The 144,179-nt window shown below is 36.1% G+C and overlaps 3 protein-coding genes and 1 long non-coding RNA gene across 7 annotated transcripts; 3 read left to right on the top strand and 1 right to left on the bottom strand.

Moving 5' to 3' along the window:
- The first annotated feature begins 82,884 nt into the window (after window positions 1-82,884).
- Window positions 82,885-86,308, top strand: LOC127856280 (uncharacterized). Of its 2 annotated transcripts, none has more exons than XM_052392383.1 (3): window positions 82,885-83,345; window positions 84,416-84,754; window positions 85,286-86,308. In XM_052392383.1, the coding sequence occupies exons 1-3, from the start codon at window positions 83,297-83,299 to the stop codon at window positions 85,645-85,647; spliced, it is 750 nt and encodes a 249-aa protein (XP_052248343.1). In that variant the 5' UTR covers window positions 82,885-83,296; the 3' UTR covers window positions 85,648-86,308. The 2 variants fall into 2 exon arrangements, with proteins under 2 accessions (XP_052248343.1, XP_052248342.1); XM_052392382.1 differs by having other exon boundaries at window positions 83,736-84,754.
- A 4,598-nt stretch (window positions 86,309-90,906) lies between these two features.
- LOC127854735 (52 kDa repressor of the inhibitor of the protein kinase-like) lies at window positions 90,907-94,617 on the top strand. Its single transcript, XM_052389793.1, has 4 exons — window positions 90,907-91,239; window positions 91,424-92,027; window positions 92,341-92,498; window positions 92,850-94,617. The coding sequence occupies exons 1-4, from the start codon at window positions 90,907-90,909 to the stop codon at window positions 93,933-93,935; spliced, it is 2,181 nt and encodes a 726-aa protein (XP_052245753.1). The 3' UTR covers window positions 93,936-94,617.
- A 16,953-nt stretch (window positions 94,618-111,570) lies between these two features.
- LOC127855304 (2-hydroxyacyl-CoA lyase 1-like) lies at window positions 111,571-132,535 on the top strand. Of its 3 annotated transcripts, none has more exons than XR_008037471.1 (16): window positions 111,571-111,734; window positions 113,012-113,116; window positions 113,936-113,976; window positions 114,224-114,304; window positions 114,698-114,848; window positions 116,999-117,206; window positions 119,007-119,142; window positions 125,141-125,246; window positions 125,602-125,685; window positions 125,886-126,047; window positions 126,856-126,956; window positions 127,568-127,726; window positions 128,243-128,347; window positions 128,990-129,176; window positions 130,405-131,022; window positions 131,327-132,535. XR_008037471.1 is itself a non-coding variant. In XM_052390764.1 (15 exons), exons 1-15 carry the CDS (start codon window positions 111,678-111,680, stop codon window positions 130,444-130,446), a joined length of 1,725 nt encoding a protein of 574 aa, XP_052246724.1. In that variant the 5' UTR covers window positions 111,571-111,677; the 3' UTR covers window positions 130,447-132,535. The 3 variants fall into 3 exon arrangements, 1 of the variants encoding a protein (XP_052246724.1); XR_008037470.1 differs by having other exon boundaries at window positions 130,405-131,174; XM_052390764.1 differs by having other exon boundaries at window positions 130,405-132,535.
- LOC127855306 (uncharacterized) lies at window positions 131,587-137,142 on the bottom strand. Its single transcript, XR_008037472.1, has 3 exons — window positions 137,088-137,142; window positions 134,933-135,197; window positions 131,587-134,792 (listed from the first exon to the last, which is right to left on the bottom strand). It is a non-coding gene; the product is annotated as an uncharacterized LOC127855306 (long non-coding RNA).
- Between the last annotated feature and the right edge of the window lie 7,037 nt (window positions 137,143-144,179).

Below are 144,179 nucleotides of genomic sequence, written 5' to 3'. Positions count from 1 at the left end.
AAACAAGGCTCTCAGGGGGGTGGTAGTTTTTTTGTTTGTCTACAGTTGTTTATAGTGAAACATTGTGAATACTTTTCGTCAGATTTTTAGTTCAATCTGAATGACACTTGCTGAGTACAAAAGTTGCTATCATATTTTGATTTAGTTTACTCAATTAGTTTTAATAATATCATCTTCAAACATGGTGGCAATCTTTATGAGCATAATATTTTTGCTCATGGTGAATTTTTGTGATCACCTTTTGTCAATGGTCTGTTTCCCGTTGTGCGTCATGAACATGGCCGCCAGGGGGCCATTTGTTGTTCATTCTTCTTGAAACTTGGTTAGAACATTTGTTCAGTTGATATATTAGGTTGCAAAGAACATGTCATTTCTTTTTATCTCAGGTGAGCGACTTTGGACTTTTCAGGCACTCTTGTTATAAAATAGAGTTAACTGATCTGACTCGTCTGCGCATGTGCAACCGGAAGGCAACATTGCAAAGTTAATACCGTAATCTCGCGTTTTTTATGTATGCTTAGTCGACATCACTAAAATGTTTCACTTTCCCGCATCATACCCTCGTCATTTTGCATCCTTATTCAATGACGTCGCATCGTTAATATCGTGCATTCGCATTGTTGTTTCATGTTCTCGCGTTTGTAAGTGAAAGTGCAAAATCGCGATTCGAGGTAGCGAGATTACAATCTGAAGTTGGGCAAATACGATGCGAAAATACAAACTAGATACAAAGACAAGACATTACGATGCGCGATCGAAATATAACTTCCGTTTGAGCCTGAATTTAAGCGATAAAAATAAGTTAGTAAAATAAAATTAGCAAGTCTGTGAATAATTAAACCATCTAAAGAGAAACTCACCAAAAAAAATCATAAATGTATTTCGAATGCCCTTTAAATTGTGGATATCAAAAAGTATTATAAATTTCTAAAAGAATAAGAAACTAATTTTGGATGGATATTTTTAAAAGCTTTACTTATTTTTACAGTTAATTTTGGTTAAATGCTGTTGAGTTTTTAAAGTATGTGAGTTAAGATCTAGTGGCATCCATACCAATTTTTAAAAACAATTCTGGGAGAAATAGCCTTTTGAAAATTAAAATTACCCAAGAACCATGTTGTACTTTTTGCACATAAAAAAAGGAAACTTTAAAATAAACATTTTTATGGATGTTATATTCTAAGGAAATAATTTTAAATAAGAAAATATTAATACACGGATATTAATATATGTGTTCTATAAAATCAAGGAGTGATACAGAGTCATTTTATTTACAAAGATGTACAGTTACAAAATCAAAATGAACAACAGTGACCCAAAAATAAATTGTCCTTTTGAATACATTAGATAAGAAAATGATTACTTTAAAAGAACACTTTTTTACCTTATAGTTCAGAATCATGGATAAAGAATGTTGAGCTTCAATTTCAATGTAACCAAAAACTGTAACAACACAATTTAACATTTTTAGAGAGAATACGCCTTTTGCAACTTATGTGCCAATGTTTGGTGATGCCAATGAATACATTTAGCTGGTAAAACCTTATATTGAAGTGTATTGGCTGTATTGAAGTTCGATTTGATATATTGACAACGATAAGAAATCACAGATATTGGGCGAAGTTCTGTCAATTTTGAGGTAAAGCAACATCATCCATCAATAAGTTTGTGCAATGTGTTATTTTTTTTATAATTTCTATTTGATATTTTCTTGTAACATGTAAAGATACAATCCAATGAATTGGTTTTGATACATTCAATGGCACTTCAGAATTTTCAGACTTTAAATGTAAACGTTGTTCCCTTCTAACTAAGTATTTTTTGTATAAACCGCTATTCTATCTAGAGTTGTTAATTAAGTATCAATATAGGTTAGGATATTACAAATGCAGTTTGGTCTAGGTCACATTTACTCCATCACATAATGATAAATGACACGATTGAACTTACGATGATCAAACAAAGCACTCTTTAAGTTTGAATCTGGCGTAGAAGCTCTATTGTATTTGAAGTAGCTCTTTCAGAATAAATAGATTGTTTTAAAAACGATGTTATACAACAATACACATACAGTAAAACTTAAGCTGGAACAGCAGGAGAGAATCCTTATTATATAATGCGGGACTTTTACTTATGGGAAGGAAACAATCGCCAATTATTGGGCGACAGTATAAATACACAGCAAGACCCAGACAAACATGACATACTCATATAAGTAATTTTACAAAAGCGCATGAAGCAATTTTATTTGTGGTATGTTAAAACATATCCCTTTGTTTACATGCCTTTTTTAATTGCTACGTTTAAGTCTGTAATTTATAAAAAACAATCGGACGGCTATATTTATCTCATCGACTGTTTTGTGAGACAAGCATACTAGCTTTATGGCTCGAGTTTTATAAAGAATGAGAAGAAAATTCAAACACGGCATACACTAGTGCTTGATTTTCAAATAGGAAGAAAAGCTAATTAAAAAAGGTCGACACATTTAAGGTTACAACGGACCTATTTACAGTCGCATATCTCCTTTCAGTTTCGTTTTATCTCCAAGGAACTGCATGTCGCTGACGTTTGCGCAAAGCAATTACTTCAGTTGGCAAATTTCGAATGAAAATCACATTATCGTTATGTCCAAGCAAATAATGTACATGAAACCGTTATTTTCTAATGCGGTTAAAAATAACGTTACGATACCTGACGACATGTACAGGTTTTTGGACATTCCTACCGGATTACAATATTGAATTGAAGCGCGTTATTTATTAAGGATTATGATTTTTTTTCTGAATGCTTTCCATGTTATTTTTTTTTATAAATTTGCTCAAATAAAACAGCCATTTTACGTAAGTATTCGTACATATTGTCGCCAAGCGAACGAACGACATCACGCGAGAAATCGATCGTGTGCCAAATACTCGTAGGTGGTACAAAATGAAGTATTTCATGAATATGAAAACAGTTTTTGGTTTATATTGTTTTTACAAAGTTTACTGAAACATTAATATGCGTGTTGCTAAAATTACTGGCGAACACATTATATCATCGATTTATTGTATTATATGTGCACAATTTTTTGTATAATTATGAATATATATACAATATATAAAATACACTTTCTCAAATAAGTAACAGTACTACTGGAATTATGATTGAGTACGTACTTCATATTGAGGGCAGTCTGTAAAATGTGTAAATTCTATAATGATTATTAATAAAGTCGCAAAACAAATAAACACAAGGATAAGTTATTTGCATTCTAACATATATAATTATATTTAAAATAATCATGCTTTCCACTTGTCTCTTTCATTACTCTAGTATTTTCGGATGTGTATCAAATTTAAAATAATAAACTGGCTACTATATTGGCAATTCACGAAGAAAAACGTGCATACGTCGATCTGTAAAACACTAAACATAGTAAGGTCGTAAACCTTTCACTTGGTTTAAACAATATTGATCTAGTTATTCGTAAAGCAATGCAAGCAATAAGATACAAACATAAATTAATCTTCGATTTAAAACAGGTAGAAATTGCTATATTTGTTAACATTATGAATGCTTAGTACAATTTGGCAGAATTCAGATAAATGCTTGAAGCCTATGCATATGCCATGCCTCTCTTCTGTCTGTTGGAAGTGCTGCTGATGTGACGTACACTATTTTTGTTTTATTTCAGTCTCATCCATTTACATTTACAACCTAGTATATACACGATATAAAAACACATATATAACACCATCTGTAAATGGCCATTCAAATTTGAATTATAAGAGACTATAAAAATCCAATATAATACAATGAGCACATTTATGGTAAAACATGGTACATGTATTCAGTAATTGAATGAGTGCGATTGTGTAAATGAGAGTTGTATGAGTGGGGCTTAGGTAGGAGATATGAATACGAGTGAGGGAGTGAGAGAGTGAGTGAGTGTAAGTAGATGTGTGCTTGTTGAGTATAAGTAAGTAATTACAATAGAGGGTTTATTGCGCTATAACGAATTAAACTCTTTTAATCAGTGACAAGGCCAGTGGTTGACCACGTAAGTTGAGAATGAGTATGTGTTGATTCAATTGTCTTGTTGGTAACCTAGTGTATTTGTAGATCAACTACCATTTAACCTATGTATGTAATATAAATGTTTTCATCTTGATATATGTAGATGTATCTGGCATTTAAACAACCTGATTACTGGATTACTGAAGAGAGTATATACATATTGCTCTACAAAATGCAACAACGGTACAGTTAACTAAAAGCCATATCAGTAGCGCTAATCTTACCTTTAATTTATAAGGTTAAAACTGCCTTTAATTTTTTTTTAAGTTACTGAATTGAAATATTGTGACTATTGCCAAAATTGTAAAATGTAGCAAAAACACATATCACCTCAGGCCAGGCCGGAAATGAGCTGATTAGCACCACTGATATGCACTATATCATATTCTTAGGAAATTATAATGTTTCATTGTACACTATGTAAAACAGTAGTACAAGTAAGACTAAAAGAAAGAATAATCTAAATATCTGATAGTATAATCAAGAAATAAAGGCATAATCCATGGCATGTACACTGGTGGTCATCACATGGGTTGCAACACAGACCAATTGACCAAGACAACGAAACTACCAGTGTTCATACAACAGACCACCTTAACTGCCCAATTACACTATCTATACAAATAGTTATTTCTAGACTGAAGTATTTTGTAACAGGTTTTGGCAGTCTCATACATAACACTTTCATTTGAAAAAAGAAATATAAGTTTATCCTGGTCTTACATATTGCCTTACGTAATAATATCGTCAACACACGCATAACATTTAAGTATAACACAAGATAAGTATTGATGCAAAGCATCAAAGGGCGTCGGGAATTTCAGTGTAAAAGGCACTCAATGAAGTTAATTGAACGATTTTTTTTTCTACTGTAAATATTAATATATTGGCCGATTATTTTAAACAAAACGGAAAAAGATACTGGTATAACCATTATCTATGATTGTGTGTTATTACCCACAAATAACCATTATTTATGATGTTGTGTTATATCCCCCAAATAACCATTATCTATGATTTTGTGTTGTAACCCCCAAAAATTTCATAGTTCATTTTTATTTACATTGGTTTCCTTTTTTTCTGGCATCCGTGTGTAGTTTTCATTAATGGAACAGAACTGTGTAGGTTTTAAACAATCTGCTTCATCTTGTAAGCGTAATTTAGTATTTTTCTCAACTTCAAGGGGGTATGATTCTGAACTTATTCTTACGTTGCTCATTTACGATAGGGGTTGAGTAATCATTGATATGAAAACACTGTAAAAGTTTGAAAAAAAAAATGAATGAAAAGTGTAAATTGCATAAAGAAGCTGTATTTCACAATACTTTGAAATTCAGTAAAAGATCAAAATAGATTTATTGCTCCGATATTCATCATTTTCAATAGGGTTCGAGTAATACTGATATAAAAACACTTAACAAGTTTGGAAAGATTCAGACGAAAGTTGTGAAATCTTTTAAACAATTGGAAATTGTTTATTTTGTCAAATTTAATAGAAAAAAAATCTGGACTTATTGTCCCGATGTTTCTCCTTTAAAATGAGGTAAAAATGCTCATTGATATGAAGACACTGTAAGTTTGGAAAGAATCTGATTAAATTTTTTGACATAATCACCTAACCAAGCAGTTTTTCACTTTTATTTTTAAATTCAAAGAGACATAATTCTGGACTTATGGTCCGATATTGCTCATATAGAGTTTGGGTTGAGTCCTCATTTAAAAAAAAAAAAATCTGTGCAAGTTTGGGAACAATCGGATGAAAATTTTGTACTTCGAACAAGGATTTCAAAATTTCTCAAATTCTAAGGAAGATAACTATGGACGTAATGGTCGGATAATGCTAAAGGGCCCATACCACCTGGATAGTAATACGTGTCGCGCTTCGCGCTCTATATGTGGTTCTTAAAAAAAACTCCAAGGAGTGCTTGACTCTAGGGAAACGGGTTACTGGGACACAGCTCCTCCTTGATATGCGGCTGCTTCCTTTATCGCAACTCATTGTTACAATCAATAATACGTGTCGCGCTTCGCGCTGTATATGTGGTAGGTATAGTACTTAGGGCCTATGATAGACAACCATAAAAATACATGGATAATTGTATGTTGTTTGCATTTATTTGTTAATATAAAAAACACGTGTATTTTTTAAAAGATATTTAAGTGATGTAAGAAATTTTAATTAACGTGGTCACCACGTTGCATCCATTAATTTTAATAAAAATGTCCAATTGTAGTAAAATGGATTTTAAAATGTCTACATAAAATAAAGCTTAATTATATTTATTGACCTGACTGAAAGAAATGTCAGCCGCCGAACTGTTCCGTTCGTTCTGGAACCCGGGTTTGAACCGGGGGCCTTTAGATGGCTGTTGCGTAAACAACTTCAGTCTAACGCTCTCCCAACTGAGCTATTGCGGCTGACATTCACTTATGTACTGCTAATTGGTGAAGTTGTGTATAGCGATCGTTATAATATGTATATTAATAAACTAATACATTGTACGTTTTCGTACCACTACGCCTTCAAATAAACTTGCTTGCGCGATAGGTCGTCAAATATCGTACTACATTGATTCTCCACTAAATAAGCAAATTAGAAAAAACACAAAATAAATATATTTTTATTATGTTTTGTTTTTATACAAAATATCATTTGTTTTTATACAAAACCAGAAAGTTTCGCGTATTTGCCCAGTCCCTGTGATCTTTCTCTGTGATCAGTTGTGGATCAGTTATTAATTAAAACAATTAGCTAAGCATTATTGGCAATAAATGTTGTAATAAATGTAATAGGCACAAATGTAGTACTTATTTACACTAATTTACACAAAAAAGCACCACTATGCAAGATATTCTTTAAACAAAAATATATACATTGATCCGTAAAATAACTTCTCCTCCCATAAGCGAAAAACAATGCATTACATACTAGTCGCCGCACTTCAGTGCGACACCAATGAAACACATTTTCGATTGATAAATTGCAAATTGGACATAAACGTTAATTTTCAGGCAAAGTCTTCTATCTCCCTGATTCTAGTCTAATAGGTGCCACCCCGCACCGGAATTTAGCAAAAGCTGATCTAAATTTTATGGGCATTTTAGATTTCACATAATTTTCTGTATTAAAATCATGCTTAAAATATTAAACTTGTCAATACAATGCATTGAAATGAAATTTCAAACCAGAAAGAGTACATAATAATAATATATAAGCGTATAAGCGTATAAACTGTATAAGCGTGTGTAAATGACAAAAGTTATAAAACATATATTTAAAAAAAATGTAGATACCTAAAAAAAGGCATTAAATATTCATTAGCACTAATTTATTATATTACTGTTTTTAGAGTTAAACAAAAATAAAATAAAAATGTATACATATATAAAGTAGTTTTTGCAGAAATATTATAATCTAATAATAAATTAACTTTACATATATTAAAACAAAACTTGTTTTATTTAACATGTTTACAGTGTATCTATATTTGCAACCGTTAGCGTATAACGTTGTAACCAATACAATCAAGTCATAACTTTAATTGCGATGGAAGACAAACAATTCAATTTGAATCCCATTTATATATTATAAAAGTAGTGGCAGAGCAAAACCGTCCCATGTTTAAACTTTATGTTTATGCAACATTAATACAAGCATAATTATAATAAAATAGCTACAACAAATTCTTTAAGACAGTATTACACATAATGTCAATTTGTTTTTAATTTAAAGCTATACATATAGCTATACATACTTCTATGAGTATAACGTTGGCGATTCGTGGTATCCTCTTACAGTTATTGCCCAAATTGCAAATTTCACTAACATTTTATGCAATTCATAGCTTAACGAGTTGGAACGTGCTAGTTCTGATTCTATATAAAGCGTAATTGTGTGTAAATTGCTGCTGTTCTGGAAGCAAACCAGACTGAAATAAATAAGGAAATAAATAAAAAGATGACTAGAATTTTTTTTGAAAATGACTAATGTGTACACAGCGCAATAACACAGACACAATCGGTTTAAAAAATACATGCTGGTGTTTCGGTTTTTATTGATGGTGAACAAAATGTGGAAGGTAGTGAAACCAGTGATGAAAATGTGGAACATCGTGTTGATGAAGGTGATTTCCTATTGTCCATGGTGAAATTGGCTAGGGAACTGTTCGATTGTGATGTAGGTGAGTTAGTAAACATTGACTCACAGTTTTCAACCTGCGACTCTGACATGACTAAATGGGATAAGCCGGCAACTGAACTTTTAAATCAGGGTAGTGACCACAGTGAGGACGAAGAAGAGAAGTGTGTCAGTGTGAGTAGACCAGTGTCTCTGGATGATGCTTGTGTGTCCATTCACAAACTGAAGGAGGTTGCGTTGCAAAATGGAAGTAAGGGAATGCTCAAGATTTCTATGGATTATGAAGAGTTTTTAATTGACATGCGTGTTACAAAAACAACCAAACAAACGTCTTTTAAATATTTCTTTGTGAAGGTAATGTTCTGAAAAAAAGAAGATGTTAGCAACTTGGACAGAGAAGAAAAGCTTGTCATAAAAACTTTTAAATATCAATGTATCCCTTTTTTAACCCTAAATATAACTTTTTGTTTAAGTTCATATGTGCATATGTGAAAAGCTTTTTATAAAAACTTTTAAAAATCAATTATTCCTTTTTTAACCCTAAATATAACTTTTTTGTTTAAGTTTATATGTGCAGTATATACATTTGTCATAAATGTGCTATACATTAAATGTTCTTCTTTATATTGTAATTCAAAGAATAAAACAGGACTGGATACCTTTTAATTTTGCTCAGCTGACCCTCAACTTCCTAAAATTGTCCTAAGCAGCCAACCTGTCGTATGCAGCCAGTTTGGGTATGTCCCCTCACTGGCTGCTTACCACAGGTTCGACTGTATCTGTCAAATAAGAAAGTCGTGGGGATGCCAGATTTGAACTTTCAATTTAATCGATTAAGAAGTGTATATAACGCTTTCTTAAAATAATGTATGCTACTGACAAAAGACTGAATAAGTCCAAGCGCACATCAAGGGATTATTGACGCTTCATGTTAGTTACATTTTAAGGTGTCGTCAATCCGCTTTGGAAATGGATTGAATTTCAGGCTAATGACATATTTTAAGTTTTTATTTAAACGTTTGAGAAATGTGAACATACCCCCCAACTCATTTTGGAAACTAACGAGACACCAGGATCATACTCTATATATAGCAAAGCTCGAGCAATACATTTGACTACATTGTGTAATAAAAAATTGTTATATATACTTGTTTCTTTGATTGAAAAAACTTTTGCTAGAGAGAAGTGTTTGTATCTAGCTTTAAACACTAAAACAGCTTTTTTTACTAATCAGATATTAGATAATTACATCATTTGGACTGGTCTTGACTTTTGTGCAGCACTTACTTTTCTTTTGGATAACTTGTTTGTTGAATTTAATGGTAAAATATTTAAACAAATTATTGGCGTTCCTATGGGTACTAATTGTGCGCCACTTATTGCTGACCTTTTTTTATATTGTTATGAAAGCGAATTTATGTTAGAATTATCTAAAACTAAGCAAGTAGATTTGATTAATTGTTTTAACCTTACTACTAGGTTCATTGATGACATACTTAATTTAGATAATCCATTATTTGAACAATATATTCACAAAATCTACCCAAAAGAACTAGTCTTAAATAAATCGTGTATATCCAATACAGACGCTGCGTATTTAGACTTACATTTAACTATTAATAATAATTTGATCAAAACTAGTTTATACGACAAACGGGACGATTTTAACTTTGAAATTGTGAATTTTGCGTTTCTAGATGGCAACATCCCTAAAGGACCTTCCTATGGTACTTACATTTCGCAGTTGGTACGTTATGCCAGAGCATGTTCGTGTATTAAAGATTTTAATGATCGTAATCTAATATTAACTTAAAAATTGCTAAAACAAGGCTTTTTGTATCATAACCTAAGAAATAAATTTGCTAGATTTTACTCTAAGTATGGTGATTTAATTTCAGAATATAATGTTTCTTCAAAATGGCATTTAAATAATGAAATCTCCCATCCATCATTTTACGGAGATGTTTTGAAGCGTGTCCGCAAATTAAAATATGTTAAACCAAATGTTCATATTAAACTTTTCAATTTAATTAACTTGTTTTTATCAAAATGATACGATGCTTATGTACTTAAAAACACGTGTTTGATGGTTTTCGATTCACTATATCTTTCTTCCCTTAAAATTTGGAATCATTAGTGATATTATGGGCATTTTTCACTGTTGAATAAAATTGTGTCATTGCGTCGTATGAACAATTCTGCATGAAAACTACATTATAGGCATTTTTCACTGTTGAATAAAATTGTGTCATTGTGTCGTATGAACAAATCTGCACGAAAACTACATTTGGACTCAAATCGTACATCAAATCATTTCTGTCTTCAGTTGTCAAAACACCTATATACTGTTTGATTCCAATAATGTCGCTTTAATGGAATTACCATTTTTATTCATTTGCTTCTTAATATTAAATCACCTAAACTTGTTTTATTAGTAGCACAGCCCCATTAATATTTTTTATTTAGTACTGCCCCTGGAATTTGTTCACGTCATTATGTCATTATGGATTTTTGTGACGTCATACGACCGACTTTCCCAGTTGTAATCTACATGCATAGGTCATTGGGTTTATAACGTTCCATTTTATTTATATTTTCTCTCTGATAGGCGTTTTTTGTTTGATTTAATTATTTATATTTTTTTAGCAGTCACATAAACAACCAAGCTATGTAATATGGAATTTTTACACCCATTATTGCTGCTTCTTCCTGTATTTGCGCGATGATTATCTGAGATATTAACTCTATGACGCTATATTCTCAAATCGTTTTCTATAAAGAAGGAATGTAGTTGACAATTGTTAATAGTTTTATTTGATCGTTCGTCAAAAAGTTGTAACTATGTTACTCTTGTATCTTCAATGCAATTGAGTAATTAAATAGTAATTAAATTGAATGCGTTTTAATTCCCTTTTATTATTGTTTAATTTGAGTTACAATGCTATGACGTTAAATTTTATTTACACTTAAATGTATTATGAATATTGCTGGGCCAAGTGTGAGGTTGAGCGCTCTATAACCAGGTTTAAACCCCCAATGCTTTGCATTGACCGTTCCAAGCCGGTGACCCCAGCTTAATTCATATTTTGTGTTTATGATGGTTTGTATTGTGCTGTATTGTGCTGTTTTTTACTGTTTGGGCAATCGGTCACTTGCCTTAAATAAAGGACCAACTAATTGTTTTTAATGAAAATTCAATACTGCTCCAGCAGCTGGAGTTTCACCTCTTTATATTACATGTATATGCTTTAAAACGATGGCAGTACCTTATTATGATATCCATTATTGCATAAGATGCTAAACATTTTTTTCTGTATATGTTCTTACTTGAAACAATACGTATTATAATGTTGTTTTTATAACAGAAACATAATTTTACGTTTCATTCTCCAGCAGAGAATGCAGATAATAATAATCAGGGCGGCAGCACTTGATACAAGTAATACAAGTGTCAAAGGCATCGAATGCATGTTTGTCTTAACTGTATCCGAAAAGCCATCTAAAATATATAATTTGCATGCATGCAACCGTTATAAGATAAACAATAAGATACAACGAGATCACACATAAACGATGAAATATTGTTTTAGTGATTTGAATTTAGATATTTAAACATATTTGGTTTGGTAACCACGATTTGTACATGGCGTATATTATAGTTGTAATTTGACATGAATAGTTTGTTTTCCACATCTCACATATTAAGCGTCTCAAATGTGTTTCAACATGGCAAAAATGTCATTATTAACCCCTTAAACTTCCAAAATAATAGGGTATGTAGGTCTGTTTAATTTGTTTATGTTCGTTAACTTTTCGGTCTTTAAGTTCCATGCGGTAGCCATTTTTTTTCCTGAAAAGTTAATATAGCAAATATGTCCGAATGTAGAAAATAAGAATGGAAACTTAATAATTATTATAGCGAATAAAGGCGTAACGAGAAAACCTGATAGAAAATTAGAACTGAAATACCAAATAAAATGTTAGAATTGACAAAAAATGAGATTCGGTCGGGTAAGTATAAACAAACTTCTTTTCATGCCAGATAAACAGCACAACTATGAGCAACAAATACGAATAGCATGAGAAGTATTTACCTGTTCGATTCATATCCACCACTTTAACGATAGATTCATCGGTCACGTTATGCGTAATTATGTCAATACTGAAAAAGTTGCTGGGGAGGAATGTTTCGAAACATATATATGTTCCAATTGTTTCTTCGTCAAGACTGTTTATAAGCAAAACGCCTTCTTTTCCAGTGAATGACAGATTGTATTTGTTACGTAACTGTGGTTTCAGTATGTAGCATTATTTCATCAAAAAGTGACATTCTGCAATCGTTGCCGATGTGTTTGATTGAAATTCATGAATTTGAATGTGATATCGATATTTGAAGAACATTCTATGGACGACGCGTCCTTTAATGTCCCCAACACGATATGCCCATATACATCCGTTTGACTGGGTACTGAAATTTCACGTAAAAGCTAATCAGTTAATGAATGGCATAAAAGGTATGGCATAAATGCTATTACAAGTATAAGACACACACAGTTCACCGTTCAATACTACTTTTCTTTTATAACAAAGGTGGAAATAAAATTGTTTGATTCGATTTGTTCAGAGGTATATTCTTCCTTTGAGGTTTTATATGGAGATAGTGTTATGTTCGTGCTGACAAAATTCTTGGGATTGTATGTTTCATAACATTGATAAGTTCCAATGGTTTCTTCATCTATGTGTTTTATTATCAGAATACCACCACGTCCTGTGAACATAATGCCGTAGTTGTCGTCGTGAATCGTTGTCAACAGATGGCATAATTTTAGGTTTAAATCACATTCTGCAATCGTTGGAGACTTGTTTGAAATGTTGCTGTAAAATTTGAATGTTAAGTCGTTTTTTTGATGCACATTCAATTGACGTTTGATTCCCTGTAACCGTCTGGATTTTTACTGGAACTGTAGGACATGATAAAGTAATAAAACATAAATGAGTATTTTTGTGCACACATAAAGTTTGCAGTACTCCAGGTATTGTGTGAGTGTTGTCCAACTTTAAAATAAGTTCGTATTTGGTTGTTAACTGAATATTTAAAACAAATCAGTAACATTTATAAATGCATACACATGTCAAACCATTAAAAGTGTACAGTAAATTAACAAACTCACTGATTATACATTTTTAGAGCATTCAGTTTGTTACCAATGTGGTTTACCTGATAAAAGGGCAATCACGATTCTGAATACGGGAGTCATACTCTGAAAATGTACGAAACATAATATTTTTTTTCAAATTGTTTTTGTTTTCAAATACACGTTAAACTGAATAATCTTAATTTAGGATTCTGTCATAAAGTTCATGATTGTTTAACATTACATAAATCGTAGTCATATTTACTGTTATTTGTGTGTGAGAGTGGAATCTAATCAATAACATGTCAATAAAAGCGTACATCGTCATGTAGCAGTTTCTTCTAAAACATTAATTTGATTATATGCTATTCCAGCATTAAAGTGTTGATGACATCTGGCAGTTCAGCTTAGGTTGGGCAACATGCTCAGCCCCTGATTGACCTATGGATTGCGTCTGAGCCCTGATATTTGTGAATGTGCAAAACGATTAATTCGGTTTCGAATCCCAAAGAAATGGGATCTCATCTATAAATTAAATAATACAAATTTTTTACCCATTGATCTAAAAGTAATTGTGGTAAGTGAAGTGCATGTACATTGAACCTCTAGAAAAATTCTGAAATAACAGACATTATCAGGACAGAAATTATCGTTAAACTCCTTTTTAGGCAGGTGAACTAAGTGAATAAGCTGGGTGTATCTCCTTTAAACGGTAAAGCGAAAGCATTGGAATCTTTAACCAGTGTAAATTAATGGAAATTGTAGGCAAATTAATGTATACGACTTTGACTAAATCCATAAACCATGATGGCAATCGTAAGCAATTTGTTTAATATTTGTCAATTAGGTGTGTTCATAAGAGTTGTCAGCATACGGATGACATTTTATGCCACGAAGAGAAGTCCGTCCGTTCTTCAGTAAATCCGCACATTTTCGTTTCTTCTCTTTCAGGCAACACGTTTCTATCTGATCGCTACTAAACTTAATATAGCGATTATAAACCGAAGCCAATTCCAATAACTAGCCAAAGATCACCAGTCAGTTATGAATTATGACCCTTGAATTACCCAAAATGGCAATTTGATGACGTCACTACTTCAACATGATTTCATCGCATTGACACTTCTTCATAAAACAGCTTGAACATTAAAGCTTCAGCTATAACTCTGTCATATCGTGATATAATTGAATAACCTTGCACTTTCAAATCATTACGCTTAGAGAAAAGGCGTCAGATATCTCGCTAGAAAAGAGCCTCACCGGACTGTAACTATGCTATTCATATATATCTTACCGCTAATGACCGCTAACGATCGACTTTAGGGAACGATGTGTCATGTGAAAAATGTGTTTTAACTTCCTCTAATTTCAATGTCACACTGAAAAGAAAAAGATTCAATATAAAACAGCTCGTCCGTATTTTATCTATGCAAATCATCATGCAGTTTAAAAAACAACACTTTTTAATTCCTAAGGCAAACATTTTTTAGTAAATTGATTTACGGATTTTTTTTTAGAAAAATAGAGTCGGGGGTCGAAATAAAAATAAAAATAAAAGAACACAAATCACAGAGTCGACAAAAAAAAAGTTTAAACTTGTCGATTTTTCTTATTGTTATGAACCAACTTTTACATTACTTTTGTACTATATATCTTATTTATGAAAACAGTTAGTCAATAGAAGGAATAGAAATTGTGTTATTTATGCATTTTCAAGAACATTTCTTTTTAATCTTAATTCTTGTGGAATGTCTTCATTGTCTGCTATTGAATAAAAAAGTGTACATTCAAACATTATTAAAAGAAATCACTCAGTGTTTATTTTTTATCAAATAAAGTTTAATCTAGCACTGTTTTGTTTTATTGTTTAATGTCCTGCTTCAAAAACTTTTTTGAGTAGTAATCTATGTTGAATACTAGTAATATTCATGAAAAAATAGTCTAACACAAGATAACTTTAAACTGTCAAATTGAAAAGAACCTAAAATGTCATTTACATAAACGAAACAGTAGAACTCCATAATTATGTATGTTTTTGACTAGACTGTTATATTCCGGAGGTAAGCTCAACAGTATAACACCATATTAGTGTTTTTCCCAGGAGGGCAAAGGGGCATGGCGCATTACTTTCAAAAAGGGCATTTTAATGCGCTGTTTATGCAAAAAAGGGCAAAACCGTTCTGTGGACACCTGGTTTTGAGAGAAACATTAAATCGCATTAGAGGCAGTTGTGGGAAAAACATAAAAATATAAACAAACACATTTAATGGTAATTGATGTATTTAACTAACTGTATTTAATATTAATATATATATATATATTTATCTTGCTATGTCTTCCATTAAAGTTCCATGCTGTTTCAGTAAACTGTAGAGCATGACAAACATAATAAAGCAATATATGTATATGAATCTGATAATAAACATATCCACTATTATATAAATGAAACCATGTTTGTCTTATCCCATTTTCTAACGATAATCTTGTCAGATGTTTTAACTTTGCGAGTAAACTGAATGCAAACACTCGTTTCAGTTACATATATCCACTTAGTAGATTACTAATAAATATGCTGTTGGTATCTCAAACGGTTTATGCATCGTTCGTTATCACATGCATTAATTTGCATTTCAGTAATCCCTTCTAAATGTATGATCTCCCACGTTTATTTGATCGCTATTTGTCATTTTTGCCGAGAGTCACAATTTATTTTCTGTACTGTGCGCCATCTTGTTAAAATGATGTAATCGGCAGGTGCGCATCTCTACGTAAAATTGTATAATATGTCCATCTAATACGCGATTCGCATTTACTTCAATATTCTTAATGTTTGACTTGACCTTGTCATTTTCGACAATTTCTTTTAAATAATGTCGTAGACGCTGTTTATTATTAGTGTCGTCAACTTTCTTGCACGCCATTTTGCATGTGCAAACGAAGCTTTTACTTAAACACGAATACGATTGGTTTATTCTATTTTAAACAGAATTATACATTTTGATTGTTGCCGTCGACAGTTTTGTTTTTTCACGCGGAACTTGAACACTGTCGGCGGAATTTATGAAAATAAAATTGCAGATAGATACATTTATATTTTATTTCATTTTGACATAAAATACGGTCGGCGGTCCCGTAAATCAATTTATTAAAAAATGTTGGCCTAAATAATAATATTAAAGAACACAATTAAAAACACTACAATTGTAGCAAGAAAGTGTGATTTGGCTTGAGATTAAGCACATTGTCAGAATATAAAATATATAATTATTATGTAATTTTGTCTGAAATCAGACTGCTTACTATAGGTGGTTTAAATGTGTGAACAATCGACAAAAATACTTAATATGGTATATGCAATATCACAACCAGTGTCATTCTAAATGACTTTTTACGCCATAAAATGATGCATGACAACTTAAAATACGGAAGATTACTCTTGAGAAAATGCTATTGATAAACCTAGTGAGAAAGCAAACATTCAGGAGTAGCATTTTGAAGTGTTGTTGCGTTTGTGATGTGGGTGTGTACTTAATTTTATGGGAAACACACGGAATTTAATAGCATAAAAGGTCGCATTGAAACACAGAATAATTGCAGTGTGTAGCAATATCAAAATAGTTCAGTGGAATAACATGTTTACAAGCTATGACGTCAATATATTGCGAATTAGTCCGAACATTAATGGCGGCAAGCAAACTCGTAAACAAAATTGTGTAATAAAATAATGAGTTACTCTCTTGAACACATCGAAAATACCTGCTTTAAAAGGATTGCCAATTTAACTATCACAGAAGATTATTGTTAACTGTGGATTGGTAGGTAAGACTTATAAATAGTACTTTTAAACAAGCAAGACTTATAAATCGTTCAGTTAAAATTTCAAAGAAGCATGCTTATCGCAAAATTGGGTGGGTCTAATATTGTGTTTTAGGACAATTACCTGATATAAATGGGCTGAGTTAATTAGTGTTATTGGTCAGTGGTATACTAACACCAACCATATTGAGTCATCATCACACTTCTAGCATAATAAAATGTAACAACAGATTATTATTTCGCCTGCTGTCAATCAGCTGCTAAAACCATGATGTTAAACAAAATTTAAACCGGCGACCGGATGCTTATGTGCGCACACTCAATGTTTTGCTACCATATTTATACGATAAAATGCAAGTATAAAACATGTTGTTATTTACATTTAAAGCCCTCGTCCAAAATTAGTAAGTCATGTAAACAATACTTAACTGAAATATTCTCTCTGCCCGTATATAGGGAGTATACATATGCGCTAATATGCCCAACTTTGAATTGTTGACTTTAGGGATGGAAAAGTGTGCGGTGTCGTTCGCATGTTCTATTAAATGGTCTTATTGATAATGATTTTAGTGTAAACACGAAATGATGGATGGACGATACCGGTTACAAACATGTTTACATAATATTCGTCTTCCTGACAATTGTACAATAGTTTCGTTTTTCATATTAATGTATCTACTAAGCAAAAGAGGACTTCGTTTTTATTTGTGAGCGTTAGCTCACAAATAATGCAGACGAATTTTTGCAAATTAGTATGGGCTTAGCTTTGCTAGGAACCGTAACCCGTGACTGCCTGTGTGGATAACGGCAGTAAAATTAAGCAGACGACGAATGCTAAAAGCGTCTGCTCTAACCACCGCATCTGCCTGTTCTCACTGGTACAGTACATACAGTGTGTATTTAACAGCTTGTAACACAACGTTGGCCAGTCTAGTGTTTATCATTGAAATGTGTATATATTGGCTGCTTTCAGGGAAAAACGGGGTTAATGCATGTCAAATAAAATTAGCCTGTGCACACTGATTAGCTGTATCAATGATTTGAAAAAAAAACCAACAACACATCTCGACCTGAGTTTTAAGACACACTCTTTATAAATTTGAATGGGTTGTGGTCATTTCAAACTTGCGATATAAAAAGCTATATTATAATTTTGAGAACTGGGTTGCATCTAAGATTATACAACAGCGAACAAATTCAGTGCCTTCAGCTCTTTGATTAATTACGGTGTCAACGATCCACTTTCATAAACAGCCGTGCTAATTTTGTCTCTTTGTTCTAATATCTGTGCGTACTATACCAAAAATATAAAGGTTAACGTAACTTGTAATGATAGCATAATTGAAAAGTTTTTCGATATAAAATTTTGTCGTATTGTAGATCAACAACAAGTGTTTCTAGGGGTTTGTCGGAATAATATTCTTCAGCTGAACGACGATGGTGACAAGTGCGTTACTTCTCCACATATACCATTTATACATCATAACCAGCCCAACGCTATAGAGCCTTTAACATTACCTTATTATAATTGTATTTTACGTACATTTATAAAAGTACATTTTTATGCAAGTCATGAAAGTAGGAGATTGTTCCCGATATTACTATATTATGTTCTAGAAACTAATTATCAGTGGAAAGATGCATACTTTTTTGCAGCTTGTTAAATCACAGGGATCGAGCCTCTATTCCTTTCATAAATCGAGAAAACACATATCGAATAACATGCTGCAAAATAATTAGAATTGCTTATTTAATATAGCAAACAATGAAATAACACAAACTCTTTAAGGAGAAAAATAAGTGTTTTTAGCGAGCTCATAATAGCCATTTAAAGCCCAGCCAGTCCCAAAACCGTATTTTTACGTGCCTTACTTCTGCAAGAGGAGACAATGGGGATCAACGGATTTATTTTTTTGAAGAAAGTGTAATGCCCATTTTAAATGTTATCCAACAACAGCAAATTGTGTGATACTGATCGGTTAAAAATATTACACTAGTAGATGCCATTATTAACATTTCTTTATTAACTATATTTTCAATATAAATAAATACTACTCTAATCAGAAATTCATTTTGATTTATAAACCAAAAATAATGTTAAGAATGCTTGCAAACTATTTACTTTATTTAGGAATTTCTCCATGGCAAATTCGCCTTCGTGGTTACTAAAGGGCGGTATATTCTGTAAGTAATATAATAGACTTTACAACATGGACATTTCTCATTTTCGATGTAAATGTTTGCTGTAATTTACAATAAATTTTAAAGTGATATTATGGGCATTTTAACTGTTGAATTGAGCTGAAAAGAATTAACAGGTCAAAAGAGTTAGTTAAAATGTGGTAACTGACCAATTATCTGCAACTCATCTTGCTACTAGTTGTTTATTAAAACTGTATATTATTTTCGATATTTTACATGACTCATCCAGTCCTCTTAGCCGAAATGATGTGTAAAACAAAAGTGTGTCTTTGCGTCGTATGAACGAATCTGCATGAAAACAACATTAAGACTCACATCGTACATCGAATCGTTTCTGTCGTCAGTTGTCAAAATGAAAGTACGGTTGATATTCAAATGGATTTTTTTTTTCTTTCCGGGATATTGTTTTAGTATGTTGATGCTGCATTAACAAATATAAGTGTATATAAAGTGAAAACAACCAAGATTAAACAACGGTTGCGATAGACACCTATATACTGTTAGATGCCCATAAATTCACTTTAACGAAGCAACTATCATTTTTATATGAGAAAGTATACATTGAATAACTTTTGGGCATTGCAAAACAATGATTAAGAGGGAACATTACAACATGCACATAATTAGGTGAAGTATGAGCCTATTAACACATATCACCGAAAGAAAACAACCGTCTTCCCGCCCGGATTACAATCATAACAATATATTGTCTTCTTCATGAAGTGACACTATGTACAAGAAAACACCAAGGACAATAACTCCAAAACCACCGAAGAAAGGGTTACAGAACGTTTCTCTTTATATAAATGACGTTTCATTTTAATATCTTTAAGTTTATTTGTTATAATCTTTTCATTAAAAAGTGCACAAAAACATTCACAAAATACAATAACTCTGTAAATATTGAAAAGGAAGTTATGGTACCTTTACTCTGCATTTACGCCCATAGCCCTTTAACAATATAGTTTTATTTTGCTATATTCAATATTTTCCGAGCCATGTTTTGCACAAGAACATGACAGTGTGCAGTTATATTCTACTTAAAATTAAGCAATACACACACAATACTATATTAAGAGTTGTGGTTCTTTGACCCTAAATTCTTCTCCGTGTACCTTATCGATTTACGAAATTGTATTTTTATTCCTCAATTATGCATGACATTTTGATTTGCATTAAGACAATAAAAACGAAAATAAATACCACGGACAGATTTATTGTCCCTGTACTTGACACTGTTTTCTAAGAGGGACTTGTCCACATATTGTCGTATTTATTTTAATGTCATTAAACATATTAACTAATAAATCTATACTGTTTTGAATAGTTTTAACAATTTACAACAGCAAGAAAAACTGTTGAATAAAAATATTTCCTTCCTTAGGACTCGAGTCCTATGGCAATACAAGTTTGAGCGCAACAAAGCTAGATTCCATACTGAATAGTGAATTATAAACGCTATGTTATAACCACACTTTTTTTTCCATATTATTGCGGAAAGGCGTTACCAACGCTTTATTATTTTACAACAATTTAACATTTATGAAACAACATTATGAACATTGTTCAGACATGAGTGTTATTTTACTTGTTTAAACATAATGGATTCATTATGTTTTGAATATACGAAAGTTATTTTGAAAAATATTACCAAACTGTGAACATGTCTCTTTAAAAGCCCTCTATCATATAGTACACTTTCATTTTAATCTCTTAAATACTTCTTGAGAAATGCCCCGCATTAGTATAAGAAAGGGTACATACTGAAAGACTTACGATGCGATTACTGTATGACTCCACGCGGTGGAACACAATAAGAACAACTCATTACATAATCTTGAAAGCAACAGAGCAACGACCACATACTTCCCTCTTGTATTATTATATTATTAGAGGCGTTTTCCGGTTTCGCTAAACAATAATGATACATAAAGTAGTTTCATTTTTATTTAAATAAGTTCACTTCACATAAGATCACTTCACTGTGGACTTATGCGCGTTTGCATGTACGCCCTATGAAGTATTTCATATGAAGAACCTAAACATGTTAAGAATATGCGCAATTATCTTGATTGCAGCAATGTATGCCCGTAAGTAACACTTTCTCCTTCAATTTAAATTTAAAAGACGACAATTAAATCAGCTTTAAAAAAATAAAATGAACAAACTTTATTCATTGGATGAAAATAATTGTGTAGTAAATTCAAAATGTCATCCTTAACTCAATCACGATATGTTTTTTGAAATACACAAGAAATCAATATCAAATATTAATTAAATTCCATTACATTTCAGAGCCTAATAAACCGGAAATTCTCGTTCGACACATTTGTAAATCGGTCATGGAAGTAACGTGCAGTATGAGTGGTGGAAGCTATGGATATTGGGTGTTTTACAGGACCCGCATTGGTTTTAAAGATGTGCAAAATATGGCAAAGATCAATGCCATGAAACAAGAATGCCGTTTCTCTGCGCTCCAAACTACTAAATCAACTTACTGTTCTTGCGCCGGAGATACTCTTGTTATGTGTAACATGTCCGATGAAAGTATATCCAAAGCCGGTGATCAATGGCATTGCAGCAGATTCATAAATGGATCTGAGAATTCGAGCGAACATGTGACGGTTCCCAATCAAGGTAAGCCAGGCAGAGATATGCTCTTTGAATATCTGACATTTCTTTAAAGTAGTACTAATTCCATATTTAAAAGCGGTGATTAAATAGGCAAAGTGTGAATGTGTCATTCCTTTAAAAAATCATACCACCCATTTTCTGAACATCGATAATTCCAAGACAATTACTTACAATTTAATCGTGTAAGGTTGTGTGTTGTTTATTTTGTCCTGTTATGTAAAACCATAACAGTTTAAGTGACCATTCTTAGTCTTTTTTTTCATATTTATCCCACTTTTACAGCGAATTCGATTGATTAAAGCCCCGTTGATTAGATTTCTGCTATAAACCAAGGCACGTGCCGAATCGGAACTACTTTTTTCCAACGCACCTTGTCAACTGTATTTTTCCGTAGAGTCTAGAATGCCACTTTCCACGTTAAAAATGTTTATGTATATAATGAGCTTAAATCCAAGTTATCACTGTTATTTCGTCACGAAATAAACACATATTATAACAAAAAAGCAAGTATTTTGCACCTCGTGATCGAGTTAATAGCTTGATATCGAAAGTGAATTGTAAGTGGTGTTAGGCTACGTTGTAAACACATGTAGTTCCTTGTAAATAACAACTAAATGTTATATTGATGTTATAAAACTTCTAGATTTGCAATTCAATATGAATACAATTCTAATTAATAACGGACAACTCTTTGTCACAGAATGATATTCTGATTTCAAAAATGAATATTTAATCAGCGGCTATTTTTGGAAATCGGAGTAATACACTGACCATGGTTACACTAAGTCATTATCAAAATACGACAAACACTCATGAAAACTAATCTTGTTTAAATAAAAAAGTTTACTGAATAAAAACGTTTAAATAAAAAGTGGGATAAATAGAATAATAGATAAGTGTTGATTATAGATCAGGTTAATCATGCTCGGCACGAAAACTAAAAAGCACTTGCCAAGGCGCGTGCTGTTTGTTTTTGAAGCTTCGCATGATAAACCAGATCTATAATCAACACTAACCTATTATTCTCTTATTGTTATTGCAATATTCTATTGGTTATTACGATTGATCTGCTTTTGACATATCTAATGCAGATATGTTTTGTAAATATACAAACATTCAACATCCGAGACAACACAACCCATAAAAATCAACATCAATATCACAAATTTCAAAGTACACACTATAACTACAAAATTATTATTTCAGAAAGCGAATGTACGACGACCGCAAGTCTTGGCCAGGTGACCGAGGAAGAAACAATTATTGCTACAACGCTTGTTTTCGTTCCCTCGCAAATACTTACAGACGAAGTAGATTTGGTGTTCACAGACACGGTTGGTAAGAAATATAAATTATATTGACAGAAAGACAGACAGTTTATTCAGACTTGTACACAAGTACATCGTCTTCATACTTAAATATACAAATTATTTCTTCCACGTAATCAAGCATATTTACAAAACATTGCATTTCACAAATGGTCATTTAAGAAAACAAATATAAATAGACACAATCAATTGCAATAATACATAAATTCTATCGAAGCGGTATTTGAATTTTTAAAAAGCGTTATTTAGAATCATAATTTTTATTACAAAAGCTTCTTTCGAATATTTACATACAGTTGAAAGTACTGATTTGTCACTTGAAGCTAATTACATGTGGAAGTTATATACAGATGTGTTTATATAAAATACAGGGCTAATTTGTTTTTCTTATATCAGTGTTACAACGGCAAATACATATAAAGTGGTATTCATCTTCTAAATCGAAGCTATTACAACATAAACAGTAACGCTTATTTCGGGGTATGTTATTCTGGGTGTATCTTCCAGTTTGGATTCTCAACGGGTGTGCAGAGACTCTTAATTAAAAAAATAATAGGTGTAAACGTTTAGGAAGCAAGTCTAAATATTTGTCACACAGTAGAGTTAGCGATTGTGTTCCGCAACGTTGCGAATAATAGCGATTGCATTTTTAACCGTTTTAAACCGTTTTCAAGCGATTATTTGCAATTGTTTTATTGCACATGCGTAGCGATGAAAACCGATGAAAAGGCGAGGCTTATGTGCACTATATTTAGTTATGTCCTATTTATAGATTTACAGCGCGCCGTATACGCATGCGAATTAAGAAAACCCGCATTTTTTTTAACAAATGCGCGGTAGACAGATTTTTTTTGTAAACGTTTAAGTCTGTGTTGTTGTTTTTAATTAATATTGTAAGTTATCCTTACGTTCAAGGTTGGGTACTGTATTCTACTATTCCGGAAATTCAGTCAAAGCGAAAATTTCGGCCACAAGATGCCGCCAGAGGGGGTAATCACGTGATATTCAAGATGGCGACGTCCATGCCGAGACAGTTATTTTTCGCCATATACCATTCATTACTTTTGTTTAATTTTAAAATGACGCTCACTTTCCAGCCATATCAGTTAACATGTGATTAGCTTTTATTTCGTATTGAAAGTCTCTTTATATCTCGACTTTACTAACCTCAAATTTTCTTAGTGGAGCTTTAATTAGGTCACCCCGCTACGAAATTTCGCAGCGAGTAAAGTCGAGAAAAAGAGCGAATATCAACACGAAATAAACGCTAGTAACTTTCTTGCTGATATGGCTTGAAAGTAAGCGGCATTTAAACAATAAATACAAGTAATAAAGGGTATAAAATACCTGCCTCGGAATGAATGTCGCCATATTGACTATCACGTGATTACCCCCTCTGTGGCGAATCGGACTCCAAAACATATGAAAACAACAATTAGACGGTTAAAGATAGCTGGGTGCAACTCGGTTGTGATTGCTAAAAACTTGAGACTTCATCGTTCTTATGTAATGACTAACCGTGGTGTACGAAATATTCTTCTTGTGTTGAAGTCGGCTGAAGATGCATATATCGAAGCAGACTATAAACCGCACCTTTAACCTTTATTTATACTTCTTATTTATTTGGATTTCAAAATGTGAACATTCTAGCATTTGTTTAATACATTATAAAAACGTATTAGTGGTTTTATAATGAAATTAGACAGTTGAGAATATAAACATGTAACAGTTTACCGTTATTAATATTCGTACATAGTTAATGCTCTATTGCTTCTGCTTTGTTTTAGTGGTGGTCTAAAAACTCGGTTCAACTGGATTAGTTGTACTTTTTTAAATAAAACATGTTAATTATCAAACCTGTTATTATTATCAATACATCTGTGTCACAAAGGTGTCTGAAAACTCCAGGCCATACATTACCAAGTTGGGTTTCGACTAAATAGCCATTAACTAAACCATTTGTGTTTTGCAGATTTAATCACAAGTTACAGTGTTATTGTAACAAGCAATCGGGATACGATTTTTCTTAAATAACAGTATGTTTGTTAGAGAATAATTCACGATGATATTTGTTTAAATATATATTGAAAGAAAAATAAATCTGTGTGTGGTATCACTAAAAACATAATTGTTTGTAATTCATATTTTTCAAAAATGTAATTGACAGCATGTATATCAGACATAAAAGAGCCATAGTAACAGTTAAATCTACTATACGTCATTGCCTTCCTCTGGTCAACTGTCTGTGTTTATACCCGAACATTAAATAGCAAAGCATTACATTTTTCATGTTTTTATACAAAATATTCCTCAGGCACAAAAACATACCTTTCAGAATAATATATTTTGTATTATATAGATTTTGTGGTAATAGTACGTGTATTGTTATTGTGAAAAAAAAACACAAATACTTTTGAAATTTGCAAACACACTAAAGTACTTCGAATGAGGAATACTAGTTATGCTGAAAATTTTCGGGGAGCATAAAGTTGCCAGTTTGTCCTTCCTTACTTCCTTCCTTCCGTCACACTTGTTACAGTTTCTCATAGCGCCTTCACTATTTTACCCATATCTTAAATATTTGGCATGTAGGTACCCTGCATAGACCTCTACCTTTTGATGAGGCTTGTGGTCACTGGGGTCAAGGTCAAGGTCTCCGAGGCTAATAAAAGATTTTCCGTCACATTTTTGTTACAGTTTCTCATAGCGCCTTCAATATTTTACCGATCTCCTACATATTTCGCATGTAGGTACCTTGTATGGACCCCTACCTTTAGATGAGGTTTGAGGTCACTGGGGTCAAGGCCAAGGTAACCGAGGCTTATCATGGATTTTCTCAAGGTCAAACAAGGAAAGCATCCATCGTTTTCAACGATACTTGTTTGTCTTGAAATGGGCTATACATCAGGATAGCTGGTACAGCATGTATTGCAATTTTTACATCGGTTCTTTAGAATTGTGACCCGTCAATCTTTTTTCATCCAAATAACAACATAAAACATATTGTGTTTGTTTATGTATTTGCATGTTGTTGTTTGGCATAAGTAAATTCATTTTTATAGTAATTCTTTATGGGTTTTATTTTTTAATAACACATGATATATGTATTAACAGTCATGAAAAATATATTACCAAACTGTACCTGCTATATCATTTGGACAAAAATCGCTTAGCTGGTCGCATTTATAGAGTGAAAAACAAACATATATGAACAATTACGTATATTTATATATTTATATATATAATAAATACAACAACCTATTAACAAAAAAACACACACCATTCACATAACAAAATTATAACTGAAATAATGTTGCATTCGTGTACCATGTTGAGTAACTGTAACATACAGACTATGTTTTGAACAATGTTACTTACACATTTTACAGATTACATTAAAATAAATATGCATCATGTACATTGGTTAACATTTTATTAATAAGTTAAAAGAAAACAAATCTCACATAAATACTTTCTAAAAGGTACTTGTATTAGAAAAAGTTTCACCTGAACATTGGAATTTTTTTGTTTGTATATTTTATTAAATCGGTCTTGATCCAAACATCAAAACGCATAAATGTTCAAGTATCACACTTGTGGGCAATTTTTTGAGTTATGGTTATTTCTTTTTGTTATTTCTTCTTTTTCTACTTTCACTATTTATTACGGCCGCAACACAACTAGAAATGCCTGAGATATTGGGAAAAGCATAGCCAACAGCCTTGAGGATTAATTCTTTCCTTCTTGGCGACAGTACTTTGCGACCACCTTTCCCATTGAATGTTCCTGACACCAGGTCTTCTTCAGAAAAAATTTGCTAAGCCTAGCATCAAGAGATTTTGGAAATACTTCCTTGGTCCTCCAAGAGCAACTGATCAATAACATCTTTATGTAAAACAATGTCTGCATGTGGAGGAACTGCACTCATATCATCAGCGCAACGGACTATCATCAAAGGACGATTGCCGAATGATCGGTTTATGCTAAGAGGTGTCTCATCAAAGTAACTGCTACTGTAATAAGTTACAACAATACCTCCACTGACACAAGAACCCTGACTGCCACCAGAAGTAAACCTAACACCACCAACAATGTCCAAGTCTCCCCCACCATCAACAAAACCAGACCTACTTCCACCATCTATTCCTACTTCCCAAGCACTATCAACAATACCAAATCGACCACCACCGACAATTTCTACAGCCTTACTATCATAAACAAGGACAGACCTACCACCATCAACTATTCCTACTGCCCTACTACTATAAACAACACCAGACTGACTACCACCAACTATTTATGCTGCACTACCACTATCAACACCAGACATACCACCACCAACTATTCCTGCTGCCCTACCACTATTCACACCAGACTGACTACCACCAACTATTCATTCTTCCCAACCACTATCAACACCAGACTGACTACCACGAACTATTCCTGCTGCCCTACCACTATCAACACCAAACTGACCACCACCAACTATTCCTGCTGCCCAACCTCTATCAACAATACTAGACTGACTACCACCAATTATTCTTGCTGCCCTACAACTATCAACACCAGACTGACTACCGCCAACTGTTCCTGCTGTCCTACCACTATCAACACCAGACTGACTACCACCAACTATTCCTGCAGCCCTCCCACTATCAACGACACGTGATCGACCTATACAAACTATTTTTACATCCCGCTCACTGTTGTAAACATCAAATTGATCACCAACAAATAGTTCCACATCCTGCTCACAAAGAGCACGAGAGCACTGACCTTTCACTGAAACACTTGAATAACTATTTGCACCAACAAAACCAACATCCAAACTACTACAATCTAATTCAAACGTATCCTCTGATGCTTGAACATCGTCCGTACCCTGACTGTTGTACACATGAACACAGATGTCAGATTCTCCTTTGCCAATCAACTCATTTTGGTTTAGAATTTTACTGACAGATTATCTTAAACTTAAAATCAATCGTTCTAGCTTATCAATCTTCTTCGAAAAGACATCAAGTTTCTTGTTTCCCGTATTTACGCAAACAAAGTTTATTTTTATTCACATGTCACAAATGTCATTGCTGGCTCCGTAATGGTTCTTTTGGCTCCTTGTCGTTTTGAAGAATGTCCTTGGGCACATCCCGCTGGTCACCCTTGAGGTGTTCAACATAGTTTGGAAATGTCATTGGCACTGCTCCAGGGCCATCGTGCAGGTTTGACTGGAGCAAAACATTTTAGTGTATCGCATTGGATCCCTGGAACGAAAAACAAAATGTAACATGCATTGTTATGTTGGTGTTAAGACACACAGAACAAACAACTGAATTGGAATCTCCCGCCGAATGAATAAATCTTTGAGTTTCAATTAAAGGGAACAAATCTGAACTGATCAAGTCATTCTTACGAAACTTTTGTAAGAACAACCAAAATTTGATAATAAACATTTAAAGGGAATAGGTCTCTTTGAAGGGCCCCAAGGGGGCAAAGTCTGAAATAAAAATATAATATGAACATATAATTATGGTTTATACTGAGTATATTTCACGGGAAATTTATTTATGGGTTTTGAAATAAAATTCATAATATAAATTGATTTTTCTTTGTTTGGTCCTTTACTTGTTTTCATTTTGACGTCATTATTATTGAATGATCAATGTCATTGTAATCAAGTCAACTTATCTGTAACAAGCAAAATATATCTGTTGGTTATGGCGCTGTCTCACGTTATTTCCTCTTATCATCCCTCAGTCAGGAGTTCGATCCCTACTTATGTGTTTTTTCAAACATTTTTGTAATTATTTTTTTTATCAGATGTTCCTTTTGCCTTTCAATAGTTACTGAGAAACAGCCCAGGACATACAAAATTACAATCAACTAAGGGGCATAACTTGATTTACCAAGCTGTTTGTGCACCACTGCAGAACACTATAACATGTTTCCTGAGCTGCCATGCAATACCTATAGAAAAATATATTCTCAAATAATAAAGGGAACATAACTCTCGAGATACTAAGGCTGTACAAACAGAATTTGGTCGTGCACAACAGCAGTATTATGATTCATATACATCTCAACTTCAATGCACTAGTTACTGAATTACCATGCAATAGTGATTGAAAAACAGATCCGGGCGAAAAAAATCTCAATTAAGGGGGCATATCTCTGGAGATACTAAGGCTATCCGAACAAAATTTATGTGTACACCACTACAGCGTAACATTACACATTTGTTATAAGTTTCATTATATTTCCATGCAAATGTAACGGAGAATTATCACTGGCGATGACATTTATTTTATTGTTTCATGAAATTTCATGAAATAGTATGAAAAAGTTACTAAGAAACAGCTCCGGAAACAAACATGTGATGGACGGACAGATGAACAAGCAAATATGACCAATGTTCTGACCAATGTCATGAAGACCGAGCAAGAAGTCTGCTTTTGTTTGTTAACACACTCTATTATTTGAAGGCAGAGAATGAAAATGGTGATATAAAAACTCAGATATTAACAAGGGTTATAATTACTGCAATTGAATCATCTGAATTGAAACTTCTTTTACTTACCACTAGTTTTGATGTTGCTTTTGGTGTGGGTGCTGCGTTCGGTGCTAATGAAGTTTAAGGTGTAGAAGCTGCCTTTGGAGCTGACGTCCCTTTTTTCGTCTGTCCCTTTTGCGCAGTCTATTAAAACAAATGACAAATGATCAATTTCAGTCCATATTTTATATTGGTGTATACTTTTTCACACAAATCCTGTACCCTTTGAATTATGCATAAAAATCCTTATGAAAACATGTTAATTATGTTTCTTTAAATGATCTATGACAATAAATGTGGAAACCAACTTGTACATATGCCTTTTTAGAGGGATAATTAAGTTAAGAATAAGTTGCTCACATCCAAGTATAATTATATCTAGTCTATTAATTCTTCCTGAAAATTTTTTAAATTAAAACCTTTAGTTTAAATCAATTAAAGGACAAACAACTCTCAACTAAACGGTTATCAAACCATTCGGGCTACGCCCTTGTGGTTTAATTACTACGAATCGGAACTTACACGTCGATTATTTCTTTTCTAGTTTGAATGTCAATAAATTTAATACAACAGACAGACAAAATACTCAATTTCAATCAATTAAGGGGACATGACACTAGACCTGAACCCAACACAACTTTGTACCACCACAAAATGATCCTCAATAACTATTTTAAATGTTTAATGAACTTGCATGTGAAAGTAACTAAGAAACAGCTCCGGACAGAAAAAAATCCTCGATTTCAATTAACTAAGAGGGCATTACATAATTCAATGTGTTACGTACGGATGGATGGACGAAATGACATAACGACAGACAGACAACACCACGGAAGAAGCTAAATCATTCATTGATTCCAAGTTTCAAGCCTGTATCACTTATAGATTTCAACTTATGCTCATCATAAAACCAAGTATAAAAATAACTAAGGGAAATAACTAAAAATATGTAAAGGAAAAGATTCTTTGCACTGCACTTCTCCTTTGTGATATCTTTCAACCTATTTCATATCACTTATCACCACAGACGGGCGGACAGGGGTGAATCTTAATGCCATTCACCATTCTTCTATTGACAGGGCACTACAAAACAGTCACAAGCTGATTCAAAACAGATACTTACATTTCTTTTCTTGACATGCTGATTTACAGAGGAGGTTCTTTTCCGTTTAACAGACATCTCAACTGAATCACCAGCGATAAGATCTACCAAAACAATTGGTTGTAGGTTCTACAAAAAAATGAAGAAAAACACATTTTGTCAGCTATTTATGTCGTAGGCCTTGCAATGTTGGAGGAGAAGTTCACTATACAAACATATTGATCCAACGGGTGTCGTTTATTTTGTTTCCAAACAGGATACTTATAATCCAAATCTTTGAAATCATTTGAAACTGTTTTATGTGAGGAACTACATTGCAGGCAATTAAGGACACAGCCTAAGAAATAAGATGATGATACTAGTCATAACAGCTCACTCAGAGCACATTGAAACAAGGTGATCAAAACATAACTTAAATTGAGGAGAAATCACAATTATCCTTAAGGCAGCTACTTTGTTTACTGCCATTCATCTGTGAGTGTCGACACATAAGGGATAAGGTTGCCTGCTGTGCAAGATATCCATTTGTTGCACCTTTGTATTTAATTAATATATTGTGTCGCAGTGTTCGATTTGTGAACGGATTCCGGTCACATATAGACTGGTGGATATATAAAGTAACCGAATTTCAGTCATTATACTCTTTTGGTTATATCAAAACTTAAAAAGAAAACGGCTACCACAATGTACCGTATGTTAATTGTAAAATGAACATTGTTCTATAAAGTAATTAGCTATATATTTAGTTATTTCAATGTCACATTAAATTCATAATTTCAACGAGTAAAGTCATTGAAACCTGTCCGTAACAAAAGATTAATATTCTGTACTATTGACTGTTTTAGACTACACTATCGTTGTTTATTAACTTGGTATCTAATTGTACTACATGCGTAAAGATGACAAATTCGTATCGATATTTATTGTTTTATTTGCGTGTCTGTGCGAATTTGTTAATATTTGGTTGGATTAAACATTGATTAACATTTTCAAAGCAACCTGCTTTGGTCGATCGGCGTGTAATAACCACAGTATGCAACAAAACGTCATTATGTATTAACAAGTTAAGCAAAATTCGGTAAATAAATAATGAATTTAAATACTCGGCTGTTATTGTCAAAGAAGAAGAATACAACCATTTCACAAGTACGACCATTAGCCGGTCGATTTATAAATTAGGCGATTTATTAATAGTTCGCTGCCTTATTCACCCAACCCTCGGGTATGTTCAATACAATCGTACGTGAAGCGGTTTTCCACATACGAAGTTTGTTAACATATTGTCAAAGTTGAAGGCCAAATACATGGATTGGATTTGAATCGTTGTGCTATGTTGTGACTTACGTGCTTTTTCAGCGGAAGGGCAATATTGTCGAGCTCAATATTTGGTTTTACTCACTAAACTCTTCAGCACCGTCAAAATGGTTCAAATAAATATGCTTACATATATTTAATATCCCCCACGATCTTAAAATTAAACCATTTAATGTGGCCAAGATATTGTTAATGACAAAAAAACATCAACCATGCAGCGTTGCGATCCCTTTATAAAACTGACGGTATGACATATAACACTCCATTACGGGATCGGTTGCTTATACTTCAACTGCCTCCATTACATTTGTTCATCTGTTAGCTTGTTACAAATGTAATTATTTTTAGTTTTTGCAAAATTACAAACAAAAGACGTGTCCCATAGACAGGCACTAGTCAAGCCTGAGGGAAATTGCTTTACTTATGCAGCAATGTGAACTGTTAAAAGGCGCCGTTTTGATTTTGTATATATATCTTTATTGTTCCAATTACAATGCAGAGGCATCAACATCTCAAGCGCCGGAATCACAATCAACTGGCTCATCGACTACGGAATCGTTGAAATTTGTGTACATCGGCACGACTACGGAATCGTTGAAATTTGTGTACATCGGCATTGGGCTCGGCTTCATTGTGTTGGTTGCCATCAATGTAGCAGCTATTGTCATCATAACAAACATGTAAGCTTAAACATTACTTGTCAATATTACAGTTATGGTCAATGTGAAATAATATATACTGAAGAAAACGTAAATGGTTTTCTGTAAACGATGTCACTTAATACATCCAATTCAATTCAATTATAATTAGGGATAGTAACGATTATCTGGATATCAGGATATCCGAATATTGGTCAAGTATCCGAATTGTAAAAGAGGATCCGAATACTTGATTTAACGATATTACCCCTGTTATTATGCACACTATGTTTCTTATCTGATATTTCGACGTTAATCTGTTTACCAGACATCGTTGAGAGACTGACACAAATCCGTTAATTGGTTGTTGCTCAGCGAGTGCCCCAGCCAGTTCCTGATCACCTTGGTGATAATGGCCGAGTTGCATAATTGCCAACTTGCGCATCCGTGTTTTGTTTTATCGTCCTTACTTCCTGATCATTGACACCAATTGCCATCTCGCCAACTGTCAATCAGATTTTTATCTAAATATCGATCGACCAATCAGCTATCGATAAATAGTGCGCGCCGGTTGCTAACATGTCCGCCATTTTCTACACAAGCCGAATGCCTAGTTCTTATTTATTCAACGAGTTTCGTTAATTTTGTTCGAAAAATAGGAAATGAAATATAAAAAAACGGTGTAAATAAGGTTTATGTACATGTAGATAGGTATAGAGAAACTGATTAGTATTTTATGCATACACAACATCCATTTTGAATCTTACAAAATGAAATTGTGTTACATGCACTACAAATCTGTTAACCAATTCTACAGATCTCTCCTGTTGCATTTATGGGAAATCCAATATATAATTTTCTTCATGTTGGAATGTGAGGTCTCATGTTTAGGTCTTCGTGTGTGTACATAAAGAAATATATATTTTAGATGTAACCTACATGCCACCATATATTTCAATGTTCTCTGTGCTTCATATATACAAATTTTAAATTTTATTTGCATAATTATTATTACGATGTTGAAAGTGCAAAATATTTTGTTGCATGTTTTGGCCAAGGAATATTCATAATAAAACTAACAATACTTTACATATTTGCATCTTTTTATTTTCTTTTAATTTAAAACACTCTAGTTTGAAATGAATTGGTTTACTGTTTAGTTACACCTCAGAAAGCAAAGATTTAAAGGATGTTTATTGGAGTTCCTGGGTCGGTCACTTCTCACAGGATTGATTTGTGGTAATCTATTTTCACATCTCTCAAGCGATAAAATTAAAAATTAAAACATGTCATCAAAACATTTTTGATCGTTTTGTTAGATCAATATTGTAGTTGTCTGCAGACTGGCTGACAGGAAATTGTGACCTGTACAATGGTAAATTACCCGTTTCAGACTAGTCGGTCATATGAATTTTACACCCCTTTATACTCCTTGTAAATAGCATTAGCTATTAGACACCATACAGTATTGCTGCAGCAAAATATAATTTTGCATTATTTCCCCCAGTTTAATTGTACCGGCCAATTGACTAGTACATATGTAACATACACAATGGGAGTGGTGTTAATTGTTGTTGTATATATATTTTCCTTATTCGGTGCTTATGAATAATTGGATTATACAATGAAATATACTTTCCTTGTCAGGTGCTTATGAATAATTGGACTATACAACGAGAAAAGTAAAACAAAATGACTTTGCACTTTTATCAAGTCGAATTAAATTCCTTACTTTCATAGTGATAACTTTCCTCTTGTTTTGTTCAAAGATGATTGTTCAAAATTTTAAAGCATTACAATCAGTGAAAAATGTGTTGACAACTTACGCCATTCTTATACTAGGTTGCAAAATTTGAAGTCACATCACAGAACATGTAGTATGAACTTAATTTTTGGTGAATTTCGAATCAACAAATTGAATTATTACTATTCAATATAAAAATGTTATCTTAGTATGCATACAGTTCTGAATACAGTAAGGGTTGAATTTAAAATTGATACAAATTAACATACTTTAGTAAACCTATCTGTTTGTTTACATTTGAAATCAATCTGACTTTGTAACCATTTGATAATTTTACAACAAACGTATAAACCAATAATCGGGAAACTTAGTCTGTGATGTCTTTTAAAGCAGCAACTGTTCAATTAATTTATGATCAGAGGAGCTTACATGTCAAATTCGTCCTATACCACAATCAGAAGCAAAGTGACTATGTGTAAACAGCATAAAACCAGAACAGCCTGCGAGTAACTGACAGTCTGTTCCGGTTTTACGCTGTTTGCTTCTCATCAGTATCTAAGGGTTGGAAATGAAGCCTTAAAACTTGAATTTAGTAAGAAAGATATTTAATTAAATGTAACCTTCTACGGGTCTACAAACATGTCAAAATACGTATCTAAGTGGTGAAGGGCTAAATGTCAAATTCGACCCTATACCACAGTGGTTATTGAAGACGCCACATTGAAGGTGAAATCAGTGAACACTAACAAACAACAATGTTTGTTTGCCCCTGGCTATATTTGTCTTGATGGTACATGAACATATAATTTTCCATAAACTCTGTTCTATTGTACATGTACGTGACATTTTTACTGCCAAAGAATCAATTCAGGGTCAGGTTTTGGTTTCAGTTATTGAACATGAAGTTCTAATATGCGAATAATTAGAAAAAGAAACCTACAAAGATGAACTGCTTCTTTAAATACACAACATGTCGGTTATCATCTTTCTCTTAAATCCAAAAATAAAGACGTCTGAAAAAATAAATGTAACAGGTGTAATGGTTTCAGTTATGGATATATCATCAATTAAAAAGATAATTATAAAGCTTTTCTAAAGCTTTTCATTGCAAATATGTCTATTTCTAACATAGTGGTACATGCTATGCAAACTAATAGGGAATATTGGTATTTGCGCAACTTAACGAAATCAACGTTATAAAGCGCTGTTTATGTCAGAAACAAGCGCAAACTATTTTATGTTACTATTTTAATAAAAACGTATCGATGCCACCGTTTTGTTGGCCTGCACTTTTATACATAATACCATGGTGGATTTCGGTACCCGCTCGGTGTAAGAAAGCGTATAAAACAAAATTCCAGTTATAAAGCTCTACTCGTGTCAAATACATGTGGACACAATGTTTCGTTGGTATTTTCGCAAAGAAACATGGGTATATACCAGTGTAGAGGTATTAATTTATTACTAATGCCACCATTACACGTAGTAACCGGTTAGATTCCGGTAAGGGCGCTTGTATTTTGGAGCGTGTTAAAATTACCGAAACATCCGTATTACACAGCTTATGTTCTTTATAAACTTACATTGTTTTGCAGTTACATAATAAATATGTGACACAAATCTATTTTACCAGTGAGCCACGTGACTAAGTGGGTGGGGCGATCATCGTCCAGGCTAGATGGCAATTGGCTACTTGGCTTCAATCGACGGGTGCAAAAGTATGAAAAAAGTATCTCTGCCCATTCAAATTAAAAAAAATTCAATTGGTCAATCAATATTTATCTGTTAAAAAAAGAGAGTATACGAATTGCGATTTCCCAAACTGGCATATGTCGCCCGATGTATTCTGGCAATTCCGGCAACATCGGGTCCGTCTGAGCGCGTGTTTTCGTCGACCGGCTTGGTACTTACCAAGCTAAGGAACAGACACAAAAGCGACTTAGTCGATGCAATTATTTTCATAAACAACAACCTTAGGTCAGTGCATCTTAGCAAATACAAATGAAATTAAACTGAATGTATTAAATGTATATAGAATGTACAGTGTATATCGTAGTGTGCTTTTGTTTTAGGTTTACGATGTGTGTGTGTGTGTGTTTGTTTTAAAAGGAAATTACGTATTTTGTCACTTTATTATTGTTCTTATAAATAAAATAAATGAAATAAAGAAATCATATAAATGCATTATATTGTGTGTTTTTATTCTGTAAACAGTGCACATTGAGTATTCACAGTGTTGTGATGATGGTAACAGCCTTATGTAGTTTACTTACAAAATAATACGGATATCCGGATATATTCGGATAGCGGATAAGGTTATCCGGATACATATTTCGGATACTATTTCCATCCCTAATTATAATCCATAATGTGATGTACGACAAAACATGCATGCTTATTCGAGCAATCGTTCATTACACAGGTATTAAACATTCGCATTGTGTACGAACGTAGAAATGAGAGTGTCCGATTACATTTGCTTATCTTAAAATAGGTATGGTTTGAAAGTTCTCACCTTGCTCCATCATCTTCACGTATTTATCGGACCTAATAAACTTCTTCAACTCCTTTGTGTGTAAGTGTAACGCCACCAAGCAAATTCATACGGGATAGATTTTGTCTCTCCTTCATTTTTACGACGGATGATTCCGACCATTACTTTTTGTTCCTAGAGGCATCAATGGTATCTTAAGCTTCGGGTTGCCTTGGAAGTTACAAGAAATTTGATTGCTGCTGGTTATAAACTTGGAAAGTCATTTTTATTTGTAACTTCTTCCAGAGCATATCTGCTTTTTCCATCACTTTGTTGTGCACATTTGTTTTGTGTTATAAGTGATTACAAATAATGTATTTATATATTTATTTTTAATTGCTTAATACATTTTTTTAATGTGTCTATTTATTGATGTGTTGATGTATTTATTTGTATTTATATTTATATAATTTACAATTAATCTTTGTAAAAGAAGACGCAGGAGGCGTAATACCCCAAGCTATCCGATGACAGACCCACAACACATGACGCAATGCGTTCCCTCTCAGATAAATGCTGTACGTTGCAACACATTGATACAAATACAGTAATTTATACGATATTGCTCTACACGATCTGTAATGTTGATGATACAACACAAGTGTACAATTTTTAAAACAACAATATATTGGGGAAAGACGAATATAGATAAAGTGAGCCACTTTTGCTTAATCTTTTACTTACTCCTTCGTTGCATGCCGACATTTTTGCTAGGTGATCGCTAAAATACAAGGCATGTTTAAAATATTAGCGATTACCTAGCAAGCAACGAAAGAGTGAGCAAAAGATTAAGGAAAATGTGTTTGTGTTAATTCCTATTTTAAAATCTTCATTCTTAAACTATCAAATGATCAGTCTTTCGCCCAAGCCGCCATGTAAACCAAATAATGTGTTACTGTAATGGCCACTATACATAATTGACTGATTCCTTCTAAAAACTGAAATATTCAAATATTAGAATACTCAAGATGTAAATTGATATGTTATGCACGGTTGAGTAAACGAAAACCAGGACTGCAGACGATTCCTCGCTCAAACTGTAAAATGACGTCAATGTAGTATTAAATGATCATTGCCAAGTGATAGTATTTAAAAACAGACGCTATTAAAATGATTGCAACCAATACCAAGGTTGTGAATGTCTTAATTATATAGTATTTAATTTGGTAATTATTCATACAGGATGATATTTGAAAGAATTGCCCACACACGAAATGATAAATATTTTCTATATATTTATATAACCTAGCATCGTAATGAACATGAGCCAGACCACACTTACCTTATTTTGCAGGGGAGAGATTATCAACCACTGGCAGCCCGTGGTCTGATGGAAAGCGAGTATGATCGCATAGCAGACCGTGTTGTGAATTTAAGCGAGTATGATGACGTGGAAATTATCACAGAGACATGCCTTTAGTCTGACGTCCCAAAATACAGGGCGCCACAAGCAGCAAGGACGATGGTTATCTAAAACCAATGACTGAAAAGCTGTCAAGAGATATCACTACCATTGAAACCAAAGGACTAGCCATAGCCGTTACGTTAAACGAGTGTCACTTTCAACATAACATCAGTTCCAACAGAGCTTTCAATCGGTATACATGCCCCGCTTAAATAAAGACAAGCGATTGTCCCTTCGCACAAAAGATCAAGGGAATCATAATTTTCTATCGACGTGTATGCATTCTTATAAAGTGGGGAGGAATAGTTTATATTGTTAAAGATAAAAAACAACATATTACTTATTTACATTCGCATATATAAATTATGTATCACAATACCAATACCAAATTAAAAATGAGTTTTTAGTTTTAAAAACATGTTTAGAAAATTGGTATTTTCTCAAACAGGAATCTGTTTATTGATGTTTAAGACTAATTTTGTGTCCGTGTTTTTCCCAGGATATTCTAACAATATTTATTTGATGCTTCCCTTCGTGATGTGAGTTCTGTTTATATTATGTTTATTCTTGATGTACAATAACGCTGTACAATGTGCATGTATATTGATGTATTTCTTACGTTTATCGCAACGCCATGTGGCAAAATACTCAAAGTTTTAATGGCGAGTTCAGCTTACAGTCGCCACATTTTTAATTGATGAATTCTTTTATTGAAAGAATGCAATTTTAACGCACTAGTTTGCTGAATAATGTAAACAATCAAGTTCAGAAACGTTTGTTTATTTTTTAAAGTTAACAGACTGTTTGCTTATTATTCGTAGTCCGGCATGTTCTAAATGTTTCACAAAACATACAATAATATGGCCGTATAAATGAATTCAACCCTTGTTAATTCATTTTAAAATCACATACCGTATCAAGTATACTGATTTCAATGAAATTACCAGTGTTACACAAAATGGATCATCTTTGTTTGTTATTTCCACTGAAAATAGTTTCTCTTGAAATATGGAGTTCCAGAGTTCCGTTACAATTTTGAGCAATTTTGCCAAGAACTATTTTGTTGTTTTTATACGATTTCGATTGAATTACCTTTTTGCCGTTTCTTTAAATATTTAAGCCTTTAAGTATGGTTTTATTTCATATTGATTGATGGTAGTTAGTATAGCGAAATCAAATATATTATGCTTATATGAGTAATGATTATTCTTGTATGTATCTGTCTAGTAACATAAGTGTTATTCTTTTCGGGTCAAATTTAAGATTGTAGATTTTGTTATATAGTACGCAAAATAAAAAAGTGTTAAATTTAAAATGTTAATTTTTTTTACCTTTGACCTTGAGGGATAACCTTGACCTTGAACTTCCACCACTCAAAATGTGCAGGTTCATGAGAAAACCGCTTTGAAAAAAATATTTTTTTTTGACCTTTGACCTTGAAGGATGATCTTGACCTTGAACTTCCACCACTCAAAATGTGCAGCTTTATGAGAATGCCGCTTTGATTTTTTTTGACCTTTGTCTTTGAAGGATGACCTTGACCTTGAACCTCCACCACTGAAAATGTGCAGCTTCATGAGAACACCGTTTTGAAATTATTATTCTTTTACCTTTGACCTTAAAGGATAACCTTGACCTTGAACTTCTTCCACTCAAAATGTGCAGCTTCATAAGAATGCCGCTTTGAATTGTTTTTTTGACCTTTGACCTTGAAGGATGACATTGACCTTGAACTTCCACCACTCAAAATGTGCAGCTTCATGAGATACACATGCATGCAAAATATCAAGCTGCTATCTTCGATATTTAAAAAGTTATGACCAATGTTAAAGTTTTCGGACGGACAGACGCCATATATTTGACATTTGACCTTGAAGGATGACATTGACCTTCACCTTTCACCACTCAAAATGTTCAGCTCTATCAGATACACATGCATGCCAAATATCAAGTTGCTATCTTCAATAGTGAAAAAGTATAGCCAATGTTAAAGTTTTTGGACGGACGGACAGACGCCATTTATTTGACATTTGACCTTGAAGGATGACCTTGACCTTCACCTTTCACCACTCAAAATGTGCAGCTCCGTGAGATGCACATGCATGCCAAATATCAAGTTGCTATCTTTAATATAAAAAAGTTATGGCCGATGTTAAAGTTTTCGGACGGACAGACGCCATATATTTGACATTTGACCTAGAAGGATGACCTTGACCTTCACCGTTCACCACTCAAAATGTTCAGGTCCATGAGATACACATGCATGCCAAATATCAAGTTGCTATTTTCAATAGTGAAAAAGTTATGGCCAATGTTAAAGTTTTTTTTCGGACGGACAGACTGACTGACATACTGACATACTGACAGGACAGTTCAACTGCTATATGCAACCTTACCGGGGGCATAAAAACTATTCAAACATGAACAATTTATATGAACCATGAACAATTTTATTAATTAATAATTGTATTTAATTTCAGCAATGAACAACCATTAATATTTTGATAACAATAATAAAAGTACACTGATTAACACAGTAAATTTCTTATCACAGAAAATAAAAGTTCAATAGTTAAACAGTATTAAGTAGTACTTTGTAGTCTTTGGTCGTCTGTTTACAACAGAAATGCAAAACTGCGTACTGCGCATGCGCGAATGGGACAGTATAATTTTTTACCATTCCGCACGTGATTGCTACTGGTAGCGGGCGACAGTATTTTTTAGCGGGCGACATAATTTTTTGGACAGTATTTTTTTCCCGCTGGGTCTGACAGTATTTCTATGTCACGATGTTCTATGGGAGTTTAGCGTGAATAAAAGTGAGGTATAATAATACAAAATATTACTTCTTACGACTGATGGAGAAGTTTGCTTTTGCATGATATTGAAAATAATAGATCGCTTTGATAATAGTCTAAGACCGCTTTCTCGTTTTGAAATGCATGATATTGCTACTTTGGATGAATCCGCTACGTTATATTAGAAATATTAATATTTAAATGCTTGATGTTGTGAGAAAAAAAGAACTTGATATAATTGTTTCTGTACTTCGATATTATTTATTCTAGAAATCTATGAATTATAAATCATGAATAATTTATATATTCCTTTGATGAATGGACTGTATAGTGTATGCACATTACATGCATATATTACTCTGTTCCATTTTTCTTTAAAAAATGAATATCGTTAGAATATATCTCGAAGCTAGTTTTTCGTAAGATTTCTGAACATATGCTTTGATGTTGTTTATCATTGAGATAAATGAACTGGTACAATGCATTATTCTTTTTTTGTTATTTATCACTGAAGCATAGATTGACTGTATATTAAGAGAATCGATTTCGATATTATTGATTAATGAGATAAATAATCTATATCGAACAGATGTACTTGATAATATATATTAATTTATTGAATGTATATATAGCGTAAGTATTTAAACGTTTTCCTGATGTAAATCTATGTATATTTTTGATGGATCAATTTTCCTGAGAGGACTCAACAATTGAATACATGTGTGTTGATTTTGTTTATTTTTTTTACAGAAATAACATGATATTGTGAACATGTATTTTGATTTTTTTAGATAACATAAATGTATAACTTTCACACGTATATTGTTGGTTCTGAGATAAATGAAATGTATATTGTGTACATATAGTTTTACTGTATGTTTTCCTTCACCCAAATAACTGTGTATTGATCACATGTATAAAGTATTGGTTTTATTTTCCCGTAGATGTTATAACTGTAAATGATCCAAATGTATATTGATTTTATTCTTTTCCGGTTTTAAAAGTACGGGATATTGCTCACATACATTTTGATTTGGAGGAGATAAATCAATTGTATTGTGTGTGCATGTGTGTGGATCTTATATTTTCATGCCTATAAACGAACGTGAGCTGTATTGAGCAAATATATTTAGATATCATATTATAATATATGATTTAGATGTATACATTCCTTATGTACATGAATGAAAATAGTGCGCATATATGTAATATCGATGTCGTTTGTTTTCCTGATGTAAATGAAAGCCGTAATGTACACATGCACTAAAGTAAGATTTTGTTGCAAAAGTATTTAATTACCTGTGCGCGTAAACTATATTGCTTACATTGCAGATGTATTTCTTTTTATTATCCATCTTTTTTGCTAACATATTTGCTCGTGTTTTACATAATTAAAACTTGTTTGATTGGCATTGACCATGAAATGCATGAGTTTTGTTTTAAGGGGTAATACTGGGAACAAAAAAATACACTTACAGTGCATAACAATAATTGTTTACAAATATTAAAGAAGTTATTGTTTTACCTTTCATGACTTTGAAGCGTATACGGTTTTATGCCTTTCGCTTCTTTTAGAGGTTTGAAATAATGTAAATCTTTATACTCAATACTGAGATCAATGACTTCATTTAAATATATACCGCTGAATATGCACTTGAATGATCGACTTTCTTATTTTAAATAATCTCACGATTCAATTGTAAGCCTAGCAAAAATAAAAAATAAAATGCCATTATTTAAATTATTATATAATATTTATTCTCCTATCTTCATCAAACACAACTTACTGAAAGTAACAAGCACTGCCATATTCAAACTCGAACATTTGCGATAAAAAGGGTGAAGGTGTTTTGTTTAAAAACATGAGTAGTTTCATATAAGCAGTGTTTCATTTTATGAGAGCACATAAAGCTTGTATCGTCATTTCGAACCCACAGAGTGAGAAAACACCTATGTCAAATATTTCTGTAAACTTGACTCATGGAGTGTGTACCTTTTATATGTTCAGCTATTTTATCTAAACAGTTATTTACACAAGTGTGTCACCTTAATGTGTTCGCAGTCAAATTAAGTGTTAAAATTAATCATTTATACTTCGGACTCTAGATTTAAAAGAAAGTGGTGTTCGTTTAGGGCTAGCTCGTCAAAACATTAATAAAAACACGCTTCGACCGCAACCAGTAATAATACTGTTGTCCGGTAATTGTATCAACGATTTAATAATTTGAAAAATATTTAGTTTAACGTCGAAGTGGTGATGGCGTATATATAGTTCGATTTTATGAATCACTTCTATTTTCGGAAGCACGAAGTAGTTCTCACGAACCGCCCAAAGCCCATCTCGCGTTCGCTCGTAAATATTCGGATATCGCCGCGGGATATTCACATGAACTATATTGTCACACACACGAATAAAAACGAGCATTTTGTATCTCGTTAAATCTGTGTTACCAGACCACATATATCTTTAAAATTTTGGCTATTGCTATAAAGAATACTGATTTGTTGAAGGTTAAGTTTATTTTATGAAATGTTGTATGAAATATTGGTTGATTTTGAGTATTTATGTTGCTTTACTGTAACTGTGTTTTGTTTGAATATGCATTAGTGTTTTTATTATTAATTCCACTTAAATTTACAAAAAAAATATGTAGCTACAAACACAATTTCGAGTCACCATGTGGGTTTGTCTGTTTTTTTTTTGTTAGTTGGCTGTCCGAGGGGATATCATCTTTTTAACTGATACTTGTACTTATTTCATTTCATCACGCCTCAAAAAGTTTCTAGTATTTTACTTTAGGTCACCTTAACAATTGAGTAATTTAATTGGAATAAAATCAAATTATACGCTTTTATTGGTTGTCATTCTTAATCACGATGACATGAGGTTAATGTTAATGTTTGTTTACACTATTATCGTGTCTGAGTAAATTTGGACTTATTGTTTTGTTCAGCTATTCATGAACCGGTTTAAACACCCAGCGGTTGCAATGGTCGTTCCACGCGGTATATCCAGTTTTAACCATGCTTTCGGCTTAATGTTTTATTGTATTATTTTCTTGTATAGCATAACCAATTGGTCAAATGCCTTTTATTAAAGGCTAGCGGACACGAACTTCTCTCCTGTTAATGATTCTGAGTTTCATTTCATCTATATATTTCATAAAAGCTGATTATTCGAATTACTTCTTGATTTTTTGTGTGAAACTACATAAAACTTCTCTCGCTTCATATTCTAAGGAAGATTTAATGCGTCCCATATTTTGTGCTTAAATAAGAGATTATTTTGACGTAAGATCTGATATACTCAATATACTTTATGCAGACATTTTATAATCGTCTTTGACCATAATTAGTATTCGACAACATTCAAAATGGCGGACACTCGATACAATTAAAATGGATTAAAGTAAGCCTTCTTCGACACAAATATGTTTCTTCGATGTTTCTCCATTTAAAATTAAACTTCACACGTTTTATATTTAAACAAACAATAGTGTTGTATGTGTATATATTGGTATGTTAAGCTACATTGTACTTGAATTGAATTTAATCATACTTCCTGTCTTTTTCGTTTTTCCTAATTATGTATGGTACATACTTGTGTAGGGCAATAACTAATAAGCTTTATTCTAACAACTCATTAGTAATTAATACTTATCATCATACAAACTGCAGATCATGTTAGATATTTACTCAAGTGAACATATTATACAAAATGGTATAATTTACTGGTTACATAGCAATGCAATGTTTTCGTCTTAATACGAATCTATCATTAATTTTAAGAAATATTTCCGAAACTTACGGTTTGAAAACAGCGTAGTTACTATATGTTAAAGCATATTTTTGCTATCGCGTGGTCTTATTTTTCTAGTTGCTGATTGTTTTCCACGCCAGCTGACTCACATGTCTTACAGTTTCGTTTCTACCACTTACCTAACAGATTGGTTAGATAAAAATAAACCGTATTCCTTTATGAAATGTTGCGTATATATATTGTACATACTGTTTTGTATAAGATGCTTTAGTCCCCTCCCCGTATTTAATGTCTGTATTGGAATAATTATGTATATTTTGTTTAAAACGACTATGCCAGCAAAATTCGTCCAGCTGTAGTAGACACATCTTCAAACAAAAAGTTAATAACGCCAGTTAACAAAAGTCTCGAATAATGAACATATAATTGATATAACTATAACTTTCTGTGAAAGAAACAAAACAACGTAGATAGTGTTTGTTGGACTTTTTTGTTGTTTACACCCGACCAAATGTTAATTACGTAGATAGTGTTTGTTGGACTTTTTTGTTGTTTACACCCGACCAAATGTTAATTTTGTACATTGCCCGTTTTATTTTCATTCTTAATTGGTTTTCTTTTATAGTATTTTTCTGACTGTGTTTATATTCATTTCTTAAATGCTCTATTATTAATTCGACGTTTTTATATTGTTTGAATTGATGATTTCTGAAAATTATTACAGGTTCTTTTAAGTCTGATCATTTGTTTTGGGAATATAATCTGTTGGTATGAAATCTCAAGCTGGGTTGATGGATGAAATTCTTTCCAACAGTATATACCAGTATAATAAAAATAGCCTCTTTGTTAGAGTTTTTGTTTGTTTGTTATAAGCCAAACCAACAACTTACTGAACATAGAAGGAGTAAGTATTCACACGATTATTGTTTTTATGTAATGGGTCATGTAAGTTTGAAAGTCACACTCGTGTAGAATTCCTACTTTGAATGTAACGTCATTCTGAATCTTGTCGGATTGATTTTCTTACATTTTAAAGGGGCATTAGCGGATTACCTGAGAAATGAACGTTGTTTTAATTAACAAAGTAAATTTAATCTTTCTTCAATTTGATATATTGAAATGAAGGAAGCTGCACGCACATCAACTTGGTTACCATAGGACATGAAGTCCGAATGAGATGCATCTTAAAGTAAATACCATACCAGCTAGATGACTATCTGATATCAAGTCTAAATAAAAGTCAGTTACAAGCAGATACATACTGACAACACAAATGACACTATCCATAGCAGTTGGTTGACAATACGATAGCATGTCTGCATGAAAGGCAACTACTTGCAGATAAATACCGACACACCATCAAACAAGTTATACTATGAATACACGAGATGCTATTATAAGAAGATGTACATGTATGCTGTTTGCTTTACAATATGCCATACACAACACACATATAGAAGCAAATATATACTGCTTTCACAAATGTAACACTCAACCAATACACATACATTCATTTCATAACATGATATTGCTGTTCTTTACTGCAATCACACATATTTCTGTCCGAAAGAGCTAAATAACAATATGATTTTGAGAGTCTTTACCGGCATAAAAATGTTACAACCCACCACAGCTATGTTACACTATAATATCGCCATTTGTTCTGATATCACCAAAATGGTATTAACCCAAACAGCTATATTACAATAAGATTTTCCAGTCCATATTTACATCACACATATTACAACCCACAAAAACAATGTAAGAATATGATATCGACATCTATACTGACATCTCAAATATAAATATACAACACAGATAGTTTGCAATATGATAAAACCAGTCTATACTGACTTCAAACATGTTTCTCCTCACACTAGCTATATAACGTTATGATATCGATACACTGTACTAGCATCACACATGTTCGACATCAATGCGGTTTGGAAACAAAACGATATCGCCAGTTTTAATTGACATCACAAATGAGGCTTCTCCCATAACAGCTGTTTAACAATGTGAAACCATATGACTACGCTAGTCAATACTCACATTACATTTACTTATAAAAACATTACATCGCACATGTTACTAAGCACAACCGCTACGTTACGATATCGCCAGTCTAAATTGACATCATCAACGTTTTATTAACTATAACAGCTATTTTACAGTCAGATATGCCCAGACTATACTGGCATTACAGCTATTTCTCCACACAATAGCTATGTAAGAATATGATATCAACAGTCTTAACTGACATCTCAAATATCATTCGTCAAAACTGATACTTTACAATAAGATATAACCTGTCTTTATTTACATCGCAAATGTTACTCCCCAAAGCAGCTATGCTATAATATGATATTGTTCGTACAACTTTTGTCACAGATGTTTCTTCCTATAACAGCTATGCAACATCATGATATCGATCGTTTTTACTGATCACAAATGTTAAATCACATAAAAAATATTAGTCCCCAAAGAGGTTAGGAAATAAGTCGATAAAGCCAGTCTTAAATGACATCACAAATGCTACCTCTAACAACAGCTGTTTCACAATGTGATAGAATTTTATATCGCTACTATATACTTTTATCGCAAATATTACTCGTACAACAGCAAGGCTGCCATACGATATCGCAAGTCTATATTACATACTATGTTATCAGAAACAACTTATATGATTCAGATTGTGTAGGAATACTATTTTGTCAGTAAATTTCCTACTTTCGACAGGTTGTGTCACATTTTAACGTAGCTGTTGAAGACATAAATATATGTGTTGTAAGCAACGACTGGCGATACCATAGTGTAACCGTTGTTGTAGGGAATAATATTTGGGATATTTGATTTTTTTTATACGTTGGACACAATGTAAAGTTATCATGTAAAGCTTGAATTGATCATAGTCTATATTGTTCATTGCAAACATATGGGACGGTTAGTTGTTTAAACTTAACCCGATTGTATAAACGCTGGTTGAAGTAACCGCTCGGTAACTTTCAAACCTTGGTAAGTTTGCGGTTGTTCAGGTTTAGTAACCTTCAAGGTAACTCGATTGTATAAACACGATATACCTCAATGTAACCTAACCGCGCAAAGTTGAATTTTACCACCGGTAAATTTAACCAAAACATTCCCACAATGCATTTTCTAATGATTTTCGCGCGAAGTGTCACGCTTCGATTTCGTTAACACACAAAATAAACAGCGAAATGCATTTTTTTTTATCAAATTCATTTACAAATGAATTCACAATAAAATTAAGTGTACATTTTAAATATGAGTTCATCAAATTATTCCAAGTGTTTACGAACATATGACCAGGGAAAAATTTATGATGATGTCGGGATTTGCATCATTTAGTGGAATCCCTGGTGCTTACAACTGCGCGAGAGTGCTTGCAAAGACGCCTACTTTTCTTGTTGATTTAAGTGATGTAACATATACATATATTATATATATCTATATATATGGAATCACCAGGGATTCCACTAAATGATGTAAATCCCGACATCATCATAAATACCTATACGAGGGGTATATTTTCAAACTGTGTATTTGTGTCAATATTTGTTGTTGAAAAGTCAAACCAGACACAATAGGTGTAAATTTAACAATCTGGAACCCCTGGGGTTGCTCGGGGTGGGAGGGAGGGGGAGGTAGGTCCGGGAGGGGGGGAGGCAAATTTATGATACTGCTGCCTGTGATTTGAATATAGTTATAGGAAGGCATAACGGTCTTTATTTAATTATGCTAAAATAATTATTAAAGACCCTAGATGCAAAATCGTCAATCATTGAGTTAAATGGATTATTAATTGATTTTTAAGGATTATTAAAGGTAAGATATTAGTTCGAACATGTTTGGTTTTGTTTGTACTTATGTCGTTCCCTGTTCTCGGAGAAATGGTTTTAACATGGGCGCCATTGATGCATCGGATCACACACGGCATACCCATAACAGAATATAAAAACACGTTCTGTGCGTCCTTAAATTCGTCGTCCGAAGTCGGAAAACGTAATACCCTGTAAATTAAGTCAAATAAAGTGTCAGTCGCTGCAATTGTCTGTTTACTCGTCGAAATTGTCAAGGTCGTCGATGGTTAGCTTTTATAATGTTGCGCGACTCGGCCATTTTGTGTAAGTTACCTCTCGGTTACTTGTACTTACCCACCTTGAGAAGCAGGGTATGTTTAAACTGGGTTAAACCAATCGGTATAACTCACCCAATTTAATGCAAATGCTTACCGACCAGTAACCAACAAGTTACCGACTGTTAACCGCCGGTATGTGGTTAACCGCCGGTTTAACTGTTTATACAATCGGGTGCTGCTGTAATATAATGTAGGCACAATTGACGCAGATTCAAGGCTACTGGGGGCAAATGTTTTAAAGAGCTTCAAAAATAGTAACGGAATTTCAGTTCGTTGTGCAGTGCCACGAGGTTTACACTGGCAACACATGGCTTACATTGACGTACATTGTTGTGAGAACGAAATATTATCTGCATAGCACAGTTATAAATATCTGGAACTTAGCAGAAAACTTGTCTTGCAGTGTAAGAGGTCGAGAAGATTAACAGTGCCTAAAACGGTGCCATGATACTAAGGTACAATTTCTGATATGTTCTTGCGGGATAACACGGCCGTTAATCGCGGGCGCCACCTCATTTTTTGTGATGCAATAATAAATGAGCCAATGCTAATGCCGTGGTGGCGCTAAGGACCGGATGTTTTGAAAATGCACGGATAATTCTACAGGATGAGTATGCTTAATATGTTCTAAACATATTTCGAATTATTTAAAAAATCTAGCAATGTAGTGCGATTAAACATAGATTAATTTCTCTAAAAATGTACAGACATACACAATCACAACTCATTTGGTACTTTTATAAGTTGTGTCATGGTGGAGATTTGAAAGCAAATCGATGTCTTTTACAATCTGTGACAAGTAAATTTCCAATCAATGAAAACGCCAACGACATCAAACCATTGCTTTGAACATGTACAAGATGTTGCATGCACAAAAACATTGGCCACTAGTCGATCTACTAGATAATATTGTATTTTTCCATAATATATGGAGCCAATCTCGAGGAGGTGGCGCTAATGACAGGAGGTGGCGCCAATATACGTTTTCCGCTTCTTTTATTTTCGTTACCGACCGTGGTTTTTTGTGTGGTATTCCAGGATGAATGTTCGATATTTTTTTCTTAATTATAGTGAAATTTAATCGAGTAATTAAAGTTTACATAATTATGAAGAACATGTGTTGCAAAAAGATTTTGAATAGTTCTGTCATTTCATATGCTATAACACTGGAAAGTAGGTTGAGTGTAATAAAAAAGGTGACGATTAAAGACCGAGCTATCCTACATTTTTGGAGATGTAAGTGGGGACAAACGACATATTGTAGCGTAATTAAGATTCGTTCACCTTCGCCTTTTTGTGAATTAAGCCGTTGTATTAGGGGACACATCTTATCGTTCCAAGCAGAAGTAACTTATTTTGACTATTTCGTAAATAACTTAACTGTATAAACACATTTATTGTACAATAAATATTTTGAGTATGTTGAGAATTTTGATAACTTTTGGATTTATTCAGCATAACATATTTGGGTATATATCGTACAATATATATAATTCAAGTTGTCGACATCTTAATTGAGTTGGTTCCTTATATATTTACATCTTGTTTTATAGAATGTGTATATGTTATTTACATATTTGGGTTAAGTTATATAAGTTTAAAATAAAAATTAATATTACAAGGAACATTATATAGCAAATGTAAATCATGTGATGATTCATTTATCGTGCATTGGCTCCACCTCCTGTCTTTAGGGCCACCTCATTAGCCTTTGCTCCATCTCTTCTGGAACAAGAAACTGTCGGAGACGGGTTTTGCTCCCCAAAGCTTTTTTTGTCACAATATTGCACTATATATACAGATAAAAGGAAATGTCTTGAGGGGCATAGCTTTGTACAAAATAATACGATGGATGGTTAAGCAACTTAAAAATTTCAAAGGACCATAACTCTCTAAATATATTAATATATAATAATCATCAAACCAGAACTCACAAATAACATGCTCATCTCCTCAAGGTAGTTAAGCTTCCCATAAAGCTTCATTGAAATCCAGTCAGTAGTTGGGGGGACAAAAATTGCACTATATGTACAGTTTATAGAAAATTTCAAAGGGCCATAACTCTGTGAAAATCATCCGACCAGAACCGGCTGATAATATGCACATGTCCTCTTGGTAGTGAAGCTTCCTAAAAAGTTTCATTGAATTCCGGTCATTAGTTGCTGAGAAATAGCCCGGACACAAATTGTGCACCGACAGACGGACACACGGACAGACGAAGCGGCGACTATATGCTCCCCCCACAAATTTTGGGGGCGCATAAAACTACCTATTAGATCCACAAGAGGCACATGTGTTTGTGGCTGTAGAAACTAGTATGTGTTGAGCGTAATCGTTTGATGTAATAAGGTTATCAATATTGTAAGGCCCTGGAGTATTCATTAACTTGTTTATTGTCTGTTATTTCATATTATTGCATAAACTCTATCTATAATGCCCTTTGGTGGAGTGCAGAAACTTGGCAAAATGAGAGCTTGAACGGAAGAAATCGTGCATTAACAAGGCGATTCACGTGCCGTTCAAGCCCTGTTATGTGTTTTTCATATCCATAATCTGGTCCACACGCAGTTACTTCCCTTCTCCAGCCTTCGACGACTTTCCAAGCATAAATGGGGAACTGAATAAGCACCAGTTTCCTCATGCATGCTGGGATTATGGCAATGCCTATTTAAATCCACTTTTCAACTTATACCATCTGCACTCTCTTGACAACAGCTTTATTGTATTGGCAACGTCAATGAAGTTAAGGTTATTTACTCAACACTTTCAAAAGACTATGCTGTAAATTTAAGTGAGTATGTACTTTGAACGATCCTGCTGTAAATTCCAAAATAATTCCTCATTTCTTAATTTGCGCGGCTGCATTTCAACTTTGCATTAATCCACTGTTTAAACACATTTTAAATCGTAAACTGCCTATCCGAAGGTAAAGCCTCGTCATTTCGGATGATGACCGAGTGAAGCATATGTAAAACACAACCTTGAACTGTATTGAAATAATCGAATTATTTTGTCGATGTCGAATGAAAAAAACATTGTTTTCAATGTTATTTTCATTTATTTTGGTATGTGTGATTTGTTTATGCAACAATAGCGAAAATACACATTTTCTCGGACATGATCACCTGCGGGCGCTCTCAAAATCCGTTCCTGCCCTCGTGCTGCGCACTCGGGCAGGAACGGATTTTTCGAGCGCCCGTAGATGACCATGCCCTCGAAAACGTGTATTATCCCTATAATGTAAACAAACTGTTATTGTTTAAATTATCATTCACTCAACTATTACACTATCCCGTACATAAGATTATGGTTGAAGTGTTAAATTGTTATATTAACTGATAATAAAGTAATTCTTTAAATTGGTTTTGTCTAATGATTATAAACAGAACTTGAATTCCAAAACTTATTGTCAATGTCCGAACTCCAAGGAAGCTAGTCCAACTGTCATTTTGCAATGATTCTTTTGGTTATATTCATTTCTAAGTGACTTTACATTGTATAATTATAATAATACGACTACAAGTTACTTTAAGACACTATTTCATTGTTGTTGAATGTTCAAATGTGCTGTTATTTGTGCAAAATTTGCCATTCCTAAAAAGCACTTTTCAGCTGTTGAAATATTTCGGATATATTGTACCGTAATATTTCTTCTCTGTCATAACTGCATTTTTGTGTAAGGTCAGAGGGAAGTATTTGTTTATTGTAGAATCATTTGCTCATCTATACTTGCTCCTCAAATGTTCTTTTGTTAGTTAAAATAGAATATTAATGTTGAATGTTTGCCGCTTGAGAACTTTGTTTAGGATTTAGGATTCCTAAATGCATTATGATTGGCTTAGTCAAATTCCTAAGACATTTTCATTGGTTGGTGCGCAGAATCCTAAATCCTAAGTGCTTAGCGACAGGTAAAAATAGCGCCGATAAACAACTTTTGGCATCTATCTGTAAAGATCAGTTCAGATTACTTTTTGAAAATTCTTGTAAAATCTATTTATCCATTCATTTAAAATTTGAGTACTATATATACGTATGACGTCATTCACCATTCCAAAGATGGTAAGCGTTATTTTGTCAGATTAAATGAGCGCTTCATTAAGAACTCCAGAGAGCTTTAATTTATGATGAAAGTTTATCGGCATTATTAAACTTGTTATACTGTTCAATTATATTTTGTTTACATGAGAACTGATGCATATGGAATAATTTAAATATCTATTTAAACAAGAGTTTGAAACAGTGAAACTGTGTTCTTCACATTATTGAAAGTGCCATCCTCACACGGGCACTTGAAAGACAATGAAGAAGGTTAACATTGCCCGTACCTAAGGGTTGGGTATACTACAATATGGTGGAAATTGTCTCGTTACACAGGCAAAAACATCAATTTGCTTTCCAAAACTCCACCACAACACAACCTATAAATGGCGCTTCTGTTCTTTTGTGGACGAATGAATCTTTGCTTAATCGAAATTCATTTCCCGATTTTTACAATAATGCGTAATATGTTGAAAAAAAACAACAACAACCATATAATCAACTAACCCTGTAGAATGATCAATACATCCGGTCCTTAGCGCCAACTCGGAAGTAGCATCGGCTCATTTATTACTGCATCGCCTAAAGGAGGTGGCGCCCGTGATAAACGGCCGTGGAATATGGCAGTACGAAGTCGCTGCATGCGAAAATTCGAGAGATTCGTTATTCGCGGATTTTTGCAACCTGGTATGAGGAGGCGCGTGGGTCTGTATTTGCTTTGGTTTGTATATGTCATTTTGAAAAACGGCCGATTTATAAGGAAAATGAACGGCGGGTTATACTTTTGTCTGAAGCTTATATGGCGTTAGTCAACATTCAAAGTCATATATGGAATATAAAATATAACAAAATCACATGATTAATAAATTATGATACAGGTAGAAATATTTGTTCTAAAACAATATCAGGAGAATTTAGTATTTAGATCAATTATATTTTCGTCAAACTCAAGTATATTACGTCTTTCGGTATTCTAATTGACTTTTTTGTATTGTTCAAAAGCAAACATGTACATGTAAATCGCGTGGTCGCCTGTCGTTAGTATCATTTAACACCTCGCATAGATCAAGAAAATGAGTATTATCATGTCCTCATAGGCAGATGTTGTCAAATTTACAAATGTCTATATAGTATAAATACTATAATAAGCAAAACAAAAAGGGGGTGTTTTCCCGGGGAGTAGATCTGTCTGTCTAAGCTACGATGCCTCATGTATAATTTTCACGTCGTATCTTCTATCTTGCTAGAATGTCGTGTTAATTTAAAGAATATATTTAAATAGTATTTTGTGCGTCGACTTTAGCTACAAAGATACTCGGCCTACCAGTTAGACCGGATAACTACTTTGTACGGCATGGATGCATTTTCAAATATTTTGGCTAAAGTTATTTATCAGCCAGAGTGTCAAGGCCAATACTGTGTTTCTATATTAAATGTCAATGTCGCAACCAAAGGTCACAAAGTAAAATAAAAAACATTTATTTTAAACACTTTGTCCTGCGAATATATTTTCAACATGATAAACTTACTTTGCAAACGTTCATGTTCATGTGTCAAGTCGTAGGTCAAGTAATAAATCAACCCAAGCACTTTGTTCAGAGTATGTCTTTCTACGCCATGGGTGAATTTCAAATAACTTGACAGAAGTGATTAATATGATGGGTCGGTATGTCGTGTGCAAAACATAGACAGGTAGGTCCGAGATCAAGACCATAACACAAGGTCAACGTTAATTATAGAAAATACATCACTTTTTTCGAAGCATTACTATGATCAGGATTGATGGACTTTCAAATAACGTATCAGTAAATATAGAGAATACATGGTTGATGCCGAGATGGAGAAAGTTTATCCGGAGAGGCTTAGAGAAAGAAAATAGGGCGAGCTTTAGCGAGCCCAATTTTCTGTTTCGGGCCGAACCGGATAAACTTTCTCCGTCTCGGCACCAACCATTTATTCGATTTATCCTGCTTCATTTTAAATGATATTTCTAACACATTTTATCAAAGACATGCGACTTATTGACATAACAAAATTATTATTTAAGTCGGTCCTTTAACATGTTCTTGACGACCGAATAACCACCGATCGAGTCAAGTAAAAAATAGTTCCACATGAAACTGTTCCTTTTAATACTTTCCTATAGAAAATATTAGAAGAAATAAAAAATGAATGAATATGATATGTTTATTGTAAGAAATTGACACAAATGCAACATCAAAATAAAAACTCAATTTTTGTTCATGTTCAAGGTCGTTGACTGAAATGAGTCTTTGAACACGGATGAACAGTTAAATGTCACACTTAACGATACATTATTTCATAAAAAACTGCGAAAGTATGGATATTAGGTTATTAACAGTTGCGCCTGCAAATAAGCATAATGATTTTCATTCAAATATAGTGTTTGTTTGTTCGATTGAATGATATTTCATTGAAAAATAAAATCAATTTCAGACGACCGAAAATAAGCGTGTAATAGTGGAGTGAACCTTTCTTTTTATATAAAGAAACGCCGTATGTTAAAGGTTATGAGTAAATCAATTTAAAGGCAAATTCGATTCCTTCATTGCCATATGTTTGCTTGAATTTAATACACATTTTTTACCTTTACTATCATTGTGTTTGATTTTTGACAAAACATATCTCCGGAACTTCGCATTTAAGTTAAAGTTAAATGAAGTTCACATTATTAATTGCATGCGTGCAGGTCACATTATTAATTGCATGCGTGCATGTGTGAACATATTTATCAATGGATGTTTGTTTTGCAAAAAATATAGGGCGATGCAGAAAATTTCTTTGTACGATATTCATTATTGAAGAAGTTTTTAATGTAACGCTTTCTACACTATTGATAAAGTGCAGATGCCAGATTGTACTGAATCGCAATTTGCAACGCTGAACCCGTTATATAAAAGCAATAGCATATCCAACGCGAATTCATTTGTTTAGAAATTCTAATAAAACTTTGCGAATGTCGGTGTTGATACGAATTCAAAATGAGCAATGAGCATGCAAAGTATGCGGTTGTGATAGATGAAACGGTTTCCTGTTTTGCTGTCATATGCATTCAGAAGAAGATGAGTGCATGTTTGCAACTGACAAATATGATATATTGTTACATGCAGTTATGCGCCTTCGATTGCCTTAGTTTCATTAATTGTGGAACAACTTGCGGTTTTGGGGCATATGATTTGTATGGTGATTTCCGCGGAGTTCTTTCTGAAATACCTGTTAACTCTGCCTTGTTCTTCTTGAATGATTGGAGCTTTTATGAGTACATTCGTTTACCGACCCTGGGTGTCATATAGCTGAGAGTTTGATTATTGCAAGTGTCCCGTATAATAATATTGTGAAAGTAAGTCATTGAGAATATGTGAAAGATTGATAACAATGCTCACAGGGATCGAAAACAAAATAATACAAATCAAGGAATTCAACCCAATGAATACTGTTACATATGTATCCTTAAAGCCACACACCTTGAAATGAAATACATGGCATAGTAAATTTAAGTATAAATAAGAATAATATTTGATCTATGCCAATTAGAATATATCTGGTAGTTACAAGGTATAAATCCGTGTCTTTTGCGCTTTAAAACTTAAAGATAATCGCGTTTGTCGAAATGGACGTATACATTTTGTAAAAGGTCAACTATTAGAACATGTTAATCAGTTGTCGGATTTCAACTAGTTTATTCGACCCTGCTTTATTAGGTCAATGTTTGCAACAGATGCAGGATAAATATTCATTATTAGATAGACTGTAGCATGCTATTACCAGGCCAGTAGGCCCAATGTCAAGGACACAATTTAAGGTCAATTTTAATACATCAAATCATATGTGAACTTTTTCGATCGATTTTAATCTTTATTAGAAGATTTCAATAATAGTATTGAAAGATAGAGTGCAGCTCGCAAGAATCAGGTCCAAATTCAAGGTCAAGGGCACAGTTCACGGGTAAAACTTTATCCAGATTAAATTACGCTTTTCAGAACGATTTTTTTTTCTCATACTTAAGAAGTGAAAGGTGTGGTGAGAAAGTGTCTTATGCAAGAACCTGGTTCGAGGTAATGGTTTCGATGTCAGTGATACGTTTTTAGCTAGGAGAATTAGCATAAAAATCTTGCAAATCTGTAAGCAAGCATGAAATTTTGCATGAACTCTCAGTTTGATATGCACTTTTGATAGAAATCGTTAGCCACACAAAACTTCAAAATGGCGGCCATTTTCAAGATTGCCGCCATTTCCGATTCAATCTATACAGCCACGTGGGTATATCTTAAGCAACTGTGCGTAAAAAATGTGCACATCTTCAATTTAGCATGACATTTGGTATAAACACTAATTTAATACACACTTTTGATAGTAAGTCAAAAATTCAAGATGGCGTCCAGTTACAAGATGGCCGCCATTTCTGGTCTCAGTTCATGTGAACAAGTTGGGCAGCTTACATAAGTATGCATAATAATTTAGAAAATCAGTAAGGAAACATGCAATTTGGTATAAAAACTAAGTTTGATGTGCGTTTTTAATAAAACCTTTTAGCCACCCGAAGATAGAAGATGGCGTCGATTTTTTTTTCAAGATGGCAGCCGTTTCCGGTCTCAGTTTTGATGTCCAAGTTGGGTTTATCTTAAACTAGTATTATTTGGGTATTTTAGACATGAGTATTTGTATATGTGACAATTAAGGCTTGTAGAGCTTAGAGTTATATATATATATATATATATATATATATATATATATATATATATATATATATATATATATATATATATATATATATATACACACACACAGGGATCATATTGTTCGGTTTTGGCGGTCCTAGATCGACTGGGGTCATGAAAGACCGATTGAAAATCCCAAACAGTCGGTTCGATTCTGTATGCTAAAATTCCCATGTCATGAAATCGATTACACAGTGCACATGCTAACACATCCTAATTACATTCTCATCTCGATTAGGTGTGATAAACCATTCGTTGGAGTCTCTAAACCGGTCAGGACCAGTTTATTGCAGAGTCAGCCGACTAGTATCAGAATATGACCCCAAGCAGCGAAGATTAGCGTGGTTGTGTATTAGTCATGCGTGAATAACCCCGTGTCAATATCAATCGATAATTTCACTGGCTTATACCTTGCACACTAATCGGTCCGTAATGTGTACTCGTCCACGATAAAATCGTTGACAGTTAGTTCGGAGATGAAAACCTCGATGTTATCCTCGTGGACATTGTGCATTTCATGCATGATACAGTAAACTTTCATATAAACAAAAGAGAAAATCGGATATTCTGCAATAATTGTGGGCGGACCTTATACACTGAAAGCACGCGCTGTAACTTAACAAAGCATGCCGATACATTTTCCACCAGCGTAATAATCCGGCAATAAATGAATGAAAGTCGCGGATCTGATCGACAGAACAGCCGAAAGTTATTTTTATGGGCGGAACTTCACATGAAATAGTACACAAGAAAAATAATATACATTGTATAAATCTTTAGTAACAATCGTGTAAGAATCGAAATAAATTATGTATTTTATTGTTTGTTGTTGAATAACCAACGACCGGAAGTTTAGATGCGCGGTTTCGAATAACTCGTGCTTCGCACTCGTGATTTAATCCTTACGCATCTTAATTATCGGCCGTGGGTTATTCGACTACAAACTATAGGCCTAACGTACACAAATTATTTCTAAACTATTTGTTTTTGTCATTGTCAGTAGCCAACCTACGCACATACATTTGTTTGGTTCAGTGCATGTTTGTAAGCTATTATCGAGTCGACAACGATATAAAAAATCGGTATTGACTTACACAGATAAATAATATTGACAACGATGAAAAAAGTCAGATAAAACAGCACACGAAACAACAATAAAATAGCAAATGATAAAACCAATTGAGAAAATTCGTATGTTCCGTTTAAAAAAAAAGCCTAAGGGAATTTTAACTTGTACATTTATTATGGCAAAATCAATGGTATATATTTTAACGTAATTTGTCATGATTTCGGATAATTTTCGGACATATTTTATTTTTTGACTTCGTTTATGACATTCAATTTTAGGAATCAACACTGATACAGAACACAGACAAGATGTATCTAGGATGGTCATACTTGTTAATAAACACACTGATGGTATGATTATTGGCATTTTCCCATTACACACTCATTGTTTCGTGAGTATAAATTTAAGTATAAATAAGAATAATATTTGATCTATGCCAATTAGAATATATCTGGTAGTTACAAGGTATAAATCCGTGTCTTTTGCGCTTTAAACCTTAAAGATAATCGCGTTTGTCGAAATGGACGTATACGTCTAGAAATCCTACTTTCGGTGGTACCGTTTAAAAAATAATAAATTACTTGCTAACTAGGCTATAGATTTAGCTTTATCTATCTCAATTATAATATATATGGTGGTTACAAGGTAGAAATCCGTATTTTTACGCTTTAAAACTTAAAAATAATTGCGTTTTCGAAATTGACGTATAAGTACAGAAATCCTACTTTCGGTTTTAAAATTAAAACTATAAATAAATCACTTGCTTACTAGGCTATAGATTTAATGACAATTTTGCACACTTTCAAATTGCATCGATATGTATTGATTAATATGTACTTCATTTCAAGGTGTGTGGCTTTAATATGAGAAGTATAAGAAATTAAAAAAACGGTTTTTATACATATTTTGTGTTGAAAAGTCCCACTAGTAATACTAAGTGTGTGTATTATTATGTCTGTTTTTTAAGATTTGTCACTAAGTTATGCATGTCACTTTTCCAGAGTCAACGTACTTTGGCCCCCCTGTGACTTCTTTGTGATCACACCTCTTCAATTTCTTTAAATTACAAGTATTTACAATAGGTTTACTGGTACCTCAGTACGTATACTTTTTCACGTGTAGTTATTATTTCCATTTGTTTGTGAACAACTACGTAAACGGTATTGAAGATATTACAAAATCACAAACATATTATTTTGATGTAGAGTATTTTCACGGAAGTTCAAGAATCATACCTCCTTTCAGTCTATTAAGACACAACTAAACGTTACAACACATGTTTATTTAAATGTATTGAAATACACGAATCTACTATCATAGGTATGTTTTCTGTATATCAAGCTGATATTATCAGCAGCTAATTGCTACCTAGAATGATACAGTGATGATTGAATCACGCGTGTCACCTATCACTCATAAGATGCGATTGACACATTTGAGGATACTTCATCCAAGGTCAATACATTTGAATAAACTCTGGTTTACATCTATTGATTAAAATATGTTCAGTTTTGAAAAATATGGTTTTGTTTTCACAAATAGCACGATACTAGACCTTGTCTTAAAAGTAACGTAACAATCCTTACTGCGAGTTCATGAAAATTGAGTCGTAACGTTATTATGAAGTTTTTCATTAGGTTTTATATTTTGGGGTCAGCGTGTCATTTGTATACTGCAAATCAATGAAACGATTGAATATCCATGCACAACATTAAATGCTGTCTTGGCTAATAGCTTGCAACCTTTATCTGAATATCTATCTATCTCATAGTACTGCCTCACGCCTCTCGCGAGTATTATGGGCAGGGTTCGCGTTGGCTGTTAGTAAAGTAAAAGAGTAAAAGCTGAGAAAGGTATCTTTCAGCAAATTAAGAATTTGTACAATAATAAGGATAGTGTTGTTAGGTTGTTAAGAGATTTAAAAGTCATGTAGTATACAAGGGGTAAAAAAATGGATAAAAGCAATTCCCATGGGTTTAGTGGCTAAGTTGGGCTACTGCCTGCTTGAAGCTCTCAAGGTCAGGCAGCATTGCGACGGGGTGGGGTAACCTGTTCCACAATACTGTGGTGTGGGGGAAGAAAGAGTACTTAAAGTAATCGTAACCTGTATGGACTTGACGAAGACTGAGGGGATGCATGTGTCTGTTTAACCTGGTTGGGGCTTCAAGATAAGATGGGAGGGATATGGCCACAAGATGGTGGTAGACTTTGTAGAAAAGGACGAGTTTGGCATCTATGCGTCTGTTCTCAAGGGTGCGCCAGTTGAGTGTATTTTGAAGTTGTGAGACACTGGTGTAATGGGAGTAGTCATTTTTTACCCATCTGACTGCTCGCCGCTGAATCATTTCTATGTTGTGTTTGTTGACCTGAGTGTGTGGTGACCATATGGGGGAAGCATATTCAAGTTGGGGACGTACTAGTGTTTGATAGGATAGTGATTTGACCTTTTCATGTTTTGTCTTGATGTTACGTTTGAGGAGACCTAATGTTTTGTTTGCATTTGTTGTGATCCTTGAGATATGTGTGTTCCAACTTAAATCATGGCAAATGTCAACACCAAGGTATTTTGCGTCCTTAACTGGGGATAGGATTTGACCATGAAGCTTGTATTGGTGCGCAATGGGCTTACGATTCCGTGTGACATGGAGAACCTGACACTTGCCAGGGTTAAACTCCATGTCCCATAGCTCTTCCCATTTCTCTAGTTTACTGAGATCGTCTTGTAAACTTTGACAGTCCGCCTCGGATGTCACTGTTAGATAGATGGCAGTGTCATCAGCAAAGAGGCGAACTTGGGATGTAACAAGGGAAGGGAGGTCATTTATGTATAGTAGGAAAAGGAGGGGGCCAAGGACAGAACCCTGAGGCACTCCAGAGGTAACTGGGACTTGGTCAGACTTAGTACCATCTACTACGACTGATTGGGATCTGCCGATTAGGAAGGATTTGATCCAGGATATGGTCTGGTCAGAAGCACCATGTATCTTAAGTTTATGCAGTAATTTGAGGTGATTGACTTTGTCGAAGGCTTTACTAAAGTCTAGTAGGATTAGGTCTGTCTGTTTACCTGATGCAAGCGTTTTCGCTAAGTCATCTACTAACTCTATAAGCTGAGTCTCACAGGACCGCCTTTCGCGAAACCCGTGTTGCAGCTCATAGAGTATGCTGTGTTTGGAAAAGTGTGTGGATAGGCTAGATGCGATAATGTGTTCTAGTAGTTTGCATAGGACACATGTGAGTGATATGGGCCTATAGTTTGCTGGGTCGCTAGTGTTACCTTTTTTAAATTGAGGAGAGACGTTTGCCTTCGTCCAATCTGATGGGAGTTGACCAGAGTCTAAGGACTTTTGGAAAATCAGTGACACTAGGTCAAGGATCTCATGCCGGAGTTCCTTGAGGACAATGGGTTTGATCATATCTGGGCCAGCAGCCTTATCTACTTTAAGGTTTTGGAGTAGTTTCAAGACTCCTTTGGGGTCTATTTCTATCTTGGGCATGGTGGGGTACGGTGAATTTCCTAGGGTATTTCTGCATAGCTGGGATAGAGACAGAGGGGAGACTCCTGAGAAAACAGATTGGAATTGCCGGTTTAGTATATTGGCTTTACCAAGGCTGTCTGAGATAAGGTTTCCGCTTGTCTCACATTTGAGTGGAGAAACACCTTGAGCGTCTTGTTTTGCATTCTTCATGATGGAATACAACTTTTTAGTGTTGAATTTGCTGGAGTGAGTGTCTGCATGTTGTATATCTAGGATGTCTTCAATGTATAGTTCGTATGACCTTTTTATTTTGGATTGAATGAGGTGTTTGATGGTTCTGAATTTCCTAATGTAGGGGTTTTGACCTTTGTGTTTTTTGACCTTTTGGTAAAGGGAGTCCCTTTTTCTGATTAATCTTTTTATGTCTTGGGTAACCCAGGGGAGAAGTCTTTTGGGGCCTACTTTTTTGATAGGGACAAATTTTGAGATACCTGCCTGGATAAGGGCCTTAAATTGGTTCCAGAGTTCATCCACTGATGAGGTCTCTGCGTTTTGGAGGATGCTGACTTTGGAGGTATTGATAAAGGATTTGAGTTCATCCCATTTGGCTTTCCTAAATAGTGGGATTTCCCTCGGGGCTTGCCTATTTATCTGGGGTTTTAATCTGGCCTGGGCGATAACTAAGTCATGGTCGGAGATACCTGCTTGGACATTAACATGGCTGACTAATGTTGGGTTTGACGTTAAAAACAGGTCCAGGATTTTATCATTTCGGGTGGGCTTGTTGACCATTTGTGTGAGGCTGTGATCATTGAGGATTTCAAGCAGCTTGTCATAAGACCCGGGAAGGCTACAGTTAGGTTTGGTTATTGGGATGTGATCACAGTCCCATGATAGTTTGGGGGTGTTAAAGTCACCAAGGATCCATTTGGTTCCTTTGAGGGGTCTTGAGAGTTCAAGTGACCTGCCAAACTCCGTGATACTCTGAAGATCATTTTCGTTTGGTCTGTAATAGGCAGCAACATACAAGGGTTTGGACTTATACATATTTTCACCCATAAGATTTCACAGGATGTGGTGAGTTGTTGCTGTACTGAAGAAATAAATTTATTTTTGACCAGAATGAATACGCCACCTCCTTTACCTTTTTTCCTGTCATTACGGTAGGGGGTGTAGCCTAGGGAGGATGGGAAGATTTCGCTTGTGAGGTGGTCTTCATTTAACCAGGACTCGGTGCCTACAACAATATCAGGGTGGTGGGTATCAAGTAGGACGTGGAACTCTTGTTTTTTGTTTGCAACAGATTGACAGTTCAAATACAAGACCCTTAGGTTGGCATAGGGTGGGATTTTAGATTTTACCTTGCCTTTTATTATAACAGGAGTTGGATTTTCATGGGGTAGTGATGAGAAGCTATTTGGATGACTGGTGGGGGAGCTGGAGGTGCTGGATATGTTTGATATGTTAATGGAGTCGCAGTGGGTGCACATCCATGAGAACGAGACATCTAGATTTAGGAGGTGATGGTATGTGTTGTCTCCAACACCTTGGCATGCAATATGGTGCCAAGTTTGACATTCGTCGCACTCTAGGGCTTGATCAGAGTCTAGAACATCGATGCCACAGCTTCCACATGGGTAACTGGGCTCTGGGCCTGGATTAAGCTCGATGTCTGCTGAGAGGAGGGACAGTAGGAGTAGGCTCAAATAAGCTAGGGAGTAATAACACTGAGGTTTTACATGGGCATTTGACCTGCTGGACATGTTATAGAAAAGGACACCTTGATTTTATCATCCCGCGTTCTATAAATTAAATATATAAAACACAGATACTATTTAAATTATCTTATGTTTAGGTCACCTCGTCACATGAATGATCGCATGTTGTAAAATCACCTGATATGCATATACAGAATAATGCTAGGACGTCAACAACACGTGTTTGGGGTTTTATCCGTATTTATCTTGATAAAGTCTATTGACGAGTGTTTACATCATTTATTTATCTCAAACTAAGATAGTTGCAATATAGATTGCCAATTTATCAGCCAAGTTACATATTCAATATAAAGCAATCTTCGGACTATGAGTTTTCATACTCTGCATTGATTGTAGGGCGTATGTAAACAGTACCATTTACAATAAAGTGCCAGTAAATGTCTTAATAAGATCATACGTTTAATCATGCCTTTGTTAAACACCCAACGATCCTTAAACAATATATGTGAATAAAGAAAGTTCATAAACATTATAAGGAGAGAAGTTCTGAATCACCCTGCTAGTATTTATAACTCAATTAAAAGTCAGTAAACAAGATTGATCACACTTAACTTAGAGTCAATACTATAAGTCTTCAAGTAATGATGTTGCACCTCTAGATTTACATTAAACTATTATTAATAATCTTAAAGTTCAAACTAGTCTTTATGACAAAGGTGATGAATGTGGTTTATATTGTGTTATTTTTATTTTTTGGAAGGTACGTTCCAACAATTGATACCAATAAATCAATAATAAGTGATAATGGTACATAAGTTACATAAGTTATTACATAAGTAATAATCCATAAATCCATAATAATGGTACACCCCAAGGTGCAAAATAGTTTTCTTTTTAAATGCTATATATACTTATTTATTCAACATGTTTTAACACAGCTGTTTATGTGTGCCATACATGTGTGTATATTGTCTTTATATTGTAACTTTATTGTGATATATACGTACATATGTGGTTCACAATTATTGTGCAAATTGCGACAATTTTGATACAAATGTACAATATTTCACATCTTAATGTCAAAGAAAAATCAACTGTATCTTTTAAACATTAATATTGAATAAGTGACAGATATTGCTTTGCGTAGTGTGATGCGCAAGAGCTAGGTCAATAACAACATTTAAGTGTATATATAAATTATAGTACTGAACATAAATAATATTTACACATGACCTGGTTAAGTTGAAGCATAACGAATCGGAGTGGTAGACGCAACATACTGCCTCAAGTTCAAATGTCAAGGTCATGTGGAAACTAAAATAAACTAATTTATCCACTCTTAGCAACAAACATTATGTGTGTATCTTTGTGACAATCACACTTTTCTTTGTGATACTCGTTGTCGAAGAAAGTACTATTATTGTACAGAGTTTTATATAGTAATTTACATCATTTTTTGTGTGTGCAAAGTATAACAATAACTAATATTCCTATTTATTTGATTTCACGACCAACTCCAGTATTTTGCACACTTAGTATTTAATTACTTCACGATGTTTGGTATATACTGGTATTTTAACTTACAGACATGAAACTATAAACATAGGTATTAACATTAAAAACACTTTTACGTTTTTTTTTATATAAAACTTAATCTAGATAGGGATTATATATAGTGGACGTTGCTTTAAATTGTATAAATTCATGTACTGACATGAGTCTGATTGTTGCAAAACTAGCACCAAATACTATTGAAGGCATTCAACCATTAAACGCTGTATTGAGACTAAGTGCGGAGTAGTTATGTAACAATTCGAAGACAATATAATGGCTGCTGGAATGAAGAATAGTTTAAATAGGTATATCAGTGAACGGATGGATGTGTAAAACGGAAGACCAGCAGTACATCTGCAGAAACATATGTTGTAAATATATATATATATATATATATATATATATATATATATATATATATATATATATATACACGTTTCACTTAACACTAACCATAACATCTAGTATCATCAAGTTTGTATACAACCTCACTGAGTGACGTTCTTTAATTCATACCCGAGTTGCCTGCTGAAATAGAAAATTTAGCCCTAGCAAACTGGACATGTGCACCTGATTTGTTCATACATGTATACAACCACATACTAAGTTCAGTTTAAGGGTCTGTAGAAGGTACTTGCAGCATTGTTTTCTACTTCTGCATAAAAAGGCATATGTCAAATATTTCGTCTAAAAATAATGGATACTTTGCGCCACCCTTAGCTGATATTTGTTCCGTGCACTTGAGATTGTTGTTCATAATTTATCAATAAATCGTCGTTGATAGTTTTTTCCATAATCATTCTTATCAGAAATACGTTAGTTTGATGCAATATGTCAGGATATTTCGTTAGCCAAATATTTTACTTGTTTTCCCTAGTTTTGCATTGTCTGTCTAGCTCAACAGATGAAGGCGAATGTGTGTATGAAATACTTAGTTTTCATAATTATGTCAAGTTCTGCGAAGGAGGTTGAGGAAATTATTGAGGTGCGCGTATTCATTAATAATTTGATTTTCCTTCTGATGCAACCACATTGAAATTCTAGACTCATGAGTAAACTTTCTTCAGACAACTTGAATGTCCTTTATTTAAGGCAAATGAAAACTAGTCATCATCTTAATATTCTGTCAAATGTGTGACTTTAATAAGAAATGTGGGGAACTTATGTTTACGTTTGCAAGTCAGCAACATTTTCGGCACAGGCTAAATAAAACTTCAGAGCAGCGAATCAACTGACCTTGAGCTCAGGGCTTGTATTCATAAATCTGATTAGATTTTATCCATGTAATTTACTATAGTGTTACACAATGCGATCTTTCATATATATATATGACGCGATTATTTATTCGGATTTGTTAATTTTTAAAATTACTATTTCCATAACGAAACACCTCAAACGTACGCTCATTTGCATCCGTCAAATACGTGTCTGAAAAAAAGGTGACAATTTCACAAGGTTTTCCACCTGCTTCTGGTTTGGTGGGTTCATCATCATCATCGTCATCATCATCATCATCATCATCATCATCATCATCATCATCATCATCATCATCATCAATAAAAATAACAGTATTAACAACATCGTAAGTACATTATACGTGGTGAAGATGGTAATGAGTAGTGTGATTGTGATGATGATAATAACTGCATTTCGTTAACTAAAACTTTTGTTGAGCCTGGAGATTGAGATTACCCGTGATTGAGCAGTAAACGAGATGAGGCGCTACCCTTACCCGTGATTGATCAGTACACAAGTTGAGGCGCTATCCTTACCCTTGATTGAGCAGTACACAAGATGAGGCGCTATCCTTACCCGTGATTGAGCAGTACACGAGATGAGGCGCTATCCTTACCCGTAATTGAGCAGTACACGAGATGAGGCGCTATCCTTACTATTGATTGAGCAGTAAACGAGATGAGGCGCTATCCTTACCCGTGATTAAGCAGTACACGAGATGAGGCGCTATCCTTACCCGTGATTGAGCAGTACACAAGATGAGGCGCTATCCTTACCCGTGATTGAGCAGTACACGAGATGAGGCGCTATCCTTACCCTTGATTGAGCAGTACACAAGATGAGGCGCTATCCTTACCCTTGATTGAGCAGTACACAAGATGAGGCGCTATCCTTACCCGTGATTGATCAGTACACGAGATGAGGCGCTATCCTTACCCGTGATTGATCAGTACACAAAATGAGGCGCTATCCTGACCCGTGATTGAGCAATACACAAGATGAGGCGCTATCCTTACCCCTTGATTGAGCAATACACAAGATGAGGCGCTATCCTTACCCTTGATTGATCAATACACAAGATGAGGCGCTATCCTTACCCGTGATTAAGCAGTACACGAGTTGAGGCGCTATCCTTACCCGTGATTGAGCACTACACGAGATGAGGCGCTATCCTTACCCGTGAATGAGCAGTACACAAGATGAGGCGCTATCCTTATCCGTGATTGATCAGTACACAAGATGAGGCGCTATCCTTACCCGTGATTATGCAGTACACGAGATAATGCGCTATCCTTACCCGTGATTGAGCAGTACACAAGATGGGGCGCTATCCTTACCCGTGATTATGCAGTACACGAGATGAGGCGCTATCCTTACCCGTGAATGAGCAGTACACGAGATGAGGCGCTATCCTTACCCGTGAATGAGCAGTACACGAGATGAGGCGCTATCCTTACCCGTGAATGAGCAGTACACGAGATGAGGCGCTATCCTTACCCGTGATTGAGCAGTACACGAGATGAGGCGCTATCCTTACCCGTGAATGAGCAGTACACGAGATGAGGCGCTATCCTTACCCGTGATTGAGCAGTACACAAGATGAGGCGCTATCCTTACCCGTGAATGAGCAGTACACAAGATGAGGCGCTATCCTTACCCGTGATTGAGCAGTACACAAGATGAGGCGCTATCCTTACCCGTGAATAAGCAGTACACGAGATGAGGCGCTATCCTTACCCGTGAATGAGCAGTACACAAGATTAGGCGCTATCCTTACCCGTGATTGAGCAGTACACGAGATGATGCGCTATCCTTACCCGTGAATGAGCAGAACACGAGATAGGGCGCTATGCTTACTTGTGAATGAGCAGAACTCAAGAAAGGGCGCTATCCTTACCCGTGAATGAGCAGTACACGAGATGATGCGCTATCCTTACCCGTGAATGAGTCGTACACGAGATGAGGCGCTATCCTTACCCGTGAATGAGCAGTACACGAGATAGGGCGCTATCCTTACCCGTGAATGAGCAGTACACGAGATAGGGCGCTATCCATACCAGAGATTGATCAGTACACGAGATGAGGCACTATCCTTACCCGTGAATGAGCAGTACACAAGATGAGGCGCTATCCTTACCCGTGAATGAGCAGTACACGAGATGAGGCGCTATCCTTACCCGTGAATGAGCAGTACATGAGATGAGGCGCTATCCATACTCGTGATTGAGCAGTACATGAGATGATGCGCTATCCTTACCCGTGATTGAGCAGTACACGAGATGAGGCGCTATCCTTACCCGTGAATGAGCAGTACACGAGATGAGGCGCTATCCGTACCCGTGAATGAGAAGTACACGAGATGAGGCGCTATCCTTACCCGTGAATGAGCAATACACGAGATAGGGCGCTATCCTTACCCGTGAATAAGCAGTACTCGAGATATGGCGCTATCCATACCAGAGATTGATCAGTACACGAGATTAGGCGCTGTCCTTATCCGTGAATGAGCAGTACACGAGATAGGGCGCTATCCTTACCCGTGAATTAGCAGTATACGAGATAGGGCGCTATCCATACCAGAGATTGATCAGTACACGAGATGAGGCGCTATCCTTACCCGTGAATGAGCAGTACACGAGATGAGGCTCTATCCTTACCCGTGAATGAGCAGTACACGAGATGAGGCGCTATCCTTACCCGTGAATGAGCAGTACACAAGATGGCCGCTATCCATACTCGTGATTGAGCAGTACATGAGATAATGCGCTATCCTTACCCGTGATTGAGCAGTACACGAGATAAGGCGCTATCCTTACCCGTGAATGAGCAGTACACGAGATGAGGCGCTATCCATACCCGTGAATGAGCAGTAGACGAGATGAGGCGCTATCCTTACCCGTGAATGAGCAGTACACGAGATGATGCGCTATCCTTACCCGTGAATGAGCAGTACACGAGATAGGGCGCTATCCTTACCCGTGAAAAAGCAGTACTCGAGATAGGGCGCTATCCTTACCCGTGAATGAGCAGTACACGAGATGATGCGCTATCCTTACCCTTTAATGAGCAGTACTCGAGATTATGCCTTATCCTTACCCGTAAATGAGCAGTACACGAGATAGGGCGCTCTCCTTACCCGTGAATGAGCAGTAAACGACGATAGGGCGCTATCCATACCAGAGATTGATCAGTACACGAGATGAGGCGCTATCCTTACCCGTGAATGAGCAGTACACAAGATGAGGCGCTATCCTTACCCGTGAATGATCAATACACGAGATGAGGCTCTTTCCTTACCCGTGATTGAGCAGTACACAAGTTGAGGCGCTATCCTTACCCGTGAATGAGCAGTACACAAGATGAGGCGCTATCCTTACCCGTGATTGAGCAGTACACAAGATGAGGCGCAATCCTTACCCGTGAATGAGCAGTACACGAGATGAGATGCTATCCTTACCCGTGAATCATCAGTACACGAAATGAGGCGCTATCCTTACCCGTGATTGATAAGTACACAAGATGAGGAGCTATCCTTACCCGTGAATGAGCAGTACTCGAGATGATGCGCTATCCTTACCCGTGATTAAGCAGTACACGAGATAGGGCGCTATTATTACCCGTGAATGAGCAGTACACGAGATGAGGCGCTATCCATACCAGAGATTGATCAGTACACGAGATGAGGCGCTATCTTAACCCGTGATTGAGCAGTACACAAGATTAGGCGCTATCCTTACCCATGATTGAGCAGTTCACGAGATGAGGCGCTATCCATACCAGAGATTGATCAGTAAACGAGATGAGGCGCTATCTTTACCCGTGATTGAGCAGTTCACGAGATGAGGCGCTATCCTTACCCGTGATTGAGCAGTACACGAGATAGGGCGCTATCCATACTCGTGATTGAGCAGTACACAAGATGAGGCGCTATCCTAACCCGTGATTGAGCAGTACACGAGTTGAGGCGCTATCCTTACCCGTGATTGAGCAGTACACGAGATGAGGCGCTATCCTTACCCCTGAATGAGCAGTACACGAGATGAGGCGCTATCCTTACCCGTGATTGAGCAGTACACAAGATGAGGCGCTATCCTTACCCGTGAATAAGCAGTACACGGGATAGGGCGCTATCCTTACCCTTGATTGAGCAGTACACAAGATAGGGCGCTATCCTTACCCTTGAATGAGCAGTACACAAGATGAGGCGCTATCCTTACCCGTGATTGAGCAGTAAAAGAGATGAGGCGCTATCTTTACCCTTGATTGAGCAGTACACGAGATGAGGCGATATCCTTACCCGTGAATGAGCAGTACACAAGATGAGGCGCTATCATTACGCGTGAATGAGCAGTACACAAGATGAGGCGCTATCTTTACCCTTGATTGAGCAGTATACGAGATGAAGCGCTATCCTTACCCGTGATTGAGCAGTACACGAGATGAAGCGCTATCCCTACCCTTGATTGAGCAGTACACAAGATGAGGCGCTATCCCTATCCTTGATTGAGCAGTACACGAGATGAGGCGCTATCCTTACCCGTGATTGAGCAGTACACAAGATGAGGCGCTATCCCTACCCTTGATTGAGCAGTACACAAGATGAGGCGCTATCCCTACCCGTGATTGAGCAGTACACGAGATGAGGCGCTATCCTTACCCGTGATTGATCAATACACAAGATGAGGCGCTATCCTTACCCGTGATTGATCAGTACACAAGATGAGGCGCTATTCTTACCCGTGATTGATCAGTACACGAGAGTAGGCGCTATCCTTACCCGTGATTGATCAATACAAGAGATGAGGCGCTATCCTTACCCGAGATTTATCAGTACACAAGATGAGGCGCTATCCTTACCCGTGAATGAGCAGTACACAAGATGAGGCGCTATCCTTACCCGTGATTGAGCATTACAAGAGATGAGGCGCTATCCTGACCCGTGAATGAGCAGTACACGAGATGAGGCGCTATCCTTACCCGTGAATGAGCAGTACACAAGATGAGGCGCTATCCTTACCCGTGATTGAGCAGTACACGAGATGAGGCGCTATCATTACCCGTGATTGATCAGTACACGAGATGAGGCGCTATCCTTACCCGTGATTGAGCAGTACACGAGATGAGGCGCTATTTTTACCCATGAATGAGCAGTACACGAGATGAGGCGCTATCCTTACCCGTGATTGAGCAGTACACGAGATAGGGCGCTATCCATACTCGTGATTGAGCAGTACACAAGATGAGGCGCTATCCTTACCCGTGATTGAGAAGTACACGAGATGAGGCGCTATCCTTACCCGTGATTGAGCAGTACACAAAATGAGGCGCTATCCCTACCCTTGATTGAGGAGTACACAAGATGAGGCGCTATCCCTACCCGTGATTGAGCAGTACACGAGATGAGGCGTTATCCTTACCCGTGATTGATCAATACACAAGATGAGGCGCTATCCTAACCCGTGATTGATCAGTACACAAGATGAGGCGCTATCCTTACCCGTGATTGAGCAGTACACGAGATGAGGCGCTATCCTTACCCGTGATTGATCAATACACAAGATAAGGCGCTATCCTTACCCGAGATTTATCAATACACAAGATGAGGCGCTATCCTTACCCGTGAATGAGCAGTACACAAGATGAGGCGCTATCCTTACCCGTGAATGAGCAGTACACGAGATGAGGCGCTATCCTTACCCGTGATTGAGCAGTACACAATATGAGGCGCTATCCTTACCCGTGAATGAGCAGTACACGAGATAGGGCGCTATCCTTACCCTTGATTGAGCAGTGCACAAGATATGGCGCTATCCTTACCCGTGAATGAGAAGTACACGAGATGAGGCGCTATCCTTACCCGTGATTGAGCAGTACACGAGATGAGGCGCTATCCTTACCCTTGATTGAGCAGTACACGAGATGAGGCGCTATCCTTTCCCGTGAATGAGCAGTACACAAGATGAGGCGCTATCCTTACCCGTGAATGATCAATACACGAGATGAGGCTCTTTCCTTACCCGTGATTGAGCAGTACACAAGTTGAGGCGCTATCCTTACCCGTGAATGAGCAGTACACAAGATGAGGCGCTATCCTTACCCGTGATTGAGCAGTACACAAGATGAGGCGCAACCCTTACCCGTGAATGAGCAGTACACGAGATGAGGTGCTATCCTTACCCGTGAATCATCAGTACACGAGTTGAGGCGCTATCCTTACCCGTGATTGAGCAGTACACGAGATGAGGCGCTATCCTTACCCGTGATTGATCAATACACAAGATGAGGCGCTATCCTTACCCGTGAATGAGCAGTACACAAGATGAGGCGCTATCCTTACCCGTGAATGAGCAGTACACGAGATAGGGAGCTATCCTTACCCGTGAAAAAGCAGTACTCGAGATAGGGCGCTATCCTTACCCGTGAATGAGCAGTACACGAGATGATGCGCTATCCTTACCCGTTAATGAGCAGTACTCGAGATGATGCCTTATCCTTACCCGTAAATGAGCAGTACACGAGATAGGGCGCTCTCCTTACCCGTGAATGAGCAGTAAACGACGATAGGGCGCTATCCATACCAGAGATTGATCAGTACACGAGATGAGGCGCTATCCTTACCCGTGAATGAGCAGTACACAAGATGAGGCGCTATCCTTACCCGTGAATGATCAATACACGAGATGAGGCTCTTTCCTTACCCGTGATTGAGCAGTACACAAGTTGAGGCGCTATCCTTACCCGTGAATGAGCAGTACACAAGATGAGGCGCTATCCTTACCCGTGATTGAGCAGTACACAAGATGAGGCGCAATCCTTACCCGTGAATGAGCAGTACACGAGATGAGGTGCTATCCTTACCCGTGAATCATCAGTACACGAAATGAGGCGCTATCCTTACCCGTGATTGAGCAGTACACAAGATGAGGCGCTATCCTTACCCGTGAATGAGCAGTACTCGAGATGATGCGCTATCCTTACCCGTGATTAAGCAGTACACGAGATAGGGTGCTATCCTTACCCGTGAATGAGCAGTACACGAGATGAGGCGCTATCCATAACAGAGATTGATCAGTACACGAGATGAGGCGCTATCTTTACCCGTGATTGAGCACTACACAAGATTAGGCGCTATCCTTACCCATGATTGAGCAGTTCACGAGATGAGGCGCTATCCATACCAGAGATTGATCAGTAAACGAGATGAGGCGCTATCTTTACCCGTGATTGAGCAGTTCACGAGATGAGGCGCTATCCTTACCCGTGATTGAGCAGTACACGAGATAGGGCGCTATCCATACTCGTGATTGAGCAGTACACAAGATGAGGCGCTATCCTAACCCGTGATTGAGCAGTACACGAGTTGAGGCGCTATCCTTACCCGTGATTGAGCAGTACACGAGATGAGGCGCTATCCTTACCCGTGAATGAGCAGTACACGAGATGAGGCGCTATCCTTACCCGTGATTGAGCAGTACACAAGATGAGGCGCTATCCTTACCCGTGAATAAGCAGTACACGGGATAGGGCGCTATCCTTACCCTTGATTGAGCAGTACACAAGATAGGGCGCTATCCTTACCCTTGAATGAGCAGTACACAAGATGAGGCGCTATCCTTACCCGTGATTGAGCAGTAAACGAGATGAGGCGCTATCTTTACCCTTGATTGAGCAGTACACGAGATGAGGCGATATCCTTATCCGTGAATGAGCAGTACACAAGATGAGGCGCTATCATTACGCGTGAATGAGCAGTACACAAGATGGGGCGCTATCTTTACCCTTGATTGAGCAGTATACGAGATGAAGCGCTATCCTTACCCTTGATTGAGCAGTACACGAGATGAAGCGCTATCCCTACCCTTGATTGAGCAGTACACAAGATGAGGCGCTATCCCTATCCTTGTTTGAGCAGTACACGAGATGAGGCGCTATCCTTACCCGTGATTGAGCAGTACACAAGATGAGGCGCTATCCCTACCCTTGATTGAGCAGTACACAAGATGAGGCGCTATCCCTACCCGTGATTGAGCAGTACAGAAGATGAGGCGCTATCCTTACCCGTGATTGATCAATACACAAGATGAGGCGCTAACCTTACCCGTGATTGATCAGTACACAAGATGAGGCGCTATCCTTACCCGTGATTGAGCAGTACACGAGATGAGGCGCTATCCTTACCCGTGATTGATCAATACAAGAGATGAGGCGCTATCCTTACCCGAGATTTATCAGTACACAAGATGAGGCGCTATCCTTACCCGTGAATGAGCAGTACACAAGATGAGGCGCTATCCTTACCCGTGATTGAGCATTACAAGAGATGAGGCGCTATCCTTACCCGTGAATGAGCAGTACACGAGATGAGGCGCTATCCTTACCCGTGAATGAGCTGTACACAAGATGAGGAGCTATCCTTACCTGTGATTGAGCAGTACACGAGATGAGGCGCTATCATTACCCGTGATTGATCAGTAGACGAGATGAGGCGCTATCCTTACCCGTGATTGAGCAGTACACGAGATGAGGCGCTATTTTTACCCATGAATGAGCAGTACACGAGATGAGGCGCTATCCTTACCCGTGATTGAGTAGTACACGAGATAGGGCGCTATCCATACTCGTGAATGAGCAGTACACAAGATGAGGCGCTATCCTTACCCTTGATTGAGAAGTACACGAGATGAGGCGCTATCCTTACCCGTGATTGAGCAGTACAAAAAATGAGGCGCTATCCTTACCCTTGATTGAGCAGTACACAAGATGAGGCGCTATCCCTACCCGTGATTGAGCAGTACACGAGATGAGGCGCTATCCTTACCCGTGATTGATCAATACACAAGATGAGGCGCTATCCTAACCCGTGATTGTTCAGTACACAAGATGAGGCGCTATCCTTACCCGTGATTGAGCAGTACACGAGATGAGGCGCTATCCTTACCCGTGATTGATCAATACACAAGATAAGGCGCTATCCTTACCCGAGATTTATCAATACACAAGATGAGGCGCTATCCTTACCCGTGAATGAGCAGTACACAAGATGAGGCGCTATCCTTACCCGTGATTGAGCAGTTCAAGAGATGAGGCGCTATCCTTACCCGTGAATGAGCAGTACACGAGATGAGGCGCTATCCTTACCCGTGAATGAGCAGTACACAAGATGAGGCGCTATCCTTACCCGTGATTGAGCAGTACACGAGATGAGGCGCTATCATTACCCATGATTGATCAGTACACGAGATGAGGCGCTATCCTTACCCGTGATTGAGCAGTACACGAGATGAGGCGCTATATTTACCCGTGAATGAGCATTACACGAGATGAGGCGCTATCCTTACCCGTGATTGAGCAGTACACGAGATAGGGCGATTTCCATACTCGTGATTGAGCAGTACAAAAGATGAGGCGCTATCCTTACCCGTGATTGAGAAGTACACGAGATGAGGCGCTATCCTTACCCGTGATTGAGCAGTACACGAGATGAGGCGCTATCCTTACCCGTGAATGAGCAGTACACGAGATGAGGCGCTATCCTTACCCGTGATTGAGCAGTACACAAAATGAGGCGCTATCCTTACCCGTGAATGAGCAGTACACGAGATAGGGCGCTATCCTTACCCTTGATTGAGCAGTGCACAAGATATGGCGCTATCCTTACCCGTGAATGAGAAGTACACGAGATGAGGCGCTATCCTTACCCGTGATTGAGCAGTACACGAGATGAGGCGCTATCCTTACCCTTGATTGAGCAGTACACGAGATGAGGCGCTATCCTTACCCGTGATTGATCAGTACACAAGATGAGGCGCTATCCTTACCCGTGATTGAGCAGTACACAAGATGAGGCGCTATCCTTACCAGTGAATGAGCAGTACACAAGATGAGGCGCTATCCTTAACCTTGAATGAGCAGTACACAAGATAAGGCGCTATCCTTACCCGTGATTAAGCAGTACACGAGATGAGGCGCTATCCTTACCCTTGATTGAGCAGTACACAAGATGAGGCGCTATCCTTACCCGTGAATGAGCAGTACACGAGATGAGGCGCTATCCTTACCCTTGATTGAGCAGTACACGAGATGAGGCGCTATCCTTACCCTTGATTGAGCAGTACACGAGATGAGGCGCTATCCTTACCCATGATTGAGCAGTACACGAGATTAGGCGCTATCCTTACCCGTGAATGAGAAGTACACAAGATGAGGCGCTATCCTAACCCGTGAATGAGCAGTACACAAGATGAGGCGCTATCCTTACCCTTGAATGAGCAGTACACGAGATGAGGCGCTATCCTTACCCTTGATTGAGCAGTACACGAGATGAGGCGCTATCCTTACCCGTGAATGAGCAGTACACAAGATGAGGCGCTCTCCTTACCCGTGAATGAGCAGTACACGAGATGAGGCGCTATCCTTACCCTTGATTGAGCAGTACACGAGATGAGGCGCTATCCTTACCCGTGAATGAGCAGTACACGAGATAGGGCGCTATCCTTACCCGTGATTGAGCAGTACACGAGATTAGGCGCTATCCTTACCCGTGAATGAGAAGTACACAAGATGAGGCGCTATCCTTACCCGTGAATGAGCAGTACACAAGATGAGGCGCTATCCTTACCCGTTATTGAGCAGTACACGAGATGAGGCGCTATCCTTACCCTTGATTGAGCAGTACACGAGATGAGGCGCTATCCTTACCCGTGAATGAGCAGTACACAAGATGAGGCGCTCTCCTTACCCGTGATTGAGCAGTACACGAGATGAGGCGCTATCCTTACCCGTGATTGAGCAGTACACGAGATGAGGCGCTATCCTTACCCGTGATTGAGCAGTACACAAGATGAGGCGCTATCCTAACCCGTGATTGAGCAGTAAACGAGATGAGGCGCTATCCTTACCCGTGATTGATCAATACACAAGATGAGGCGCTATCCTTACCCGTGATTGATCAGTACACAAGATGAGGCGCTATCCTTACCCGTGATTAAGCAGTACACGAGATGAGGCGCTATCCTTACCTGTGATTAAGCAGTACACGAGATGAGGCGCTATCCGGCTCAGCTGTTCAAACCCCAGCCCCAGGTTTGTAAGCTTCCCGGGGATGTAGTTCTCTATGAGAACATCGCTCTCCCTTGTCATCTACAATACAAATTAAATATCGCTCTCGGAAAACGGGTTTTAATGAATTTGGGTACAGAGTCTCATCACATTAGCCTTGCAGTCCGCAAAGGCTAATCAGAAAGGAAACTTTCCGCCTAAACCGGATGATCACTTAGAATAATCTTCCTCTGAGCGAAAAATCATATAAAAGCGGAAAGTGTCGTTACTGATAAGCCTTTTCGGACTTCACTGGCTTATATGTGACAACACATGCGTATGCACTATGTCCCATTTCCAAGATCGAGGCTCAGATGCTGATAAAGTTAAAAGTCTGTTGATATTGTAAATTGTATTAAACGACACATGCAACTTGTACTTGATAATACGAAATTTCCACAAACCACAACAAGCCAGTGGTTATGACTGCTCCGCAATGTGAAACTAATCAATACACCGACATTAGTAAAATAACGCAATATAATCCGCGCAAATTGGATTTTTTTTGCCACATGCGACCATCGTTATGCCATCTGGTCAGGCGTTTCGCTGTCCGCTATAAAGTAACAAATAGTTTCGTTGTTTATTTAGTGGACAGGGGAGCTCCTAACCAGATTGCTAGGATGCGCGGGATGGTTTAGAGCTACGCTGGTCGCATATGGCATGCAACACATTTTTATTATATATATTTGCGATTATGTACATTGTATAATAATAATTAAATTATCACTCGAATCGTTTTCGTGCCATATATACATTAGTGATTTTAGTTGTATCTTTTTCTTGTTTTTATGTTGTTCAACGAACCGGAACCATTTTCGAACCCAGCTGCGCTATCATTATAACAAATACACCGACCAATTTTTTTTAAGATTTGAAATAAATGTGATTCCGAGAGTGTTTACAGGCCTTTGCTATAGCCATATAGGGAAAACTACCCCACCGCCTGGCGGCATATTTTGAAACGATCCGAAACCGACATTTTCTGAACAGGTTTCATGAAGATGGAACAAAACTGTTTTCTATAAAGTAAATAAGGCTGAACAACAGCCATATCAGGAAAACTGTACCCCCCCCCCCTTCCCCTGGCAATCGTGTTTTTTAACGGACAACGCAACTTTTCAAACTCGGCCGATATATCATTATAACGAATGTTTTGTCAAAGTTCATGAAGATTGGACTTGAAATGTGACGTCTGGAGTGTTAACAATCTTTTGTTTAATTTCATCAAGTTACTTTGTTTTTACCCAACAATATGCAGTTTCAGACATAGCCGAGATATTAATATAATAAGTAAATTGACCAAGTGCCATGCGGATTTGACTAACAAGTGAATTATAGTGTCAACAACGTCTAACTAAATCCAAATCAGAACAAGAGGGCCAAGATGGCCCTAGTTCGCTCACATGAGAGGAGTCGGTTCATTCAATATTTACCACATGTCAAACTTGACCTAGATATTGTCCAGACAAACATCGGGGTCAAGTTTCATCATTACTGAACCAAAACTCTGGCGAATGGAGTGTTATTGTTTTTTTAAGATTTGACCTTGTTACCTATATTTTGAGCTGACCCCCCTTTCCAAACATCAAACTTAATTGCTTACAAAACTAACAAGGACTGTTTGTAAAACATGCATGCCCCCATATGGGCTGTTAGTTGTAGTGGCAGTCATTGTTTGAATACGTTTATTGTCACTGTGAACCTCACCTTTGACCTAGTGGCGTGAAAATCAATAGTGCTCATCTGCCAGTTATGATCAATGTACCTATAAAGTTTGATGATCCTAGGCCTATGAGTATTCTTGAGACATCATCCGGAAACAATTTTACTGTGTCGAGTCACCGTGATCTTGACCTTTGATCTAGTGACCTGAAAATCAATAGGGGTCATCTGCGAGTCATGATCAATGTACCTATGAATTTTCATGATCCTAGGCGTAAGCTTTCTTGAGTTATCATCTGGAAACCATTTTACTGCGTCTGAGTCACCGTTACCTTGACCTTTGACCTAGTGACCTGAAAGTCAATAGGGGTCATCTGCGAGTCATGATCAATGTACCTATGAAGTTTCATGATCCTAGGTGTAAGCGTTTTTGAGTTATCATCCGAAAACCATTTTTCTAAGTTGAGTCACCGTGACCTTGATCTTTGACCTAGAGACCTGAAAATCAATAGGGGTCATCTGCGAGTCATGATCAATGAACCTATGAAGTCTCATGATCCTAGGCATAAGCGTTCTTGAGTTATCATCCGGAAACCATTTTACTGTTTCGGATCACCGTGACCTTGACATTTGACCTAGTGACCTGAAAATCAATAGGGGTCATATGCGAGTCATTATCAATGTACTTATGAAGTTTCGTGATCCTAGGCGTAAGCGTTCTTGAGTTATCATCCGGAAACCATTTTACTGTTTCGGGTCACCGTGACCTTGAACTTTGACCTATTGATCTGAAAATCAATATGGGTCATCTGCAAATCATGATTAATGTTCCTATGAAGTGTCATGATCCTAGACGTAAGCGCTCTTGAGTTATCATCCGGAAACCATTTTACTATTTCGGGTCACCGTGACCTTGACCTTTGACCTAGTGACCTGAAAATCAATAGGGGTCATCTGATCCTAGGCCTAAGTGTTCTTGAGTTATCATCCGGAAACCATCAGGTGGACGGACTTCTAGAGTGTTCACATGCTTTCACTATATACATATAGAGAAAAATGCCACGCACACTGGCGGCCATGTTTTTTCACCGATCCGGACCATTTTCGAACTTGTCCGAGATATTAATAAAACCAATGTTTTGTTCAACTTTCACGATGATAGGGCAAAAATTGTGAATTCTAGAGTGTTTACAAGATTTCTCTATAGCCAAATAGGGAAAACTGCCACTATATACATATAGAGAAAAATGCCACGCCCACTGGCGGCCATGTATTTTCACCAATCCGGACGATTTTCGAACTCGTCCGAGATATCAATAAAACCAATGTTTTGACTAACTTTCATGATGATTGGGTACAAATTGTGACTTCTAGAGTGTTTACAAGATTTTTCTATAGCCAAATTGGGAAAACTGCCACTATATACATATAGAGAAAAATGCCACGCACACTGGCGGCCATGTTTTTTCACCGATCTGGACCATTTTCGAACTCGTCCGAGAAACCAATTAAACCAATGTTTTGACTAACTTTCATGATTATTGGTAAAATATTGTGACTTCTAGAGTGTTTACAAAGTTTCTCTAAAGCCAAATAAGGAAACCTGCCCCGCCCACTGGCGGCCATGTTTTTCAACGGACCGGAACCACTTTTGAACTCAACCAAGATATCATTAAGACAACCATTTTGACAAAGTCACATGAAGATTGGGCACGGAATGTGACTTCTACAGTGTTTACAAGGTTTTTCTTTTTTTTACCTAGTGACCTAGTTTTTGACCCGGCACGACCCAATTTCGAAATCGGCCGAGATTTCATTGGGACAAAGCTTCTGACCAAGTTTCGTGAAGATGGGACAAGAAATGTGGCCTCTAGAGTGTTTACGAGCAAATGTTAACGGACGGACGGACGTACGACAGACAAAGACCGGTCACAAAAGCTCACCTGAGCAATCAGGTGAGCTAAAAATGTCGTGCTCTCTGGCGGCAATGTTTTTTAACGAATCGGAAATTTTTTCGAACTCAGCTGAGCTGTTATCATCTGAACAAGGTCTATGAAGACTGAGAAATAAATATGGCCTTTACTATGTTTACACGCCATTACTTCAAATTGATCTTCTGGCCTAAATTTTGTTCCCACATTAACTGTTTTACAACTCTTCAAAGATATAATTGGGAAAAATGTTCTCACCAAGTTTCATGACGATTGTGCAATAATTGAGACTTGAATAATTTTAAACATAATGATGTAATGTAATATAAATAAAAGAAGACATTATAAATAACACTATTAAATTAAATAATTAAATAAATCACTGGTCAAGTCACATGTCCTATAGGACACGGGTCGTTAAGTATAATTTGTGTTCCATGTAATTTTCTACTGCTGTTATGGAGGATACGAAGGTGAATATTACTGCTAAGAATTTATCTATCGACAAATGTTCACAGTCTAATCAAACTCTTTATTATGCTGTTTCGGTGGCTTACGATGATGATACAGATTTGTCTCATACAATTTATACATAGGTTAACAAAGTATTTATAGATCCCACCTACATGTACCCACTGCAAATGTACAGTCCACAACCAGTTGGATCCGATATATATTATCGAACATAATTTTTCAAAAATGCATATTTGATATGTTACACTACTTTTATTTAATAGTCACAAAATATGTGTTTACTTTTTTACAATTAGGGTTGTTTTAGAAATGGGTAATTTATGCGCGACATGTTCCTTTAAACGTTTACAGTAGAGATTTAAAGTACAAATATTGTTTTATACAGCACATTAAACTCCAATTACGCAGGTTGTTTATAGGTTGTGTGTAACTTCATACGAAACAGAAAATAGCTCAAATACCAAAATTATATTCTAAATGGCGACCTTTCTAAGTGGACATATGGTCTGATGGACTTTGATGCTGTATGAGCATGCACCTCATATGATTAGATAATACGTGCTGTCACCTGAAGTAACGTAGTGATAGCACAATTGTTGATCAGTAAACAGACGGTCTTAAATATAGCGTGAATTTGGCCTTCAGTTGCAGGGGTGTAATTTAAGGAATATAGATTTCCACTGAATATTTAAATTATGGCTATGTTTTTTGAGTCAACTGAGGGAAAAGGCTCAATGTCAGTTCTAGACTTTTGTTGTTCGCAATGTTTTGAGCAGAAATTTTACCAGGAGGCCGATTTTTACTGTGATAACTGTCTAAAATTGTTTTGTGCAAAATGTATAAACCTGCATGTCCAGTTGTTTAGGGAACATGTGACCTTCGGAAGGAGAGACATACGTAAGTGGCCAGTGGCAAAGGAAGTGGAGGAGTTCCTTCAGCAATGTGACCTGCATGAAGGCAAACGTCTAAAACACTTTTGCAATGACCACAGCAAGCTGTGCTGCAGTAATTGTGAATTGTGTTATCACAGGTAATTCAATAATTTATTTGCTTTAGAAAATGTTTGTTATCATAACTAGATCATTCAATAAAATATGATTCAGATCAATTATTTTCGAGCAAATAAGTATTTGATATAAAAATACATGAAACGTGAATAAATGTCAATGACGACTAATATTAATACTTTGTTTATTAAAATTAGAAGTTAGGATTAAAATAAAAAGATATGCCATATATTATTACTGGAAAATAACATTTCAAGAACAATAATTATATTTCACTATTGTAAGGCTAGAGTTTTTATTTTTAGCTTAATTGCTAAAATACATGATGATGCTGATGTTGTTATTTAAAAGTTATGACATTTTTTTTTGCATAATGGCCACATACAAGTATTCAATTATTATTTTCCTTTAAGACAATGTGCTAAGGTAACACTGATATCGAAGGCAGTCAAGGAACATCAGCCAGACTTAAAGCTACTATCAAAAGAAATCCAAAGCATTTTGGAAACACTAAACATACTTGAGAACAATTGGAACACCAACATGCTTACTTTGCAGGCTTCTTACGACAAACAATTACATGAAATACATGTCACACGCCAGAAAATAAATACAATTCTAGACAAGATTGAAATAAGCACTATGCAAGAGCTAGAGGATAAGTTTACCAGTCTGAAAGCTTCTGTGCAGACTGATGCAGACAATTGCAGCAAGCTTAAAAATGAACTAAAACGACTGAGTGGCGCAATAGATGGCATTGTTGATAAGGAAAAAGAAGAACTTGCATTTATTGCAAGTACGAAATGTCTGGAAAAAGTTAAGCAGTTTGAAACTTATCTGAAGGAAAACTTTATTCAGGTAGAAAGATCACTGACATTCCAGGCGGAAAATGATATTCAAACGGTCTTGTCTAATTTGTCAGGTCTTGGAAAGATTGTGCTCAACACCCAGGCGTTAACGGTGCTAAGTGATAAGGTATTCACTGTTCAAGGAAGGTCAGAGTATGGTGTGAGAATACCAAGTGATGATCAACGGAGGAGGTCCTTTATCAGTGCCATCTGTGTTCTCTCTAATGATCAGATTCTTGTTGCAGATTTTAATAATAAACGAGTGAAGTTGCTCAATCATCACTACCAAGTTGTCGGACATTGTGATTTAACTGCTTCTCCGGAAGACATGTGTCAAATCACATCAAGTGAAGTAGCTATTGCTGTGGATATGAAGAAAACACACGAGGTCCTGTTCGTCTCGGTGAATGGTGTGCGGCTGGTTAAAGACAGGAAGCTGACGTTTCAGCATAGATGTTATGGTATTGCTTTTAATCAGAAATATAACCAACTGTATCTTACGACTGGCACTGCACTTTACAACTATTCAATCAGTGGAGTCCTGTTGAAGAAGCTGTATGAGGATATAGCAGGCGATTACACAGGTGAAATTTGGTGGATGTATCCTGGTAGCATTTAGATAATAATCTTGGATGTTAAAATTGTATAATGCTTTAAAGATATGTTTACAACAGTCGATCGTATTGTTCCCTTGACGCATTCTAGATAATGTTTGCAAATAAAGAACAAAAATAATCTCAACATTAATCAATGTAAATTCCTACACAATAAAGACCTTACTTTGCTTGAGTGTTTTCTTAAATTTTCTTTACTGAATATGAGTTTTTCTCTTGTTTTTAAAGACAACTTTATATAATCTCATAATAATAAGCATGTCAGCAAAATCTCCCTATGTCATAGAGTACATTTACTTACTGAAAGTATGTTATTGATTTATAAATCATATGGTTTAAGCATTACAAATCATGCATTCTTATATGATTTATTGTAAGAGAAATAATACTCTTTTAATTAAAACAAACAGTTGATGTGAATAAGACCTAAGAGTGTTTTCATCAGCATGCTGTTTTTTCTAAAACCATATATACTCACATTAACATTTCATTCTTTTACAGTAAGTAGATGTGCGGTAAGTCCTCTTGGTGACAAGATATTTGTCCTTAATATACGCCAAGGCCAGGTTCTCACCCTTGCTAAAGATGGCACACCTCTCTACACCTTCACAGACACAGACCTACACAATACACGTGGTATCCATGTGACACCTCAGGGCCAAGTGCTTGTCTGTGGAGGTGTGTCCAAAACTATGCTACAACTGGACGGCGGATGTACGAAGAAGCTGGCAACTCTTGCTACAAAAGATGACCTTAATTTCCCAGTGTCAGTCTTCTACAATAGGAGCACAACCTCCATCATTGTGGGACAGTTGGATAGCAACACATTGAGCACCAAAATCCTTGTTTTCAAAGTAACATAGTTTTGTTCACAAATGTAAGAATAATTTGACAAATGTATTTTAAACGTGAACTCTTTTCCATACCGACTCAGCATATAGTTTTGAATTTCATTACATAATTCACCTGTATGATTTGTATGTAAGAAAAATATGTCAGAAAACGTACTTTCATAATAAAATTCTTCGCAGCATGTCTTTCTCACTTAATGTTATGTTTTATTCCATAAATCTCGGCTAATGATTGTGTGTGTTGCCATACAAACAAAAAACCTGCCATCATCTGTTGCAAGTAATCAACTGTAATTCTGCTATGATAATAGCTTATTTGATTTGTATATGATCAGTGTATTGTATATATATATTTTGAAAGTGATTAACATGTACGGACATGATTTACTTGTGTAAATTTTTGATGATCTACAATATTTTTGTGTAATTGGTATTCAAAGTAAAAAGTACTGCATTTTAGGGCAGGTTTTACATGTTCATCGAGTGTTCTGTTTAGAACAATATTTACTTTCATAGAGTATTACATGTATATTGTACTGATTTTGTTTCCATCGTTGTCGTCTGCTTTTATTTGTGTTGATGACAATTATGCGTGTTTTTACTTGTGTCATATGCAGTATTAGCCTTGACATGTAATTATGTTTGCTGAATAAATAATCGTCCATAAGTTTAAGGTCCCCTTCACCTTGTAATTGACTAGGGATTTCATTGAATACCATAATCAGTATTTGAATATTCACATTTTCATTAATTGCATATTGGAACCATTGGCTTTGCACCATTGGTGTCAACTACTTCCTGTCTACATTGACATTCTTGTTTGCATTAAAGTACCCATTTTCCGACAGGCTTGCATGAAAACAATGCTCACTACGCTTGCATTGCACTTCACGAAGAATTTTTTTGGTTTGTCATCTTACGTCTATTACAAATCTAATCATGTTATACCAGGAAAACGGTATCACCTTGTGGCAGCCAGGTATTTAAGTATTTAATCGATAAATTGTTCAAATCTCCGCAGAAAGTTATGATAATTTAAAAAAAAGGTTTGAGCATGAATCTGAATTAATGGGAATATTCAATTTGAGTTTGACGAATACCAGGTCGAGCATGTTATGTTTTGTAACTAGTTGTAACTATCACATTATAGAAATTCTAAGTTGAAAAAGGAACATACATTCTTGCATAAACGTAAAGAAATAAAAATTGCACGTGTACAATGTCATAAAGAATAACTATTGCACATATGAATACTGTACGTTTTAGAAGTAAATGATAATTTTTGTCTGCGGGCAGACAGACAGCCGCCCATAGCGACTACAGTGATCGTATAGGGCGTAAAGTAACAATAAGTCAATGAAAAGCACATTCTTTTGACGATAACAAAGATTACTGCTTTAATATTTAATAGCACATACAGTAAAAGTGTATATTTTGCCAGCTACGTAATAACAGATTCATTCGTCAAGCTTTATCTTATTTATTATGCCCGCGTTTTTTTAAGTGTTCTTTTCTAAAAGAAAGAGTACATCTCAGGTCCGATTATTTATCCTATTGCATAAGTGTACTCAAAGACATGCCCTATATCGTCGGTAACGAAACATAAAAGGACAGTATCGGTAAATTGGGGGCTACTAAATCACGGCCGTTAAGCACACGCGCCATCTCTTTTTGAGATGCATTTATAATTAGCCAATGCTTCTTCCGAGGTGGCGCTCAGGCCCGGATGTTTTGATATTTAACGGAAAATTGTCCAGGGTGATTAGGTTTTATATGTTTTTTTCAACATATTTCGAATTATTTTTAAACATTAGCCAATGTAGTTCGAATCAGCGATTATAAATGTATTCAATGATGTACAGAAACATACAATCACAACCCAGTTGGAAACGTGAGGACCTTTATGACTTGTGGCATGGTAGAATTCGTAAAAGCAAATAGATATCTTTTGCCTGTGTGAACAGCAAATTTTCACCCAATTAAATCGCTCATTACATAAAACGATTGCTTTGTCTCTGTTTAAGTCAATGCGTGCACAAAAGCATCGGCTTCTAGTCGATCTTACAGATACATTTGCATTTTTCAAAAGGATTTGGAGGCAATGCCAAGGAGATGGCGCAAAACATAGGAGGTGGCGCAAATGCATATTTAGAGCCATTTTAAAGTGAAATAATTTATGTAATTGTTTCTTTTATGTTTACAGGACTTATATTATTTTTTTGTAAGTTTACTACTTCAGCACATTTGAGTCGCGTGCGTTTTTAATTAGAAAAAAGTAGTTTTTTAATAATTTCTTAATTGATTTAAACGTTCGTCTTTGTAACATAAGAACATTTAACATGCATTATATAACCGTTAACGGAAAAAGACCGAGCCATCTTCATTTTTTGGAGATGATATTGGTAAAAACAACATATATGAGCCTTATTAAGACTCGTTGACATTGGCCTTTTAGTAAATTAAGTATTTGGATTAAGGGACACAAATTCAAGAAGAAGAATTATCTTACATTTAGTTCGTATGTTATCATACTGTAAACAAATATTGCTGTCGATGAATTATTTGGAAAAGGTTGAACCTTAAGTTATTGGTTTTATTGAATATTACAAATTTTCGGTATATGTCCTACATAATGTTTTATTCATGTTGGTGACTTCTAAATTGAGTTGATCATATATTTTAAAAACTTCATCTTATTTATTATAGAATGTGTTTATGTTTTGTAAAGATTTGGGCCTTCGAATGTACGTTGAAAAATAAAGTAAATATGCCAAATAAAATTACGTATCAAATGTAAGTCATGTGGTAATGTCATTGCGATACCACCGTTTATTGATACATCCTGCATTGGCGCCAACTCCTATCATTTGCGCCATCTCCTTAGCATTGGCTCCATCTATTTTGGAAAAATGCAAAATTATTTACTACGTCGGCAAGCAGCCAATAAGTTTGTGCATGCCTCATCTAATGTATGTTGTGCGCAATCGGTTGATGTCGTTAGCGATTAATTGGGGGGGGGGGGATTTGCTGTTCACACAGGAAAAGAAATAGAAAGAAGAAATGCTTTTTAAACCTCCACCATGCCACAACTTATAAAGGTCTCACGCTTATTGATGGGTTAAATTTGTATGAACTAATCTTCGCTGAATCGCACTTCATTGTCCAATTTTAAAAATAATGCGAAATATGTTGAAACAACATATAAAACCTCATCACCCTGAAAAATGTATCTATGAAATTTTAAAACATCTGGGCCTTTGCGCCACCTCTGAAGTTGCATTGGCACATTTACTAGTATTAATGCATCTCAAAAAAGCGGTGGCGCGCTTGATTAACGGCGTATAAATATGTTTATGTTGTTAGATTTGGAGAGAGCAGTTATGATATAATCACGTATATCGGTTGTGTCTTTTAATAACAACTACAATATAGAAGACATACGAGTCATTGTGTAGCACACAAATAGGCATTTAAAACAGTTCCATCCTGTTCGCTTTACAGAGGTCATTTTCACAATTAAATAAATAAATGAACCGTTACGGCTGTTCGGTGCCCAGAATCCGGTAACTCGTGATTTAAAATTCTTACTTATGTGGGAAAGGGGCTGTATTAATGCTCAGAACACTTGCGTCCCAGATTAGTCGGTTCAAACTTCCTTTTTTTCGTCGATCTTGAATTGTGACCTTGATATTGGATCTAGTTTTTTGCGCGAGAAAGTCCGTATCATCATGTTCATTACTTACGCCAAACTATTTTTAAAAAAAACGTCCATGCTCGACAGATTATATGCTCAATAGAAAGTGACAACTACACATTTCCAAAAATAAAACTTTCAACTTGAAAAGTAACCTTGATCTGGAATATGTTCTGGTTATTTAGCGCGACACTCCGTCTCATAATGCTGATAACTTCTGGCAATTTATTTGAAATACATTCACGCTGGATAAAGTTTTATCCGGACAAACATCTGCCGCCCGCCCACAAGAAAGCCCACATGTTCCCTTTAATAGACCGTTCCATAATTTAGTAATTACCCAATTATCTCCCCTGAATACTCTCCGCGTCCGCCATTACACTACTGCCAAACAACCGGTAACATATATAAGAGAGCACCGATTATTCAACGGGTGAATTTCTTTCTTTTTGTAAAACTTGTTTGTTTGTCATGCAAATTGTATGAAATAAAGTTTTTCTGCTAGAGGAGATGTTAAGTTAGTGTTATAACAGAAAAATGTTTGAAAAACGTGCATTTTTTAGGTATTTGTCTAGGAAAATAAACACGTTAACACATTAAAAAAAACATTTAATTAAACTAAATGCAATATTTATCATTTGATTATATGCATCAATCTTAAAATCGCGTAATCCTTTGCATTCCAGTGTTGTATTGCCCGTTTGTTCTGCATAATCCGATTATCTCGTTTTGATCAGATATTATCCAGACTTAACTAACAACATGGCGTCATCCCGGGGTGTCATAAACCCAGTGGCGTATTTAGGTGGGGGGCTAGGGGGCTAAAGCCCCCCCAGCTGGCTGGCTAGATACGATTTAAAAAAAAATGAGCCCCTTAAAGTATCAAACATATCCACTTGTGTATTTCCTGCCATATGCCCATAATTAAGCCATAAACAGCTGTCGATTTGTGTGATTAGCCCCCAGGCATGTGTACTGACGATCTAACCTACGCCAGCTAAACTGCACGCTTCATTGACTGTAAGTGATAAACTGCGCTATTTGATTGGCTGAATGAGATACATTCAACTAATGAAATTTATCGATGCATTTAGCTATAGGTAAATGTTTACAAATGGCTGCCGCATGGGACTTGTGAAAAACAATATTTCAATTTGTAGCAATTAAAGAGTTGAGACGAACGCAGTGGACAATCATCATTAATATTTCGGTAAGTTTCTTTGATGAATTTAAATGGGTAAATGTTTACAAATGGCTGCCGCATGGGACTTGTGAAAAACAATATTTCAATTTGTAGCAATTAAAGAGTTGAGACGAACACAATGGACAATCATCATTAATTTTTCGGTAAGTTTCTTTGATGAATTTAATTGGTATTAGCTCTTGAGAGTGATAATCATTTTGAGTAAAAAGTTATTGCCATTGACATTCAACAGCACACTTAATGAATGGCAATTAATTTGTTTGTTTTTACAAATTGGACTAACTTATTTGTTGTTCATCTATAGTTATTGAAATTAAAAAGGACTCAAAAATGAAGAATTACTTTTCTAGTATGAAACTAAATCATTTTCAAAATGAAACGCAAACAGGCAACACTTGAATCCATTTGGATCAAGAAACCAAAAACTAATGAACCAACTGAAAATGAGTCTGTTGCTGCTTTCAGCTCTCCGGTACCTCTGGCACCCTCAGTAACATCCACCAATGACATTAGTGTGTACGCTAGACAACATGGTAAATTGACTGATGAGGAACGTGACACTCTTCTCTCTACGGACTGGAAACCATCAGAGAAACACATGTACAAAAAGACACAATTCGGCAAAACAAGTCGGACATTCCAGTCATCCTGGCTCCAGAAATATCCAGGACTTGTGTACAGTGTCGAAGAAGATGGAGCGTATTGCGTACATTGCGTCACATTTCCAGGGAACAAAAAACGTGGAAAATTAGTTAGTGAACCATTTCAAAACTGGAAGAAAGCCATTGAAGTCTTCGATGGTCATTTTTTTCCAGATGCAAAGAAACACTCCAAAGACGGGGGGTACTGGGTATCAAGCCCACATTGATTCGCGCATATGTTGTGAGCAGTTTATGAGTGTGAGAACAAACAACGCTCCCGTAAATAAGCAGGTCGATGCAGCTCTGCAGGCCAGACGGAAGAAGAATGCTGTGGTTCTTGAGTCTATCACCAAGACAGTGTTGTTATGTGCGCGCCAGAACATAGCCCTCCGTGGGCATTCTGACAGTTCAAAATATTATGATGATGAATCAGTGAATTGTGGTAATTTCCAATCACTTATAGAGTTTCGTGTTGAGTCAGGTGATTCTGTTCTCAAGGAACACTTTGCTACTTGTGGGAAGAATGCTACCTATCGCAGTCCTACAATTCAGAATGAACTTCTTGACATTATGGGACAGACAGTTGAACGCAAGGTAGTGAATGAAATAAAAACTGGTGGTAAATTCTACTGTGTGTCTGCCGATGAGGTACGTGACATCGGTAACGTGGAACAGCTAGCCGTGTGTGTCAGGTTTATAGACGAGTCTGACAAGATCCGAGAAGAGTTTCTCCGGTTTGTAGATGTCAGTCCAGATACCAGTGGCGAGGCTCTCTCCCAAGCTATCCTCGACGTGCTAACAGACGTTGGTCTAGACCCTTCCATGATGCGGTCACAGTGCTACGATGGTGCTGGTAAGACCAATATTGTTATAAATGTAATAAATCTCAAAAATACATTAGTTTCAATTTTAAAAGTTTACAATCAAACTAACAATGAAGGATGTGTTCTGATATAGCACTTAATTTTGATTGAGGGGCATATTGACACGGAATTGCAGCCAAAACCATTAATAATAACTGACTAAATCGTTTCAAACTTCAATCAAAATGATTGGAGTCTATGAATCCAGCATAGCCAAAATTATCTTTCTTGTTTGGCACCTCATGATCTGAACATTTATTGGTGCGCTGTACTAGTTGTTTAACATTCATGTTTTTATTTCAGGTAACATGACGGGTAAGACAAAAGGTGTAGGTCCAAGAATCCAGCATCAGTACCCCAGAGCTCTTCCGTTTTGGTGCACGGCTCACAAGTTGAACCGCTGTGTAGTTCATGCTTCCAACAGCACACTTGTACGAAACATGATGGGAACAGTTGACAGGGTGAGTACACATTTTTACTTTTATAACTGAAATGAAAATATAATCCAATGCAAAGTATCAAGCTAGTCTTATCGTATTATATGTTAAAATTCTGTAATACTTACTCTCCTCTGGACATCTACGTATAAAGATAGGTTGAGTGGTGTGGCATTTTCCATTACCACTCATGAACAAACCCAATTAAAGCATGTATGCTATTATATATCTTGGATACAGTTTGTGCTTCCAAAGGAGCAACTTTTCCAGTCTACATTCAACATGAAAACTTTTGAAAAAGATAAATATTTTATATATATTAAGTAAAATATTGTTGATATTTAATAAATAATGGTACATGTTTTTATTTTTCAGATTGCTGTGTTCTTCAACTACTCGCCGAGACGACAGACCTGTCTTGCTGAATGTCGGGCTGCCATGGAAGTCACCGAGTCCAAGCGCCAGAAGATAAAGTCTCTCTGCCGTACACGCTGGGTAGAACGACACGACGCCCTTGAGGTCTTTATCGACTTTCTACCCGCCATGGTTGAAGCAATGTCTCAGTTAATGGAGAATGAAACCAAGTCTACAACATCTGCTGAAATCTCTGGGTTTTTGATGGCGATTACTGGTTTCCAGTTTATCGCTGTCCTGGTGATTGTGACCCGCTGTCTCAGCTATATAAAACCCTTCACTGTTGCTCTTCAAGGTCGTTCGGTTGATGTGGTCAAGGCCATGTCTCAGGTTAGTGTGGTGCAGCAAGCTCTCCAAGAGGTCCGTGACAACATCGACACCTACCATAACACCTGGTTCCAAGAAGTTTCAACTATCGCTGACAATCTTGGTGTTCAGCCATCTCAACCCAGACTGTGTGGTCGTCAGACTAAGCGTGACAACATCGAAGCAGCAACACCCGAATTGTACTACAAAAGAAACCTAACGATTCCCTTTGTTGACACTTTTGTGAATGAAATGGACACCCGATTCAGTGATTTGCAGACTAAGGCAGCCATGGGATTGAAGCTTATACCGGAACAAATGTGCGCCTCTCCTGTCAGTGCTAGTGACCTTGAATGGTTCATTGATGATCTCCCTTCCCCTCAGTCCCTGCCTGCTGAGTTGCACTTGTGGCAGGCTAGATGGAAAGGTGTTACCAACCCACCTACTACCCTTCAGGGGGCTGTTGAACAGTGTGATTCACAGCTGTACCCCAACATTTACACGGTCTTGTCTATCGAATGTGTGTTCCCTGTCACATCATGTGAGTGTGAAAGAAGTATCAGTGCCCTAGGACTTGTAAAGACAAAACTGAGAACTTCAATGGGTCAGGACAGGTTGTCCGCTTTGTGCCTTCTTTCTGTTCATAGGGACATTGACATTAACATTTGCAATGTTGTCCGAGAGTTTGCACGGAAGCATCCTAGGCGGATGGATCTTCCTGACATCCTGTCTGAGCTGTAGACATTTGTTGAATAGTGGTATAATCACTTCAGCATTAGCATTGTATTATTTTGCTGTTATAATGATATTTTATTCTTCATTCATCATTGTTGTATTTGTTGCTTTTATTATGTGCAATTTGCTGATCAGTTCCCTTTAAATCTGATTTGAGGTGATAATTTCCTTTAAGCCCTTTTTATTTTATGGCCCTTTTTTACACCTTTTCTTTTTATGGTAGGTTAGGCCCCTTCCTTGGGTCAAGATCAGCAATCTTTTACACAGCTTTTAATTGTGAATGTATAGTACTGATATTATATTTCTGCTTACATTATAATAATGTGCTATAAAAATACTGCTTTGGTTATGCTTTTAGTGTGTTTTATTATTATAGTATTACTTATGTATGCCATGTATTTATGATGTGTTGAAATTTGCTACTGTTTGATTATAGGTCGGTCAAGAGCTTTACATAGCTTATGTTATATCATGTTATTTCATACCGACAATAAATAAATTTTGATTTGATTTGTAAGATTTTCTTGTATTGTTTTTGTTACAAAATGACATAACATTTGATAGAACTTGAAATAAAGAGTGTTGCTTAAAATGTTATTTTTATAATTTGTAAAAAAAACATCCAACAGGGTGACCTAGTAGGATATCCAACAAGGTGAAAAGGAGGTCCACATCTAACACTGTTAGAAAATTTCTGGTCATAAAGATAAAAGACTACTTTAGTGGTTTCAGAGACATTTGATTTATCCCTGTGTGTCTGTCACACTTGATGTCTGAACTAAAGTTCTTGATTGTTTTACATGCACTTTTATCATGCAAAATGTTGATTAGATAGCAGGAAAATGCATCATTTCAAGGTGCCATTTAAAAAAAAATCGACTACGGGAGGGGATACCCCTCCCGCACCCTCCCCAGTTAAGCCCCCCTCTGAAACATTTCTGGATACGCCCCTGTAAACCACACTGGGTGGCAGATGACAGTCTGGTCATTAAACACAATTGATGATGCCACCATGTCTTCTCTTTCTGGTAGTATTAAGCAGTCATTTGGTTTAATATTTTACCTCCGACATACTTAACAGTTGCGTTCATTAGATCTGTTACATATTGTACAAATTAAAAGTTATGTCCAATATAGAATATCAGAAATTGTACACCGTAAAGATACTAGCCCGTTTAATCCCTGGTTTGATTTATGAAAAAAAAGTATTTGATAATTATAAAATTTACCTAAAAACATAACATTTAACGTATTTAGCGGGTATCGGTTAATTAAAACTACGTCATTTCGAATGAAGATTTAATGGTACGGCAATGTTTATATTCCTCAATAGCGTCATTCTCTATACAAAACCCATCAAATTAAAATTACATGTTAATACTGTCATGCACTTCGCTTTTAATAGGGCTCTGTAGTACGTTTATTTTCAATGCACCCCTTATACTTTCTATTACTCACGTGTTTATCACACTAACGTACTCATGCCATTCATAATTATATTTTTATAATTAGATGTATTACTATTGTAATTTATTGAAGCTTTTCTGCAAAAAATATTACGGCTTATGCATAGAGCTCTTTGTTGTGTCAAATTGTCGGCCTTTCAGTCTTCAGATAATCTTTAATTTGATGCTTATGCCGCGTTTTTAAAGTTGCAAATAAATGTATTAATAAATTCGTTTGGCGCTTAATAATATATTTTTGAAATATTATTTAGGTGTTTTTTTCGGAGTTTTTTTGTGTGGATTAATTGACTAAACATTTGGTGTCGTTATCCATATGTTTTGCGTTACTTCAAAGACCTATAAAATACGTTTTTTAGTATTTTTTAGCTTTATAGCTGTTAAATGATTCACAGATGAAAATATAGATATATCACATAGATCACATTCTCTTCATCTTCCGAATAATCACATAAAAGATCGTCAAGATCAATATCACTCTCTCATAATAAAAAGCTCGTTTTTTAACGTGACAAAATTCCATAATTAAATATAAATCCAAACCACAATTTTTTTATCTTTGATATCAGTTAGAACAAGAAAAATAAAGGAAGGCGTATCAAAAATATCATACTTAATATAATATGTTAAGATTTTGGAATGTAGATTTTTACCACATGAGACCAATTACAAACAATTAGCGGTAATTAATTGCGCGAGAATCTTTAATAAGTATTAATTAAAATATAAATTGCTTGATGTTGCGGCTATTAAAATCAACACAACAATACATGCGTGAATTGTTTGTGAAACGTTAAAAGTAACAAGTCTAAGACATAGTATGAGCGACTGAACCGGCATATTTTCGCCGATGATTACCACTTGATTACAGATATAAAAAAAAAAACAAATACACGAAAGCATTTTAAACATTTTATTTGTAACAATCAATCTCAACTTCAAACAATCATTTAAACAACAAAAATGTGATAATCGCCTCACATTAATTCATTAAGTAATTTATTTATCCGACAACGGTTCAGCGGGTATTCTCTACGTTTTTGGCTTTTGGAATCGCAGTCTCGCACCAGTTAGCAGCAGTGTAATGGCGGACAGTCACGTGACTGACAATATGGCGGCGGTCAATTTATCGATTATGGAACGGTCTATACGAGCGTATGAAAAAAGGTGTATAAAAACGATAGCCTTTTTGTTTACCTAAATATGAGATAGCGATGTCTCGGATTTAATCCTCATTCGTGAAACGTTCTCAATATCTTTAGAAAGACACCAAGAACTGTTCTTCATAGACTTGACAGGACTCTGTCTCAATAAACGCAAGATTTCCGATAAAATCGAGCAAACAAAAATATGAGTACGCGCTTGGAAAATGGGTGTTAATGCTAGCGCATAAATTGTCGTCCCAGATTAGCCGGTGCAGTCCTAATCAGGGACGACACGTTCGGTCTGTATAGTATTTTCCGTTTAAAACACGGAAGTCTTCTCTTAGATTATCCAATTAAGGCCGAATGTTTGTCCCTTATTAGCCTGTGAGGAATGCGTATGATAATATGGTAAAACATTTTTCACAAGGATTAAACTCCCTTTTCCCGGAGCGAGGCTCATATGTTGCAACAAACACAGAAATGAATGGTAGAAGCCTACCTTCCTTTTCCGGTTCACGGAAAAGAAGTAGGCGCTCTCTGTACCGCTAAATGGCGGGCCCAAGGCCCAAGTGTCGCCATCGACACCAAACTGACTTGAGAAAGGGGTTTTAGTGGAGTTTAAAGGCAACGTGTCAATTAGCAATGTTAAGAGTCGCGTTCTGTAAAAACAGAATTCATAATACATGTGCGTAAGGTGTCATCCCAGATTAGAATGTTCAGTCTTCAGCCAATCAGGGACGAAACTTTCCGCTATATGGAATTTTTCTTTTAACGTAGTTCTCCTGATAAGCAATTGCGAGCTACATGGGGTAATTTATTACGACACTTCACGCACATGCATTAAGCACAGTTTTTCCAGAAAGATATTCAAAAACAAAATAATTAAAAGTTAATAGACGACCGAATCTTGCAGTGGTATATTAATACACTTTTATTACAATTACTCATACTGTTCCTATGTTCAGGCTTGATAATGTCAATGAAAGGCATTGATAAATAAACATATAAGAACGAGGCATAAAACTAAATGGCTTCACTAGTAGCATGGGAAAAACATGTACGTATGCGCTGGAAACGTTACCCGGTTTTTCTACTTTGGCCACTTCCGCTCCCAAATTCCCTAGGACCCCGCAAACATACGTTACACGTAAGAGCGAGCGCAAACGAACCCTTATGCTTTTAAAACATGAAAATGTTCCGTGCACAGTTGTGTTTACCTAGTGGATATGATGTCCGCCTACGAATGAGAAAAATCCACACTATGTCAGCGTTTTCAACATCTGCCCCAAACTGAAAGTACTAGTTTTTCTAACGAAACGGACTTCTTTTCTGTGTCAAGAATGCAAAAGAGGTACTCGCAGGGCTTAAATTGAACGTGTTTTCTACTTGCAAAAAAGACAAGCAGCTGTAATTACAACTCGCAAAATAAAAAAAATCTCTCAAATATTTGTTGGAATATAAAACACAAGCCTTAACCTTAGTTCAGAAGTATGAAATAATTTAAGAAAAAAAACCCGGAACATTCGTGTTTTATTTCTGCAATCATAAGATAGAGGTCGACTTTTCTTCCTTGAACATTAAGAGCCCACATGTATATTTGCTTTCTCACTCAATAGCTAACGCCTCTGGAGAGCCCTACATGGATAAAACAATTCGCCTCTGTCTTGAGCTGATCCATATGCTATCTACTAAGGGAACATCTCAAATCATTCTTTATGTTTTTCCGGGTATTAAAAAGGGTACAACATATTGTTGCTGGTTTTCTTTAAGTATTGTCAGAAAAAAATCCTTCAAATCAAGAACTATTCCCCTCAAATGAGTTGACCCCAGGATCTCTCCCTAAGTATGAACCTAGCTTAGTGAAATCTTTGCTTACTACAGTCCCCGACCCGAGCACCCAGCTGGCTGTCGAGGTAGTGTTTTTTTTTAAATAATGGACCTACTGCAAAATTTTATTCTCATGAAAGGGCCCACAGTACACTTTCTCTCAATACAAAAGAGCAGATATGTTTTATTGTCCCTGATAAACAAGGGTGCTATTTTACTTGCGAGTGGATATTAGCCCTTAGGCAATGTTTTTTATCGCCTTGTTCACACATCAATGCTCAGTCAATTACCCCTTGTGATTTTGAATGCTTTATCTATGGATGGTTGATGTAACACGTCTTTTGATTGGCCCAGAAAAGAGAAGCAGCGAATGGAAGCAAATGATACCGGAGGTCGAAGGTCTGAAAATTGCTGATGTTAATAATTTGTGAAAAACAAATAATTGTTGGAAGCAATCAGAGAAGTGATATGGTTAATCGTCATTGATTTAAACCGATAAGTTTCTTTGTCTGAGTCCAAGGCTCATAACGCAAAAAATCAATAGGCCGGAACCAGGTATGTGTATAAGAGGTATCCGCAACTCGATTTTAAGCCAAACATGCTGTCGCGCAATGCTCGCGCATGCGCACTCGTCTGAAGCCGAAAACGAAAATAGTGCATCAGACGTCTTTCGTTATGTAACAAAAATGTTTAAGTCACCGTTAAAACGGGCATCGAGACCAAATAGACATAGTATAATGACAGGTATGTTTTCAAAATCAGTTACGCATGTTTATTTATGTTAGATTATGCTGATTAAGTCATTAATTCGGGTTGAAAATATTTGCCTTCGGTAGAGGATAGATTTCAAAATGGCGGAAATGTATGTAAAACAAGCCGACATGTACCAATTTATAAGAATCATCACGTTTATATTAGATTAAACTGATTGTTAATTTTTTTTTATATAAACCGATGGATAATGTATCGTATGTTGTCTTGGAAATATTTGAAAGGCAGATACGATATTAATTATGTTGGTTTTCTTGATTGAACTTTGAGGGAAAATGGCGGAATTGTAGGGGTAACAATAAGTTTATGGTATATTTTGGACGGAGCATCAAATGTATTTAAACATCTTTAAAATATAAATGGAAGCTGCAAATTTACTAAACTGATGTTACTGAATGGTTTGCAAAAAAAATGTGAGTTTCTACCGAGTAATTTTAATGCTATTTAAGTTGGAATGAGGGATTTTTTATCCAAATGCACATTTTACAATTTAAAACAAAATTATGTTTACATCTATTAAAAATACGTTTCATGATTTACTACAAGTTTATTCTTTTCAAGTTGCATTTATGAATATTTTGTAAACCTTTTCACAAGATAGAAGATGATTATGTTACCTTATATTTCAGGTTGATGTTCACTTAACCATGCAGTGTTGACTTTACTGGAAGAATATTCAAAATGCTTTGTGCGAAGATGACCACGCATCCAAGAAATTGAAGCATAAGACATGTCACATTCATCACATTGATACAATGTCTTCTTATGTGTCTTTGTAGCATTTATCTCTGTATTCCTACTCGACTTGATAGATTTAGATTTTGGTTCCTGTTCTACTTCAAAGTCACTATCCCTAAAACAGTATTCACTTTCTGTAAAATCACCTAATACCTTTTCAAGCTTCTCAATATATGAGAAATTAACAAAATCATGTTTACTTTATGCCGTACAGAACAACACTGAGATTGTACATAAAAACTAATGAACATTATAATTAAGGTTACATTAACAAGATAATTGTTATTGTTTGAATTTTTAGGTCGTGAAAACAGTTAAAGCAATTTCTAAATTTGTTGCAAAGATCTATTGTGATTGTACTTGTTTGTCAAATAAAGCGGTAGAGCAAAGGTCAATATGTGAGAAGTTGTTCATGTGTGTTGGATGTATGACAAATTTATTTTGAGAATATTCCTGTGCTGATTGAATAATGTAGGCTAAAGACATGTTATTACAGTAGACGCACGTGTATTTTTTTATACACTTTAATATAATTAATCTTTTAAACAATTTAACTGATATTTGTATTACATAATTCATTTATATAAATAAACGTCTCTTTGTGAATAGTTTTTAGCAACTGATGGGAAATAACAGATGCAATATCTGACGCGATTGGGAACACAACAAATGGGTATCGCGATTTCCGTATTATTTTTCATCTGTTTTCTAATTAAATTTCTTAATGTAAACAGCTTTCGTACGATGGTTATTTCTTAAATATTTAAATAAAAATGTTAAATATTTGATGATCTTAAATTGAAGATCGCGTCTCGCAGCCGCTTAAATCGACCGCGGCTGCTAGTACTGTTGGTTTTAACTCGGCGCATTAAATTGAATAGTTCAAATAAACAATTGAAAATAACAGAAAAAAACGCCAATGTATAAGCTTTCTAATGAATGTTATTTGTTAAATTTCTGACTAAAACTGACAGAGCAATAATATATATTTACAGTGAAGGTGACGATATTTTTTACCCGAAACTCAGTCGCAGTTGGAAGACAAACCGTAATTACGATGTGTTTAACTCGTCATATCTTTTTTAATATGTTATGCATTGACATATATATTAGATATTTAGAAAGAGCAACATTTCAGCTTTCTTAAATGGGTAACATTTTAAATATTGAATAACAAATGACGTGACCATCGGGATTAAAATTACCAGGGTAAACTATCATCTCGGTTAACAACGTGAAGCTATTACGCGTTATCGATAAAATCAATAATTATCGGCTTATCTGACTGGATTATCAGCCACGACAGCATATTTTCGCCGTTATTGAATTTATGCATGGAGATGCGGATACCGTTAATACACATACCTGGTATAAGACAAATTTTAATAGGTTTTTTTCTGAATTTCATCGGCGTTGAAATTGTCAGGAAAATTACACCTAACTTGCATAAATGTGTATAAAGGTGCACTTGTGTAAAATATGAAGGGGACAAAGTACTTTTATTCGTTGGCGAAAAAAAATCTCGTTTAGCCTTCTTTTTTTTCATCTTCGTCGAATGGCAACGCGTTAAGGTTCGCGGTGACTCTTTTCGGCCACTTGTTGATGAAAAGTAATACGGTCATGAATATTAATTAATTGTTTCTCAAATGTAGTTGGTTTATCGGGTAATGGAACACAGGTCACATGAGCAGATCATCTAATCAGACTGCAGCGTTTATGTGAACATTAAAAAAGTAATTATAAATCAATTAAGGGACCAATGGAACACATGCATGGACTTACATTTCTTTATTACGATATATAACCTATAACATACACTCTATAGCTTATCACCAGTATGTCTACCCCAAATTGCATTTAACATATTATAAATTAATCGAATGCCTTCATAAAGAATAGTAGCATCCTGGAAGATGGGGCACATTTAGATATAGGTAAGTTGTCGTGGATTCCTAAGATTTATAATATGATGTCTTTCTATCAGCACAGGATATGTGTTTACTAAAGCTAGTTGATAATGTCAGAATATAATCCGGCTGAAACACTTACAAGGCCAAAATATAAATATATTTGTCTGGTCCAATCATATATCTGTGCAGCACAAAGACACGTTTCAACATGATGTGATCAGTGAGACGTACAAATATTTCTTACCTTAAACTTAAAATGTTAATTGAAAGCTCATTATTCCGAGACTTACTTTATATATTGATAACATGTGACTTAATGGCACGTGATATTAATTTCAAATTTTAAAATGTTCTCATTTTAGCAGCCCTAAGTTAATGATACGAATGATCAGATATAGGACAAATATGTGTTAATTTATGTAACATGAATTGAATTAAATACATCTTGCCCGCATCGTTTCACTTATTTGCAATTATAAAACTGTTATTTGTTTTCATTTGGAGGTCGAATGTATACATGCAAGTACACGTAGGAATATTCCATAAGTGGACACGTAATTTACACAAGTTGACTATTAGTTTCAACCTATATATGTTATAGCTCAAATGCACTGACAGTTCAACGCCTGCTGAAACGCTCTCGATTCCGTTTACTGTGTAGAACCAGTACTGCGAGTACATGCATTTAGTGAAGATCTAAAGAACACTTCCACTGTCCGCAAGGCGGACAGAATATCCACTACGTCATGGCGACCTATTGGTAGTTTAAAGCGAGTACTTTGTATGAAGAGCTTATTGTTACATAGATACGTGCATAAATAGAAATATTGATAACACGTTAAATTAGTTTTTTTATCATTATACATAATAGTATATCTCTATACAAATTGTAAATTGAGAAATATTAAAATGGTTTGGACTAGAACTACAGCACAATTATGTCTACATTTGTGGATAAAGTTTTGTCAACATTTGCGGATAAAGTTTTGTCAAATACATACAATGTACTGCTATTAGCAACAAGTAAATCTGTTATTTAAATAATAACATCATATTACACTATGACAAAAATATATACAGTAAAATACCGTGTTAATCTGCATTTTTTTGGCATAATTTAGCATGCTAAAATACACAATTTATATTAACCTGCATTATCCGCTTAATTTCTTTTTGGTCTACAGTCATCTGTAATATGGTTGCTATGAAGTCCGAATATAAACACATATTGCAAAGACAACACTTTGAGTTACAGCTCTTGTAGCATAAACGCTCATTTTGAAATAAACAACGATTGCCTACGTACAATACAGTTAGTCAAAACGATTATTAGAATTAGGGCTTTCTATTATTAGTTTATAGTAATGTATCAAACACTGTAACTGTGTGTTTTAAACATATACAATGTACATTATACCACTTTTCGTTTCAAGCGTCCGCTTGGTTTGATAGTTATGTCGATAGTTACGGGCCATCAAAAAGTGAATTACCCCTCAAGTCTCCGAATATGCCAGTAGGCTGCATTGTTTTTTGGCTTGCTATCTAGAGACTTTTTATATTCACGGATAGCTTTGGTGACATCCCCTTCCATCTCCCAGCAGTGTCCCAGTAGGTTTAATGCAGTAGGCATATGGGACACTTCACGGTTACGTTCATCATAATAGTTCATTTCCATTCGATCATCAAAATGCTTGGAAATGTATTTTTCAAAATCTTCCAAGGCAGTCATTTGTTTTTCTCTTCTCTCGAGACCACCGTAGGTGAGATATTGCAGATAATACACGAACACGCGAGCATCAACTCTAGCCTCCCCATTCAATTCTTGTTTAATGTTTATTTTCTCACGCAAATCAGGTTCAGTGCCAGTTTTGTTCATTTCATACAAAAACACAGGGGGAACACAAGGTGCCTACTGGCCAGAAATATCATACACATTGCTATTTTGCTTTCAATATTCGGTTCTCCTTTGTTTATAAACATTGTTTTTGGGTTATCATTCCGATTATAATAACTGAAACAACGACACAGTGGCTTTACGGTGTACCGGTTAAATCGCTCTGTTGCCATGTCTAGAATGAATTCTGCTGATTGCAAGTTTCTAGAGCAATACATTACAGAAGCCAATTTCAGTCGACTTGAGAACGCATTCGTTTCAAGTGTCTTTTGACACATTTCCTTGTAAATTTTGTTGATTGATATGTCAGTTATTTCAGACGGTAGGTTTCCATCTCTTGACATATCTGATATCAGATTTGTTTCATTGGCGACAACGTCTGCCTTTATCGATTCTCTAAAAGTGTGCATGATGTATTGATTAATCGATGCGCCACTTGTAAAGCAGCTCGGAAAGACAAAACAGTTGTCAAAATGTCCCTGGTGACTTGTGTATTAAACGCATTACTGCTATTTTGAAGTATTCGTTGACAATTTGACATCAATGCGGTCAGCTTAAACTCAAAAGTATCGATATCCTTATTGATGAAGCCATGGAAACCAAGTTTTATCATATGAAACATTTGTACCATTTCAAATGAAAGTTTACTGCGAATACATGTATGTGAAATCAAACGTTCATTTGCAGACAATCGTGTTTTGTTGGCAACCATATCCTGTATTGCAGCTACGCACCCTTGAAAGTTGTTACTTATGAGGGCCGAAATCGTACGGTCTATTGTGTGACACTATTACTATTTAGTTTACCGTCAAAAAGATTAACATAGTCAATTATATAATGAGGGCATATACCAGTTTTAAGAAAGTTTTGAAGTGTATGTAGACAAAGTTTCAGTAACTCTGCTAAGTTGCATTCTTGCCATGGCGGATCTTGCGTTGTTTCTATTGTGTAAAACAACACCGTTTTGCAGTGGAAACTTGTTAGTCCACCTTGTGATGCCTCGCCCTGTTGTTCAATTTTCTTTGAGATCCATTTCTTGATTATTTTCAGCAACACATAACATTTGAGCTGAGTAATGTTTAAACTGAACATGAGTTTCCTCTCAATCAGATTGGCAGATAGTCTCCATTGGATGTTGTCATTGCCAGAGGATGGATGTCCTACGGGTACAAGGAACCATGTGCAATATTTAGCTTCCTTAAGCAATTCCCGAGGTGGCCAATGACCCTTTTTGGTCCTTTGTATCCAGTGTTTCATATTATCTTTGTTCCCGGAAACGCTTAAAGCGTGCACAATGTCTATATCTTTATGAAAACTAGCTGATGGTCCACTGGCCATTGTAGAACGGTCAGATAAAAATGGTTGTATTAAATGTTGTGCATGTTTCAGAACAAAATCTGAAGCTAATACTACGCAATTCTGCGTGTTGTCATCGAGTTTATGGTGTACAAACATTCCCTTGAATAAAGCGTTTTCAGACTTAACTGGTTTTTGAATATCGCTCCTAAAAACTTGCAAAACGAATTGTTGAGGAAAACCTTTAACACCAATCATGAGGCAATTCAGCACGCCTTTCTTCCACGTATTCTCTGCTCTCATTACATTAACTGATGGAATAACCCGTAGTATGTCTATGTCAGCATGTAATCCAGGCGTTGTCGACCCTTCGAACGTTTTGATCGGTAGATTGTTTAATTTACCTATCATTGTAAAACCTGTCTCAATCAATATGAATGCAGTTCTCCTTGCAATCACGATTTCTTCAGTTATTCCTTCATCTTCTAATATAGCGGAGAGTTTTTTTGACAAATCTGTGTCGCAATTGTCACTCTGAAAAGATACATATTATAATTTATATGCATATTTCGAGGACAATGCCATGCTGTGGAACATATAAAATGACCGTTGATATTGATATGTTTTCAATTTTGTTTACTGACTATCCTTAGATTGTTATGAGTTTGACAGAATATTCTTTTAATTGTCAGTGACATTACATTTGGTAAGCGACATCATTTTAATAGCGTTGTGTTTATACTAATTTTACCAAGTGCATTGATGCCCGTGTTGTATGGCCGACAATGTTATCACTATGCATGTGTATTGTTCTGCTAATCGTTCATGAAATCATTAGTAAAATGCAATAATGACGCATACAACTAATGAAGCATTCAGTTTAACCCATTTATGCCTAGTGATCGTCTAGAAAAAAGGCCTTGGCAAACAGCGTAGACCCAGATGAGACGCCGCATGATGCAGCGTCTCATCAGGGTCTGCGCTGTTTGCTTAAAGGAATTTCTGTAAGAAAATTTCTAAAAATAGAAATAGCTAAACTAGACATCCCTAATTTTGGAAATAAATTGATCCAATTTAAAAGGATGGGAGAGTCCACTTGGCAAAAATGGGTTAACAGCAGAAACCAACGCGGGTAAAAACGCTTTCAGGTGCCAACGAATGCAAACGTTAACAATTATTTTGACAGAATATCGAGAAATGAGAATTGTAACCAATATTGTTCCGTAATAACAGTGTATTTCTCATATGTTGATAGGCAACAAAAACACAAAACTGTTAAACACACCGGTAAGTGACGCTTTTTTCAAATTACTTTTTAAGTGAATAAAAGAAATTTTGTTTATGCGGCTAATGACAATGTGAAAAACATCAGAATTGCTTTATTTAGAAAGCCTGTGTTCTTGGCCAAAAATTCGATGAATGTTTTAATGCTTTATGTTTTAATATGTTTTGAACATGAATACTCATGTCCTGCATGTCTATTCATTGTATAATTTATAAACCATGAAACCATTATCTAACACAACTGTATGTAAAGTGTAGTTAGGCCATCCAAAGATGGCGTGGATTGAAGTCCTGAATTATAACGGTCGTATCATTATTAAAGCTGCTATTTTAAGATATTATATAAAACAGGCATATTCGACTTCAGTATCAACATTTTATTCTCTCGCTTTGTTAAATGAATCCAATATTGTTTCCTTAAAATTAAATTTATAACGAAAAGTTTACGCCCACTACGACACATTTACTCGTATGTGCTGCAGAACTAAAATAGCATTTGGACCCTTTTCTGTGAACAGGGGGTTTAATGCATGTGCAAAAAGTGTCGTCCCAGATTGGCTTGTGCAGTCCACACAGGCTATTCAGGGACGGCACTTTCCGTTTTCCGATATTGTTCGTTTCAAGAAAGTATCTTCTTGGCAAAAATCTAGTTTAGGCGGAAAGTGTCGTCCCTGATTACCATGTGCGGACTGCACAGGCTAATCTGGAATGACACTTTACGCGTTTTTTAGAATTGTCTTATTTGTCGCACTTTTGTGCTTATTTTCCTATTCAGTTTCTTATTCATTTTGTTTTATTGCAGTTTTAGACCTAGGTCAAGATCAGCAACTTCAACACAAATTTTAATTTAATGTATTATTTCTGCCATTTGTATTTGTGATGTTTGTAGTCTGCCAGTTTTTTAAATTTTGTCTCTGCATGAATATATTTGTTTTAAATACCTCATGTCTTAAAAGTCTATAGGATTGATTATGTATCATTTAATGCTGATGTTTGTTTTAAATATGCATGTTATTTATTGTTATTATTGTAAATGTCGGTTAATAGCTATTCATAGCTAATGTTTCTCTGTTACACATGTACCGACTTAAAATAAAATTTGATTAGATTTGATTTGATTTGAATGCATTATCACAGAGCGCGGCTCATGTAAGTTTGTAATGAACGAATCTGCAATGACTAATGGAGATTACCAGACAGTTAGCATGTCTTGTGTACATGAAGGAGTTTTCTGCTGAACAGCCGAATGTATTTGCTATTGAATAAAACTTCTTCCGTTCATTTTCTGTTCCTACTTCTTCTGAACGTTTAGTCTAGTATTTTATTCATCAACGACTAATCTTTTTTGAAAATAACTAATACAATCTTATATACTCGCATTAAATGCAATATGTACAGCATTCGACGGAAGTCCTAGTGGTATTAAACTATTTATAGAATCTTATTAAGAATTTAATATGCAGCAAAAACGTCCTTATACAAATGTTAGTTCGGTGTTTAAAATGTTTAATGTATGCTCGTTATGGAAATCAAATACTTTAAAAGTTTAGTAAATTATAATTGGAATTATAATCTTAGGGTGTTAATGTCTTAAGTATGACATGCATGGAAAATATCCGGTTGTATGAATGGATCATGCCGAAGCGTTACTTTAAAGCACGACTAAATGTTATGATATGAGTAAGTGAATGAGTAGCTTAAAAAGCTCCATTATCGCTGGGTCGGGGATAATATCGTTCGATGACTAGCCATTTTGCGATATCTCTAAACCATCTAGTTGGAAACGTTGAAAATATCCCAATATCGTTTGTTGTACTTCCCTTTTCATACGAGCAGTATAATTTAATGTCAGTCAATGTGGTTCAATATATTTGTTCGAACACACTGGTTTGGTCAAAGCGTCTTTTATAAAATAATGCGCAAACCTCGAATGATTTATGAACATGTAATTTAATTTCAAAACTATCGGCGCCTTGTCGTATACAAAAAATGGTATAATTGTATTAATACAATTACTGTATTAATTGAATATGTGCAGTTTTTAGTAATACCTATAAAAAGGGGCACACAAATCAAACCTAGTAATAAATGCAATTGGTTGGTTAGTATTTGGCATTTAAAAGCTCTTGATTTTTTATACTAACATGCTTTAATTAAACAAAAAGACATTCGAACATTATACATTTTATACATTCTATTTATATAAAAATTGACGGACTGGTTTTGATGTCTCTTCTTCATGTACATAGTTGGGGTAGGTGTGAATGTTATGTGAGTATTGTTAAGTTGATTTTCCTCAAGCGAAGCTTAGAAACATAGGCGTATTATTAAATGCAAAAAAATAAAACAAGTACATGACATGAGCATATGCAAACAAAAACAGTACGTAGCGCATTAAGTTAATAATGTTATGAAATCCCATTTCCCAAATCATTGTTCAAAAAAGAAATTGATATGCTGATTTTATTTATTGAATTCTTTTTGTCGATTATTCGTTTCACGTTTCATAATGCAAGCGTGACCGGATAAAGGGGTGACTATCTCTAGTGAACAGGTAACACTGTTTGTTAAGTTTTCTACGGAATACCGTTAGAGCCATCGTGGTTACACATTAAAATCAAGGGGGCGACAAAGCGATAGTGCGATAGTACGATGGCGACAATGCGATAGTACGATGGCGACAATCCGATACTACGATGGCGACAATGCGACAACGCGAAAGTAAGATGACCACAATGCGACAGTGCGACAATACAATGGCGACAGTGCGATAGTGCGATGGCGACAATGCGATAGTCATATTGTACTGTCGCCATCGTATCATCGCATTGTCGCCATCGTACTATCGCGTTATCGTAGTGTCGTTATCGTATTATCGCATTGTTGCCATCGTACTATCGCACTGTCGCCATCGTATTGTCGCACTGTCGTCATCGTATTATCGCATTGTAGCCATCGTAATATCGCGTTATCGTACTTTCGTCATCGTATTATCGCACTGTCGCCATCGTACTATCGCATTGTCGCCATCATATTGTCGCACTGTCGCCATCGTAATATCGTACTATTGCATTGTCGGAAAACAAAATGGACGGATGGACAAGGCTATCCCGGATCGTCCCTGTTCACCCCGAATCAAGATCCGGGACGATCCGTGAACTTTTGGGATATTTTTTTCCATAAAATTTAAGAGCACTAAACATTGTTAATTATGATAACTCAACTACATGAAAATGGCCATACATTATTTCGTTAAATTACAATGTTCTTATCATATCGTGCTGAGCTGAATGAGGACCGAAGATATTCGCATTTTGTATTTGCATTTGTGGTTGAGTTCGAAGAAAGGTCCGACACCCCATATATGAGCGGATTGTCGTTTCCCCATTGTCCTGGTACGATGTTGTGATTGTTGTGCTCCTGGTAAGCTACACTCACGGGCAACTTCTTTTATGCGAATGCGTCATCAGCAGCATTTTGGAACGGCATTGGTTTTCATCGTTCGGTTAGCGTTAAGGAATAGGCACGGCACTCCATTGCCGATTGTTTCCTCCAGGTCACTGTTTTTGAACACTTGAGTATCACTTGCTCATTGCTGCATACTGTCGCCCATATGAACTTGTAGTCGGCGTCGACAAAAGCCATAAGGATTGGTGAATAGAGCCCGTGTAGTTGTAGCACAATGAGCCACCACGCTGAGGACACTGTATGGGGAGTTGCTTCCCGTCCGAGGCACAAACATAGCTGTGCATCTGTCATCGGTCGCCGATGCTTGGCGCTGTTCTGCCAGTCATATGGAATTAGTTCCTCGGCAAATTCTAAAAGCATCGCACGGCAGTCATAACGGATGATCTTGGAGATGGTGTTGTGTGCTAACCGGAAGACATTCAACCCAGAATGGTTACTGTCCCCTGATGCCAGGTACCGCAATCTTATCTCCAACTTAATGCCAGCTGTACGAGGCTTCCGGTAGTTTGATTTCTTCGGTTTGATTATGTCCCCAATGCGTGTCAGGATCTCTTGATATGTATATAATAGCCCAAGCGAAGGAAATTAAAGAAACACCGGCTTCTTCTCTCTTCAAGTCGTCCATCAGCCGTGCGTATGAGCTCTGGTCTTCTGGCGAGTCGTCTTCTGACCAAGACGGTTTTGAGTTTTATTTGTGTTGATACAATCTTGTTTGCTACTTTCATTTGCTCTCTCGTAATTTAGCTTTTGCAAGCAGGATATTACTGTCAACCTAAGCTTTTTGAAGTAGAAACTGGCATCTAATCAGCATCAGTTTATCCTCAGTCGTTATCTCATCGCTCATGTATCATCGTTGATAGCACAGAAATATAGTGAATAGATTTTTCATATTGCCCGTATTCATATGAAAGTTATAATCTTTGTTATTCCGTGTTCTTCCGTGATACACTATGTTTTCATCATGTGAACACCATGAAGGTCCGTATAAGCACCCTGTTTATCCGTCATCTTCTGTGTTATTCTGTTCCGTGTAACCGCCGTGAAGAGTCCGGAGACGACCATACAACTGCCGTCATGATCCTTGATGGTCCGGGTCTGAAATTTGTTAGGACATAATTACGGTTGTCACCGGACACTATACAGCTGTCCCCGGACCCTACATGGCAGCCACACGGACTATCCCGGATGATGTCATTATTCCGGAACGTCACGGATCAATACGACAGTGCGACAACGGGACGGTACGATGGCGACAATAAGAAAGTACGATGGCGACAATGCGACAACGCGATAGTACGATGGCACAATCGTACTATCGCATTCTCGCCATCGTACTATCGCGTTGTCGTACTGTCGTCATCGTATTATCGCATTGTCGCCATCGTGCTATCGCACTGTCGCCATCGTATTGTCGCATTGTCGCCATCGTATTATCGCACTATCGCATTGTTGTCATCGTACTATCGCACTGTCGCCATCGTATTGTCGCACTGTCGTCATCGTATTATCGCACTACCGCACTGTCGCATTAATTGTCGCCATCGTATTATCGCACTGTCGCCATCGTATTGTCGCACTGTCGTCATCGTATTATCGCACTATCACATTGTCGCATTAATTGTCGCCATCGTACTATCGCACTGTCGCCATCGTATTGTCGCACTGTCATTCTATACATAGATGGTGACGTCACTACGTTATTGTCAGTAAGACCGGTGTGTACACAATTGTCGCACTGTCGCCATCGTACTATCACATTGTAGCCATCGTACTATCGCGTTGTCGCCATCGTACTATCGCATTTTCGCCATCGTACTATCGCACTATCGCATTGCATGGTCGCCCTCTGGATTTTAATGTGTAACCACGAGGACACTAACGGTATGCCGTAAAAAGTTGGCTGTCTATAAATACCCAGCGACGGCAGTATTTTGTCACATGACACGGTCAAAATGGCAGACGAACTAATCGAGGGATGTGCGGTGTTAGCCAAGTCTCTGAAAGATCAGGTATTTAATGTGGCATACAAGTTGAATTATTCCACGTGTAATACAAATATTCTGCGTGCAGTATGCAATGCATGTAAATTACTTTAATTGTATTGTTTTACTTTAACTTACTTTAACTTACTTTAACTTACGAGAGTATTATAAGGTTTCAGGCCTGGGGTCAAAAAATAGAACGCAGCCTGTTTGGTACTCATTGATATCTAGCTATGGCCTATGTGGCGAAAAAAAGAATAACAATTTATAAAAGCTCATTGATTACATTTAAGCTCGAGTAAAATGATAAGATCGGATAATTTCACTTTGTTTTAATGCAACATTTTGGAGAAGTAATTATTATAATTTGATATAAACACCCACATTATAGTTATACACTTCATTTAATAAAATCATTAAAAACATATACTTATAAGCTTTTTAATCAATGTTTATAAGTAAAATGTAAAAATGATTTATTTTGGCCATATTTGCAAAACTCATAAAATAAAGAATCATACAAGCATACTTTCCAAACTTCATTAAAACATTTAAAGGGGCCTTTTCATGTTTGGGTAAATTGACAAAATTTAAAAAAGTTGTTTCAGATTCGCAAATTTTCGTTTTAGTTATGATATTTGTGAGGAAATAGTAATACTGAACATTTACCATGCTCTAAAATAGCCATTATATGCATCTTTTGACGATTTAAAAACCCGAATATTATAAAGTGTTGCAACGCGAAACGAATTAATAATTTGGAGAGTTCTGTTGTTGTCGTTATATTTTGTGAAACTACGAGGATTGCGTATATAAAATATAAAATACATCTGACATTGTATGCAGAAGTATTGCCAAGGGGTCTAAGTCGTAGACTTTTTACTCCAGGACTCCATAGGTCAGTGGTTCGCGCCCTGCTGAGGGTAATGTTTTGTTTTTTTAAATTTTATTCTTGATTTTTTACTGGAGCTTTTTATATCCAATGTTTACATTTATCAATATATAGCATTTAATCACAAACTTCAAAACATGCCAAAATCTGTGAAAAGGCCCCTTTAAGGTTGAAGAATAAAAAGCTTCATTCTAGAGATTGAGACTTTCAGAATGCAGGCTAATTTGTGTCAACACTTTCTGCTTTTAAGGTATTTTTTGTTTGAAGGAAGTCTCTACTTTGCCAAATTCCAATTAAGGCGGAAAGTGTTGTCCCTGATTAGCCTGTGTGGAGTGCACAGGCTAATCTGGGTTTACACTTTTAAAGGCATTCAGCTGTGGTTACCCAGAGAAGGTTCATTTTCTTATTGCAGGGCGTGCAGTATGTGTTTGGCATTGTGGGTATACCTGTCATCGAGGTGGCGATGGCTGTACAAAGGGAAGGAATCAAGTTTATCGCTATGCGAAATGAGCAGGCAGTAAGATATAAGACATTTTGGTTATTATATTTAAACAAAATAAACCATCTGACAGTAGCACCTACATTGTTTTAATACAACGTTATTCAAAATTAGAAATAATTCAGTAATAAGTTGCACATATGAGAATATATTAACGAATGTGTGTATAATGGAATGAAGTGAATAAAAATACTTGGCTTTATTTTAGCTTATAGGTAATAAAAATATATTTGTGCAGTTTCATCCAGCACAGGAAAACCTTTAAGATATATTTCATGTAGTGTGAATAAGGCTGTTTTAAGCTTAAAGGGGCCTTTTCACAGATTTTGGCATTTTTTAACTTATTCATTAAATGCTTTATATTGATAAATGTAAACATTGGTTCGTAAAAGCTCCAGTAAAAAATCAAGAATAAAATTTAAAAAAGGAAAAGAACATTGCCCGGAGCAGGTTTCGAACCAGTGACCCCTAGAGTCCTGCCAGAGTCCTGAAGTAAAAACGCTTTAGCCTACTGAGCTATTCCGCCAAGTACACTTACTTGTGGTATTTTATACCTTATATAAGCAATCTTCGTAGTTTCACAAAATTTACCGACAAAAACAGAACTCTCCAAATTATTCAATCGTTTCGCGTTGCAACGCTTTATAATTTTTAGGTTTTAAAATCGTCAAAAGATGCATATAATCGCTATATTAGACCATGGTAAATGTTCAGTATTACTGTTTCCTCACAAATATCATAACTAAAACGAAAATTTGCGAATCTGAAACAACTTTTTTCAATTTTGTCAATTTACCAAAGCGTGAAAAGATCCCTTTAACTAAAGTTTATTTACAGGCCTCTTATGCTGCGTCTGCTATTGGTTACTTGACTGGAAGGTAAGTTAATCTTATAGCTTGTAATAACTATGCAAATTATTCTATATATATGTTTTTTGCAACCATTTTTTAACAGCAATCATTGTAAATTGAATAGTTTAACAATGGTATTTGTGTCATTTGTCTTCAAGCACAATAGCATGTTTGTGACTACTTTCCCAAACGTTTGAGTGTGTGCTTGTGCGTATGTGTGTCTGTTCACATAATGTTCCAGACACTGAGTCCATGGTATTGGTCTGTACTTCAGGCCTGCTTGTTGTCTGGTTGTGTCTGGTCCTGGCCTGGTCCATGCCATAGCAGGGATGTCCAACGCCATGGAAAACTGCTGGTAGGTGAACAATTCATGTAAGTGAGAAACTGCTGGTAAGTGAATATTGCTGGTTTATTTCTTGTTTAGGAGTAGTGGTTTAGAGATTTGTATTATCTTAGCTCTATTTGTTTTAAATATTGGAACATGATTTAAGTAAACTGTGTTTGTTGTTTTTGCTTCAATTTTTACAAATATACATGTTTAAAACATATTTCATAGCAATAACAGGCTCACATTATTATAGTTACAGGTTTATAATGTGCCATTATTTTAAGCCTTTCTTTGAACACTAAGTTATTCTTGAAATTTCACATGTAATATATTTTAAATATATAATTATTATAATTAATTGTTGTAATTATATCATGCCAGTGGTTGACACACCCTTATGTAGTGTGCACACATTTTCAGGCCAATGATAGTGATAGGTGGTTCATCAGAGCGAGACCAGGACAAGATGGGGGCATTCCAAGAGTACCCCCAGGTGGAGAGCGCTCGCCTGTACAGCAAGCTGACCTGTCAGCCCAGCAGGATTGAGAGGATTCCCTACTATGTGGAGAAGGTGTGCATAGCATAGCTAATTTGTGGTGGAGTATTGCATAGCTTACATGTGGAGAAGATTTGCATAGCATACCGTAATTGCTCTATGTTTTCGGACACTCTTAGTTTTCGGACACCTCTTTTTTTAGCAAAAATAATTATTTTTCGTGACTCTTAATTTTCGGACACACGAGTTTTCGTCCATAATTAATGTCTCTAAGTTTTCAGACAGTATATTTTACAGCGCTATTTTACCAAATTTTGGCCCTGTTTTCGATATCAAATGACACTTCGATCATGGGGTTTTATAACCAGATTAACATCATAAAACATGGTATGTGCATGCCTGAGGGCAACGGACCATTCCATTTGCGTTATTGGGTAAATAACCTTGTAAATCGGTATTAAACAATGGTTTCGCCCGATAGCATAAGCGTTATGACAATTACCAGGGGTAGTGCCAATTATCAGTTCCATTATCTACCGCAATGGTACAACCCCTTCTCAGTAAAATAACTGTGATAAATTTTTTAATGCTTCAAAGTGTGATGCACACTATTGCAAGTTTTACGAACAATGGAAGGTGTTAGACAACAACTATTGGAAATGAACAAGCAAAAAATGCATAGTTTGCTTTTGTATTGCCTTAACTACAGGTCCATACTAGCGAGTATCGGTACATCACATGCTCATCTTTGAACTCGTTGGTCAAAGTACAACCTTGTAGTAACTTTTTGTCAAATAAATTAAGCATTTAAAATTATTTAAATTGCAATGCAAACATATATAACTGTAATTTATACTATACGGCATGGTATTTTACAAGCGCGTGCTATTACCGGTAGTCGTTGATACAATTGACGCTATTTTCGGACACTTCAATTTTCGACTCTAAGTTTTCGGACACATGTATTTTGTGAATATTTTTCGTATCTAAGTTTTCGGACGCGAAAAAAAATTATTATTTTTAAGTGTCCGAAAACATAGAGTAATTACGGTAGTTAATATGTGGTGGAAGTTTATATAGCTAACATGTGGAGAATATTTGCATAGCTTAAATGTGGAGAAGGTTTACATAGCATAGTTAATATGTGTTGGAAGTTTGTATAGCTAACATGTGGAGAATATTTGCATAGCTAACATGTGGAGAAGGTTTGCATAGCATAGTTAATATGTGGTGGAAGTTTGTATAGCTAACATGTGGAGAATATTTGCATAGCTTATATGTGGAGAAGGTTTGCATAGCATAATTAATATGTGGTGGAGTATTGTATAGCTTACATGTGGAGAAAGTTTGTATAGCATAGCTAACATGTGGTGAAGGTTTGCATAGCATAGCTAACATGTGATGGAAGTTTGTATAGCTAACATGTGGAGAATATTTGCATAGCTAACATGTGGAGAAGGTTAACATAACTTAAATGTGTAGAAGGTTTGCATAGCCTACATGTGGAGAAGGTTTGCAAAGCAAGCATAAGAAGGAGATTTGCATAGCATAGCTAACATGTGGAGAAGGTTTTATATTGAACATGTGGAGAAGACTTGCATAGCATAGCTAACATGTGGGGGAGGTTGGTTTGCATAGCTAAATGTGACAAAGGTTTGCATATCTTACATGTGGGGAAGGTTTGCATAGCTTTCATGTGGAGAAGGTTTGCGCAGCAAAAATGTAGAGAAACTTTTCATAGCCAACATGTGTGGAAGGATTGCTTAGTGCACACGTGGACAATGTTTGCAAAGGCAACATGTGGTGGACGTTTGCATAGCTTAAATTTGGAAAAGGTTTGCATATTGATATCTTTAAAATGGCCATAGCGTATTTGATATGAGCTATGTTATAAGAAAATGCATCTTTTTCTATAAGTGGCCAGCTAAGCTCCAGGCTAGCCTAGTTTGGAGCTACTCTGTTGTCTGTATAGTTAAGCATGGTTTCGTGGTCTCCATTGCAGGTAGGATATCTCCATACCAGACTGAATAGATGTGTGGGCAAGTTTAGAGCTAAATAGTATGGCATAAGACACGTGTTCATATAACGTGGCTCATATTAGATATGGTGTATTTAATATTAAGTGTTTATTGAATTGCATCAGCATGGAATGTGTTATGTATTTTGTACAGATTAATTGAATGAAGGTATACCTGTCTAGTCTTATCCAATATTCAACATTTCAGGCTTACAGGACAAGTATTTATGGTAGACCAGGCCCAGTGTATATAGACATACCAGGCAACTTTGTGCTAACTCAAGTTCCAGCTAAAGATGTTCGCTACATCCCACGTTGCCCACCTCCCCCTAAGACTTGTGCCAGCACTGAAGACGTAAAGCGTGCAGTAGATGTACTATCATCTGCAAAGAAACCATTAGTTATTATTGGGAAGGGTATGCTCTCATTGTTGTCCGCTTTTGTGTAGGTCATGCATTTTATGTGTGGCAGTGTAGTTGCAGGTACCTTACCTAAAATATTTATAAAACTTGACGCATGTTTCAACTTTGTTAAGTTTGGTTGATTTCCTTTAGAAAAAATTATTAACACTGAAAGTGTTTATGTCAGTATTTTTTTACTTATTTTTCACTTATATGCCGTGTTTTCCCAGAACACAGCTCAAATAGAAGTTAACTGGATCTCTAAAAAAGTCCTTATCTTATCTTATCTTGATTACAAACAAAGCCTTCCCATGTATCCTTTAAATGCTTGTTTCAACCAAATAATTAATTTTATATGATGTGACTTGGAAAAGATTTGAATTGGATGAAATTGGTTTTACCCCTAGATTAATTTTGGTTTGTTTTTCGAAATCTTGCAAATTATGGATGAAGTATATTTTAGCCATGCTCTGACAAAATGGAGCTTGATACATGTGCATAAAGTGTCATCCCAGATTGTCTTGTGAAGTCTGCTCTGACAAAATGGAGCTTGATACATGTGCATAAAGTGTCATCCCAGATTGTCTTGTGAAGTCTGCTCTGACAAAATGGAGCTGGATAAATGTGCATAAAGTGTCATCCCAGATTGTATTGTGAAGTCTGCTCTGAGAAAATGGGGCTTGATACATGTGCATAAAGTGTCATCCCAGATTGTATTGTGAAGTCTGCTCTGACAAAATGGAGCTTGATACATGTGCATAAAGTGTCATCCCAGATTGTCTTGTGAAGTCTGCTCTGACAAAATGGAGCTTGATACATGTGCATAAAGTGTCATCCCAGATTGTCTTGTGAAGTCTGCTCTGACAAAATGGAGCTTGATACATGTGCATAAAGTGTCATCCCAGATTGTCTTGTGAAGTCTGCTCTGACAAAATGGAGCTTGATACATGTGCATAAAGTGTCATCCCAGATTGTCTTGTGAAGTCTGCTCTGACAAAATGGAGCTTGATACATGTGCATAAAGTGTCATCCCAGATTGTCTTGTGAAGTCTGCTCTGACAAAATGGAGCTTGATACATGTGCATAAAGTGTCATCCCAGATTGTCTTGTGAAGTCTGCTCTGACAAAATGGGAGCTTGATACATGTGCATAAAGTGTCATCCCAGATTGTCTTGTGAAGTCTGCACAGTCTAATCAGTGCCAACGATTGTCGCATAATCTTGATTTTTGATAAGTTAGTTGATATTATATGTATCGGAAAAGATTTGAAATGGATTATATTGGGTTTAGCCCTAGATTAGTTCTGGATTATTTTCAAAATCTTGCAAGATATTGATGAAGTCTTTTTGAGCTGCGATGTGACAAAATTGGTCTTAATGCCTGTGCATAAAGTGTCATCCCAGATTAGCCTGTACAGTCTGCACAGTCTAATCAGGGACAACACTGTTCACATAAACTTGAATTTTGCGGGGAAGAGACTTCCTTTAAATAATAAGTAATAAAAAGAGTAAAGTGTCTTCCGTGATTAGCCTGTTCAGACTGCACAGGCAAATATAGGACAAAACTACGCACATGCACAGCTTGAATAGGTGTTCACTGTTTAACTTTGAAGTAAAAAAATAATCTTAATCATACATACAAACAACTCGAACCAATTTAATGTACCATTCTTTGTTTCAATCAAATTATTTAGCTGATATTTTGTGTTTTGGAAAATAATTTAAATGGATTTTATTGGTATTTACCCCTAGATAAGTGTTGTGTGTTTAACTAGCAAATATGGGAGGAAGTCTATTTCACCTGTACATATTTCAGGTGCTGCATATGCTCAGTGTGAGGAGGAGTTGCGGTCCCTGGTGGAGGGGTGCAGACTGCCCTTCCTGCCCACACCCATGGGGAAAGGGACACTTCCGGATGACCACACCCTCTGTGTGGCTGGCGCTAGATCTACGTGAGTTGGGGGGGGGGGGGTACAGGTCCAAATGTGTTTGGATGGGGGGCAGGTTCAAATGAGCTTGGGGCTGTAGGGGGGGGGGGGTGGGTAAATGAGTTTAGAGGTGGGGGGGGCAGGTCCAAATGAGTTTTAGGGGGTGGTGAACAGGTCCAAATGACAAATTAGTTTTTTTGGGGCAGCTCCAATAGAGTTGGAGGGAGGGGCCAGTTCCAAATGAGTTGAGGTGTGTGTGTGTGGGGGGTAGTGTTTTATCCAGGCCTAATCAGCGTGGCGCCCCGCCATGCCCCTTTTTTCGGAGGGCCACACTGCCCCTTTCAAAGCCAATTAGCGCCACGTGCCCTTTTATCTAGATCCATATGTATCAAGTCTTATCTGCTTTTGCAATCGCGTGTTATCTCGGTGTCCCCAAGACGTGCATATTAATGCAGGACTGCGTATGAAGCAATAAAACAGGGCCTATTACCCAAAAAGTGCTGTAAAAATCAATAATCATCCTGTAGCAGTAAATTGCGCGAGTTGGTATAAGCTCCAAATAAAACATTTTAAAGGGGCCTTTTCACAGATTTTGGCATGTTTTGAAGTTTGTCATTAAATGCTTTATATTGATAAATGTCAACATTGGATCTAAAAAGCTCCAGTAAAAAATCAATAATAAAATTTAAAAAAGGAAAAAAAAGTAGCCGCAGTAGGGCTCGAACCAGTGACCCCCGGAGTCCTGGAGGTAAAAACCATTCAAACCGCTCGGCCATCCTGCCAAGTATATGAAAAAGACGTATTTTATACTATATATAAGCAATCTTCGTAGTTTCACAAAATTAAACGACAACAACCTCTCCAAATTATTCAATCGTTTCGAGTTGCAACGCTTTATAATTTTTAGGTTTTTAACTCGTCAAAAGATGCATATAATGGCTATATTAGACCATGATAAATGTTCAGTATTACTGTTACCTCATAAATATCATAACCAAAACGAAAATTTGCGAATCTGAAACATCTTTTTTCAATTTTGTCAATTTACCAAAACGTGAAAACAAATTTTTAACTCCGCCAGGCATTTTTGTGATGCATACGTCATTTTGATAAGCTAAGAGGCATTTTCAATGGGAGCCAATCAGAAAAAGGAGTTTGTTCTTAAGAAAAGGCGTGGGTGTTGTGTCGACGAATTAATGATAGTCAGGTTTCTAAATGACAAACAACGACGACCCAAACTTCTGGTGCAGACTATTTATCTGAAATAATTTTTTTTCGCACACTTAAATGAGGTACAAATAAATTTACCTAAATCAATGACGTTACGTATTGTTATTCAAACTAAAATGATCCGATATTGTGATAAAAGTTTCAACAAGTTTAAAACACCCAATGTGCCCTTTGTAAGAGAATCGCCGTGTGAAATGCCCTTTTTTAAGTCATGCGCCATGCCCCTCTGCCCTTCTAGATTAAACACTATGGGGGGCATGTCCAAATGAGATAGGGGGGAGGTCCATGTAAGTTGAGGGGGGCTTGTTCTAATAAGCTGGAGGGCACAGGTCCAATTGAATTGGGGCAACACTTTCTGATGACCACACCTGTGCTGCAGGGCAAGAGTTGGGGGTAGAGGGGTATGTCATTTGTTGATATTTAGCACTATGTCCTTCATTTTGGTTATTGTTGTTTTTATGTCCCCCACCACTTTAGTGGGGGACATATTGTTTTTGCCCTTTCTGTTGGTTTGTTTGTTTGTTTGTGTGTTTGTTTGTTTGTTTGCCCCAACTTTAACATTTGCAATAACTTTTGCAATATTGAAGATAGCAACTTGATATTTGGCATGCATGTGTATCTCATGGAGCTGCACATTTTGAGTGGTGAAAGGTCAAGATCAAGGTCATCCTTCAAGGTCAAATATATAGCTTCAAAGCGGCGCAAAAGGGGACATAGTGTTTCTGACAAACACATATCTTGTTTAAGATGGTATTTGTTATTTTGCTTCTACTGACCTTGAATGGTTTTATACAGGGTCTGTAAAATGATAGTAGCTGAGAGCAAGCCTGTTGGGTCAGTCCTATGTCTATGAACACTTATTAGATTAATTGTCTATTAATAATCTTCATATAAACATAAGGCCACAAGTACTTAGTTGCTTATTAAATATGCTATTTAAAGTCACCATGGCGAAGTGGATATGGTGTCTGTCTAGCAACCGGGAGGTAATGGGTTCGATCCCCACCATTGGAGAGTTTTGTAGATCTTCCCCACAGACACCAAGTACTGGTTCTAGGCCCAAGAAACTGACTCATGAGCGTATCAAATACGTCTTTTTATGCAATCGAGCTAAAATAAATAGGTTTAAAGTAAACATGTTATTTGTATGCTTTTGTTGTTTGGACATTCCCCTTTGCCCCTTCATAGGAAATTACATCATGCATCAATGGGCAAGAATCAAACTGTATACTAAGCTCAATATAATATTGTCTTGATACCAAAATGCATACTTCATTCAATTTATTTTGTATTCAATTTTATTTCAACAAACTATAACACTCTATTCAGTTATTATTTTTTAAGGTTTATTTTCAAACATCAGCTAACAGGCATACAGGCTAAAGCATAAACATTTTCCTGTGAAAAAAATCTTAAGACCTTGTTGTCTACAGATATAATGTTACATAGCTGAACAGTTAACAATTGGGGGTTTTACATGGTCGTCAATGAAGAACATACAAATTCTAGAATATGACCTTACCTCACATTCTAAATTTGAACATTTAGAACGTATGGCTGGGATTATTAATCACAATCCGGTTTTTGAACTTGTGGATCTATTAATAGAAATAAATTTAATTTTGACCTTGTTTTGATTTTAACTCTTTAAAGCAACTCAGTTGTTCACTTTGTTGGATGTTATACATGCAGTTAGTTATTTAAGGGGTCATTATAGCTTGACAATTTATTTATTTAAGCTAAGTTACAGATGATATCCACATATTATACATAGATTGTGTATAAATTGAGTGTCAATTATTATTCAATTGTTACAATTATTCATTTAGAACCAGGCTTTTTCAGATAAATGATTCCAGAAAAAAAGGGTTTAATGCATGTGCATAAAGTGTCTTCCCAGTTGAGCCTGTGCAGTCCACACAGGCTAATTAGGGACAACACTTATCCCTTTTAGTATATGGATCCTTTCAAGAAAACCTCTTCTTAGCAAAAATCAAGTTTAGACGGAATTTGTCGCACAGGCTAATCTGAGACAAAACTTTACGCACATGCAGGGCTCAAATGTATCTATCAATGTTTTTTTGTGAACTGAAATGTTTGGTAGGAAGTTTATTGAATATCAAATATTTAATGATATGTCATATGAAGCAATGCAAACATTAATCTTGACCATGTTTTTTTGTGATATCTAAATAAAGCTATCTAAGTATTATGTATGATATCTTTCTTACAGTATAAATAATGTCATCTCCAGCTAAAATGTTCTAGCCCACTATTTGGGCTAATCACACAATAAAATAAACTTAAATGCTTTTTAAGCTGAGGCTAAGTTCAAGATTCAAAATGACTCTGTTATCTGTGTTAATAAAAAGTTTACTGGTACACCATATTTAAGAAAAGATGCAATTTTATAGATTTTTAGCTCACCTGAGCACAACGTGCTCATGGCGAGCTTTTGTGATCGCATTTTGTCCGTCCGTCTGTCGTGCGGCGTCAACATTCGCCTTGTTAACACTCTAGAGGCCACATTTATTGTCCAATCTTCATGAAATTTGGTCAGAAGTTTGGTCTCAATGATCATATCTTGGATGAGTTCGAAAATGGTTAGGTTTGCTTGAAAAACATGGCTGCTAAGGGGCGGGGCATTTTTCCTTATATGGCTATATCTGGCTATTGTAAAATCTTGTAAACACTCTAGAGGCCACATTTATTGTCTGATCTTCATGAAACTTGGTCAGAAGATTCATCCCAATAATATCTTGGACGAGTTCGAAAATGATGCCGCTTGGTTGAAAAACATGGCTGCCAGGGAGCGGGGCATTTTTCCTTTTATGGCTATAGTAAAACCTTGTTAACACTCTAGAGGCCACATTTATTTTCCGATCTTCATGAAACTTGCTCAGAAGATTTGTCCCAATGATATCTTGGATGAGTTCAAAAATGGTTACGTTTGCTTGAAAAACATGGCTGCTAAGGGGCAGGCATTTTTCCTTATATGCTATATATGGCTATAGTAAAATCTTGTTAACACTCTAGAGGCAACATTTATTGTCCAATCTTCATGAAACTTGGTCAGAAGATTTATCCCAATAATATCTTGGACGAGTTCGAAAATGATGCCGGTTGGTTGAAAAACATGGCCACCAGGGGGCAGGGCATTTTTCCTTATATGGCTATGGTAAAACCTTGTTAACACTCTAGAGGCCACATTTATTTCCGATCTTCATGAAACTTGCTCAGAAGATTTGTCCCAATAATATCTTGTTATCTCAGGTGAGCGACTTTGGGCCTTTCAGGCCCTCTTGTTTAAGAAGTATGTCTAATCACCTACTGCCAGTATTTTTTATCTGTGATTGTATTAATTTCCTTTTTAATATTTCTAATAGACTTCTATTTTATGTACATACTTGATCATACATATCCAATTGTTGTGGCTGACTATTAAGTAGAATAATACCATATGTCATATGATCTCTGATGAGAAGATGCCTGGACCAGATTGGCAGCATCTATTGTGAAAGCCAAAGTAAATGTTTGTGCCTCATTCTGGGAAAACAGGGCTTAAAGTAAATGTGTAGGCTAATCTGGGAGGATACTTGACACTTTTGCATTAAGCCCCATTTTCCCAGAACAGGGTTAAATTGTCTAAAGTCGACTCTCACTGTATATTGCTCCCTACTTTTTTTTGTTTCAAAGTATGTTGAGATATCATTCCAATACAGTGGCAATATAATGTATATTTTAGTCAAGAAATGCTTGTATTTGATTGTTATTAATCCATTCTTTTTTTAGACCTACATATATAATTTTACATATATACCCATGCAACAAAGTAGGTGCGGGTTGTATGCAGGATACAATTAAGTATGTCTGTCTGTTTGCCTGTCCTGAGACACAACTTTGAACTTGTCATTAGAAGTATCCATACACTGTTTAACCCTTTACCACTTAGATACGTATTTTGAGGCACTTAGAAAGTTAAATTAAATTAAAGGCCTTTCTTACTTGATCCAAGTTTTAAAGGCTTCATTTCCAACCCTTAGATATTGATGAGCTGCAAACAGCATAAAAACCAGAACAGACTTTGAGTTACTTAATTGAAGGCTGTATTGGTTTTATACTTTTTGCACATAGCCATTGTCAATTTCCTTTTGAGTGGAAAAGGGTTAATGATAATATTTAAACTTTCATGCCACATGATTGTTGGTATGATATGAAGATGTGCATATTAATTTTTTATTCTTTGTTAAATATACTAAGTTATGCCCCTTTCTAAAAGTAAACTTTAAGTTAAGCCACCATTTCAACTTTTATTTGTTGAGCAGGATGATTACAACTTGTAACAATATAAAATCATCATTATTGTTGGACATAATTCCTTCTTGATTCTTGAATTGAACCCAAACACATTGGAAAATGATCACCTCAAATTCCTCTATTTATCCAAAATAAAAAATCCACAAGCTTTGTGTCCACAAATATGTCATTCTTGAAAAAACCAACCATTACATGCTTATGAATATAAATGATACAGAACATGTCAATCCCAAAATCTAGTATTAGGAGTATCGGCCACTACATGGAAAGCTCTGGTTTCAACTAAATAAAAATAAGATGAATATTCTCATGTTACTGTGTGGTAAGCGTTGTGGTTCAATCCCCTTGCCTTAAAGCATGTGAGTTTGGTTGGTGGTTACCATACCAGTCAGGTGGGGTCAGGAGGGGTCAGGTGGGGTCAGGAGGGGTCAGGTGGAGTTTTGTCAGGGAGCTCCAACTTGTTGATATTTTCTAGGGCCCTACAGGAAGCAGATGTAATTCTGTTGCTAGGGGCCAGACTCAACTGGATCCTGCATTTTGGAGCTCCGCCCCGCTTCAGAGCGGATGTCAAGTTTATTCAGGTAAGCTGCTAATTGAAATGATCATGTTTGTGTTTAAAAAATTATAAAAAGGCTCCCATTTCCCTAAAACTCTGTCTGTAACAAGAATAATTAAGCTCAGTATTTTCTTATTTCAATAAATAGTGCATTAACCGTACAATATCATTAAATTGAACTGCGTTCGGGGAAAACTGGCTTAATTTGTGTAAAGTGTCTTCCCAGGATAGCATGTGCAGTCTGCACAGACTAATCAGAAACGAAATGTTCCGCCATAACTGGATATTGGCTAAGAAGATAGTTCTTCTGAACAAAAAAATATCATGAACGAAATTTGTCCTACAGCTTAACCTTGCTCATGTCCATGTATGTGTTGTAGATTGATATTTCCCCAGAAGAGATAGGCAACAATGTTCACCCAGCAGTGGGATTGTGTGGAGACCTGAAGTCAGTCCTGGCACAGGTGAGAATGGGTACCTTGTTCATTAGCATGTTGGGAGACAATTGTCATTATTGTAGCTTAATGCTTTCTTAATAAAAAATCAGGAGCGGAAAGTGTTGTCCCTGATTAGCCTCTGTGGATGGCACAGGCTTATTTTGGACAGCACTTGACAAACATGTATTAAACCCTGTTTTCCCATAGCATGGCTCATATGTTTTTAGATGAATTCAGAACTGGGTCAGAGGCGACCAGCGTTTGTGCTCAACTCCCAGTCTGATTGGTGGAAGGTCTTGCATGAGAAAGTGGCTAAGAACAGAGCCAGTGTGGATCAGAACTCGGCCGACAAGGCTCTGCCTTTAAACTACTACGCCGCATTTGATGAGGTAAGCATGGAAATGGTTCATAATTGTAGAAGTTAATGTTATGATGATGATTGTGGTGTTGATGATGATGAGGAGGAAGAGGATGATGATGATGAGAATGATGACGACAACAATGATGATGATAAAGATAATGATGATGTTGTCGACGATGACCACGATGATGATGATGATGATGATGTTGATGATTATCATGATGATCATAATGACGACGACAACGACAATGCTAATGTCAATGCTGAAGTTGTGATGATAAATGCTGAAGTTGTAATTATGATGAAAATTTCATTACCACTTAGCCTGTGGTATGTCATATATGACAAAATTAAGTTTGTGTCTGCTATAGAATACAGAATGTTTCATAGATGACAATACACACAACACAGCATGCAACTTTTTATTGAAACTGAGTTCACTTTCATCGGAACTATCAATGCAAATCATCATGAGTTAATTGTTTGTGAATCTAACAGTAAAGCATGTTGCATATTTTTCCGCGTTCTGGGAAAACTGCGCTTAATTCAAGTGTCGTCCCAGATATGACTGTGCAATCCACATATAATTTTTTATTTAAAGGTAGTCTCTTGTAAATGAAATTTCCGTGTTTGCAGAAAGTGGATTGCAAAGGCTAATCTGGGACACCTCTTTACGCACATGTTTGAAGCCCTGTTTGGTTTGATGGTGGATCAGACTTAGAACTGGGCTAAAATAGCAAATAGTGAACATGGCAAAAAGACCCAATATATGTAAGTTTATTTTTGAAAATTAATCTAATATAATAAGCAAATGTCTGTCCAACAATGTTCTCTAGGTTAACAAGATAATTCCAAAGGATGCCATTGTGGTGAGTGAAGGTGCCAATACAATGGACATCAGCCGAACATGCATCCCTAATATTCTCCCCAGACACAGGTATGTGAGCGTTTGCTAGTATTATGTGTAAAATGAGCCTCGCTCTGTGAAAATGGGGTGTAATGCATGTGCAGTAAGTGTCGTACCAGATTAGCCTGTGCAGTCCGCACAGGCTAATCAGAGACACTTTCCGCTTTTATGGAATTTTTTATTTTTGAGGAAGTCTCTTCTTAGCGGAAATCTAGTTTAGGCGGAAAGTGTTGTCCCTGATAAGCCTGAGCAGACTGCACAGGTCTTTCCCAGAGTGAGAGACTCAACATATATACTTCAAAGAAACAAGTATAATGAACTTCTTGAGATAGTTAAACAATTATGATGGAACATTGTAGTTTTGTCAATATATGTACATGACACAAGTATGCAATCATACTTTGGAATGCATACCAGGTAAACATCACGAATACATACTAGAATAGAAAAGAGAGACAAGCCATGTTTTAATATGCATTTTTAATAAATTTGCAGGTTGGCAATAGAGCCAACCATGGTCATCTTCTTGCATATTTTGATCATGTGAGTAATGCAGGATCACTGTGGTCATGATTTTCTTGCAGTTAGGCAATTGAGGGGTTTGTTGTTTGTCTTGCATATACCCTGCACATTCTTTTCAGACTAGACGCTGGCACGTTTGGCACCATGGGTGTGGGGGTGGGGTTTGCAATAGCCGCCGCGGTCTGGTGTCAGGACCATGCCCCGGGGAAACGGGTTGTTTGCATCCAAGGTGACAGCGCGTTTGGGTTCTCTGGCTTTGAGGTGGAAACCGTGTGCAGGTTTGAAAATATTTTATGGTAATTTTATTATTGTTAAGCAGAAAATATTAACGTTTTATGTGTGTGTTTATGACTTTTTAAAGTATTTTTTTAATCGTAGTATAAAATATTTTTGTAAGAATTAATGGCATGGTAAACATAATGAATAGTTTTATTATCTTAATTAGTATGTATAAATAAGTGTTTACTTTGATTGATTATTCCTCCATTATGTATATCACCAATTACCCCAGGTACAACACTATTGAGTCACATTCTGGGAATACTGGGTTTAATGCATGTACGTAAAGTATTGTACCAAATAGACCTTCTTTTAATCAAAAGGAAAGTGTCGTCTTCATTGGCCTGTTGACACTGCACAGGTTAACATGGGACAACACTTTCCACATGCATTTAGTAGAGTTTTATCAGAATGAAGCTCAATCTAGATCCTTTCAAGATTTGTCCTATCTGGAAAGTGTTGCTGTGTTTGTTTCTTGGTGCAAGTACGTGAACTAATACTACTCTTATATACAGGTACCGTCTCCCGATCATCTTTGTGGTCATCAACAACAATGGTATCTCGAGAAGCTTCAGCGAGGAAGTCTTCAACAGCCTGGAGGGGACGGACAGATTTATCACGTGAGTTGAAATGTGAAAACAAAGGTTTGAATCTTAGTCTTGAACACGGGCTATGCGCATGTGCGTGTATTGTCGCCCCAGACTTGCCTTTGAAGTCCTCACAGGCTTATCAGGGACGACAGTATTGGCCTACACTTGATTTTCTGTAAGAAGATACTTTCTTAAAACGTAAAATACCATAAACGCGGAAATTCTCCTTCAAAAATCAGCATTTTTATACGAAAAACAACATTGGTTTCAAAATACTGGCTGGACCACATGAGACAAACGCTTTTTGCAGTTCTTTATTTGGTTGATATTGAGACATAATGTGTTGTTAATCATAAACCGGATTTTTGTTAGGAAGATACTTCATATCAACAATGAAAGCCATTAAATTGGAAAGTCTCATCCCAGATAAGCCTGTGCAGATTGCACAGGTTAATCTGGGACAACACTTCACGCACATACATTAGGCCAAGATTTTCAGAGCGAGGCTCATATTGCCTTGTCCACTTTCAGACATCCCCTTGCCTTGTCCACTTTCAGACATCCCCCAACCGTACTGTCCCCTAACGAGGCTCATATTGCCTTGTCCACTTTCAGACATCCCCCAACCGTACTGTCCCCTAACGAGGCTCATATTGCCTTGTCCACTTTCAGACATCCCCCAACCGTACTGTCCCCTAACGCGCGCTATGACAAGGTCCTTGCAGCTTTTGGCGGCAATGGCTACTACTGCCAGACACCGGGGGAGATCCAAAAGGCGCTGACAGAATCGCTGGCAAACACGAAGCAACCTTCCATGTTGAATATCATGATCAACACAATGGCTGACAGGCGGGCGCAGGCACGTATAAAAAGAGCAGTGCTCTTGGAAAACTGGGCTTAAAGCATGTGGACTGCACAGGCTTATCAGGGATGACACTTTCTGTTTGGACTGGGTTTTCGCCAAGAATAGATTTTCTTAAAACGAAAATATCTTCAAAGAAAAAAGCGTCGTCCATGATAATCTTTCGCGGACTGCCCAAGATAATCTGATATGGCGCTTAACAAAAAATGCATTAAGCGCTGTGTTCACATACCAAGGCTCCAATACTGTTTTGAGATGTCAATGAAAATAGAAAGCAAGCTTCATTAAAGTGAAATTCTTTGACAAGAGTTTCATTGTTTACAACTTCTGTTTTTTTTTATTTTTTATTTTAGGCTTGTTTGCTCATGATTTTTAATCTACGCTTACTGATAAAAATAATGCTTTAGGCATCACGCACTTACGTTTTTTATTGCTCAGCTGTTAGAGTGGTCTCTTTTAACTTAAATGCATTGTATAGGGGAACTGACCTCCTAGTTTACTTCGTGCAGACTGCAATTTTGATCTGGAACGACGATTTTATTTTCGTTTCTTTAATCACTTACTGCATTTTTATATTTACTAGCCGGTGCAGTGCATGTGACAACTCGATGTACCTTCTGTTAGCTGAACGTCAAGTTCAATAAACTCGTGCAAAATAATGTCCAGTATGCCAAATGGCCAAAATTCGTTTCTTTATTTTTGATTTTTAGTTTATATGGGATTGACAACAATCAAATCTTCTCGGATTAATCACACACTTGTCTAACCAATCAAATGTGCAACTTGAATTAACCATATTATTGAAAGTGGCAATATTGATATTTTGTTAATGGTCTTGCTTTTTGTTTTTCAAAAATCAACCGATGCATGTATACTTCGGCTATATAAACACTGTTAACACTGCTATCAACATGGAAGGCACCATTTACAACTATGTGGTGCCACTCTTTGTGAAAACTTGGCTTAAAATATGAGCGTAAGGCGTCATCCGAGTGCAGTCCACACAGTCTAATCATGGGCAACACATTCCGCTTCAATTATATTTTATGTTAAAAAAATACTTCGTTTAGACGTAAAGATACATTGAAAGCTGAAAGTGTCGTCCCTGATTAGCCTGTGCACAGACTAATATTGGGCAAAACTTGACACGCATTAAACTCACACGCATTAAGCCAGTTTTTCCCAGAGTTCGGCTTATTTCTATTTATGTTTTTTTTTTTTTCAGGCATTTTCCTGGTTGGAGTCTATACAGCCAAGCAAGATGTGAGGGGTCTTCCAAACAAAGCATGAAGGAGCACCTCCAACTTGTGATGTTTATGTTTGGGTGATGGATTGAAAAGAGTGTGTGATAACTGGGGATAATCCTTGTAAAGAAAGCATGGCTTTCATACATTATGGTGTTATTATATGAGCCGAGTCTTGAGAATAGTCGGCTTAATGCTTGTGCTTAAAGTGTCGTCCTAGATTTGATAAACATGTGCAGTACTGACAGGCTAATCAGGGACGACACTTTTTATGTCCCCCACTATAGTAGTGGGGGACATATTGTTTTTGCCCTGTCTGTTGGTCTGTCTGTTTGCGCCAACTTTAACATTTTGCAATAACTTTTGCTATATTGAAGATAGCAACTTCATATTTGGCATGCATGTGTATCTCATGAAGCTGCACATTTTGAGTGGTGAAAGGTCAAGGTCAAGGTCATCCTTCAAGGTCAGAGGTCAAATATATGTGGCCAAAATGGCTCATTTTATGAATACTTTTGCAATATTGAAGATAGCAACTTGATATTTGGCATGCATGTGTATCTCATGGAGCTGCACATTTTGAGTGGTGAAAGGTCAAGGTCATCCTTCAAGGTCAGAGGTCAAATATATGTGGCCCAAATCGCTTATTTTATTAATACTTTTGCAAAATTGAAGATAGCAACTTGATATTTGGCATGCATGTGCATCTCATGGAGCTGCACATTTTGAGTGGTGAAAGGTCAAGGTCAAGGTCATCCTTCAAGGTCAGAGGTCAAATATATGTGGCCCAAATCGCTTATTTTATGAATACTTTTGCAATATTGAAGATAGCAACTTGATATTTGGCATGCATGTGTATCTCATGGAGCTGCACATTTTGAGTGGTGAAAGGTCAAGGTCAAGGTCATCCTTCACAAGGTCAAGGTCATCCTACAAGGTCAAACATCATATAGGGGGACATTGTGTTTCACAAACACATCTTGTTGCTTTATGGTAGTTTTCGTTTTAAGGAAAAGACTCTTCTTTGAGAACACTTTACGCACATGAATTAAATCCACTTTCCCCAGAGAAAGGCTCATTTATATTAGGCTAAAGTTGTTTTAAATGGCATGGTATGCTATTTCTGTTGTATTATTTATGTTTGATATGTTTTTGGAACATAATTTGTTTATTAGGAAACAATTGCAAAATGTGTTGTCTTGAACTTGACAGAAAGAAATATTTGTAAATAAGCAAAACAACTGATAGATTGACAATACATGTTCTCATATTTGTAATAGTATGTATGATTAGTAGATTACCAAAGACTGCTATTATTTTAAAGTAAAAAGGAAGTCTGTTCGAAACTAAAATCCAGGGGCTGTATTCCAGTAGCTTCTTAAGTTAAAATATAACTTACGTTGAAATATTGCGCAATATTTTTTCTTATCTCCGCCATTTTTTCTTTAAACATAAGATTTCACTTAAGTTAAATTCTGGTAGCTTCATAAACTTAATAAATTTCTTTACTCTGTGTATTTTTTCTCATATATTTAAAATCAAGTCAACTTCCTTTAACTCTTAAAGGAATTTCTTAAAGAGAAATACTAAGCGTCTCATGTTTTGTTTTTGACATTTCAAATTTAACATAAGAAATTTATTTAAGAAATTTCTTAACTTAAGTGAAAAATAAAGAAGCTACTGGAATACGGCCCCTGATTAGGCAGAAACTGGCGTCCTTGATTAGCCTTTGCGGATTGCACTTGCTTATCTGGGATGACACTAAATGCACATGCATTAAGCCCTGTATTCCCAGAACGAGGCTCAATTTAACGTTTGAAGCTTAAGAAACTCAATTTACTATAGTACTCACTAGACCTTTCGTTCACAGTCAATAAGGGACTTAATATAACAACAAATAAGGTATTCTGAAGAAAGCCACTGTCAGCCTTAAGTACGTTTGTCTTTGTGTATGCATCGCGTACAATTCTTTCAAATAGTCTCCTGTACCAATCTGAAGATTTAACGAAACTTTACATTTTCAAGCGAGTTAATTTGATCCTCTTAAAAATCATTATTGATAAACGTTGATGAATATAATACTTGAATAAAAGTTCAGATGAACCAACCAAATTTGACTTTCATTCATTTTCATGGATAAATGAAAACATTGGAACCAAATAGCTCCAGGACAAAAAAAGTATGCAATTAAAAGGTCATCCGTAACTGGGCTCGAACCACTGACCCTTGGAGTATATGTCTAGCGCTGAAACCACTAAGCCATTTGTACATACACATAATCTATTGTATTTTAAATTTTATATAAGCAATCCTCGTAATGTAACGATATCAACAGAACTCTCCAAATTATTCGAAAGTTTCACTTTTGTAGCGATTTATAATTTCCAGGTTTTTAAATCGTCAAAAGATGCATATAATGGATATTTGAGAGCATGGTAAATGTTGTTTATTACTTTTTTTATCGCAAACAAGTTTGCAAATCTTTTTTTTTCAATATTGTCAATTTACCAAAATGTAAAAAAGTCCCCTTTAATCTGTGTTATGTTTAGGTGTATATATATATATACTTGATGTGTGTTTGGGACAGGTTTACACGTCCAAAATCAGATGGTGTTCATGTGTTTTCTTTGGCAATTTCAAGCGTATCGTTTAATAGCAAGACATAGCTTTTGTGCTGGAAACGCCAGTATCACGTCCTTACATGTTAGCTGTGTAGGTGAATTTTTGGTCGCTCTCTATTAACAACATGGACAGCAAATTGTAAAAATTCTTGAAAATAAAAACAGAAAAAGTTTATAATATTATCAACTTCATATTTACATAATGTTAACATTATCTGTATTGTTTCTATGTTAAACATATAGGATTGTGTTGCAAAATTTGATAAATCTTATAGAGGGCATGTGTAAACAGCTGATCGGATTTGACAGCCAAATGCTCGACTGGTAAAACGCGATTCTCCAATATCACGAGATTCATAAAGAACAATATAAATCAAATAACAAACACTATTACATCGTATGAAATTATCCATTCCATGGTGTTTGATAGTATATGTCAGTTGTGATAAAATATGTATTTATTGTTAAGTCTTAACCCACAATTGTAAATAAATAATACAACGAAAAGTCATACAATTCATACACGTATAGATTCATTGAACAAGACCATGTCAATATTTGTCATGCTCACCAGGAAATAGAAAATAAATCAGTACTTCATACTTAAATTACGCTGTTACGCGGTTATTGTTAATTTACTCTTTTGTGTTCTGTTATTAATTTTCGGTTTCGGTTTAATGGGAATCAACCGGTTTATTTTCTACTTGTTTTTAAATTGACAGTTGGAAGACCTTGATCCTAGAATTAATATTTTTGCAGATTCTTGTCAGCTGTGATATCTTTATACATTCCTTTGTACACGTTTGCTTAAATTATTTTAGCTGTGCTAAGAATAAAATTTCGTCTTTTCTATAAACGCAAAATGCTTTGCACTTATCATTCAAAGCCTGCGACTCCATCTTTAATCATGCTTTCGTGTTAAATTTTTAATTTAACATTTTGTCTTTATAGGGTTTTGGTCGCCCTTACAAAAGATGAGCGTACACTAATTTCACACCTGATAGTTATGAACTTTCATTATTTCTGTGTACATATGTATAGAAAAAATTAAACAGTCAATAAAATGATTTTTTTAATGTTTTTCTTAAAGAAAACGCAATGCAGATAAAATGCTGTTTTTTCCAAGAGAAGCAGACAGCTATATGCATTTTTATACTGAACAAGTTACATAGGCAAACATTTCATTTAGAAAAAAACTTGCATGACCCTCGGTCAAGAAGCGTACATTGTCTGTAAATGCACATACCTTTCGTCTAAATTGGAGTTTCGTTTAGAAGAAACTTCCTTTTAGCAAAACAAAAAATCAATTCACCAAAAACACAAACACTGACATACCAGCAAATAAAAGTTTTCAACAGGTACATAGTGAAATTTGCTATCCTCAATTTGTTTACGATATCATATTTTGCGAAAGCGGTTTTTATTATACGTTTGCAGGCCATGATGATCTACAGGTTTGGAATACGGAAAAATTCACAAACGCATTTGAATAGTATACTTATGAAACTGAAAACACTAGGAGTGAAAAGCTGACTGTCGTCTATCAGCCTTTTATTTAAGACTAGTCGGTTAACATATCTTTACTTGTAATTAAAAATATCTTCGAACGACAAACGGTATCAATTTTTTGATTGTTGGATGGCCAACAATATTTTGTATGCCCCATGCATTAGAACAAAAGGAAGTGGGAGGAGTCTATTTTCCAATGGTTGCTGTTTCTGCAACTTTTTGTCTTCAGGCACATCTGACTGCAATTAACAATAACATATCGTGATATTCATGAAAATATTTAAAATTGCCGCATTGTGCGGAAATGGCATGCACTAAAATGCTGATAGTACTTTTTATTTTCAACCTAGATTTCAAGCACTAGAAAAGTTTGCATTACCCAAGCATTTTGTAGATGAAATGTGAATGTGAAGTAACCTTTCATCCTTCTCCATCGTTGGATATTAAAACGTTGTACTCTCGTTATGCGCACTTTGGTACAATAAATCCGTCTTCAACAGGGGTTTATTTTCCGATTTTTCCTTGTCGTAGGAGACGTGTCGTTCAAGGCTTGGTTCGTCTCCTGCCCTTTGTTTATCTGTTTAAGTGACCCTTCTCATGACTCTATGCCTCAAAGAAAGGTGGCGATGATATTCGTCTGTCTCCTACGATTAGACATGTCAGGAGTTTACTCGACGCTGAAATAGCTCTCTGGGTCATTGGGGACACACATCCACCACATCACGTTAAGGAATCAGCCGTGTTGAAGATTATGATACAATTTTCAGGTCGAATTTATTTTGAGCTCACATCTTTCAATATTTCAGATGATTTTTGTTTATATCTGTGAACCTTATTTAAAAGTAAGTTCACATGTAGACTTAAAAGTTCGGTATTAGACATGTATAAAACGTGAATAACCTATTTGTAAAATGACTAATATTTAGACTTGCTGTCTGGACATTTGCGCTTATTTTTTGTGACATGTAATTAGAGTTTACATACTGAGTGGGAACATTAACGAAAATCAACAAAAATAAAAATGATGTAGTTTAAAGTGAACCAGTGTTTCATTCAGAGCACCCTCCCACCCCACCCCCAAAACAACAACAACAAACAACAACACATAACACAACCAAAAACAATAACTACACCAATATGTAGGTAAACAGTAAAACTGCACTGAACTTAAAATACGTTTCTTCAATATTATCAGACAACCTGTCCAAACATTACTTACGTTTAACAAAAGCTAGGGACGTGCTTTTGTTAATATCAATCTCCTTTTTTTTAACATAACAACTCCAAAAAGCGATTCTTCTCGTTAAATTTTGAATATCTGCTATCAATAATCACTGGGCAATAACGTAGACAAGTGCATTTTCAATAGTACATTATTGAATTTTAACTAGCATGAATAGCATTTCAATAGGCCCGCGATGCCGAGCAATCTTAAAGGTCAGTACGACCAAACAATTGCTATATTGCTCAAAGTATTAAGAATAACTACTGTGAAGAAAAACAAATTTGATCCAAGGCCAATTCATAATGTACCTTGATTTACCTTGATTTACCTTGATCTTCGGGCCGTAATATTAGACAAAGTCTATCGTGGCCCCTCTTCTTTAAAACGTTTATACGCGACATAGAGTGCGCTACACAGTTGTTTTAATTTTTTCATATTCCATTTCTCTTTGTTCAAATGCGATTTGAACACATTCAGGGATGTTGCAGAGACGGTTTCTTCTGAAAGGGCATTCCACATGTTCACTGTCCTAGCTCCAAATGAATTTAGCTTTTCATTATGATGACACTTTTTTTTATGAATTTTAGGTTATGACCTCTCACATCCCCTTGAGCCAAGTTAAATATATTGCTCCATTTAAGGTTGTCCAATCCGTAAATAGACTTATACAGTGTAATCATATCACTCCTATCTCTTCGGAACTCCAGAGTTGGTAGACCAAAGAATTTTAGTCTTTCTTCATATGGGAGGGAAGAACATGCAGAAACAAGTCGTGTGGCTCAATCTTCTTAATGTCTTTTTTAAGATATGGTGACCACACATTTGATCCATATTCAAGAATAGCACTGCAGATACTGTTTAAGCAGAACACGTATGAAATTGTCCAAGGTCAATGCGATTCTTTCTTATCAAGTAATGTTTCTCACTGTTTTGCTAATTGTAAAAGCTATCAATATAACATTTTACTTTGCTAGGGCGAGTCGTTATATATGTGGGGCGAGTCGTTATATAGGTGGGGCGAATCGTTATAAAACATGGGGCGAGTTGTTATGAGGCGAATCGTTAAGGGGGCGAGTCGTTACGTTACCCTACCCCTAGGGTTATAATTAAAGCTGAGAGTGGAATTATTGCTAACCATTTGACAGTTTGCTCTCTTTTGGCATGAAGCTGAGCTTGTCAGATTACTTTCAGATGCACAAAATGCAATGTTGTTTGTTTAAAAATTCTCTCATTAATCATAGTCCTATTGTGTCGGTTGAAATGTTATCGCTTTTAAGGAAATACCACATAAAAGTTACATTGTTCATACCTTATATAAACGTGTTTTATCGTTCGTCTGTTTGTTGACAGTGCATTAATTTATTATGTTGTAAAATTAGCAAATGGTTATATGACACTAATGATTACCGCCTGGAAATTAACCATGTCCCAAACTCCTCGCAATCGTAACACTTCGTCCATCTCCGAAGTTTCCGTAAAGAGTACATAAAAATCACGCTTGCTCAATGAATGAAAGATTTATTTAAAAATAGAAACAGAAGTTAATATGACCCTCGCTCTGAGAAAACTTTTCTTAATCAATGTGCGTAAAGTGTTGTCCAAGATTTATCTGTTCAGTCCGCACATGCTAATCGGGGACGACACTTTCTGCTTTAAGTGAATTTATAATTTAGAGAATTTATCTTCGAAACGAATATCCAGTTGAGGCTGAAAGTTTCGCCCGTGATAAGCATGTGCGGACTGCACAGGCTAATCTGGGAAATACTTTACGCACATATATTAATTTTTCGTAGAGCGGGGCTCATAATGTCTGTTCCTAAAACTAAAAGACTAGTAGAATAAGTGCAATACGGCCACGTTTAAGCCACGCTGTAACACGTATAAATCTGCGTTTGGGTTTCGCTAAAACTAGGACCATAACTCAGCGAATGTAGCAAAAATTAAAGCACCAAAGTACCCAACAGCACAGGTTTGAATGCTGAGTAACCCGTATGAGTGGTAACCGCCCGATTTTCCGGAGACCCGATTGTCTGAAAGTCCAATATTTAGGAGGAGGCCCGATTATCGGGAAGTCCAATAATCCGAAGACCCGATAATCTGAAAGTCCGGGATTTCGGAGAACCTTAAATATTAAAGCCTAATATTCAGAGAGCCCGATTCAACGAAGGTTCGACATTCCGAAGAACCGATATTCCGTAGGCGCAATATTCCGGAGGCCGACATTTCGAGGGCCCGATGGGAAATGATGTTTCGGTAAGGCGCATGAAGTTTTTCTCGTAAAGAGACATGTGTGAACTTGCACGCGAGTACATCGATCAACATGTTAAACTCCTGCGGTGCAACCTTAGAAACATATTAACATGTACACTCATGTGTGCACCCGGATAGTTATACTCCTGACTTCAAAGCAGGTGGGATCTCTACAAAGCAGATTGGAAAAATTCTGTTACTAGTATTTATGTCATTTTGTATAACTGCAATATACGAGGCATATATTTTTTCGATTATATATTGTTTGTGCTGCAAATGCTGCAGTTAAAATACTACAGTTGCCATGAAGCAGAAGATCGATCGATATGTAGGTGTCATAACTCTGCACATTCCGTTTTGTAAATGTATGATACTGTAAAACCATTAAATTTTGTGTGGTACGAATTTTCGTGGATTTCGTTGTTCCGCTGAACCATGAATTCAAGTACCAACGATTATTTTTACATTTTTAATCCGAAATCGGTCCTTTCCGAATGTCATTGCCGACATTCTCTATTGTTTTCGGTTATCTGAGATATTTGATTGATATATGCTAGGTTATACAATATGTTGTTTTCTTGATAAGTGTTTGGGTAATAATACTTTTTTATCAAACATGGAATTTAAACTGTACATCAACGATTGTTCTCTTTTACGTGGCGTCGTCAAATAAACAGTTTGCAGATTTATCACATATGTCAATTGGTGCAAATTAAAGTTAAAAGAGACACAACGGTTTTCACACCTGTATTTTGGGGACCTTATTACTCAATTGTTACTACTAGGGGACCGATTGAGCAGAGAATTGCAAACATTGTCAAAACAACATTGATGGCAATTAGCGAGCGGGGACCCACAAGATCGCCGCTTATTCGCTCTTATCGACAATTATCGGCAACACTTTCATGCTTCAGTGCACATTAATCACAAGCCTTGCTGTCAACACACATTAGTAGATTAATCTTCGTTATTACTCTGGTTGTTTTAAGAAAAGTTTAATTATTATGACTGTCAATCTTCCCCGAAAATTTGAAATCCACGAAATTACGTGTCAACGAATTAGTTGTTTATTATTAAACCACGAAATTTCATACCGACGAATTTCTATACGTTTACAGTACTATAGGCGAGACCGTATTCACGTGATCATTGTGCCTGTAAATCATTACGTGTACATTTTTACAGTCAAGTATTTATAGCTTTATATTGATCGGATTGTCCTCCATAATATTATTTACGTTGTATACGATCTTCGATTTGTTATAAATGAACTAGAAACAAGCTGTTTTAAAATTGAAATATTTGGATAAAACAATGCTGAAAAAAGATATTCAGAGAATTACGATTATGTAACTGGTATCTTATTTACTGATAATTTGATTTTGCTTTTAAATAAATGTTTTGCATAAACCGAGTGGCAAAAGCTTAGATGCACACACATTCGTATTTTGCTGTAGATGTTTATAATAAAAAAAGTAAAAAACATTTAAATTAGTTATGGATTTAACTGAAGCGGAAATCGATCAAGTTTTTGAGGCGATTCTTGATAATGACATGAGAGCAATCAAGCGAGCTATCAAAAAAGGATTTACTGCCGTCACAAAAAGTCTTACCACGTCTGACATGGCTTTGCACTTTACTTGTCTTAACAGCAACCTTGCGGTCTTGGATTTACTGAAACCGACGCTAAAAGAAGGCGACATAGACACTATCAACATCGAAAACGACGATTCAATATGTGGAACCGCCTTACATATGTCTATGGACGGACAGGTGGATACAGAAGTCGTTAAAAAGCTTCTAAAGTGGGGAGCCAATCCCAACGCCCTTGATGCCAAAGGATGTCCTGTGATTCATGAGCTTATATATAGAGCTTGGGAGGAGTTTGAGGCAGATTACGAAAAAAATTATGGCGAAAACATGAATGCTTCAAATAAACAATATTTTTATGCTAATAATGAATTTGAATGTCAGTCATTTGGTGTTATTGAAACATCAGTTGATTTAGACGGGATGGATAATAGCGGTCAGTGCGGTGAAAGTACTTCAGTTGAAAATAAAGTTAATGATACTATTAATGTCAAAAATATATCAAATGACAGCAGTTGCAAATTAAGAGACGAGCAGACTACCGGTTGTACAGAAATACTATACCAGAGGGTCGATGATGAAAACGGTGTTGATAATGATGAGGAGGTTTTATGTAGTGTATCCAATCAAATTTTCAGCTTTGATTCTTCTCGGATTTTGGAAAAGGTGCGACTCTTGTGCGACTACGGTGCTGACATGAATATAAAACATGCTGAAACACAAATTACGCCTGTTCATTTTTGGTTTCAAAATTTACATTGGACGATAAGGAAATTTAACATAAAACAGTCTATTCCAGAATGGTGTTTGGTATTCTTGAAAAAATTGTTCTATTGTGGGGCATCAATAAATACTGTAGACGCAAGAAACGAAACTCCCGTTGTTTATTTAACACAAAGGCATTACAAACCAGATTATACGTCATACAAGGATTCTTTGAGAATTTTTGTCGGCGAGGTGTTCAAGAAGTTCAAACTGTTCAACCAACAAGACATCCACGGGAGAGTCCTTTTGCATGAAGCTGTTGAACACTGCAATATTGTGGTAATCAAAGAATTAGTAAACTTTTATACAGATGTTAACATGAGAGACCGGTTTGAGTTGGCCCCTTTGCATTTATGCACCCACACATTGACAACTGACGAAGCCCCGTTTGTTGTTGAAATGATAACAACACTTGTTAAACATGGTGCTGATGTAAATGTTCAAGACGATTTCGGCGCCACTCCTCTACACCATGCTGTGAATTTCAACAACCATGCAGCAATAGAATGTTTGTTGAGGAATGGTGCCTCCACCTGCGTTAAAGACACTCTCAGCAGGACTGCAAATGATATAGCTGAAATACAAGGCGACATTGAGACATTAAGACTTCTTGGGCTTGTATCACCGAACAATGAAACGGGACCAGTTGTATCCGATATTCGATACGGGTTGGTTTTTCCATTTTGTTGCCATAAGGATTGTTCTTTGAACAGTCGAGGATTCGAAGAACCGGAATATGTGGCCGGTGGTGATATTGAGGAATGGCTTGTAAAATTTCCGATATGTAAGCATAATAGAACATTAGTTCTGCAGAATACAATATCCATGCTTGAGCAAAATAAATCACAAATATTTTTGGCAGAGGAAGACGCGCGAGCAATTAGAAAAGAAATGTTCGAATTCGCTCTGCGACTTGCTGAGTTAATGAAACTGCAGAACCCATTATTTGAATCGTATGTCATGTTTGGCGGAAGCGTTGCAGAAGGGACAAAAGTAGGAAGCTGTGATGAGTTTGATATTGTGTTTGATTTGGTAAGAATACGAGAAATTGTTGAATTGGCGGATGTTGAGGACGAAACTTTGAAAGGCTTTGTAACCTTGAAAGCAAGACATACGGAAGATTTTGAAAAATACTCTGTGACCAACTTGTTTGATGAAAATGGGTTTCTCAAACGATCAGAAGTGAGCATTCAATTTCACAAATACATCCAAAACGCATTAAACGATGCGAAAACATGGCAAGGCACACGATTCTACGGATCTTGGGGCAACACGAATTCACAAGGTGAATGTTTTAATATCGGTCAACTAGAATTGGTTTGGTATGGATCTTATTTGAAGAGGCAGGATGTAAGTGTCGATATCGCCCCAATAATCAGAATCAGAGACTGGATTCCAAATAACTGGACAACCAATACAAGATTAGTGAGCGAAAGCACAGCCAAATCCATCGGATGCTACCTAATGATGAAAGATGCCATGCGGTATATAGACGACAATATGGAAACGGTTTCACGGAATAGAGAAAACTTACTGTTTAAAGTTTCAATTTCACAGGTCGAACATGCAACGATGAGATTTGCCCCAAGTTGCGCAAAGAACGGATATAAAATTGCAAAGAGCATTCAGCTGCTATGTCCACATTTGCTGTTTGATTTCGAACAAACACTGACATTGTCAACAGAAATGGTGCGCAAATGCGTACAAAAGGGCACATCTGACACTTTCCTTGCTCTGTTTGAAGCTTCGGAATTTTTGACAAGCTATGTCATCAAGACAGGATTGTTTTATGAATTAGAGCATCGTGGCTTGGTCACGAACTTTTCTGCAGACGATACGGAACCAAACAAGTGGAACCATGCGATTCTTTCCGGTGACGTTTTTGAGCAAACGATGCCATGTAAAGACGAAGTGAACGAGTCAGTGCTCTGGGCGTTGAGTATCTACAAGAAAATACAAACACTTGTCGTGGAAAAGAAGCATGTCCCCGAGTTTTTCTTGGCGCAAATGGAGGCTACAAAGGTTCCGGGGAATTCCGACGCGTTCGTTCTTGTGATGTCTGGGTTTCTGAAATGCATCATCCACTTTCTGGAGAACTTTGACATTCCTGATGAGGTATGGAAATAAATAACATGGAAAAATCGCGAATGAAAACATTTGAACTAACGATGTTCTCTTTGATCATAATAACGTTCGACTTTTTCCAATTTTAATGTGATTTTTTCCCCGGTTATAACCACTGTTTCAAGTGTTTGTACATTGGTTTTAGATTTTTCTGGCTTAAATGTTACACTTTACATTTCTAGCAAATTTATTATTATCACTATTTTGTTTGTGTTTCGTATTATATGGATTGTATCTTGCACGTTACTGAGGTATTTGACGATTTCATATTGATAAATATTTGAAAATATTGAATCAATTAAATGCTGTACCCGTCGAATTATTTCATAGTCACTATGGAAATAACCTATCGTTGACTTGTTTCAGACTTATGACTACTTCGAATAGACAGATATAAATTAACCTAGCTAAATTAACTAGAATGGCCTTCGATCTAAGATCTAGTAACACTTAGTATTAATTAACTACATATGTGTATATGTATATATTGTTTGTATGTTGTTGTTTGTGTGTGTGTGTGTGTGTGTGTGTGTAGTATAACGGCAACCAATGTCACCACCATTGATCTAGTTTATGTTGTCTACAAGTTGGTTTCACTTTTCATATGTTATTATGGTCAACATTCCCAACCCCAATTAATTATTATTTTATGCCCATTTCACTATACTTTAATCACCATGTTGAATAAGCATTTATTTACACCGCTATAACATGTCTTATGTATGTTGTTTGGCTATGTCCTTATGTATTTGCCAATACAATTGACTGGACTTGTTGTAAAATGTTTTTTACTTAAGGGTATTTAAATTTTCCTGTGAAGCTTCTTTGATTTCAATATAAAGTAACGGAAATACCTTTAATAATATTCGATGTAAGCCGTGCCAAATCTCTTTCAGGTACTGGGGCAATTTTCTCTTATTTTTTCTTACAGTAAATTTCTTTTGAAAAATTAACTTTGAACATGTTTTTGTCGCAACCCTTTCTTATTAAAACACTATGTCATTTCAGGCTAAAATCCATGAAGTCATTAGTTAAATTATCTTAAAGCATTTGCATGCTCTAAAATCACACTAAATATTTCGATGCATTTTAAAACGTCGTTTGTTGTTTCATGAATTCTATTGAATACTCTTTCGAAGAATGCGATATATTCCGTCCCTAAGTCCTTCAGGCTGTTCGGATATCCGTACAAAAAATCCGGGCACATATAGAGCTTTGCAATTAATTGACGGATTTTAAATTATTTTTTTAATGAAGAATGTTGTTTAAATGTAAATGTAAGGCAATGTTTCGATGGTAACACGAGTCCAACTTTCTCAAATATCAAGATAACACTTCATACCACAGTTCAAATTTATCCATGACAGCTTTTAATTTCACGTCTCAGATATAACTTTGCCATTTATTGATGGATAATAAAATAACTTTGAACCCATTTTAACCATCACAAGGCGAAGCGCCGCTTGTTACACTCGTCTCTCTACCACAAAGGTAAATGTAAGCTAGTCCGGACAAGGATACACGTGGCGCGTGTATGATCATGTCTACTTACATCAAAGTTCAACTGCCCAAAAGTCAAGCAATAAAACAGCTTGCTGTTGACATAAGTTGAGTTTTGAGACAAAAGTGGAATGTGGGGTATTCCTATTGGAAAGATGTATTGTTTAGAATT

This window comes from Dreissena polymorpha, chromosome 13 (assembly GCF_020536995.1).
Source record: "Dreissena polymorpha isolate Duluth1 chromosome 13, UMN_Dpol_1.0, whole genome shotgun sequence".
Taxonomy (NCBI): Eukaryota; Metazoa; Mollusca; class Bivalvia; order Myida; family Dreissenidae; genus Dreissena; species Dreissena polymorpha.
Note: the sequence above shows the minus strand (reverse complement) of the source record. Positions and strands in the feature narration are given on the sequence as shown.

Bases quoted from the DNA above. Each gene is read 5' to 3' on its own strand.
- LOC127856280 (XM_052392382.1), top strand. From the start codon at position 83,011: ATGGCTATGTTTTTTGAGTCAACTGAGGGAAAAGGCTCAATGTCAGTT. The intron at 83,346-83,735 runs GTAATTCAATAA...TTTTCCTTTAAG, and splicing joins TGTGAATTGTGTTATCACAG to ACAATGTGCTAAGGTAACAC. The intron at 84,755-85,285 runs GTGAAATTTGGT...ATTCTTTTACAG, and splicing joins TATAGCAGGCGATTACACAG to TAAGTAGATGTGCGGTAAGT.
- LOC127854735 (XM_052389793.1), top strand. From the start codon at position 90,907: ATGAAACGCAAACAGGCAACACTTGAATCCATTTGGATCAAGAAACCA. The intron at 91,240-91,423 runs GTACATTGCGTC...TGTTGTGAGCAG, and splicing joins AAGAAGATGGAGCGTATTGC to TTTATGAGTGTGAGAACAAA. The intron at 92,028-92,340 runs GTAAGACCAATA...TTTTTATTTCAG, and splicing joins ACAGTGCTACGATGGTGCTG to GTAACATGACGGGTAAGACA.
- LOC127855304 (XM_052390764.1), top strand. From the start codon at position 111,678: ATGGCAGACGAACTAATCGAGGGATGTGCGGTGTTAGCCAAGTCTCTG. The intron at 113,977-114,223 runs GTAAGTTAATCT...TCTGTACTTCAG, and splicing joins ATTGGTTACTTGACTGGAAG to GCCTGCTTGTTGTCTGGTTG. The intron at 114,305-114,697 runs GTAGGTGAACAA...ACACATTTTCAG, and splicing joins AACGCCATGGAAAACTGCTG to GCCAATGATAGTGATAGGTG.